This window comes from Parasteatoda tepidariorum, chromosome 5 (genome assembly GCF_982258835.1).
Source record: "Parasteatoda tepidariorum strain Cologne lab strain chromosome 5, Ptep-v5.0, whole genome shotgun sequence".
NCBI lineage: Eukaryota > Metazoa > Arthropoda > Arachnida > Araneae > Theridiidae > Parasteatoda > Parasteatoda tepidariorum.
Window position 1 is genome coordinate 38,204,957 of NC_141759.1, and position 133,608 is coordinate 38,338,564.

Sequence of the window (133,608 nt, forward strand, 5' to 3'; positions counted from 1 at the left end):
TAAATTTAATAAATAAATTTAATAAATAAATGTAATAAATAAATGTAATAAATAAATTTAATAAATAAATTTAATAAATAAATTTAATAAATAAATTTAATAAATAAATTTAATTAATAAATTTAATTAATAAATTTAAATTTATAAATTAATTATTTCCACCACCAAGTTCTTTTTTAAAGTCCATTTAAAAAAACAATTATAAAATAAAGAAAAATAAGACACAGATTTTTGAGTGAAGGTAAACATTTATTAATGGAAAACAAAATACTCAGATATAAAGAAAGAAAATAAAGAAAATTGTATATGTTCTTGATGTGCAAGAAATTGGTTACGTTAGGAAGAACAGATACTTCAGACTGCTTAAGCATACATGTTCAAGGCATCAAATTCTACTATTCACTTTGTGACTTCAGAAACATGGCCAATGATTTGCTACTTGTGGCTACTAACTTATCCAAATATTTCAATTCATTCACAGTGGCGGATCGAATTGTCAAGCACTGATTATCACCGTTACTTCTTACAAGTATTATACATCTGGAAAAAGAAATGATGGCATGTTAAACAAGGTGTTCTAAAGACGCAGTATGTCGCATATTATTCTACTATAACTAAATGGTTCAAAAGTAAAATTTCAAATTAAAGTTTTGATTTTTTTAAAAAAAAAAAAGTATTTTGCTATATATACAAGCCATGTAGTAATAATCACTGTTTCTAATGTGTACAGTGTGGGAAAAAAACAGATTACTCTGAATAACTATTGATCTAATGATCGGATTTTCACGTTCAAAGACTCAATCTTAATGGCTCGAGGGGGTGAACTCAAATACGCCAATTAATAAGTGTAGACTATATTTTAAATTATGAAATTAGACGCAAAAACGTACTTTCTATGAATAAACATACCTTTTTTCCTACGGATTCGGATTTCTGACCCCCAAAATATAGGAGGTAGCCACAATCTAGAAAATATGTTCCCAATAGTTTGATCAGGAGAGTGCTCCAAAATTTGAATCCCTTAATGTTAATTTTACTTGTTGCGTATTTCGTTATATCTCAAGAACATTTTAATCGAATTGAAAATTCTTTGCATATAATTATAATGTTTGTTCATCCAAAGAAAATTCCATGTAAAAAATAACCTTTATTAAATATTTATTATTTTTGTCATTTTATTTAATAATGGTCGAAAAAAATTTGAATTGTAAGGTATAAAATGTTTTGTATCATTTCAAAAAATATAATTTTACTTGGCAAAATACAAAATTTGAGCTAAATCGGTCGAATAGTTTCAAAGAAATCGAATTTTAAATATCTGATTTTTTTTGAAATTTAATTTCTCCAAAACAATATTTCTGGTTTTGCTGAAACTTTGAATTTTACCATGTAGAATTAAATGTTTTAAAATGATGCAAAAATTTTCATAGCTTACCATTCAAATTTTTCATTAAGTAATGAAAAAAATTATAATAAATATTTACTAAAATTTATTTTTGCATGAAAGATTTTGCATTTTTGGATAAAAGAATTTCATAATTATGTACAAAAAATTTTCAATTCGCTTAAAAAGTTCTTGAGATATAGCGAAATACGCTAAAAGTAAAATTAACATTAAGGAGTCTATACTTTGGAGGGCTATCCTGATGAAATTATTGGGACCATATCTCCCAGATTTCGGCTACCCTCTACATTTTGGGAACAGAAATACGAATCTGTCGAAAAAAGCTACGTTTATTCAGAGAAAGTACGTTTTTGTGCCTGATTCCGTAACTTAAAATATCGTCCGCACTAAATAATTAGCATATTCGCGATCACCCCCTTCGAACCATTAGAATTGAGTCTTAGAACTTGAAGACCCGATCATTAGATCAAAAGTTATTCAGGGTGGACCGTTTTTTCTTTTGAACACTGTACATTTATTTGCCTAACAAATTGATATTCAAGCAAGAAAGAAATGAAAGACGCTTTGGAAGTCCAACGAATCAACATTGGTGACGGTGAGATTAAAAACATCAAAACCTGTTCGATTGCCAGATAAAATTTTATGTTGTTAATAATTGGGTGCTTGCAACTAATTATGTGGCTGTGTTTAATCACGTTGTTATGCATGACGTATTAGCATACAGCTTTAAGGCTTGGGTTTATTATCGCCCTGAATAAATTTTCGAATCGGATTTAATTGGATACATGTAAGCGACGTCAGGTGTGTATGTTGAACCTGATTGGTTCACCCACAAGTGTGACATCGCTTGAAAGCATTCAAATGTATTTTAACTTTTCTCTGTTCCAGCGAGACTAGAAAACTGCTAGAAAATGTTTGAGGGGAAAAATGATCGCTAAAAGGAATGGGTGAGCCATATACTTATAATGGCTTTACCAACTGGTTACTTCCACAGCATCTTGAGTAAATTTTTTGCAATACAATTCGTCGTAAATTAAATTTATCGTTAGGGATAGTTAAGTTTTGAAATTAATAATGGGGATAGTTAAGTTTTGATATTAATATGAATATTCCACACAGATTACTTTACCATCATAATAACAAAGTTAAACAAATACAACATTACATTCCAAATTATTCTAGATTATTATGACTTTTTCATTATTGGCACTTTTGTTAAGCTTAACGAATTATAAGTCTGAAGTTCATAGTTATACAATTTTTTTCAAGGAATTATTGCGTATAATAATTCATATTTTATATTTTTGTGGCATTGAAATCAAAAAATTATCAAAATTAACAAAAACAGGATTACTATAGTCAGGATCTCTGAAATGTTGAAAAAAAAAAAAAACGCTTAAAATGTAGCAGAACTTTCAGATTTCCGGTTCATATCCTCTTTTAATTTTTAAATATTTTTATCAGCTACAAATTTGACAAATTATTTCAATGCCACTAAATGTGCTTAGATCTTTTTAATTTTTTCAAGAACGTAGAAACCATTTAAAAAGGTGTTAATATTTAATGTCTTCATAATATCTTAACAAAATGCAATTTGTGGGTTTAACGTTATGATTATTCATTTTCAAGTAGTTCTTAAGAATTTTTTTTAAAAATTAAAGTAAACGAAACTTTAAACATATTACCGATGCCATTGTCCAGGTAAAAGTTTTGGTAGAGAGCGATCCTAAGAGAAAAGCAATATTATTTACAAAAACATATTTAATAGTATGTAATTGTGATAGAGGAATAAATATTGAAAAGTAATTCGTAAAAGTGTTTAGAAGCCTTACTATGGCATAAAATGTGCAAGTAACTCGATTCTTGGTCTTCTGGCTTTTTAGTTGAATTTTCGTTGCCTTTGGTTGTGGAATATCGCAAGTACGTTCTAAAATACCTATAAAACGTAACAGTAAATGTTTTGTTTTCTTTATTTTTATAACAATCACTCTTTTTTAAAAACAAGATTCGCATTATTTATTTATTCTATTGTATGATCTAAGGACAATGTATGCATTTTAATTTTACGAAAACTGAGTTAAGAGCTAGAATGACCAAATAGGTATGTTTTCTTATTTTAAAATAAATTAGAACTCATCATTTATTCTTCGAAAGTTTTGAATTTATTTTAATATACATATTTTCTAGACTTTCGAAATAAAAATTTGCCCCTTGCTTAACGAATCATGTTACCTTTCTGCCACTTTGGAAAATAAATATTAATTATAATAATAATATGATAATTTGTTAATTATGAAAATATATTAGAATTTAATATAATTTCTTTTCAGAGTTCCAATAAAAATATGTAAGCGCGTTAATTACTAAAAGGAAATCAATGTCTCTTAATGATCATTTCTGAACTGCTCAAATATTCACTGCATTTTAAAAACCTTAAACATTTTTAAAACTTACGAATATCCCTTAAAAAATTTTCCTATTAGAGATAAGTTCAGATAAGTTCAAATTTACTTTTGAGGGTTCAAAATCAAAGGCTATATAAAGAATCACGGAGTTTTGAGCAAGAAATTAATCAATACAAATTTAATTCGTATTGTTGAGCTAAAGTTTTCAGCCATCACTTGATTTTTTATGACTGAAAAGTAGTCCTTTAGATTTTTCTAACAACACCTTAAAACAAAAAACAAAAAAAAAACAAAAAAATGTTTTTTTTTAAAAAAGGAGAGGATATTTTTAGAGTTAAAGAGGGAGCCTGAAAACTACTATTTCTTTATTTCTTATACAGCGTCGCATGAGAAAACTAATTTTTATTTCCCTTATGATATGCATAAATAATTTTTATAAAGTAATTTAAAGTTACATAATAAATTGTCTAAATGCATACACAAACAATTGTAATAATTTTAACTTACAAGTACTATGAAATATTTCTTATATAAATTTCGCAGTGCATTTATTATTTTATTTTTTTGTTGTTACAATTGAGCTGTTGATTCTCTTACTGATACGTGTTTAATAATACACTCAGAAGTAGATCTGAAAACAAAATCGTGATTAACACCTTAAGCGGAAGATAAAACTAATTAATTTCACAATTAATTTTACTAATTAATTAATAACATTTAATTTAAGAGCCAGTTAACCATTTAGGAAACCAATTTTCCATCTACGAAATCACTGTTTCGACAGGATTGAAATTGTTAGATTTTTTAAACTTTTCATGACTAATAAGGTATGTTAATTATAATTATTCTTAGGAAATAAAACTTTTAGCCAATATTAGAATGCAAAAATAGCTGGTAAAAATTAGTTGAAAAAAAAATATTAAAAATGTTTTTTTTCTAATATTAAATTTCCTTTATATATTTAAGCGATAACACTTCTTCATTTATAAAATGCTGCAACTATAGTTACATATACGATTTCGATACAAATAATTACAAATAAGTATAGTTACAAATAAGACTCGGCAACCGCTCAACAACATTCAATTTCGCTTAGAAAGTCAGAAAGAGAATTATTTCCAATTAAACTCAAATATGTTTGGTTGCTACATTATTTCTGTAAATAATTTGAAACCCCAGAAAAAGTGCTAACCTAATCAATTAGAGAAAGCTTTTAATTTTAATGAAGGACTCCCCATAGGTGCAAAGTTTTACACCTTTTGCGAAAGATGATGCTGTAGTATAAAAACATGTTTTTCTGCATTTTATTCCTGATTTCACAATGGTGATTTTAAAAGATTTTGTCTAGCACATGTTATTAATTCAAAAAAATATATGAATAGCAAAACTTATAATCTTGCTTTCTTGTTTTAATAACTCGTAAAATATAACAAATAATTGCAAAAATGTAAGAAAAATAAATAAATGAGTTATTTCACTACCACGAGGAAAAATCTTTTCCGAAAAGTCACGAAATTTCGAACTTTGAAGGAATGACTCACGTATTCAATTTTTTTTCTCAGAATTCTATTTAAAAGTTACAAATGTCTATATTTTTAAGTAAATAAAGGGAGCTCTCTTTGGTCTCAAATTCTAAGAGTTACGTTACAACTATATAAAGATCAGCTACTTCCATTCCATCGCCGAATCTCAAGATCATTGATTCCTGAAAAGATGTTAAAAACTCAAACTAATCTAGTTTGACACTCATGTTTTTTTAATTTTTTAAAAAAATATATGTAGTTTTTTGGGGGACTTATGGACAGTTAGATATTATAATTAGGATAAGGAAAATTTAGAATCTTTCTGTTCCAATAGATTTCGTTTCCTTAAAATTTTGCTTCATTTATTTATTTATCTTACCATTAAATGGGTGCCGCTGCACGACTCTTTAGAAGTATCGAGATGCCTTAGCATGGTATTTATGTTTTTTTTATAGGGCATCGTTATACAAGGTTCGGCTATTAATTTCCAGGACTCGTGGAATAACTCAGAAGAAAATAAAATTAAACACATAGCCATTTAATATTATTCGAAGTAACCCCCATCAGCCATAATGCACGTCTGTGCTCGGCAGTGAAAATTTCGGATCGAAGTTTTAAAGTCCTCTTTTGGAATGCTCTTTAATAGTGACGTTACAGTCTTCTTGATGGCTTCGACATCTTGAAATCTTGTCCCCTTCAGAGAATTTTTCAGCTTAGGAAACAGTCTGCGGGTGCTAGGTCTGGAGAGTATGGTGGATGCTGCATTTCAACGACACCATGCTGGGCTAAGAATCGCCTCACAGGCAACGCAATGTGTGGAAGCGAACCTTTTCAATTTCTTCCGGCGTGCGTAATGACTGCGGCCAACATGTGTGTGGATCATATTCCACGCTTTCGCGCTGTCTCAAAAGCGTTTAAACCATTCAAAAGTTCTGGAGCGACATAATGCTTCCTCGCTGTAAACTTCTTTAAATCATTTGTAGGTTTCTGCAGCTGTCTTGCCCAATTTGAAGCAACATTTAATGTTTATTCTTGCTCCATTTTCACTTCGACAATAGGAATTTAAGAGCTATGTTTTAATGCGCCTTTCTATGAGAACCACTTACTTCAGTATGGTGCCGATTGCACTGCACATGCGCAAGAAAACACTCTTCAATATGCAATCATTAGCGCCATCTTCTGGCTTTTCGTTTTCCTACAGTTACGTCAGTCCTGGAAATTAATAGCCGGACCTTGTACTTGGCTTTCTCTTTTGGAATTATATCGCAAGTTGAAATGGAGTTCAAAATAATTGCAATTTAAAAACCGGAATGTGCTGATCTACCATCTCGCAGCAAAATTGCAATAATGCATTGTCGGAGCCGCCGAGGTAATTTCTTTACCTTTGACTCTGTATGAATTAAAATTTAATATAGATATGATTTCACATTTCAGCAGCACCTTTTAAAAAGAAATATTTTAATATTTGATTGCCATTATTATAAAAAGCGTTCATATCAGAGATAAACTGATGTTCACAATCGCATCTAGTCATTAATTAAAAATCATTTAGAAAAATTCAAGGTATTAAAATCATCAAACAATTTGGGTTATCATATTCATTGTGAAATGCATTGAAAGAGAAATTTATCTGAAAATATTTCCATTTAATAAAAATTGTTTATTTTATTCTAAGTATTCATTTTTTTATTGAACACTCTCTAATACCCTTAATTTATATTGAAATTTCATATCAGTAATAATTACACTGGGGAACAAATTTCTTGTTGTATTTATACAAATACTTGATCTTGCCTAATTCGGGAGTGGGGAATTCAAATCTGAAACTAGTTTTGTTCCTAAAGCAATAAATTTTTAATGAAATTTTTAGTCTATTATTTGTCGAAATGTACAAGTTTAAAAACTTTATAGATAACAGGGGGTCGCGCAAATGTTACAACAAACTTCCAGGGTCGAGCGTGTTTAGGGATGTTCCCCTATTATGAACTATTCAAAAGCGCACGAAGCAAGCAACAGTGACATTTCAGGATATGCATTCCTATGCAATTTCAAACCTGATAATGTGCTCTAACTTCCATAGAAGTCTATCGCAACATTTACGTAGCCCCATGTAACATATAGTATAATATAATATAATATAATATAATATAATATAATATAATATAATATAATATAATATAATATAATATAATATAATATAATATAATATAATATAATATAATATAATATAATATAATATAATATAATATAATATAATATAATATAATATAATATAATATAATATAATATAATATAATATAATATAATATAATATAATATAATATAATATAATATGTGTTATACATAAGATATATTTATAACTCGCGATTTTAACCTGTACATTTCGACAAAAAATAGACTTACAAAACTATCTAAGATCTGTTAAAAAAAATCTCATGCAACAGGAAACAAAAAAAAGTGTTTTCCAGTATTATTATAAAATGATGGTTTATGAATTATCTATTCAAATTAATGGATTCAAAGGTAATAAAATGAAAATAGCTAACAAAATCTTACAAGCTTCCAATTCAAACAAGATAAAATAACCCAAACAATTTAAAAACACGACCGGTTTTTCCACTATTATTGCCAAAATGAATCCATTTGTCTTATATAATATGTTCAAACAGCGACTTTGTGGTCGGGAAATTACGTTAAGTGGGATAAAATCTTGTATTTCCCCCCTTCGATATTTTTTCTCCTTGCATGTCGATTCACATTATTACTCGCTTCAAAAATTTGGTTGCTTTAGCCATCGAAAAAAACGTTTAAAATTGCGCAAATATCATGCTGTTTCATTCATATCGTAGTTCATCAAGGAATGGATAAGTGTTCCCACCTGTTATTAACATTAATAGCAGGTGTTTTATGGAAAGAGCATGTTGTGCCTACTTTTTTGCATGCGTTTCCTATCTCCAACATTTAAACTTTGTACAGCTGATGAATTTTCTCCAAATTATCTTTATGGAAATAGCTTATGATTCAAAGCATTATTTAGCCGCTCGCGTAATAATGGTAGGCAGCGGATTACATGAATATCGAAGTGATGTATGGTAGACAGGCTAAAAATAATCTCATGATATCAGTTTTTTTTAAGGTTAATGTGTATTTAGTTGAGCCGCAACTTTGTATCTAAAAATTACCCATGTAAAGAAGAAAAGATTAATATTATTAAAAACATTTTTTCGGAGGATTAAGTTTTTGTACTATTTGTTAAAATGTTAAGTATTTATATATTAAATATTTAATTGCTAAATAGTTTGAAAGCATTCCCGGCGGGCAATTCTCGCTTGAACTCTTAAATACAGTGCTTTTGCCTTTTGCAGATCTAATTATAATAATAATAAAAACTTAACAAATATTTTATTAAAGCTTTTGGAAATTTGTAGGTTTAGTTTTTCGTTATTTTATTAATGCGTATCCAAATATTGAATTAGGTAAGCTACCACGTCTTCTAGTGTTTGTATAAAATCCCACTTCAGCTAAAAATGAGAATTCCTATTTTCCATCGCGAATGTTTTAAGTATTTGCTTATTTATTGCTGCATATTCATATGCAGGTGGTGTGTTAATTACAAACACGCACTATAAGCCCTTATCAAATTTTTACAGTAGAGAGAGAATGATGAGATTGCGCGTTTAGGAAAACCCTACTGTGAATTATATTGCAACTGGCAAATTTTATATAATTTTTAAGTTTTCTTTAAAGTGGTAGCCAGCATTTTAATTTAATATTTCCCCCGGTTTAATAAATTTAAATCTTTGCTACTTCAGACCTGGCACTTTTAAGATTCCCATAGCGTGGAAAAAATTTTATACAGTGGTGTAAAAGTGGTAGCAAAAGTGAAAAAATTATATTTAGTTTAGACTTTGAACAAAACTATTTTTAATTTAAGAAAAGTGTATGGATGTTGGAACCGTAGGAATGGTTTTACATATGGTTTTGGAATGGTTAAAAATAGTATATAATAAAATGGTAACTAACTTAAAAAAGTATCATTAGCCTTGATATATATATATATATATATATATATATATATATATATATATATATATATATATATATATATATATATATATATATATATATATATATATATATATATATATATATATATATATATATATATATATATATATATATATATATATATATATATATATATATATATATATATATATATTTGCATACTCTTAAGAAGTTCTGCTTTAATTTACTATTATTTGGTATCTTTGCGAAAAGCGTAAACGTTTGCTGCTATGCTATATCAAGAAAAACTTCCCAAGAACGATTACTAAACTTAAAATAAAACATGAAATTATGTGATTGGAAATAAAAAAAATACAACATGCTATTCATACCATTAAAAATAATTTGTTCTCTTAAGGAATGCTATTTGTGATAAGGGCATTTGAATTGCTACATTGCCAATTCTAACAACACAGTTCCTTAACCGAGATTCATTTTTTCTCCCCCCTTTAAATGCTTCTATTTTTATAACCTAATATTATAACCTCCTTATTCTATTCTATTATAACCTATTTATTTCGTTTCATTAATTAATATACCTGAAATAAAATATTGCTTATTCCTATCTCGCGATAAACCATTAGATTTTCTATTGTAATTAAGTTGCTCGTTTTTGCTATTTATTTTGTTACTGGCAGCCTTTGGTGACCTATATGTTACCTTTCAAAATTGTTTACTCTAACATATAAACTTTAATGGTAATCAAGCTGAATGCACAACACAACTGTATTTAAATATTCTAATTCTTCAATCCTTCATCCAAAGTCCAATCTTAACACCATAATTAGTTTTAAATAATATATTAACAGAAACTGTAAACAATATATTAACTTCTTTCACCCTCTAGCTGTGGCCCGTGGCTTAGGCTTTACTCGTGCGGAAGTAACAAGATTTCACTTTTAGTTTTTTTCAAGAAATGTCTCCGATATTTTCAAAGTTCTTTATGCATTGAATTTTAGTAATAATTTAAAATCTGACCGGCAGCCATTAAATCAGACAAACATCCATAAATTTGAGATCGGGACATTTCAGCATAGTAGTCAGCAGAAGTATTAAAGTATTTTTCATCTCCGTCGTGAGATGAAATTAAAAAAAGACTCATCCCAATTTAATTACATACTGTCCTACTTTACTTACGAGCTTTAACTTGAGTATTGTGTAATATATACGTGTCATTGCTGGAAAAAGGCAAGTATCTTACAGTGTATGGAACAATGGGACCGTTTATATTTAAATTTCTACAGCCATTTTAGAAAGGATCAAAGATAAAGCTAAATAATTACTACGTAACTAAATTTTTATTTCCATAAAAATACAAAATTATTCTAAACTAGGAGGCTTCGCCCCCTGCTCGCTGGCGCTCGCCAGCACCCGGAACTGCTTTCACGGTTCATTTCGTATTGCTTCGCAATCCAATGCTCGCTTTGCTCGCTCATTGGATAAGTTCTTAACGTCTAGCTTTTGTACACTTTTTTGAATACTGAAGTTCCGAAAACTTTTCACTGTAGAAAATTCTAAACCTGTACATTTCAATATTAATTTGAAATTGCAAACAGTTCGCATATTTTTCTTAATCACACTATTCTAAATTTCAGTTGTTGAGAAAAGTAACTGTTGTAAGTTTCGCTTTAAAGTCTTTCCCACCAGAGGGCTAAAGCCATGTGTTGTAAAACAATATGAAATAGTAGTCTGTCACTGAACGCCGGATGTAAAGCATCGGCTTTGATGTAATTTTGTATTTTTAATTCTCTGAAAGGCGCAACCCTGTTAATATGGAATTTGTAAAATAAATGTATATATTTTTGATTGTTGATGAAGTCCATCATTTTGTGTTTTCATCAGTGTTCAGAAGCAGAACAACTCTAAGTTTTTTTATTTTATCACAAAAATATAAAATGTATAAAAAACAAAAAAAAAAAAAGAGTAAGAAAATGAGTATAGTCATAGAAAAAGTTAAAATTATAATATAGTATTTGTCAGTTAAAATAAAACTTTTTGTTTAAGTCATTGCTAACAATTCAAATTTCTCCGAGGCAATTCTAAAATATAAATTAAGGTAGTATTGTTAAGTTGAAACACAATATTTTTGGTTTTGATGTCAACAATACAATTCAATTTTTCACAAAAACGATTGTTTCCATTGTTTAATTCAATGTCAACAGTTCAAATTTTTCTGAGGCAACTCTTAACCTCTAAATATTATTTTTTTTATGTACACATTTCTAAATGTCAGTATTCAACCACAAAACAACTTGAAGTCCTCAAATTTAGCATGAAGTTGTAAAATGTAATGAAAGAGGGTCATAGCAATAATGAAAGTAGAAGTAAAGTTAGTACTGTAAAATTAAAACAATAATCAATGAGCCAAGTTCTTCGAGAAGCAGTTGTAGAAGTAGGTTGTTTATTTAAAACTTTTTATAGAATTTCTTTAAAAACACAATTGTTAATTTGGGCATTTGGCGATACAACACTTATAGAATTAAAGGATTTGTTACGTCAAGCACTCAGGTATCATAATTTTGATCTAGTTGCGCTATGTCATTTTGATTTATGTTGCTAAGTTAACTTTCAAAAAATTCTATGGCTGGCAACAGCATTTTTATTTTTTAAGTTGTTTACTTTTATTTCTTTTAGAATTCGTTATTTTTTTAGCGAAATGTTTTTTAATCTAACAGAATTCTTTGCCGACTGTTTTCTCTATAAATGAAGAAAATAAAGTAAATATTTAAGTGTTGTGAAAAGAATCTTATTTAGTTGTACAAAGTACTTCAGCCAAAATTTGGAAGCCACGTAAGAGAATTACATATATTAGATCAGAAACACATCATTAAAAGGCAGACTGCTTTGGTGTTTTCGAAACGTAAGCAAAACAAAGCAAGCGTTGCCACCGGCGGAAAAGAAATATAGCCAAAATTTGGGAGCCACGTAAGAGAATTATATATATTAGATTAGATAAATACTCAAAGTATAAATTGGTGTTTTCAAAACGTAAGCAAAACAAAGCAAGCGTTGCCACCGGCGGAAAAGAAATATAGCCAAAATTTGGGAGCCACGTAAGAGAATTATATATATTAGATTAGATAAATACTCAAAGTATAAATAATTTTTAAAAACTACTTAAATTATATCTAAACAATATATAGAGGAATACCCGATTTTATGGTGTCGCATAAGAGAAACATATATGTATGTAAGTATATGTATGTAAGTTATATATATATATATATATATATATATATATATATATATATATATATATATATATATATATATATATATATATATATATATATATATATATATATATATATATATAGAGAGAGAGAGAGAGAGAGAGAGAGAGAGAGAGAGAGAGAGAATTAATACCGATGTTCAGAGTGATTTAAGACATATAAAGTTACATTCCGGAAATTCCGTTCTAAATATACTCAAGAATAATTAAGATATTAGTGAAATATCAATTAAGTGAGCTACTACTTTTAAAATTTCTACAGTGTATAATATATACTTAAACTATATATTAATCAGTATCTTTGTATTTTTAAAGTGCAGTGGTTAAAATCCTTTTAAAACAAATGCTAAAATATAAATTTTGCAACCACTTAAAATATTCAGTAAAATTCTTCGGGAAAAAGTCGAAGAAAATGTTACACCTGGGCAGGGCATGTATACTTTTCATTAAACTTTAACTTTGACACTTTTCCTTGTAAACTAAAATCGTTACCTCCAATCCTTATGTTTTGGTCCAACCGTAACAACATTTATTGTAATAAAGAAATTACACATTGACTATTAAAAAAGAGATATAAAATTGGGATTAATACAGAACTCGAAGATCTGAATTTTGCTGATGTCATTGAGCCATTCATCTAAAAACTCTGTCCTTGAAAATAAAATGCAATTGTTCAAAAAGTATGCTAACAGTGTGAGGTTGCAAGTAAAAAGAAAACATGAACCATGAAAATAAATGCAAAATCTCGAAGAAAAGCAAAAATTGATGAAGACGAAATTTTAATGTAGAAGAGATCACGTATTGAGAGGAATATTAAAAACAGCGCAAGATGATCTTTTAGAATCTTCGAAAAATTCTGACAGTCAACAAACATTCAAAATAGAACAAAAATAAATATTTATTAGACAATGTCTTTTGAAACTTTATTGTATTGTTCTGATGGTTTAATCGTGCTTAGAAAATCAGAATTTCAAAAACTTGAAGTTTTCAAAATAATTGTCTCAGAAAGATTTTCAAATCTTATGGTCCATTATTGAAATTAGAAATGGTAAAATATTGGGAAAAAATGAATCTCACTACAATAGAAAAAAAATCAAACAAGAGAGGGTGAAGTTTTACCGGCCATGTGCTAGAATAATAGCAGAGAAATTGTACAAGATTTTTTACCATGAATGAGTTAACGAACAAAAATGCAATTAAGATTTTAAGAGGACAGGCTTTGAAGAATTAGAGGATGTCAGTTCCCAAGCGAAAGACTGGGAAGTAAGGAGAAGTAAGCAGGAGGCCTTATGCAGAACACAGAAGAGTCTAAGTAATAAGAACTTTACTTCCCAAAATAAGTTCTTTTTAGGTTGGTCAAAATTATTTTAAATGAATTAATTAAAATGAAAATCAAATGTTAAAACATAAGATTATAAAACCCATTTAAAAACAAGATAAGTTCGAAAGTTTGCACACCGAGCATTTTTAAATCTTTTTACAATCGGTTAATGTACCATTAGCAAAGTTTGTAAATCTGACGTCTTAGCCCTCCGCAGTAAATGACAAAGGAATCACAATGTGTATAAGCGAAATTCGTTTAATTCTGCTACCACTTAAAAGCTAAACAAAGTAACTATGATGTCTTTTGCACATACTAACCATTTCAATTGTTTAAATATCATTCGATTGCTTAAATGCACATACCGTTCAAAATCCTTGTACACCAAATTTAAAAATATTGTTTTATCGGAATACGAACTACTTATATCCTGGTCTTATATCTACATAACTGTCAAGTTCTTTTTCTTTGATTACACTAAGGAGCTATTTAAACAAAAAGAGCAGAAGAAAAAAGCATTGCATAAGATTTTTTAAAACATATTAGACACTTTCTGGACAAATCTGGAATTAATAATTTCTCTCGATAAGTTCACTTCTTATGCAATTTAATCATACAGTCCAGATAAGAAGTTTTCGAAAATTCCCTCGAGTGACCACCAAGTGCCCACACTTCACTAATATGTAGAGCGTGGCGTTTGGAAGAAGGCGGTAATACACCTCGGTTTAAAATACGAAATGTTAAGGTCATTTGTTTCTCGTGTTGATTGGAATTTTCAAAGGAACAAGGAGCAGAAAAGTGTGGGAGTATATAGGATGCCTCTTAAGGAGTCATTCTATATTAATTCATAGCTTAAAATAGATATCTTTAATAAATTTTAAGACGTAGAAAATTATTCGATTTCAAACAGCCATAAACATTCAATATTCCAATTAAAAGATAAGTTTCAGAGTTAATGGGCAATAATACTTCGAAATAAATAGTCATTGAGAAAATCCCAAATGCTCCCTGGAGTCATATTTTTGAATTTATTAAGATTTTTAAATTTTCCATTTTGAATGATGTTCAATTACGTAAATAAAAATCTTACAAACTATCACATTTCAAAATCCCCATATTTAAATCGGGCATGCTGGAAATGCATTGGCTTTTCATGATTGTAATGACCTGAATCACTACGGCCATTATACGGCCAACTTCAATACTCTCAAAGGGGAAACCTTTATTTCAATTATTTGCTTCACAATTTTTTATTATAAATATATATTTATTATAAATAAAAACTTTGGCCTTTGGGTTTCCCAATGCCCAGTGGGTCATATTTGAAAATTTTCACTTTCGATGCTTAAACATATTACTTCTCGCGATAAATAAATGATTTTCGGTTAGTGAAATATAGATTTTATCTCACTAAACGAATGGCTGTCTGTATTTATCCAGACTAATTGGCAGGAAATGAACTTACCTGTAAAGTTTACAATTATTTTAGCTTTGGCAGAAATAGTTTTATCGTTAACAAAAATCAAAGCTATTAGTAGTGGTTTTTCTTAGAAAAAGAGACTAAATGTATCTTTTTGGCGGCCATATCATTTAAAAAGCTCTGAGAAATAAATATTTGCTAATATTATGATGTACTCAAATAAGTGTCCTTATTATTTGCTATTATCTATCGGAAACATCAGATCAAGTATTTGTTCGATCAGGTTTTTCCAAAACTAAAACGTTTAATAAGGTTATAAAGCATTTGTCCCCCTTATTTAATTTGTATCTACCCAGATAACCACGATAGTATTACTAACATATAATAGCAATTAAATGCTATTTCTTAATCAAATAGGAATTATTTCTGTTTGTTAAATAATTAAAAAAAGATTTAAAATAAGTTATTATACATTTTCAATAAATTTAAAGTGCAGAACTCGTATTTTTTCTTGTAAAAAGAGTACCATATTTAGTACAATGTAAACAGGAACAATATTTAGTTTTAAAGAAACAGCAAAAGAAAATTTTTTAAGATCGGATTAAAGAACTTTATATTAATATATTATAGTTTCCACTAACGTCTTAATTTCTCAAATTTCGCAAATGCTAAGAACAAAGCAACTGAGTTACCACTTTTTAATCCTTTCCGGCGTAGTGAAGCCAGTTTTACTAACTCAACAAATGTTACGAACAAGAGCTGTAAAACTAATTGTGTTTAGACGATTAGAAACCACTATTCTTTAAACAACCAGAAGCTAAACTGTCTAAGGTTATACTTGCTACTGTCCTGTCTGATTAAAATTTTTAATCGGAATTTGCTGTTCCGAAAAGGGTTAAAAGGAAATGTTCTCAAAGTGGAATGATTTCCTATTTTTTGCGTTAATAACGGAACCGTTATCGTTTAAAAATAATAATATTTGATAATATTATTTTTTTCATAAAATAATACATAGTTGATTGATCAGCTAGTACGTAGACTATTTTACGAACTATATTTTGTCAATTTATTAATGGATGGTATAAGAATGTCTTGAACTACTTTATTAGAACTAATCCAGATCTGTTAAAAATTTAAGTGAAAGCAAAAATAAGTCTGTTACGTCAAACATGCCCAGATATTTCCTTAAACTTTTTGAAATTTTTTTTTCGATTTTTGAAACTTCCACTACCTTTTATCTTTATCCCATTCCATAAAACGGCACTTTAAATTAGAACATTAAACTTTAAATGTAAATAGTCATGTAACTGTTGACATTTAAAATTTCCTGATCTTTATTAACATTTTAATATTAAGAATTTGCATATATTAATTTCAAATCCATAATTTGAGTCAAATCGGAGAATAGAAAAAGCAAATTCAGTGTATCGTGAAAGAAAAAAAAATGGTTGAGATACAACCTTAGAAAATTTCGACTTTTAACAAATTGAAAGCATTATTTTGAGCGGTTTTTTGTTTGGAAAAAAGTAGTAATTCGCTGTTTATAGCTCTAAGAAAATATTTTTTTCAAGGTACTTAAGAGTCACAAAAATTTATAATAATATTAGCTACATAATGTTAACCCATTTGGACTTGGTGCCCTTTCTAAAAATACGGTTTTTTTCCAATAAAGATATTCAATAAGATTTCCAATAAGATTTCAATAAATAAAAGCACTGTTTTAAATGCGCATGAGCAGCCTTCATATAATGAGGAGTCGACTTCAGTGACTTGCAATGACATTTCTGGTCATAAGTTGCTTCGCAATTCCCAATCATTACGATGTACTCTACTTTCTCTCCAAGATAACCATTGTACTGCAATAATTATTATCGATATTAATTCTCTAATGTGCACTATGAATTAAGCTATATTTCATCGACACCGTTATTATTATTATTATTATTATTTTTTTTTTTTTTTTTTTTTTTTTTTTTTTTTTTTTTTTTTTTTTTTTTGTGAAGCAGACACTGTTTTAAATGCGGATATTCTCTAATCGAGGGAAACTAATGATGGATATGATGTGTTTCTGATATTATCGTATTTGTAGAGCTAATGTCTAAAATCACACTCATATAAGTGTTAATAGCACTTTCTCGATAATTTTGATAATTTTGTGTTTGCAATCGTAATCGAGTGTAGAACTACATCGTCATGTTAGTTCAAAATTCAAGCTCAGGGAAGTTTGTAATACATTTTTTTTTCTTTTTTTTTCGCATTGTAGAAGTTTATAATAAATTTTTTCGTAATAACTTGATGCTGAATAAATTTTTGTTATCTTTGCATTTTCCATTATTAATAAAAATTTTAAAATAGGTGCCAAGAAAAAAAAAGAGAAGTAATTCAGCGCTTTTATGATACTTTTAAACTACCGTAATATTAAGTTTACATAGATTGCTATTTTGTGTATTAAAAATTTTTAAAAACAAATATTATTAACAAATTTTAAAACATTTGAGATCATGAAAACATATTTAGCAATGAATTCTGAAGGGAAAAAAAGGTAAGTGCTTCGGTAGATTTCGAGAAAAGCGGCTTGACATCTATTTTCTTTCCCTTGAAAATATTATCAACTTAAAAATAAAATTTTTGAAAACAGTTTTAAAAAATTGATTTTCGAAAAAGATTTCTTTTGCAATATGCAACGCTATTTCTGCTTGATTATGTTTAAAAGAATGACTTATTCCAAAATGATTCGTATAAAAATGTGGATACCCATAAAAAGCATGCATAATCTGAATCACGAAAGTAAGTATACACTTTTTAAAATTTGCACACAAATGTTCTCTAAAACTGATAAAATTATATGGATACAATTTATTTGGATACAATAATCATACATATTTATTTAACAACGTTATCTTGAAAATGCATCATTCGTTCAAAGCATTTCTTCTCTTTATTGAATGTTTCTTTCTTTTTATTATTTTTTTATCTTACGATTTCTTAAGTAAAGGTCAAATCTTTGCAAAGAAGAAAGCATCATCTTCCGATTGTTATGAATTGCACGCAAACAGATTTCGTCTACCAGGAAGAATGGGTTGATAAGTTGACAGTGTGGGAACTTTCGCTTATTTTTGGTGAAATCTGTTCTTGGTAAAAGACAATGAAAGAGCTTGATTTTTTTTCCTTATTCTTTTTAATTAAACAAACAGATTAAAAATTAAAGCTATTCCTTTGCTTTGCACGCAAATAAATAAAAAAAGAGGACAAAAGTTTAAACATTTACTTTCATATATTGTGATTAAGTTTGTTATTCTTGAATGTAAAATTAAAATTATTTATCATAACTCACTATATTTCAGTCATTTTTCAATGTATATATTTATTAATAAGTAAAGACATACCAAACAGCTCGAATATGACCTTTTCACATCCGAATGTTTTTGGACTGGATAAAAATTTATCAACAGTCACAGATATAATCCTCGGAAAGTCCGGTTCCTTATCAACAGCAGTTTTAGGTTTTACCATTGTAGGACTCCATTTTGGACATGGCTTTGGAGGTCCAACGGTAGGTTTAGGTTTCACCATTGCAGGACTCCATTTTGTATTTTCCTGGAGTGAAGGGGAAAAAAACTTACTAAATTATGGTACTGTGTCTAGTACATGAATATAGAAATAATTTCTAAAAAATTATAAGCAAAATATTACTTGCTTAATAAAAAAACATGCTGTTTATATTAAGAACAAATGGGAACTGAAATATATGTCTAAAATGAAGTAAAATGAGTTACAGACATTTGTGATGAGAAATAGTGGTTTTCAATGCGCTAGAGTTATGAAAAGTTCTATCAGGATATCTATCAGGCTAAATGAAAAAACTTGGCCACCCCTTCCTTATGCTATTAAGATAAACTTAAGATTTGAACTTTTCTTTTCTTTAATTTATGAAGAACTTAGTAAGAATTTCATTGTAAAGAAACTTCGGACACAAATTTCTAAATAGCGGGAAAATCTTAAAAAGAAATTGATAAACATGTCTTTTAAGTAAAATTCGAAATAAAACATAAATGCTATTAAAAAGATGTATGAATAACATTAGCAATGCAATATTTCTGAAAGTTCCAGCTACATTTGCTCTCCTTTATTAAATATTCACATGATATACTAAACATCTTTGCTAAAACGCAGATGAGGTACAACACTTAAAAGGATATTATGGAAAAGCAAAGCGTCTTCTAATGTTTTATTCATCATTTTGAAATAGTTGTTGTCCGAAGCGCAATATTACTACCGTTTCAATACGCAATTACGGATTTCAAATGTTTATACATTTGCTATAAATACGGCAAGTCACGAGATCGTGAAGTTGTGCGAAAAGAAATACTCCGCACCTCGCGAAATATCTCGGGGTTGATTGTTTTCTCCGATTACGAAATATAAGTAGCTCCCTTTGCATGTCACGTCAAGTTTACTCAGCAGGCTTTTTAAAGGTAAAAAGGCATTATAATGTCAACAGTAAGCATAGCTATTGGGCACCTAATGAAGTAGGCCAACGTGGCTTTAAGATATACATAGGATACAATGCATATATTTTCCATAAAATTAACTGAAAACCGATCGAAGAATAGTTAAAGAAACAAAACTCGAAAAATAATAAGAAGAATGGCTATCAAAATTTTAAAATGTGTACAAAGATTTTATTCCACATTATTTTTTTTAACTTGATAAATTGAAAAGGATAAATTAGATCTTCTTCCATAAATGAAGAAGATTTATGGTTAAAAAAAGTTTTCCGAATCAAGAAATGGAATCATAATTTTTGCATCAGCATCAGCGAACAAATTCTCAAACGTCAACAACTTAAAAGTTTGAAATTTTGAAGTATTTTACATTTTAATCTGTATAAAATTTATTACACAAGATAATTATAAAATTTCTTAGTCAACTGAAAACTCGTGTAGAGTAGAGCATACCGTTCGAAAGAACAGAATAATATTTATTATAAAAATGTTCTAATGAATCTAGTTAAAATCAATTATCCAGTTCTCGATTTACTGTGGTGGAGACATAATAACGAAATTTTCAAATGGCATCACCTATTTTTATCTTCAAAAAATTATCATCAATTAAAATTTTCTATTATATATATCAACAACTTGTAGCACAAATTATGGCATTGCTTTACAGAAAGATACAAATCACCGTACTTTTTTCCCCCCTTTCCGCTATCGTCAGAATGTACTCAATAGAACTGAGTGGCTAACATGTCGAAAATGTACAGTCCGCAAAAAAAAAAAAAGATATCACCCTGAATAACTTTCGTTCTAATGATCGGATTTTCACGAACTAAAAGTTAGTCTTAATGGTTCCTGGGGGTGACCTCAAATATGCTAATTAATTAGTGATAACTATTAATTAAGTTACGAAATCAGACACAAAAACGTACTTTCTCTGAATAAACATACATTTTTTTTACATATTTGGATTTTTCATCTTCAAAATATAACCGCAATCTGGGAAATGTGGTCCCCATAGTTTGTTCAGGAGAGCGATTCAAAGTTCGGGCCCCTTAATGTTAATTTCGCTTTTTGCGTTTTCAGTCATATTTTAAAAACTAATGAAGCAATTCAAGAAAAAATTGCACCCACTCATAAAACTCATTTACTCAAAGATAATTTCATGAAAAAAATAATTTTTAATAATTATTTATTGTTTTTTATTATTTAATTAAAGTGAGGATGAAAAAAAGTTGAATTATAAGGTATGAATTTTTTTATACCATTTTAATCAACATATTTTTCAATTGAAAAATCTAAAGTTTCAACTGTTTTTATTTATTAGAAGATGAGAAAAATTAAAATTAATTATTTAAGAAAAAAATAATTTGGCGACCATGAAGAAATGATTAAGTGGGGCGATAAATATTAAAATGTGATAAACTTACGAGGAACTCAACTTAGCGCGCGTAGGGAAAATTTCATTCATATTTTTTTCGCTAATAATCGTTTGCAAATCTTTTTATTTTTATTTTTTTAAAACTATAAAATACGATGTTTCTTTTTTAATAGTCTAAAATTCTATTTGTAATTTAGTAAAGAAATTTGAATAAAACAGCTTATTGAATAAAAAACATTTTATTCAACTATATATTAGTAAAAATACGTAGTAAACATATTTAAGCATACCTCACATCATCGCAAATTTCTCAACATCTTATATATCGTCTTAAAGTTAGAAGTAATTTTTTAATCACCTGTCCGGAAGTGTTTCGCAAAACTATTTTACCAACTATTTAATTAAATTTTAACACTTTTAAAAATCTTATTCTTTACCCTACTACGTTTATTATTTCTTCATTAATATACTAATCAATTTTTTAGTACTTTAATTTAGGTTTTCTTTAAAGTGAAGTTCCTTTTTAAATTATAGTCAAGTATTTTTTAAAAGAATTATTGTCTGCTAGCTAAGAATAAAACCTTGTTAAGAAATTAAAAACATTCCACTGTTTACAATTATTTAATGCGAAACAGCTGATTATTTACTAAGCATACTATTTTTTTCGAAAAAGGAATATAAATCATTGATAGTCTTTTTTTTGTTTTGTTTCTTGTGACTTCAACATAGATTATCTAAAATAGTGTTGATGCTTTAGAAGTCACTACAAAGTCTAAAGATATCGAACATAAAAAGCTGTCGAATGCGTAGCCAAAATTTTTAAGCGTCTTAAAATATCTCAGTATTTTAAATGTCGTCCTAACATCTTAGTTGTGAAATTAAATTTTTAATTATCTGACCACGCGTGATTCAATAATTATTTCATTATATCTTTTACTCTTTCTTTATGATTACATGTAGATTTTTTTCCGGATAATATGCTGAACTATTTTGCTTAATTTTTTTTCTTTAGCACGATTCCCAAGATATTATTGTAGTATAATTTGTTATCAGGAGAAATGCCTTATTTTGTTAAGCAGGAAATAATAAAAATTGAAATTTGTAAGAAGATTCCGAAGCCGTGCCAATTTTGGAACCATCTGATCTTTAAAAAAAAAATGCAATAAAAAATACGCAACTTCCGATCTTATTTTGATTTTAAAAAAATAAAGTAAAAAAAACGTGGCAAGAAGGCTAACATATTTTTTTCAGAAATTGTGAAAACCAATTTTTCCTATATTTCGTCAAAAGAGGATAAGAATGATATTGCTCCAAGGGACCTACTCAATAATTTCGCTATTTCCAGAATGAAATCTGCTTGATCGAAACATATTTCCTTGAAAATTAAAACGAGAAAACAATTAATTTTATTATTTATCTAAGCTTATTCCATTTATTTAATGATAGCGGTATCAAGGTTAAGGATATGCGATGGAAGCCCCGTTCACTATTATACTATAAATGCATTAAATCAGATAGCTTGAATATTTTATTTTAAGCAAATTATTTAATAATTTTAAGCAAATAAGGGTGTAAAAATAAACTCGATCAAAGTACTCCGAAAGTATACCCTAAAATATATGTAGAATAAACTTTGGAATCGATATATAAAAAATACCTTTTCAAAGTAGGACGGAAACGCAACCTTTTTTGAAATAGTTGTCCTTGAAACTATTTAATTTCGATTCCTGGTGCTAGGGGACATTCCATTTTCCCATTCAACTTTCGAAATTTAAGGCTTGCAGCAAAAAAAAAAAAAAAAAAAAAAAAAAAAAAATTCAATGATTTTTTTAGAAAGTAGTGAATTATTATTTTTTTCAATCAAAGAACCTGTGCCTATAGCTTATGTAAAACTTATTTTAATATCGAGTGAAATAATTTAATATGTTGAGTAACTAAATAGATAATCCTGAGAAACTGAATCGAAAATATAAAAACTTCACTGATTTAAAAAATAATAGATGATAATAAAAATAGACATGTTTTGAGTGTCCAATAATAAAAGTCACAAGTTATTCAAGCTTGACAAGTTTTGAGAATGGGCGATTATATTTGAACGCTCGAAACATGTCGACTTTTACTTCCCTCTTCATATTTTTTGAGGCCCGGTGAGTTTTTATCATCAATTATACTGTATTACATTTAAGTCTTGATCATTATTTTGATAAGGATTTTACACTCGTTAAAGTAAACATAAGCATTTCTATATTTTAACAGGATTTATGTGGTCTTTAAAAACGTAATAGCATCAATATTGTACGAGTAAAAGTTATATTTAACTTAAAAATTAAAATTTTGAGACCAGATATTTTGAGTTAATGAAATTAAATAATTTATCTTTTAAGTTTTTGTGCCCCCATTTCAGTATCTTAAGGATCTTACGAGCTCTGCTTAAAAAGAGAGTATCAGATATATATAAGAAAACAAAAATAATCATAGTAGCAGTATTTTTGGGTAAATGTAGCTTATCGTAATTAAAGAATATGCTGTGCGACATTTTATGGTGAAATTGCGAGCGTAAGTTTCAGAATGTATCGAAACATGAGGATTGCTAATCATCTTTATCCAAAGAAAACCATGTAACCTAAATATCAAGCAGAATGAAGCGATTTTTTAAACAATGAATCAGACAATATGCAACATATTATTTCAATATCTTATTCTTAAATATAAAATGTTTCAATTTTTTCAAAATGCCACTAAACATTCATAAATTCCTTGAGTTATAGAAAAAAGAAATATCGTAAATTATAGAAAACCTTGTGAATGTGTATTAGAATTACTATATAATCTACATTTTATTTTTCAAGCTCTTTTTGTTTCTTCAAACTTTCTTGCCTAGAAGACTCGATTAAATCTGTAAAAATGATTATCCCTAAAATTTTGTATATAGCTATAATAAGTTATGTCAATTTGATTTTAGAAAGAAATCCTCGAATAAATAAAGCAAAAACAACATATCTAAATAATATCAGATAAAAAGTTCATGTATTTAAATTCTAAAAACTTAAAAAATCATAAATAATTTATAAATCAATTCAAATTTTCTTTTCAAAGGAGATTTTAAAGAAAATTTTTTTGTTGCTTTTTGGACAGAAATCAGCTTAAAAATTGTCTATTGCCTTGAAACTTCGAGATATTTTCTATTAACAATTCGCGATCGCAACGCTCGAGTACGCCGTCTAGCGGGAGCCTGTAAATATCGGACATTAATTTATCACGTTTTCATTTAGTTCCATCAAAGTCATTGACTGAATCAGACGCCATTTTTTAGCAGCAAATAAGAAACAAAATTTCCCTAAGGAAAAGGCCGAAGAACTTGAAAAAAATCTCCAGAATATTAGTAAATCTTTCAGGAACAGAACAAGCCAAACATTTGAAGAAAAATTCCTCTATAATTTTTAATTTCTATTATCAACAAACTTGCAACTGATGACTTCCGATTTCGGATACTGTTACAGATGTGTGTATTAAGGTAAAATGCATTTCTTCTGTCTTCAATTCATTACGAATTAAAGTGAAGTCAACATTGCTTTCGTCATTCCAGTGAATAAATATGAATTCAGAACATACAGAATTGTAATAGTTATAGCATATTCTTCTTCGTTATAGAATAGTATATATTTCTGTATCCATATAATTCGGAAAACAACAATAAAAAATTATCCAAGTTACTTGAAATAGGGCCATTTGTGCTGATTCTTAATTAATTTAAATCGTTTTCTTGGTAAGTTTTTTTTAATTTTGAAAGAATAAGTTCAACTAGAATTCAGCTATTCTGTTTTTAGCTACATATTCAAATTCATATCAATTATAAAATTTTGCTGTGTAGTATGTTATCTAAAAGTAATGAAGGTATAAACTATGTATCTATTATTTGAGAATAAAGTTTTCAAACAAGGAACTTATCATTTTGGAATTCTCCGGGAATCATAAATCAGGTAAGTGCAATGATTTTTACAATAAAAAATTTGCTTGTAAATATTTTTTTTTCATTCGATGATGGTTCTCTACAGAATGGTTTTTTACGTCTGATTAAGAACTATAAGAATAATAAAAAAAGAAACAATATGAAAGTTTTTATTTCAATGTTAATAATTCATAAAATCGTTTTTTTTATCCTAAGAATTCTTTATTTTCCGTTTTTTAGTTTATAATTTTTTGATAAAAATTGTTCTCAAAATACTTTTGAAAAATTAAATGGTATAACATTATGTGTTTATGTATACTTCTTGTATATTCCAATGTTTGAAATAATATGATTCAGAAAAGTATGGAATAAAAATTCGGTACTTACGACGTATTAACGCCACCGCCGCTACAGATTTGGCGGTTTTTAAGTGCCGCCAATCTACACTTAAAATTTTTGCGACAGTTCATAAAATAAAACACTTTATTTAAAATCAAAATAGTTAATTGGATTTCGGTGGAAAATGAGCCGATATAGAGTTTAGCATAGATTCAAAACAATCATATCGCCATATGAACTCTGATGAATAAGATTCCAAATGAAATAACATTTCCAAAACGTACGTTTGCCAAGATAAAGTTTTATGTTGTGGGAATTGGTACATTTTCGTTTTTTCGGTAAAATATTTCCCTCCTGAAAAAATAAAATTGCATCTTGTTTTGTTTTTGGCAAATCCCAAAGACGAATATTCGTAGCACTAAAAATGGCGACAAAAAAAGAATTGTTTTTTTTTTTTGTTTCGTCAGCATTCTTTATTTTACGTTTCTTAGTTTCTAAATAATGATTTTTATTGAAACTTGAAATTTTTTGATAAAAATTGTTGTCAAAAAACGTTGTTTACAAAATTAAATTTCATAAAATTATGAGGCTTATGTATACTTTTTGTTCATTTTAATGTTTGAACTAATATGATTCTTAAAACTATAGAATGTAAAGTTTAAATGGGCCTTTCATGTTATATCATTAAATTTAGTAATACTATTTCTCGGGCATTAGGTTTTAACTCTTATAAGAATATACATATTTTTTTCTGTTAATGTACAAATATTTTTCCGATGTGTTTTGGATATTCCTTCTCTAATAAAAAGAGATACCATTTTGTTTTCGGTTGTACAAGAAAGAAGATCAAGCATTTTTCTTTTTTAAATTTAATAAGCCACATTAAAGAAGGAACGTTGCAATGCTACACGCTACATTAACGACGTCTCCAGAGTAACTGAATGACGGTTCATATGGAAATCGCAGGTAAGCGTCTCATACAACAACGCCCCCTATAGTTCGTTGCGATCGCGAATTAATTAAACCTCTCCCAGCAGTCACAGAACATCATTTCATTTTTTTTTTCATTCAGAGTTCTTTTACTAGGTTGCCTAGCAACCTAGTAAAATTAAGCATTAAGCTTTTGAATTAGTCAATGGGTTATCTTAAAATATTCATTTGTGCTGGCGACTTTTTTTGGCGGTTTTCTGGACTATCGCCAAATATATAAACCTTTATTGCTACCCAATTTACAACCCAATTTTTTCAAAATTTTGTCTACCCCCCCCCCTAATTCAAGTGTCTAGATTCCAAATATGTAAAAAAAAATATATGTTTTATCAGAGAAAGTACGTTTTTGTGTCTGATTTTGAAACTTAATTAATAGTTAGCACTAATTAATTAGCATATTTGAGGTCACCCCCGGGAACCATTAAGATTGACTTTTAGTTTGTGAAAATCCGATCATTAGAACGAAAGTTATTCAGGGTGATATCTTTTTTTTTGCGAACTGTACAGTGCGCAAAATAAAAAACGGACACCCCAAATTACTTTTGATCTAATGATGAAATTTTCCCGTTCTAGGACTCAATCTCAATGTCTCGAAGGGCAGACTTCAAATATGCTACTTAATAAGTGCAGACGATATTTCACGTCTCGAAATCAGACATAAAAACGTACTTTCTCTGAATAAACATACCGTTTCTTCGACGGATTTGGTTTTCTGACCCCCAAAATATAAGAGGTAGCAGCAAGGTTTGGTCAAAGTTAGATATGTTACAATTTGCTTAATTTACGTCATTGTATCGCTGTTTGCCTTTCCCTAATTTATTTTTAAAAAAATTTATATGTAAACATACACTTATACGAGCTATCAGTTTTTTTATTGAATTTTTAAAAATCATGTTTTATTAATTTGTAATAAAATTAATGTTTATCAAAAATAATATGTTTTTTTGTTAGAAAATTAAAATTTTAGTTATTTGAGCCACACCATCAAAACACTTTTTTTTCATATTTTTCTACTTATTTACATACACAAATTTACTCAAAAATAAAGACTTTTGTTGCTAGCTGAAATAAAAGAATGCTCGTTCAAGTACTCAAACATGAGGCTGCTCGTCAAGACGATACCAAATGAATGATGAAAAAAAAATGCACTGTTTATAATGAAAATATTTAAAGATAATTAATGGGAGAAGAAAAAAGACTTCATGTTCATCAGAAAATCATCCTCGACGGTTCATCAATTGCCGCATATCGTTGGGACCAAGGACATGCATTCAATTACGGTATTTCTAAAATTCATTTTACTCGAGACATATTATCTCGCCTTGATGCTTTTGAGTTTTTTTTTCGTACCAAATAACGCCGATTCTCTAATAAATAATTTAAGTTTTGTTCCTCCTCGGTATTGCACTGGAAATTGTATTCTGCTATATATATGACTATATATATATGACTATAGGTATATGACTATGTCTGTTACCACAATTCCGCAGCTGCCCCTGTTTCTCTCATTTTTTTCTCGTCAATGTGCATTTTCTTGCTTCTAACCTGTTTCCGTGTTGTCGTCTTGACGAGGAGCATTGAGTTAAAGCGATTAAAACGTGTCAAACTTTATTTCATTTCAAATATGACCAAAGGCATACTTAATTAGAGGATTGGTTTTATTTATGTACACAGTCAAATTTGTAATGAAAATCTTTAGTTACTCATGTCTGAAGCATAGAGAAATAAAATGTACTAAAAATATATTTTACCTGAATAACATTGGAAATCTTTTCTTTTTCATTTATTTTGTAACCGAATCCGTTGGCTGTTTCTGCGGATAAAATTGTCTGTCTTAACGGAGTTGTATTAATCTGCTCGTTTACAAATTTTGCAGGCTGATTTCTCTTGTAGGCGCTGTAAGGATCATTAACAAAACTCTTTCCCTCACGAATTACATCCGTTGGATATGGAAAATCATTTCTAGAATAGAAGCATAATATGACACAGTTTTGTCTCTATGACACATCTTTACGATATTATTATGAATCTTATGACACATTTTGTCTCACGGATCAACCAACTTTAAATACGTATGTTTTCATTTAAAACTGGAAAGAAAAAAATTTAAGTCATAACACATGGATTGATTATTACAGAAATATTATATTTTCGCATAAAGTTTGTTTTTACATTCTTATTTTAACATTTATTTGTTTAAAAATTTACAATACCCTTGAGTAAATCCCCGATTAAGTAATTGCTATGGGGCATTTTTCAAAATCATTTTCTTGATAAATTTAAAGTTATTTGTGGTAGTTATTTCATTTCATTTGTGGTTGTTATTGTGGTAAAGTTATTTATGGTATTCTACTTATTGTACTCATTGAAAGAAGTCTTATTAAAACCCATATCAACACAAAACAATGAAAACATTTTCATATAGTAGGTAGACATGCTATGGTAAATTAATTTTTTTCACTATTAATTATTCTAAATTATTTGAATGGTAACTACTTTAATGTGCTCGTTATTTTTATGCAAGTAAAAGTTAAAAATTCAACACAGCTACACTTTTTTTAGCTTCATTTAAATGTCATATTCCCAATATCATACTATAGAATTACGACAGTTTTTGAGAGCAACCAAGCTAGTCAAAGGTTGCTAGCCAATCAAAGTGAAGAATTTATTTACGAAATAAAAAATTTTGGAAAAGAAAATGAAATTTTTTAATTTAATGCGATTAAGATACAGTCTATTATCTAAAGAACTCCACCATCCAGACGTTCTCTGCTATTATGGAGACAAGAAGGAGCATATATTGGAAAGTCGGTCTCTCCATACTTCCTTCGCCCACCACTGTCAAAACTTGTAGGAAATGTTAATGCGCCATCCCTATTTGAAACAGTAAAGCCACGTTGCCATGGTCACCAACAGTGCATCAGACTGCTGACAAAGGGAGTTCTTTAGATAGACATTCTATGTCCCCAAGAAAATGAGGCTTACATGTTCGTTTCTACCTCGTGACACGCATTTACTAACAGTGGAAAACACTAGAATTATGTATTACATGAATACTAGAATTTTTCAACCCATGACTTGAAATTTGACCAATGGATAACCAGTGATTGCAAAAATGCGATCATATTTTTTTTTATGTACAGTGGAGCGCCAATTATCCGAACTGCTCGGGACCGAACGGGGTTCTAATAATGAAGATAGTAGGAAAGTTGTTTAAAATCTAGTTTAAATGATTAATATTTATACACTAACTTCCCTTCACATCCTTTCCAGACTTTGGACTGGTAGTATTATCTAAAATAGCTCTGGCGTGTTTAAATTTTTTTTCTCAATTTTTAAATATTTTTTATTTATTTATTTATTTATTTTAAACTTTTTTTTTTCATTTCGAATTTTTTTAAAATCATATTTTAGCTTTATATAAATTTTTTTGTCAATTACTGATTTTACCGCATTTTTCTTTATTTTCTTTCGCACTCCAACCATTGTAGACTGTCAAAATGAAACTCCCATTCTTGGAAGAAAATTTTCAGTTGAAGAGGGCTAAAGGGGTATGTAGGTTTAACTGTATAACAATACATGTATGTATGGTTACTATAAGAAATCTGCTAAAAAAGGTTGCAAATTAAATATGGTATTCAGATGTAGAGGACATTATTTATTCTTCTAAGTTTAGAAAAATTTTCGATAAGTTAATTAGTATTCTGAACTTAAAAACAAAAAAGCGAATTCTGACATAGTTCGGATAATTGGACGTTCGGATAATAAGGGTTCGGATAATCGGTGCTCTACTGTATTTTTGTTTTCATCAATTTAAATATATAAGTTGACTGGAAACGGTTTTCCATAAAGCTTATAATGAAAGTAAATGTGACTCATTTACTGTTTTAAAATTGTAAAATGGTTTATAAACTTAGCCTTAAGATTAAAGCTTTAAATTTGGAATAATAATCAAAATAAAAAATAAATAAAAGTAAACGCCTTTAACATAGGGATATAAAATATTTATTTTTATTTATTTAATTTCATTAAAGTAAAATAATGACATCGTTTCGATATTTTCTTTAGAACGTATTGTTTTCTCATATTTACCAAAAGTGTTTTTTTTTTAAAGTTACTTAAATTTTCAAATAATTAAATTTACTACCTTTATTAAGAAAAACTACTTTTCGTTAAATGAAAATAATAAGCAATGAAACAAAAAAGTCATGAAAATAGCACGTGAATTGTGAATCACCTAAAATTGCTTTCACTACTTACTTTCGTTTTTCTTGCAGAACTTTTCTGGATCCTAAAATGTTTTCATTCGTTTCAAAAAACTCCTCGGCGGCTAAACGAAAACTTAAGAATTAGATTAAAAAAGGCATTATAATTGAATGCTGTATTCTTTGCATATACAATAGCTTAAATTAATTTTAAAAATTCAAGCTCCCAAGGAATTTCTATACATATCTACCAAGTACCTATGTATAGAAATACCTATACCAATATACAGGTGATTCTCAAAATAATGGAATCACTTGTGAATAAAAGGGGTATTTACGAATTCGCTTCATAAGCATTAAAATATAATCTTAGCTACCAGTTTTTTTTAATATAAGAAGTGCATATATTAGGTGGTATGAGAGAGCTTTAGCAGAGGGGCCTCCCTGGCCGAGCGGTATCGCCGGTCCAAACGCTCTGTTAAGCGTGGAGGTAGCGGGTTCGATTCCCGCCGTAACCCTGGACGTATTCTTTGTGATGTCTTTCTCTGAATTGTTCTATCTGTATTTTCTACTTGACAATGACTTATAAGCCTATATTGAGCACACAAGTCAGCAAATGTATGTAATCTCAATAAATCAAAGCTTTAGCAGAGGTGTCTACGTTTTGATTTTTTGTCAGAAGCGTAAAATGTCAGACCTCACAGATTTCAGAGATGCCAACTGCTCCGGACACGCCAAAATAATTAAAAAACGGTAAACAACTACAAAGTAATTTTTGACTATTTTTGGTTGCTTTTTAAAAGGTATAGCATGACGTAAGTATTATAAAGTGGTGAATTATATAAGCCTACGAATTATTTAGAAATAGTGGTGGATAAAAATCTACTAAATTGAATTTATTAAACCAAGAATCACAATTGATAAACTATCACTTTAAAATATTTATTTGCTGTCAGGAGCAAGTTGGCATCTCTGAGATTTTCAGAGAGACCAAATTTTAGGAGCCCGACTAGTTGGAGCAACAGTGGCCGAAACATTCCACCTTTTAGGCGTTTCTAGAAGTACGGTGTCTAAAGTCTTGACAGCATACACACAGCGCGGAAAGACAAGCTCAGCAAAGCAAAATAGTGTACGGAAGGAGAAGCTGAGTGAAAGAGACCGACGAGTATTGAAGCGGATTGTATTGTCTAAAAAGAAAACAACTGCAGCCAAAGTGACCGCAGAGCTCAATCAGCATCTGGATTCTCCAGTGTCAACAATTACAGTTAGGAGATATCTTCATAAAGAGAACATTTACGGCAAAACAGCAATTCCCAAGCCATTTGTCACAGATGCAAATGCCAAACGTAGTGTAGAGTGGTACCACAACCACAAAACCTGGTCGATTGATAAGTGGAAGACTATTATATGGTTAGACGAATCATCTTTCACACTTTTCCCCACAACAGGATGGGTACATGTCTGGAGAACACCTGCACAAGCGTATGATCCTGATTGCCTCCGTCCAACTGTCAAGCATGGAGGTGGATCAGTCATGGTATGGGCAGCCGTGTCGTGGGTTTCTGCTGGTCCAATCGTAACCCTAAAAGGAAGGATCACTGGGGAGAAGTATAGAGAAGTTTTAGCTGACCAGGTCCATCCTATGATGCAAATTTTGTTTCCTGCAGGAGATGGAATTTTCCAGGATGATAATGACCTTATTTATGCAGCCAGAATTGTCCAATCATGGTTTGATGAACATGAGGATGAAGTGGAACATCTACCTTGGCCCGCACAGTCCCCAGACCTCAATATAATCGAACCGTTGTGGTCTATTTTAGAGCTTTCAATCCGGAATCGATATCCTCCACCGGCATCTCTCACGGAACTTTCACAATATCTCCATGAAGAATGGTACAATATTCCTCTAAACCAGGGATGGGCAAACTTTTCTGGTCGTGGGCCAAAAATCTAGAAAAAAAAGTTTGGTGGGCCGAGTAAAAATTTCGAAAATAAAAATTCTAACTTCTGAAATAAAATAAAGTCAATTCATCATTGAACGTATGGCACTGTGCATCAACTTTGCATTTTTTAGTTGCCATTTTGGGAATAAAAATGTTTACAAATAACTCAAAAAGGCAGTAGCCATTTCATACATTTAATAATTTCACCATTATTTACAATGACGTTGCATGTGTGCAGCCTTTTCATACGCAGTAAATTATGTTAGAACTCACTCCGGAAGAAAAATCCGCTCGTTGGAACTTAAAATGCGTAGTAAGCCTCATGTGAAGTACAATTCACCTATATTAGATTCCATATGTCTGCTCCTCGAGAAAGACAAATACTAGTTGGAGCTAATCTACGGCTTTTCTATAAGGAACTTTTGCTTTCAACATTTTATCAATTGAAGCTGTTAATGCTAACTATTTTAATTAATTTATGTTTTGTAGAACAAAAATAGAGAAAGTAAAAAGTTAAAATTCGGTCCGCGGGCCGGATAAAATCTGCCGGCGGGCCACAGTTGGCCCGCGGGCCGTAGTTTGCCCATCCCTGCTCTAAACACTATTCAGAATTTGTATGATTCGATTCCTAGGCGAATCCAAGCTGTTTTACATGCCAAAGGTGGTCCTACGCCATATTAGTAAAGGATTCCTTCAAAATCTAGGGTGTTTCCATTATTTTGATAACCACCCGTATTTACACTTTCTGTATATCGAAATTCCTATTACTGTTATTAGTTGTATAGATACTGTGTATATACAGTACCTATATGCAGATTATAAAAAATAGGTACTCTGCCTAGTGTATTTTTTAAGGGTCCTCAAAACTGATAAGTAGCGTGAAAATAACAATAAAATTAATATTATGACATTTTTGAAATGAAAGTGTGGCTGTTAAGAAAAAAAAAGTATAAAAACTTAAGATAACGACTATCGACAAACACAGTTTATTTATTTATTTATTTAACTGCCAATTTTTTTGAAAATCTATTATTTAACCTACTTTAAACATTATTTACATAAATCAGAATGTTAATTAATGTGAAGTTAATTAAATACACGCCGTATCGGATATCAAATTTGTTAAAATATAATTTTTCATATCTACATCTTTAATCTAGAGAAAAATTATTATTATTTTATGGACTAGATTTATTATAAGTTTATGTATTTTAATGTTATGTTTTGTCTATTCTACGTGACTCCGTGGTTGACTTTGTGTTAAGTAGGAATTAAAGTAAAATTAAAGTAAATCTTTCTTTGTGAAAGAATATAAAATGTGTTACTTAAGAGAATTTATATTTGACGGGCTAGAATACTCGAAATAAAATGAAAAAAAGAAAAAAAACAGTTAATAACATAAGCAAATGTCACGTTTCGACAGCCAATCGGGATCGAGGCACACGTTGACGTCACTTGCAGGTATCTAATTTTTTTAAATTATTTTTTTAAGAAATAAACAAATGCAAATATTATTTAAAGCAGCTTAAAATTTTATTTTTTAGAAATAAATATTTCTTTTTTGAGAAAATTAAATATTAATAACTATGGCATTATTTATTTATTTTGAAGAAATACAGTTCATTTATTCCATTTTTCTACAAATGGTAAGAAAAGTAGTCATGTGAAAACAGTTACTCACAAAATTAGACGTGGTTTAAACAGAAACATCGCATAAGCATGACCCAGTAATATCCTAAAATTTATCTTTTGTGGCAATCTCTTCCAAATAAGCATTCGCTTTATGCGTAATTTAGTTACATAACATATTTACATATATAAATAAAAGAACTTAGAGATGGGTGAAACTTTGTCGAAAATATCCTCCGTATTACGTTTGGCTTCTGAAATTTCAGAGAAAGATATTCAAGATTACACGAAGTTGACTTATCTGAAAAGAAATGATATTCTGAATGCTTATAAGATGTTTAAGAAACTGCCATCTGATGATCGTTTCAGTGACGAAATTTCGTCGATGCTTACTGAGGACGTTAAAAATGCATTATCGGAATTGCGGGTAGGTTTATTTAGCGACCGAATCATGAGAGTATTTTGTGGTCGCAAAAGAAGAATGTCATTTGAAGAATTTCTTTCGATGTTATCCATTTTCAGTGACGCTTGTCCACAACATGTTAAGACTGAATATGCTTTTCGAATTTATGATTTTGATGAAGACAACTACCTATCCGCTGACGATCTTCGTGGGTTGCTTAATAGACAGTCCGGAGATAAATTAAATCATGAGGAAATTAGAGTTATTATAGAGAACATTTTCGAAGAAATGGATGAAAAAAGAACTGGATATATGTCTATATTTGATTTTAAAAAAATGATTAGTCATTGTATCAGATTTTCAAGTAGCTTCCGGTTCCTTTCTGTTAGATAGAAGCTCTCAGTTTTTGTAGTAATATACCTTTGTAATGATTTTCAATAGTTCTAAAGTCCTATAAGGCTTTTTGTGGTGACTATCCACTTCAGAAAACAGTAAGAAAATTGCCAAACGTCACTGCGGTAATTAATGGTGGTAATAGACATACTGATATTGTAGTTAATCATATCTTATATACTGTACTAATATAAATAATATAGAAATATATTTTTTACGGTTCCCCCAAAACGGATAAGCATCTTTTTTGTTCACCTTCAAAATAAAATTATGTTGGAGGTTTAATAATAAAAAGTAATGAGTCGTAAAAAGCTGAAATAGTTAATAATTTTTTATCATCTTCCATAGTCTTTTCGGGAGTTAATTCTTTAGATAGGTAACAGACAAAATTCGGCAAAAATCACCAAGCTATTGTTTTCAACTCATCAACAATGCGTCTCATTTACTGTTTATTTATTTGACCCCTGTTAAACTTTTGTTTCATTTAACTTACGCTTATGCAAATAAAGTGATACCTATTGGAAATTCACAATAGTGAAAAGAGAAACTTGGCAGCAATTTTGGCTTAGAATTTTTGTCCGATTAGCAGCTAACTTATACCCCTTCTATGCTTTGCATAAGTGCAAGATTCAGCTAAAACTACCAAACAATTTACTAAGTCCTTGATCCAAAAAATAAATAAATAAATAAAAAAGACACATAATATTATAGCAAAATGTATTAACAAAAAGATTTGTACCATCATATATTATAAATATTATTTGGTAGTACACCATTCATATAAACTAGGTTTATCGTTTTTTAATAACATAATAATTAAATATTTTCTTAATAATTATGAATCTTATTTATTTAAAGCAGTGTTTCTCAACGATATTTTCAATCCAGTATGAAATCATTTATATTTCACACATTGCCTAGGTATTCTATATAATGCCGGATGCTATTTAGGTTAAAGTATGAAATAAACGTCCTGATGAGGTTATTATGTAAATGATGTGCATGTTACTGTGAATGATCGAAATCGGCGGTTGTTGACTTTCACCGGTGAATGTTGACAATCACATAGTCGCTTTGGTGAATGTCCGAAATATTTATTACATCCGATTTGATATTAATTTATTCGTGGATATAATTACATTTATTCGACATTTTAATACTTACTGACGATAGATTAGAAAAAACATCAGTGTTTGGAGTATCGGGCAAATATATACCGGGCAATGATACTTGACCTTAAAAAAGCACCAGTGTAGGGTATACCGGTCAATGTATACCGAGCAGTGGCACTTAACTAGACCTAGTATATATTTCGGACATTTACCAAAGGTCTAGTCATGCTAGGTCAAGTTAAGTGCCACTGCCCGGTATACTTTTGCCCGGTATATCCTACACTGATGTTTTTTTAAGGCTCAGTGCCACTGCCCGGTATACATTTTTCCAAAACTCCAAACACTGATGTTTCTTCCAATCTATCATCAGTAAGTATTAAAATGTCGAATAAATGTAATTATATCTACGAATAAATTAGTACCAAATCGGATGTAATAAATGTTTCGGACATTCACCAAAGCGACTATGTGATTGTCAACATTCACCGGGGAAAGTCAACAACCACCAATTTCGGTCATTCACAGTAACATGCACATCATTAACATAATAACCTCATCAGGACGTTTATTTCATACTTTGCCTAAATAGCATCCGGCATTATACATAATGCCAAGGGAAAGTATGTAATACTTCTCATATTTTATACTTTGCCTAAAAACGTCAGGCACTATACATAATGCCGGCCTTTCATACTTTGCCGGTAACACATAGATCAGATCAGTAACAAGATTGCCTCTTAATTCGAGTCTCAAGAAAACACACTTAATTATTCTTATTTTTAATTAATAAATAAGTTTGTTTTTAAATATATTGCGCAGTACTGATACAATCCCAATCATAAATGTAAACATGTATTTTATTTTTCAAGCTTGTATTCCCCCTTTTATCTAGCCCCCGAGGAGAGCTGTCGTACAGATTTGAGTCATTTTTATTTAAATTATTAAAAACTATCGTTTATTTCTTTGTTTAAAATATTAAAATCATTATTTACTACAAATTTAGTGATCAGCAATTTATCAAAATATATGAATTTTATAAAATGTTAAGAGTTTAACATAAAATCTCGCATACATAGCGATAAATTACCAAAAAGCAATCAACTTTAATTTCAAAAATGCAGAATGATAAATCTAGTTTGTTAGATTTCTTGTCAAATTGAATTAAAGCCGTTAACACGCGTACTCTAGGATTCTTGTACGTAAGGCCCTGATGGATTACCTGACTCCAGTATTGTTGCTGTCGCCGATCGCATGGGTAAACAGTTGCCATTTTGGTGACTAGTTTGGGCGGTGAAGTGCATTGCGTCCGATCTATTATTTCTATTTTAACTTTTTTCTTTTTAACTTTCTTAAATACTTTTAAATTAATATTGACAGGTTTCTCATTTCTGTGTTCTAATAATTTAAAATTAGGCTTTAAATTATATCGTTTACTTAATGGAGATCGCAATGAAGGACGGCAGAAAGTACGGCTGCATAAAATTTGCAGAGATAAATGCACTGCAAACCAAAACAGCAGATAATGTGAGGTAAGTTTGAAATGAATTTATTTATTAATTTGTTTCAAATTTTACATGATATCATTTATTAATTAAGAAGAGTAAATATGTTTCGCTTTTTCTTAAAATTAGAAGTTTAGTAAATTCAACTGTATTAAATATATTCTCCAGAAAGAAATGAAAATAGACTACAAATATTGTTAACTTAAATAATTATTTCGTTAGAAATCTTTAAAAATAGATTTCAATAGCATTTAAATAATTGAGTTTTTGTAATCAAATTAAAAGTAAATGAGTGCAACATATAAAATATTTTAAAACTGAATTTAAAATTGTTACGTTTTAATAAGGTAATCTAATTCCTATTTAAAATATTATTTTATTTATTTTTTTGTTATTTAAAATATTTCATACATTGTTTTAAAATTTTGTGACAGTGCAAAATAAATTTGATATATTTAATAGTCAGACTTTGACTACGATTTTTTTTTAAAAATATTCATTATTTATTAAACAGACCAGACGTTATCTATTTCACTATTGACCGTAACAAAACTCCCATTTACCAATTATTGACTCTTTCATGTCATGCTTTAATTTTAAAGTATCTAAAAAAGTTAATATTATTTTAATTATATATAACTACACTACTGGCCATTAAAATTGCTACACCAGGAAAGAATGCAAATAACTGAATGATATTTATTGGGCACATACATTATAGTTGAAAGAACAAGTGATTAAATTTTCAGGATATTTGGATGTGTAGATCCTGAGGAATCAGTACTCAAAGCAGCCTCCCCTGGCAGCAATAGCAGCAGTTATTCTCCTGGGCATCGAGTCGAACAGAGAATGGATTGCATGGACGGGTAAGGCATTCCACGCAGCTTCAACATTATGCCACAATTCATCGACCGTAGTGACTGACGAGTGGTGGCGTACCAGTCGTTCGGCAACCATTAACCAGAAGTTTTCAATTGGTGAGAGATCAGTAGAGCTTGCTGGCCAGGACAACAGGCGAACATGATCTGTGTCAGTGCGGGCAACATGCGGTCATGTATTGTTCCGCTGAAACGTAGCGTTACGGAGGCCTCGAAGACAAGGAAGAGCAACTGGCCCTAACACATCAGAAATGTAATAGCTGTTGTTCAAAGTGTCGGCAATGCAAACAAGGGGTAATCGAGACGTGTATCCCATAGCAATACTCCAGGTAAAGGGCCAGTATGACGATGTCGAATGCAAGTTGCCAGTGGGCGTACTCCACGGTGTCGCCAAGCACAGATGCAGTCATCATGATGCTGTATACAGAACCTGGATTCGTCTAAAAAGACGACATCATGCCATTCCTTCTTCCGGGTTCATAGTTGATCACACCATTGGAGGCTCTCCTGCTTGTGATGCAGCGGCAAGGGAAGCCGGAGCCATGGTCGCCGTGCTGACAGTCCATACTGATACAAACATCGTCGAACTGCTCGTGCAGACACTTGTTGTCTTGCAAATGACCCCATTTGTTGACTCAGGGTTCGTGACGTAACTGTACGATCCCTTAAGGCCATGTGGATAACATGCACGTCTTCTCGGTTGTTAGTGATGGGGGCCCAGTAATATGCTGCACGACGTTCCATATGACCGTCATGAACCCATCGATTCCATATTCTACTAACAGTCATGGGAGCTCGACCAACGCGAGCAGCAATACTTCGATATGATAAACTGCAATCCCGGTAGGCCACAATTCGACTTCGATCAAACTCAGACACGGACTGGTAGGCATTTGTCCTTCTTACAAGAGGCATAACAAAAACTTTTTTACCCAAGAACAACGCTCAAATTCAATTTCTGTTAGAGGAACTTCCTGTCAAATCTTTTCTGTTATACATATTGTATATGTCCCAACCACCGCCTGCTTTGCAGGAATGCGCTGATAAACTAATTATTTGCATACCACAACATGCCTTATCCGTCCTGCAAATTTCACGTTCGTGGTGTGTCGCCTTCCTGGTGTAGCAATTTTAATAACCAGTAGTGTATATTTAACTGCATTTCTTCACGATACATTTTAATATAAATTTTTGGAAATGATTTTAGAAAGTTATTTTGTTATAGAAATTGTCTTGAACAATACATGCATTATTATTTACCATACGATATTATAAATACTCAACTAATATATCTCAATCTTAGTGAGTCTATATAAGTTAAATAGCTTTTACTGTTATTTTTGGAATACCGATAAGATGACGATAAGATAATACAATTAAAGAAATGATTATAATATTTTGAAAAAATTTAAAATTCTTCCAAAAATATTAATGTTGCTTAAGGGAATTTGTTGGCTTAATATTAATTTATAATTTAAAAAATTAAACAGCAATTTTAAAATTTTTTTTTGCAACTATGCACACATGCACAATAACATATATGTATATTACATGTTTTCTTATACGGTAAAAACTATATATTCGTACAAGATTTCAATTTGATCGGCGAGCTACAGAAATTTCAGTGTAATTGACGACGAGCGAGACGCTTTGATTATTTCTGCTTTAAGCTTAAAAAAAATGTTTTTTCAATCGTAATCGCAATTTGTATTGTAAATAGTAACTCTATACCATTAAAAATATGTAATTTAATTAACATATATATTTCTTATGGGGCACCATAAAACTCGGTTATTTCTCTATCTATTGGCAACAAATGAATAACAAAATCAATATCTATAGTATTCATTTTGTTGGGTTGTCTTGTGAAATAGTTTAAGTGTGTTAAAAAACTAGTTACACGTTCAAATTTATTTAGATTCGTTAGGTTGTCGTAAGTAATAATTTAAGCAGTGTTGAAAAATTAATTATACGTTAAGTATATATTAAGAATAACTGTGAGAAATAAAAACTTAGTTATGAAGTAATTATTTAGATTTATTTTCGAGCCTTTCTGAAATGACTGAAGACATTTTAAGTAAAGAGCGTGTTTTGGTGCAGCATACAGTCATATCAATTATTAGTGACGGAACTTGCCTTTTTCGAACAATAGTATTGCATGTATATGAAAGAATACTCAAGTTATATCTCGAGAACTGCGTGATAGAATGTGAATGCAATGGAGCACATCACATAGGGATGAGTTTTCTGTTTATCTTATGGAAGGGATAAAAAAATTTTTAATACTTCTTCCAACTATACTGAAATGTCCTGAACTCATACTTACGGGTGTTTAAGTAATTAAATGGTTGCAGGTCGGATTATAAATTTTAGTACTAAAATTCAATACACAAATAACTTTGTCAATATCGTGGACATCTCTTGATTGTTGTTGTAGTTGTAGTTCATTTACGTCGCACTAGTTTTGATTAACAGTAGTTTTGACTACAATTTTGATCCACTGCAGAGGGGATGGCACCCCCGCTTCGGTAGCCCAACGACCTGCAAGCGAAGTCGAGCACTTTACGGTAAAACAGTTTAACGAGGACCCATACAGCACACCCTCGGTCCCAACACAGACTGATCCAAGTGGTCACCCACCCGCACACTGACCGCAACCAGTGATGCTTGACTTCGGTGATCTACTGAGTTGTTGTTGTTGTTGCTAATTTACGTCGCACTAGAGCTGCATAATGGGCTATTGGCGACGGTCTGGGAAACATCCCGGAGGATGATCCGAAGACATGCCATCACAATTTTGATCCTCTGCGGAGGGGATGGCACCCTCGCTTCGGTAGCCCGACGACCTGCGCGTGAAGTCGAGCACTTTACGGTAGCACAGTTTAACGAGGACCAGTACCGCACACCCTCGGTCCCTACGCAGACTGATCCAAGTGGTCACCCACCCGCACACTGACCGTAGCCAGTGATGTTTGACTTCGGTGATCTGCTGGGAACCGTGCCTTAACGATCAGTCCACTGCGGGACGGTGATCTACTGGGAACCGTGTCTTAACGATCAGTCCACTGCGGGACGGACATCTCTTGAAAAAAGTTAAAATTGAAATCAAAGAACCTTTACGAGTACAACAGCCCAACGGTGAAAAAAGTTGGTTAATATATGGTTTAAGACTAATTAAGGTGTTCGGATTGGAGGAATAGTTTAAAAATTAGGATATTTAAATTCAGTTGCGCAGTGCAATCGGCCTGGCTAACATTTATATGTTGCTTAAGATAATTCTGAAAGGTGTCCAAGGTATCCGCAAAAGGGGGCTAGTTATTTAATAAATAAATAAAAAACAGTTTTGTTAATAACTTTGGAATCCTAATGGCTTCCGGCAGCAAAGAAAAACGATTTATGACATTACATTTTTATGTTACATAAAGAGAATAGAAAAGGAGCATTTGTTTGAAACCAGTATTTAAATAAACCAAAATCTTAAAAACGAACCCCATGATTCGTTATCCATCATTTCAAAGCCAGATCCATAACTTTCATCCTCGTTTATACCAAATAGTGCTTGATTGGATATAATGGGAGTTTTCAGTCCATTGGGAATTCCAGAATTCCTCAAAGTTGGCATTGGAGACATGAAACGAGATTGCATACGAGGAATATTCTGGTTTCTAAATGTGAAAGCATTAGAATTTTTAGCCACAGTTGTTGAACCTGTAAAAATTCATTTAGCAAATTTTAAAAAAGTGAAAAATTAAGAAATTCGTTAATCAACTTCAAAATCACAGAATCATTATGACAGAAAATTAAAATTGTAGGTCTCAGAAGCAAGAGAAACTTAACTTAGTTTAGCAAAGTTGTACAACATCGAAAAAGTATATTAGGAAAATAAAATTTTATTATTATTCCAACTAATTAACGCATATAAACATAAATTTGTTTCAAATTATTAAGAAAATTTTGAAGTCTTACATCCCCTGCAATGCATTTCGATGTGTGCACCCCTATTTATTTGACTAGCATTAAGTCAAAAAACAATTTTTCTTCAAATCTCGTGCAGCATGAAGCACATCTCTGGAGTAACAGTTTCTGTTACGACCCTGATAGTAAAATTTAATCAATCTGCTGCATTTATATACAGAAATTCAATTTTTTGTGTGACCCAGGTAGAGTCAGTAAATTTGTTATCGTAAATTAAACTTTATATATGTTATGTATGTACTAATAATTGCATATAAAAGAGGTTGATAAAAATTATAGTTCCAAAATTCATGTAGTTTAAATATATTCTGCTGTTTTTGTTTCTAATGTCACTTGCCACACTAGCAAGCCTGCTTGGTGAAACCGAGCAAATTTAAGGGCAAAGGGTGCGTTTCTTGTTTTTCAGTGGCGCAATCTATGGCCAAGAATTCGTCTTCAGCCACACACGCGTCACACCCGTTTATAGGGCGGACCCATTGATACATCCATTCATTCATACACAGATAGTAATTTTTAACCTAGATCAGAGAATGATCGATCTCCAATCCAGTACCCCTAGAGGTATTGATTTGTTATAGGAACATGGAGGACTTTGCGACTCGACAGATTTAACGTGCATCAGTCACCATTTACTACACGGGGAGTCTTCGGTCGGTGGAGTTCGAATCCATGAACTCTCGGACATGGGCCCATTAATATATTCTATATCAATACAGCACTATTCTAATTTTAAATTTTCATTATTTTTCACAAATGTTATCAAAAGTATTACATTTAGGAATTAAGATTGAATAAATTAGCAGAAAATTAACTGGAATTATAAAAAAAATTACCTTAAATACCTGTAGATTATTTTTAGCTTCAGATTTCAAATAATTTAGTACAGTTTCGAAAATCTTTTAAAAAAAACTTTCTTAACTGATATGAAAAGTAATCTGTAAACACCGTAAAAATTTGTAGCGATCGTAACCGTGCACCATTGTTGCAGCGATGATTGCAGCTTTGAGATGGCATGATATTAGCCATTGTTTTACTGTAATTCTTGTGAGTAATTAAAAAATTTATAATTTCTTACTATCAACACCAGAATTATTTCCTTTTATTTAACTCTTAATTTTAATAAAACCCCGGCATTCTTTCTTCGACTATCAGATATTAATAATGTTAAAAGTTTTGCTCATGCATCGTAACCGTGCACCATTGTTGCAGCGATGATTGCAGCTTTGAGATGGCATGATATTAGCCATTGTTTTACTGTAATTCTTGTGAGTAATTAAAAAATTTATAATTTCTTACTATCAACACCAGAATTATTTCCTTTTATTTAACTCTTAATTTTAATAAAACCCCGGCATTCTTTCTTCGACTATCAGATATTAATAATGTTAAAAGTTTTGCTCATGCATCGTAACCGTGCACCATTGTTGCAGCGATGATTGCAGCTTTGAGATGGCATGATATTAGCCATTGTTTTACTGTAATTCTTGTGAGTAATTAAAAAATTTATAATTTCTTACTATCAACACCAGAATTATTTCCTTTTATTTAACTCTTAATTTTAATAAAACCCCGGCATTCTTTCTTCGACTATCAGATATTAATAATGTTAAAAGTTTTGCTCATGCATCGTAACCGTGCACCATTGTTGCAGCGATGATTGCAGCTTTGAGATGGCATGATATTAGCCATTGTTTTACTGTAATTCTTGTGAGTAATTAAAAAATTTAAAATTTCTTACTATCAACACCAGAATTATTTCCTTTTATTTAACTCTTAATTTTAATAAAACCCCGGCATTCTTTCTTCGACTATCAGATATTAATAATGTTAAAAGTTTTGCTCATGCATTAAATTATAGCATGCGCTTAAACTAATGGAAAAAAAATTAAAGCTATTAAAATTAGAACTGATATTTTAGTTCTTTAATGCATAAAGATTACAAACAGAGATGTTTCTAACCCTAGTATTTTTAAGGTCGTATAATTTTAATATTCTAGTTTTATCATACTTTTATTATGCGTTCTTAATTAATTAGGACAAATATTTTGCTATAAACGAAAGTAAATTACACTCTTCATCCTACAGACTTATGAATAAACAAGTCGGTCATGCACACAGATTGAAAACTGGTAAAGGCGCTTTCACTTGTTGACCTAGAACTCTATAACCAGCAAAGGTGAATTCTAGTCAAGGTAAAATGGGACGTGTCATATTATTAGCAAAGAGTTTAAGTTATGAATTTTTGTGAGAAAAAATGTTTTTACTTTCTGCTAAATACGGGGAAATAAAAATATGAAAAAATGAAAGTTTATGTATGTATTATAAACTCATTAATTGCTTATTCATTTTCGAATATGATGCTTAACCATAAAAATTGTAGAATGTTTATGTATGATCTATAAAATCATTAATTACAGGTTAACTTCCAAATATGATACTCAACCATAAAATTTGTGGAATAAAATATTGTCGGAGGTAAGATTAGTAACATCTGTTTCGTTAGTTTAAAATCATTTGTAAATTGTTATTAATAGAAAATCGAAGCCCTTTAATGATTGTTCAGCTTTTTCTTTTACCAATTTCATTTAAATTAAATTTTTCTTTCAAAAATAAATTGATGTTTTACTTCCATGCTTATATTTTTTCTATTCCCCCTTTCTGTTCAATCTCCAAATTGTATTTTAAAACATTAATTAAAAATATATATTTATAATGGCGTAATGTTATGCATTAAATATGTTTTATAATCATTAACAGAATCAAAAACTTATTCTCGAATTTTAATTAGAAGAGTGGTACCTTTTAATTTCGCATAGAATTATTTAATATCTTGCATATTTTCATATTTTACGCATATCAGAGATGAGACGGGGTCGTTTTACTGAAAAGAGTTTTTATGCTCAGACCCATGATAAAATTTTAGATTCAACTCTGGATTTTTCTTTTCGCTTTCTGTTATACAGTTTAATGATAAAAAGGATTTAATGCCGAATCTCTTCGTTTAGACTAAAATCCACAAAACTTGGCCTCTATTCAACAAACAAGCTCGGATGGATTCGGATAAAAAATTTTCGGGCTCGAGCTGACTTGGAACTCCGAAGTGAAACCGAACTCTTCTCTAACGCATACTATTTTAAAAACCAATATTTTCTATTTATTTTTCTTAAAAAGGTAAATATTTTATGGAAATACATTTTTGCAATGATATGGATTTTTTGACAGAACTTACCTGGGATACATGATAATTTTTGTAAAAAAAAAAAATCTTTATTAAATCAGAAGTACATAAGAAATATGCAGCCATTTACTCATAGACATTTAGTAAGATTTTTAAGAAACCAAATGCACAGTTAATTTAGGACTTCACTTCATTATCATGTATGCATAATAGCCAACTTAGGTTTTTCTTATCGATTTAAAATGGTAGAAAAATATTAATGCTTTAACAATAATATTTCCTTTTTAGTTCAATAAATATAATTATAAAATAAGATAGTTGTTGTTGTAGTTAATTTACGTCTCACTTGAGCTGCATGATGGGCTATTGGCGACAGTCTGGGAAACACCCCTAAGGATAATCCGAAGACATGCCATCACAATTTTGATCCTCTTCAAAGGGGATGGCACCCCGCTTCGGTAGCCCGACGACCTGCAAGCGAAGTCGAGCACTTTACGGTAGAACAGTTTATCGAGTACCCATACTGCACACCCTCGGTCCCTACGCAGACTGATCCAAGTGGTCACCCACCCGCACACTGACCGTAGCCAGTGATGCTTGACTTTGGTGATCTGCTGAGAACCGTGTCTTAACGATCAGTCCACTGCGGGACTAAAATAAAATAGAAGTTTTAAATATTTGCACATCTTCGGAAAGAACAAATATAAAAGTACTAAGTGCCAGCAGAGAAACATGTAGCAGAAGTAGGTAAAAAAAAAAAAAAAAAAAAACAGTGCGTGGAGTCCCTCCGCGCGATCGAAGTGAAACTTCGTAATGTGGAGAAGAACATAGGAAGGGGTAGAAATTGATTTTTAGGTAGGATTGGAAATGATAAATGGTAGGAATTATCCAACAACCAATGGGGGAACTACCACTGATGCAGTTTTTGCAAGAAATATTGCAAAAATAGAACTCAAACATTTCGTATCTTACTTTAGTTGTCATAATCCCATTGTAAATGTTCTCAATAAAGTTATATTTGTTTGTTAAAAAAAAAAAAAATGTTATAGATTTGGATATTTCTCCACTCGAAAATGATAATTAAAAGGTGCGATCAATTGTGAATTGTAAGCATTGTTAATAAAGTTTGTCTTAAAGAAACAATATGATTTCACTAAAAATTAATTTCTACCCCTTCCTATTTTCATTTCCACATTACGAAGTTTCACTTCTTCGGCGCGGAGGGACCCCACGCACTATTTCATACCCCCTCCATGGTAGCGTTAAACGTTTAACGCAACCTTGTTGGAAGTCGCATTAGAAGTTTCACTTCAAAAAAGTATTTATAACCCTATGTCGCTTCGTTCAAAAAACAAACAAAAAAAGAATTTAAAATAGTTAAAGTAACACCACAAGCATTTATTGTTGAAAATTGTAAGCTGTATATTTTATACAATAAAGGTGTAATGCAAGTCAAACGCGAGCTGCAAGTTAATTTTTGTTTTTAAAAGAGAAACTACGTAACAAGAGTGTGAAATCTTCTACCTTCCGTTTCTCCTTGTTATTTCAAACTTTTGTCTTAATCTTTATTTCATTTTTTGATTTCTTAACATGTCTAAAGTCATTTTTAAACGTTTTGGAAAGTCTCCAATACCTAGAAAGATATTCGTAATTTTACAAGATGTTTTACCACTGTTTGCTATGTTGTATTAAAATTTGAAAGCGTTTCCTTTCTAAATGCATGCTTCAATATCGATAAATCAAAAAAGAAAAAAAAAGCACATTTTACAGGGATTGTTATAAAACAACTTCAGACGTTTCATGTCTTATAACTGAAAACTACTAAAACGAAATGCAATAAATTCTAGGAATTTATCCCAAACCGTGGGAAATAAAATTTTGGAAATAAAAAAAATTTCGAACAAAAATGTAAATTAAAAAAAACTTCTTAAAATTAAAAGAAAATTAAATGCATTGCTAACTTTATTTAAATGATTTCGAAAATGATTTTGAATTATTTTGTTTTGAACTAATAAGGAGGCTACAATTGAACTGCAAATATGATCCACGAACTTTTTCTATATAATTCATAAATTAATGATAATATTAATTGCTTCAACTAATTTAAGTAGTTTTATTTTAAAATAAGTATGATACATCCAAATAATCAACATTAAAATAGATTTGGTCTAAACTTCGGTCAAATTTTAAAGTTTTAAAAAATAAAAAATATACATTGTGTCTCAATTTTATACTTTCTTAGAAAATTTCCCATTTTTAATTTTAAACTTTTGAATATAATTACTATAGCACCTTCAAGCATAAATAATAAATTTTAGTTCAGCTTTTTTATTAATTTTTTTAAAGAAAGTGGTTATTACCAGATGCATTTTTATTGGCTTTAAAACCATTCAAAATTAAACATTTTCCAATTGTGTAAAAATGTAAACACTTTTGTACGGTTTATACATAGTAAAATAAAATGAAATTCTAAAATAATTTTCAATGTAACTAAGTTTTGTTGAAAAGTGATCTAATATTTAACTGTTCTGGTAATCTTGAGCTTTCCTGAAGCTTTTAACTTTCTTCAATTGTCTTTATAAGTACAAAACTCGAAACTACCAAAAAAGAACTGATCTCAACTGTTTCTGCAAAAATCGCTGAAAGCGTGAGAGCAGGCGCGTGATTTCTACCTCTATTACAGCTCTGTGTAGATCACTTAATCGATATTCACTCTCTTATAAAGATCACTTAATCATTAATGTACTTTTTTTATTATCTGAGCTAGCATTAACAGCTAATATAATAATAAAACAAAACAAAGTTTTAAAAATTACGTTTTAAAAGTATTCTAAAAATTATAAAACAATTTTATTTTCATCATACATGTAAGGGATCATTACTTTCGAAAGCCATGGAAGATTGAAATTTATTAAAAGTACTACATTTACAGTTCGGCATGATAAATAATTACTTCGTACTTAAAAAATTTAGTTTTTGTAATTTTTATTTTGTCTCATAATTTTCTGCTCGTAAGTTTGTTAATGTGAGAAAATGGTCAAAATATCTATTAACGATAAAACGGTGATACAGTTTCCTTGCATTATATAGAAAATAATTCTAATTTGTAATAGCTTCTGATAGCGAGCTCCTGTTAAAATTTGAGCACTCTAGTAAGACAGATTTTTATCGAAAATTTGATAGACGATGAATTCTATTTCGTGATAAAAGGGCAATTATATAATGTTGCTTGTAGTGGTCTTAAAACGACTAAAACTTGTTTTATAAATTTATAGTTTTGTAAATTCTAACTAGTCAAAAAGTGGTCGAAACTTAGAATGACGTTGAAATCCTTTTGACAGCATTGGTCAAAAGTCTTGCTAGAAGCTGTCTGAAAACGACTACAATTGTATTGCCATTCAGCACAGAGTCCATCAGTTTTAAATATGATCACTGCAGCCATGAATATTTCAGAATGGGTACTTAATAGTAAGATCTATAATCTATTATTAACAAAACTACATGTAATATTTTAAAAATAAAGTAAAAGTTTATTTTTAAGAAATTAATAAGGACTTAATAGTAAGATCTATGATCTATTATTAGCAAAACTACATGCAATATTTTAGAAAAAAAGTAAAAGTTTATTTTCAAAAAATTAATAATCAAAATGTAACAAACATTTTACTTCACAAAAATCATCGTACACTTAAATGTATTCGGATAAATTCATAATTAAAATTATCGCCTATTGCTTTATCCTTCATTTATTATTAATATTATTTAGTCATTTATTTATTACTCATTGGCAAAATAGGTCTTGGTTTGGATTTGATGGATTCCTCACACTTTTCAACTACAATAATCAAGAGTAATAGTAAAGAGTGCGCATGCGTTGCAATGGCGACCGCTGCTGTTTGATCATTTTTTTAGAATTCTTTTTTTCACTTTTAATTTTGTTACACATTAAATTGGTAAGTATATTTTTGAGATATGGGACCAGGGAGATCCCATAAATGCTTCTTAAGTTGTGAATAAAAGAGAAATTCATCATTTGAACGATTTTTTTTTAATTGTTTTAATTAAGAATCAGACATTCTAACCTACAGTTCGAACTGGATGAATATCACAAATAAAGAGGGTCCAAACTGATTGACACGGTCCCAAAAGTTCGAGTTGAAGAAGGAAATAAAATCGATGCCAAGGCCTAAACTTACAGAGGCTGAAAAAGCCAAAGCCAAAGAACGTAGACGGAAATACCTTAAGCGTTACACACAAAAGGAAAAACGAAAGGATTCCGTTCGCAAACGCAAGCATGAAGCCCGTCCCTCACAAAAGTACCGAAGTGGTTAAGAGAATTGAACCCTACCGAAGAGCGAATGGTGGCTCTCCGCACCCCTTTCATGCAAATACGAGAACTGGGTGTTGATCAACAGTTAGGGATAAAAAGATCCATTTTCAACGTACCCAATGACTTGCACAAGACCGTAGACTGTCATCCACGCAATATAAATGATTCGTTCACTATTCATGTAAAGTTCTAAAGAAAGCATAGCTTTCAAATCATATTTCATGTATGAACTTGTGAATCCGAAACGGGGGTATGATGCAGCTTACAATCTCCTTCAAAAATCATTGTACCCATCCGAAAATGTTAATATTGATTTCGATTGACTGTTCAATGACTATTCATTCATCAAAAGAATTTACACAGAATGTGTCTGCGCTGCATTCAAATATGTCTGCGAAATTGTGTATCGAGCGGTTGAGGATTAACAGTTAAAGGTGTCCAAGATAAAAACACAATAAAGTTGCTTTTCCAAAAAAAATAAATTAGACAGCAACCATTTTGCTAATGGGTAACCTCTGATCTTCTTGCGGCAATCACAATTTATTTTATTTTATTTATTTATTGCAATTTAGTATCAAAATTTTGGTCGTGACATTGAATTTTAACTTTTGCTTGCTAACTCCATAACTTTTATCATTTAAAAATGGCTCGTAGTCGTAATAAAACACTCAATATTTGAAAGTTGATTATTTGCCATCATTAGTGATAAATCAGTAATGAATGATTTTTTAAAAGTGTATGATGACTTTTGAGAGATCGGGTTTGGGTTATTTTTTGATTATTGAATTTTTAAAAATAAACTTTAGCCTTCTTTCTAAAATATTCCACGCAGTTTTGCTAAGAACAGAATATATATCTTATTGAATATCCATTCTGTAATATTCATTTTCAAATGGATAGAACCCTATTTCGTACTGACACTTTCGAGAGCCACTGTGAAAATCCTTTATTTTCGATGTGTAAATTTAACTATTTATCTTTTATGCAAATTATAATTTACAACTGCCAATTCTATTGATGTCTGAACAAAACATTTTTTTAACATTTTAGGACAGACATTTTGTTTTTTAATTTAACAAGCTTTGCATGTTCTTATTACGTTAATTTATCATATTTTTAAATCGGAATATAGATACAATTTAATTATACAAGCTATATTTCAAAGTTATATATCTGCTCTAAAAATCACTTTTGAATAAGTAATTAATTTTTTTTACGGGAAAAAGCGATTTGCCAAAGTTATATCTCTCAAATTCTAAATTCCATAAAATCATTTCGAATTAAAGTATTGCAAACGGTCTTCAAAACTTAGATGAACATCGGTCATAACATTTTTAAATTACTTTACTTAAATATTAAAATTTATGAAAAATAAGTGTTATAAGATTCAAATACCTCTTATTCTCGGCATAGTATTACTGAAACTCATCTTTTAAGTTTATTAAATAGATATTACTTAAAAAATATCTATCATAATATTATTCTGTTTTCATTTAAACTAAAATCATGGAATGTGATATTATAATCCTAACAAAAATAAGTATTGCAGACGATAAAATCTTATAACTTCGTCGTTTATTTTTATTTAATTCAAAATAATTAAAATCGTTTGCTTTTTATTAAAAAAAAATACTAATTCATAAATATGTTTGAGACTTAAAATATTCATTGCAAATTAATTTTTAACATACAATGGGTTTTTACTTTACAATTATTTAAATTTTTTTCAGATCAAAAGATGTAATTTTTTCACTTCGAATTTCACACTGCTAATAATAGAGATCTTACAGCAAACGCTTGTTTCGTTGTTAAACTAATATATCGTATTACATCGCAATATGATATCCTTTACTTCATAGAATAAATTTATTTTGTTTCAATCACCGAATAAAACTTGATATTTCTTTTATAATACAGAATATATTTCAGATCCTAATATAGAAAAAAAGGAGATGAAATAATCAGCAAAATTGCGTGCATGTTATCTTTTTGTTATAATACATCAAACTTTTAAAACGACTACCTAAAAAAAAATGAAATGAAAAATGCGTTTTACTTTAAAAGTATATTTTGCTTCATAGTTGAAACGGAAGTAAAGTTAAAATAAAATAACTTGTTTTAAAGCCCGTAAATGATGCTTTTCTTCTCGTGTTACACTCGAGAGGCTTTCGTGTTTTATTGCTCGAAATGAATTGGTCTTTTTTCCATTTGAAAAATAAGAGCATAACCGAGATATGGAGGTTTTCCATCAATCTCATTTTATCGTCCACTGACGAAGAGCATCGTGTATGCAGTGACTCACCCAGGATATGGTTTTTAAGGTTACCCCCCCCCCACCCCCTAGAGACTGCAAGCCAGATATTTTTCTTATTATTAATTCGATTATCTGAAATTCATCTATACAAAAAAAAATGAATAAAAAAAATAAATGAAAACCTTAAAACTAATCTTTCTTTTTACGTAAATGATCTTCAAACAGAACATATTATTAAAATAGTTCGAAAGGCTTTTTTTTTTCCTTAAGGGGGGAATCAAACTAATTTGTAAATACCAAGGCAGTGAAAGGAGGATGACTTCTTTGATGTAATTGCACAGACAAATAAAATTACCTTTATGGAATCCAATCTTTGAACCACCCTCTTGACCGAACTATTAGTACCATATTTCTCAGGTTGCAGCTACCCATATTTTGAGGGTAAGGAATCCGCCCAAGGAAAAAGGTATATTAATTCAGAGAAAGTACCTTTTTGTGGCTTTAGATAACTTAAAATATCGTAACATAAAAAATCCGATCATTAGATCAAAATTTATTCGGAGTGCTTTTTTTTTTTTTTTTTTTTCCACACTGTTCTTTTTCATAAAGAGATTACATTTCCTGAAAACGATGTTCTGAATCACCAGGTTGAAAGATCTAGGAAATTGGACATGAGGCTAAGGTGAAAAATGAAAGGAGGAAATTTCTTATGAACTTTCACCCAATCTTTATGTTTTGTATTTTAACTATGTAAATTAATAATTAATTTATTAATTGTGTAATGATTTTTTTTATTGATGAATAATAGCTATCAGTTTAAAGACATTTTTTTATTTATTACTATATTATTTTTTTTATGTCCGTAGAACAACCGATCCAATTTAAGGTTTACGACTACCAATGTTCAATTCCATAGTCTTGCAATTTTGAACCCAATCCAGATGACAAGGAGACTCCTGAATCAAGTTTTGGGATAAATTTGCTTAGAGTACATTTTGATGGAAATAACCTGCATTTGCGTTACGTAAAGAGGAAAACCACGAAAACCTCCCACAGTTAGCCTGACGACAAGGGGACTCTTACCCATGATCCGTCTACCACTGAGGCTGGTCAGCCGGAATCCGTATTTCCCATGCCATCGCTGGGAATCAAATCCTGTTCAATACATTGGGAGGAGGACGCTCTCTCCAAGCCACTACGGCGCTTACAATTTACCTCTAAAATCGTCCTTGAATAGCCAACCCAATTTTGGATTTACGACTACTAATTTTCAACTCCGTAGCCTTCTAATTTTGAACTCAATCTAGAAATCAAGGGAACTTCTGGATCAGGTATTGGGAGAAATTTGTCTCCTTGGTGGACTTTTTAACATTTGCGTTGCCCACATTTGCTTTACATGGAGAGGGAAACAACGAAATGGTTCCATGTTTAGCCTGATGGAAAGTGAACTCTAACTTTTGATCCGTCTGTCACTGTGGATATTTTACCTCAGCCTGCACGTCGGTGCAAGCCAGATCGGTGAGATTCCAACCCTGTTCATCTCATTGGAAGGTGATCCCTCTATCTCCTGAGCCACCACCGCTCTTACAATATTATTTAAAATAAGTCAGTATTCACCATTCCTGAAAAATAAAACTATGATTATTAATTTTAAACTCGCTCCCCCTAGAATGATTTTCTGAGCGCTCCCTGTACTGGCACTCGAAACATGTTGACCTTCCTTTCAATATTATTTTTTATTTACTGATTGATTTATATAACCTCTTAAGCTTCTTAAAAATATATCAATCAATTTTTTAAATTCAATTTTCTAAAGTGTTTTTTAAAATCGTGTTCTGTATTACTTAATTATTACCACTTTTTCTTTTATCAGCAGACATTTTTATGAGTTTCAACATTTAAGAAATTGACGTGTTAGGCTGTAGATAAAATTAAAGCATTGAAAACAAAAATTAAAACGATGATTTTTTTTTTTTTGAAAAGTTCAAACAACTATGAGAACCTTTTCTTGCAACTTGTTTTGAAAAAAAAAATGTGTTTTGTAACAACCTCAAGAAAAAGTATTAGGCCAATATTTAATTCTCGTTATAGCTAAGTAGCACAGCGATATCGTTAAATACTTGATTTCTGATTAAAATTGATCGACATTTTGAATTTAGTGCTCTGTGTAGTGATTTAAGGGAGGGCATTCGGAGCACGTGCTCAGGTCTCCCAACTTGTAAAAGGCCGTCATCAGAAGTTATGCATGAAAAAAAATAATTTTATATACTAGGCATTTAGTCAAATATCTTGTTTCTTACATAGTTTTCATCATTTTTACAATAACTTTTACTTTGTCAATTAAACTTTCGGAATTTTTTCTTAATTTAGCTAAATTAAATTTTAAATTTCTATTTCATCATCGTTTTCAATTTCAAAGACCATTCACACCGAATACGGTTCCCGCATATGCGATCGTCCGTCAATGCGATTGTAAACCTGATTGGGTGAAATTTCACACATACCCAAAACAACAACACTTTGGTTTACAGTAGCATTGACTGACGATCCTCAGCTGCCGCAACTACTTTTGGTGTGAATACTTCTTTACTCTGCGAGGGCCCCGTGATCTGTAAATCGGGCCCTGTTCGGTAAAACTTGAATGTTACGTAGAAGCGCCATGCAAGTACTTCTCAAAAAATAAAATCTTTAAATCTTTTTACTTATAGATGGCAACAACTATCAAAACAATGGGTAAATATGATGCGTAATGTTTAGTGCGAATTTGTAAATTCATTTTATTTTCATTTATCGTTATTTATTAATATATCCTAATTTGTGGAAACAATATATTTTAAATTTATGGGTAAGTTTATGGAAAACAATTGTAAATCTTCCTGTTATATTTTGGATTCTTCGTGTTTGCTAATTCTTCCTTATTTCTCCGCGTATTTTTTCTTTGAATTCTCAATCTAGTAAAGAACTTCACTATTAGTAATTATTTAAATACCGTTACCTAAGCTAAAGGTACGCGTAATTAGTATAATATTTTGTTTTTTCTTTTGCTGTGCAATTATTATTTAATCCACAGATTTGACATAGCGTTAAATCACTTCAGAATAAAAATTGTAAACAAGTCTTTCTTAAATTTTATGGTCAGTTTTAATGTCGAATGTTCATGCCAAAGATTGTAATACTGTAACATTAAATTGATATTTTCTAGACATTATTTTGTTTTTATTCAAAATTTCGATACAGATATGTGCACGCATTCTTATGCATACCTATTTATTCATGGAAATACACTGTTTGTTTATAAAAGACTAATGACAAACATCATTACATATTAACACCTAAAGTACTATTTTTTGTGCAGTTAAAAGTTGGATTTATTATAATGAATTTTTATTATACACACCTTATAATTATTATTTTGTGTTAAAAAATTATTGTAGAGATACATGTCTACAGTACGTAACTGGTAGAGAAATTTTAAAAAAATGTGTAAATTTAAACTTAAGTAATCTTATTCTCAACATGCATTTATTTAACTCACAGCTCAACAGGTAAATCCTATTGTAATATCATTATTAATAGAACAAATATTTTTATTTCAATATTTTTTTTCCGTAGGTATTTTGTAATAATTCATTGCAATGGCTGAAAGTGAAGATTGTCAGTTGTCAGCTTTACAAACAGAGTTTAAGAAGCTGAGAGTTGATTTAAATAGGTGAATTTCATATATTTTTTTTATAATCTTGTTGAGTTTCATTAATCATTTATACCAATATTTTTGTTTGAACTTTATACGAATTTTTATTGATATGCATGTAGTATTTGAGTAAGCTATATTTGTACATTTTAACAATGTATGTAAAGTATATGCATAAAAGTGACTAGCTGTAAAGGTTAGAATAACAGATTAACTAACTAGATGATTTTATAAAAAAATATACTTCTTTAAGTAAGGTTGGCGAGTTTTTGACTTATCTTAACACTATTAAAACACCCTTTTGACAATTAACCTACTAAAAACTTTAGAGTGAAAATAATTATTAGATTTTATAATAACATATCAAAAAACATATAAGATTGCTAGTGATTAATCTACTCTGCTCTTTAATTATTTGACATTAACCTCCTTCTTATTTTGACAATTATTGTCAAAAATCTAGAAGTTTGGTGTAAAAAATCATAATCTATTAAGTAATTAGTAAAATTGCAATTTATCCAATCTGATAATATTAATAGCTTTTAAATTTGGATCGCTGATAGCCTTGCATAATTAAACTATTAAAAGGTTTACACATTAAAATTTGTTTAATACGTAAACAAACCTAATAATCTATTATAAACTATTAATACATAATAAGTCTACTTATTAAAATTAACATGTATTGGCAAATTTATGCTAAGAACTATAATAAATATTGATAATAATTAAACACTTGAATTGATTGATTTAAACATTCATATTTCTTTGTAAATTATAATTAGTTTACTTATCAAGGAATATATTATATTTTAATTTATAGATTATGTTAAGGTGCAGTACGCAAAGAAAAACCACCCTGACTAAATTTTGATTTAATGATCATAAAATTAATTTTAAAAAATTATTGATTCAAATAATAAGAAGCCAAGGTCATTGTATCTACTAAAAATTAGTTTTGTATTCAATTTTCTATGCCCATCCTGAAAAAAATGTTTGGTTATTTTGGAATATGACATAAGATACTGTAAATTTTAACAAAAAGACAAAAGCTTATAAATATTGTATAATGTGGCAGGGTGCGTAGCAATTTTGAAAAAGGTGCTTAATTTTCCTTTTTCCAAAATGATATATTTTTTCTTTACCATATTAGTTTTTGCTTCGAGTTACGCAAAAAGCGTGTTTTCCATATTGTTTTATTCAACGTTTTCATAATTTATTCAACCACAATCTCTTTTGGCATACCATCAGTCTGTAGCGTAGGAAAGTGCCAATCTATTTATGAAATACTTGCGATCTTGAATACTGAGCTAGATTCGGTGGGAAGGATACATGCATTCTCATGAGCAACTCTGCTGCATTCTGCAAGAGAGATAATCTTTTTAAATAATTGTTGAATTAATTATTTATAATTTTGACTAATTTTTTTTAAAACTTGAATGATTCACTAAATATTGAATGTATTTAAAATTGTGCTTAATTGCTTTTATAGTGGCTAATATAATCACAAAAAGAATTCTTTGTGAGAAACTAGTTATTTCATCATGATCATGTAACTTAGAAAACTATTTTGCATTTTAAAGTGCTGAAAAATATTTTTTGAGTGCTTAAAAAGTACTTTAAAGGTGCTTATTTTTTACTGAAAAATTTGACTATGCACCGTGTGTGGGTATGTAGTTTATTTCAAAGGTTGACTATTTATTCAAAATTATTTTTTGTAGCCTTGGTCGGATAGAAAAGCATGCAAATAAATGTTGGAAGACACATAGTGGTTCAAGTAGAGAACAAGACACTAGTTCTAGCTGTGCACATCTTGCAAAATCTGATCCCTGTAAATGCCGTAATGTGACCTGTGGGAAGGCAATATCTCGGAAAAAGAAAAAGCACTGTAGCAAACGAAGTCTTTCTGATAAATCATTTACTTCAGAAATTAATGTAAGTCATCAGTCTGGACTGCCTGATTGTGTTCAAAATGTAAATGGTCTTGCCACTAAATGTTGCTCAAATAAAAACTTCTTAGATCATAGACTGTCATTCAGCGGACAATGTGCTGCTCAACATGCTTCCCAAGATCATGCTGATGACATTAATGTAGATGAGCTAGCTGGCTACTTTGATAATTTTGTTTATATACCTAAAAAAATGTCTGAAATGGCGGAGATGATGTATACATAGCATATTGTTGTGTATTTCTCATTAGCATAATGTCTTTTTTTTTATTGTTTGCAATGTATGAATGTTAGATTTATGATAAACTAATGAGCTGCCACTTATATTGAATGTTTATAACATCAGGTTCACTTAGCCAGATTATTTTGGAGATTTCTATCTTTAACATTGAACTTGAATGATTGCATTGCCCTGTTTTCTCTTATTTTATTATATAGTTTTAAATAATCTTGGGATTATTCTGCTCCATCATTTGAAAAAATTTCTTAAATTGTATTAATAATATTTGTAAAAATATACTAATAAATCTCAGATTCAAAATTATTCTACCATTGACATTTTTAAATTACATTTCTTTTTGCATTTGAATAATAAAGCATGTCCATTTTTTTTCTTATAAAATGTATGTTGTTAATAAAGATCAAGTTTTTATATAGTCTATGAGTAAAAGATTCCATTTTTCTTATTATAATGTTAAATAGGCTAATTCACATGAAATTTCATTAGCTCTAAACACATCTTCCTCAGCACAATTTGAACAATTTAACATACTTGGATTTTAGATAAAAATGAAATACATTTCAAAGCTAAAAGTAATGCCATTTTCTTAAGTATGTATATTGGCTTATGTCATTGTGTTTTTTTGTTTGTTTTTTTTTTAATCGAGATTAGTGATACTTACTGAAATTTGTGTAATATTATCCAAAATTTGAACTAGGGTAACACTTCTTACGATTAACTCATATACTAATATTGTATGATTATTAATTCATATATATTTAATGTTCTTATTATGCTGACCGGTCTATGTAAGGGTCAGGGAACTGGCCTTGCATCAAAAAAAGATTTGGGTTCGGATTCTGGGCAACGCATGGATGTTCTTTCATTCTTGGGACTATCTGTCCTTACTGTGGGGGCAACATAGGCCAACCTAATATGGTGCCCCTGAATGAATGGTCAACAAATCTGCCCTTCAGATGCCTATATGACAAAAGGTCATTCTCCAGGTAGGCAGTGAAAAAAATTTTTTTCATATGATTGTTAATGTCTCTAAGGCTGGAATGAGATCAGACTCCCCTCCTTTCTGAATAATGCCTCTGCATACTTGGTCTTGAGACTTAATGGTAGAATCAGTGTGGTGATCAGAGTAAAAAGTTTGGAAATACCATATTAAAATGTAATTATATTAATTTCACAATTAGCTACCAGCAAAAGGTTATTAAATTATCTTTTCGATATGTGAATTGTTCTTTTTAGCCCACTGTGGTACCTGTAGATTAATTTAAGATTTTGAAAAATAAGAATAAACTGTTTATCAGTGATGAGGGTAAATCCAAAATAATTTCTTGATTCTTCCTACAAGCAGGGATGAGATTTTTCCGCTTTTTAGCGGATTTCCGCTTTTTTCACTTTTATCTCTTGAATTTCAGCTTTTTTATCAAAAATTCAGATTTTCTAAAAATTGCACTTCTTTTTAAAAGTATTCCGCTTTTTCAGAAAATTTACCGATTTTCAAAGAGAAACAGAAAATTCAAACTACATAGCTACCAATCCTTTCTCATTTTCACTTATTTTAGCTATTTTCTCCCCTTTTACACGCAGCAGATAAGATTTTCTGAATTTTTTACCCCGCCCTCCAGATAGATCCGATTTTCGTAGTTCAAGCGACGCTGCTTCTGACAAGCCTTTTAGAGGTCCCAAGCCTGGAATCTGCTAATATCTCGATTCTTATTCACACAATTTTAATATCAAACATAGCTTTTCATATTTGCGTGTTGCGATTCTTATTCACGCGATTTGAATATTGTACGTTGCGATTCTGATTTACAAGATTTGAAAATCCGATATTGTGATTCGTATTTACCCCTTATTAAAAACCTATGTAGCGATTCGTATTCATGCTAGTTTAAAATTCAATGTCTTGATTTGCTCATGCGGTTTATAATATCAAACATTGATTTTCGTATTTATATGTGATTTTAAAATAAGGCATTGGGATTCGCATTCTAAAAATTATGCATCATAATTCCTATTTATGCAATCTAAAAATTACGCATCATGATTCGTATTTACGCGTTTTAAAAATTCTATATCCCAGTTTGTATTTTCTCATTTTCAAAATCGTATATCTAGTTTCATATTCATGTGATTTCAAAATCCATAATTGTTATTCATATTCACGCAATTTTAAGATCAACTATCGCGATTCTTGTAAGAAGTAAATTTTTTTAAAAATTAGTTATTATAAAGGTGACTGTTTTTCCAACAACGATTATTAGTATAAGTAAGTCTTACAACATCAGAGAAACTGGAAGGGAATATATATTTAAAACTTACATTCTGTGCTTGCAAAAAAGGAAAAATAGGATTTGTCACAAGATGTTTGAAGATAGACTTACGACTAAATATAGCAAACATAAAAGATATAGCAAACAAAAGCAATAATTTAAAAAGGGATTTAATTAAATTTTTTTTTTTTTTTTTTTTTTTTTTTTGGAAGAAGAGTTTAACTCATCATCAAAATTTTATTTATAATTGCTGTTATTTATGCTATAAAATGCAAAATTCTTATCAAATAAAAAATAATTATCTAAACAGTTGCCGATTGTCATGTAATTTTTCAAACTAAAATAGCAATTTTTGTATGTTAAGGAGTTACTGTATATTTCTACTTCACTGTTATTGATATGTTTCAGAGGGCTCTAGTTAGATTAGACTATAATAGGAACATAATGATTCGGTCCATTATTAAAGTTTTTTTTCCAATATAATTTAAAAAGTAATATTACTAAAATATTTGCTATAAATCACATAACAGTATTTATTAAGAGAAATGAAATATTAATGTATATTCTCAGTAGTTTTAATTGCTAAACCAGGTAGTTTTTCAAGTAATAATTGTCTCTTATGTGAACTGAGCAAAAATATAATTTCCAGCTTTATTTTTTCAATTGGTAATTTTTATTTACACTAAATGTTAAGTATCAATGTAATCATTTATATAATAATAGATTAGTACACAATTGTATGTCAACACATTATTTATTACCTTAAACTGTCTGGAATTTATTATTAAAGGGTTGCGCTTGCGTAAAATTTACTATCGTGGAAATTCAGCTTTTTTGCCTTTTGGCTAATCTCATCCCTGTACAAGTCAACACTCAAAGAAAATCTAGAGGACCTTGATTAAGCATACAATATTGCATTGCCTTCCAAAGTGCAGGAAATGAAGACCAAAACAAATAGACTAGAAGAAAGTGTGAAACAGGTAGGATTACACATTAATTAGAAGACTAAAATTTAATAGCAGTAAAAATGATTACACATATTTATAAATAGAAATAATTGGGCAACACACTAACTACTTTGGAGTGAACATCACAGCAAGAATTGAAAAAGCACAACATGCTTCCAAAAAATTTGGAAACAAATTAAATAGTAAACTCAAGTTACAAATTTTTAAAACTACTTAAATCTGTGTGCTAATATGGCAGCAAATCACGGCGACTCAGAAAGCAAAAAACTATACTTTATTAAAATAATTGCCTCAGACTAATTTTAAAGATATACTGATCTGATAAAATCATAAACAATAAGCTCTATTATGAAACTAAACTCATCACAGTAGAAATGAAAAAACAGTGGTTCAGGATAGGACATGCTAAGAATGTCCCCAAAAGACCAAACTAGAGTAGCTTCGACAGGGTTTGCCAGATTGGAAAAGAGGGTAGCTCAGTTTTGAGAATGCAAAGAAAGCGGAACTTGAAACTTGTGGCTTCATGCGCCACCAGGCGTGAGGAGAAATTGAGTAGTATATGTTAGCACACTGGCGAAATTTGCTTGGTACCTTATGGAATCAGCACACCGAGTGCCACGGCTATAGATGCGGGATTGACAAAAAAATTTATGGTTTATTTAATACAGTTTATTCAGTTATGTTGTTTGAAAAAATAGAAAACATACCATAGGGACAATACAAGCATCATGAAACATCATTAGTGGTCTATAAAAAAAAAAAAAGAAGGGGAATACTTAATTTTTATGCTAAAAATTAAATAAAAAATAATTATTTTCAGCTATTGCATTAAATACCTTGATAAATATTATTTAAGTAAAGATTCGATTAAAGCGTCTGAAAAAAGGGCTTTTGCATTTGACGATAAACAGTTTACAAATAACTATAAAAACCTGCTCATTAAATTAAAATACCAAAAATATGAATGCCATTTGAGTAAAGACCTTAAATGAGAAATACGGATTTATAAATTACGCTAGAAAGCCTGTACGCATGAAATAAAATTCATTTTCTACAGTCGACATATAAACTTTAAAGTTTATGTACTCTTAATTCACTAAAATGTAACTTAGATCATTCATTCACTCATAGTTCAAATGTTCTCTGATAATGTTTTTCCCTAGGCCTTGTTGAAAATTACAAAATTATTGCTTTAAAATTTGAGAAAAGTTTGATTAAAACTGAACAAGATATGAGTAATTAAAGTAGTTATTTTATATTGCACATACAAAGGAAAAATTTTTTAAAAAATTGCTTCATTTTGTAGTGACTCATGTAGTGGCAACGAAAAAAAAAATAGTTCGATGTGAATATCTTGAAAATTTAAAATGTTTCCAGCAGTTTTCGTACTTTTTAAAAGAAAGCTAAAAATGATAAGGGGTTTCCCACAAATTTCATTTTCTTAAAATAATAAAAAAGATTTATTAAAAAATGACATTGGCATTTTTGTGGATCATAAAAGTATCTTTCCATAGCATCATTTCCTTCCTTATGCAATCATATTTCGGTGTATGAACGTTTATTGTAAAGTAATATCATTTGTTATTTAATTTTGTCTTATGATACAAATTAATATTTGTGGAAAGCCCCTTATCTTTTTAAGTTTCTTTTAAGAAGTACAAAAACTATTTAAAAAATAGCTTGAAAGTTTTTAAATTTTTAAGATATTCAAATATGACTTTTTTCATTAGTTGCAAAATACGATTTACTGCGAAATTGCGGAGAAAAAAATTTAATTGCTTATATATTGCACTGATTTCAAATTTTAAAGAAGAAAAAAAATTGTAATTAATTTTATATCACTCCAAAAATTTTGTTTAATTTTATTGAATATTTTTAGTTATAGCAGAAAAAAACATACGACAAAAAAAATTAGTTTTTTATTAAAATAAGTTCATATTTTCATAAATATTTAATCTAGGTTTAAGAAATTCTGTGCAAGCTAAAGCATATAATTACCAAAATAATTGTTAAAAATTACCAATTTATTGCTATATTTTTTGGTGATCAAAACATTATTTTCCGTTTGTAATTTATTGTCTTTCCCTCATTATTTCCCCCATTATTTTGAGCAGCCTCTAAAGTTTTAATTTAATACTTTTTATTTTATTTATTTTTATTTTCACGTCTTCTCGTTCACGCATGGACAGACATTCAAACTTGAATGTTTTGACAAAGGCCATTTGTGTTAAATTTTGAATCGAAACAAGGTTTTTTTTAAAATTTATTTTTACCGATTTTCCACATTTATCAGAAGAGAAAGCATAACAAATACGTTTTTTAATCAATTCATTTTTAATTAATATTAATTTAATTCATCTTTCAAGCTTTGGGATAAGGTTCGATTCTCATGTTCTGGTTCTTGTAAAGCGGAAAGTCCTCGTGTTTTGTGTGGAGCGGAGATAAGGTGATTAAAACCAAAACGATTTGCGATAATATTGTACGTTAATGTGGCAGTACTGTCTAATTAGGAATTTCAAACCACCGTCTACAGCAAGATAGCTCTAGACGATAATCAAATCTTTCTTTTTCTCCCTTGTTATATACGTCGCACTAAAGCAGCACAATGTGCAAAGCAAAATTAAATGGAAGGGAGGAGGCAAGAGGACTGACTTAGGTCATTGGTGCATGGAAGAAAAGACAAGACCTTATGTGCCAGCTGGCGCGAAGAGGATAATTCGGTAGAGCTGCACAATGGGCTATTGGCGATTGTCTGGGAAACATTCCTAAGGTTGATCCGGATCCAGAGACAGCATACAGTCCCGCAGTGAACTGATCGTTAAGACACGGTTCCCAGCAGATCACCAAAGTCAAGCATCACGGGTAGTGGTCAGTGCGCTGGTGGGTGACCACTTGGATCAGTCTGCGTAGTGACCGAGGGAGTGCGGTATTGGTCCTCGTTAAACTGTTCTACAGTATAGTGCTCGACTTCTCTCACAGGTTGTCGTGCTGCCAAAGCGGGGTGCCACCCCCCTGCAGAGGATCAAAATTGTGATGGCGTGTCTTCGGATCATCCTCAGGGATGTTTCCCAGACCGTCGCCAATAGCCTATTGTGAAACTCTAGTGCGACGTAAATGAACAACAACAGCATACAAACGTCACATCCCGTGTTACGGAAGGACATATTTGCACTCCATCCATCCGTAAATCGTAATTTTGACCAGAATCAGAGCTCGACCAATCTCCGATTCAGTACCCCCATGAAGCCATAAATATGACTTCGACGCAGATGTATTTTATTTGCCAAGCATTAACCACCCAAATTCAGAGATATATTTACAGTCACTCGAAAAAATAGCTGAGCACCGTGACCCTTGCAAAATAAAATTGGAAACGCAAAACGACACAATAAATAGTCTCAAGCCTCGATTCTCACTGCTCTTTTGTCGTGACACCATGATTGGAAACGTTCTCACTGCCCTCTCGTGAAGCAGTCCATTGTGTATGTGAAATGGTCCCCAGAGAGCCCTGTCCAATGCATTTTCAAGGGGTCTGCACCCAAACGCCCAATGTTGGCGTTGTGTGTATTTTAAAAAAATGGGACGAGTCCCCAATGAGGGGGACTCGTCCCATTTTTTTAAAAAAAAAATGGCTTTTGACACAGAGTTAGATTTCGTGTCGGCAAAGGGGACATGTCCTGTGTGGACGCGTGCGCAACCAATTGTCCAGACACTGTGCGTGAAACACGTGCTGGCAACGAGTTGGATGAGGCATTTCCAACATTTCCTCCAAACAAATCGGACAAGGCTCAGGTGGGGCGTAATACCAGCTTTCAAAAGGTAACGAGAACAGACAATTTCGAATTTCGCTGGCTAGGCGAATCCGCAAATCGTCTGTCAAGTTGTAGCCTTTCCTAAACCAGTCACACACAATATTCGACAACCATCTCATGCCGAAGCTATCAAAGCTCCGGTAAGCTGGGCTCACCTGACTGACATTATTCTCGAAACGCAACTCTCGATCGAGAAATTGCTTAAAAGCACCCCTCACCTGCCTCACATCGGAATAGCCTTCCGGGTCGAGGAATCGAAGCACTGGATGCGCCTCGTCCCCCAATTCCACGACCTCTGGCTCTCCCATCAACAACACCTCCCGAGGAAAAGCATAGCATGGAAACACCTCATCGGGGGATTTGAGAACGAGATTTCTTACAATAAAAAGATTTGCCATTTTGAATCGACTCTATGTCAAAAAATATAACGGCTCCTCGGCGTGCAAGCCCTTTTTATAGACACACAGAGGGCGCTCCAGTCGTCCTGAAATGTTTTAGAAAATGCCACGTGACCTGAAAAGAATCACACGATGCATTTCCAGAAAGTCATGCGATGAGATTCACCTCACCGGATGCACTTTCAAGAAATCGAGCGACAAAACACATCCGCCAGATGCACTTTTAGAATGTCACAGGATGCGTTTCCAGGAAGTCGAGCGACACATCATATCCGCCAGATGCACTTTTAGAATATCACCGGATGTAATTCCAAGAAGTCGAGCGACAAAACACTTTCACCAGATGCACTTTTAGAATATCACCGGATGTAATTCCAAGAAGTCGAGGGACAAAACACTTTCGCCAGATGCACTTTTAGGATATCACGTGACAGGACATGGGAATTGTGATTGAAAGGTCAATGACCCAAGGACAGGTGGATGTTTGGATGATGCATGGAGAGATTGTCTCGAGACTCGAGGCTCGGGGCTCAGCTGAAAAAAAAATTTTTAAACCGGAAGTGGGCGTGGCCAAATGACAACTCAAAACTTGCATTTCGAAAATTTCAAATTTTGTCTCGACCCAAATTTTGCTGGACCCAAATCTGTGGCCGAGTGAAAAAAAAATTTTCATAAACCGGAAGTGGTGAAAAGATAAGTGTCTCAAGGCAAGGGTTTTCCAAAAAATGTCACGCGATTCCAAAGCCCATTTTCACCAAAAACCCGCATCCCAATACACGTCAAACCTATCCATTGGCATGTGACGCATCCAAAGCAACGCGTCCATTGGTCTACAGTCCAATCCATCCATTGGCATGTGACGCTCGATGGCCATCCCATTCAGTCTCGAGAAAATTTTTGCTGGACCCAAATCTGCGACCGAGTGAAAAAAAAAAAAAAAAAAAAAAAAAAAAAAAAAAAAAAAAAAAAAAATTAACCGGAAGTGGGCGTGGCCAACAACTCAAAACTTGCATTTCGAAAATTTGAAATTTGTCTCGACCCAAATTTTGCTGGACCCAAGTCTGTGGCCTCGAGAAAATTTTTGCTCAACCCAAAATCTCCGGACGAGTGAAAAAAAAATTTTTTCAATTTTGTAGTTATAAAAAATATTCTAATTTTTAATTGAATAAAAAAATTCTTATTTGTAATTAAAAAATGCTCAAACAGCTCTTCTACCCTAGTTAACAGTTTGCACTTTCAAAAAAAACATCGTTTTTCATAATACACACCTTCACCAACCCACAAAGCGTGGGAAATATCGTTTTAAACGATGAAATATAATAGATGAAAAAAATCCAACCCAAAAATCCAACCCTGCTCCAGGATGTCAGACCCAGGTGCCATGGATTTCTGAACCTCCCTCCATGGATGACACTGCACCTGCGCAGTGTCTTCAAAAAAAAAAAAAAAAAAAAAAAAAAAAAAAAAAAAAAAAAAAAAAAAAAAAAAAAAAAAAAAAAAAAAAAAAAAAAAATTTTTTTTTTTTTTTTTTTTTTTTTTTTTTTTTTTTTTTTTTTTTTTTTTTTTTTTTTTTTTTTTTTTTGTGGGTAGTACTAGGGTGATGGCGTTGAACCAGCAGCTACAGTGAAAGACATCCCACCCATGTTCGTGATGTGTACTGTTGACGCGACTTGTCTTCTCAAATTTGCCACTTCTTCAGCCAGAGTGGCAATTTTTCGCAAAAGTGTTTCAATTTCGTCTTGTTTCTGCTTATTTTCCGTCTCCAGCTGGTCAATCCGACGTTTCAATACATTTTTTTCCGATTCGTTTTCTGCATTGATTCGTTTCATCTCCACTCTTTGCTTCTCCCTCATGTACTCCACGACACTCATCTGACGGGCTTGTGGTTGACTCAACGTATAATAAGCATTTGCCATGCGTTGGCGCAAGGAATTTCCCTTTTGAATCTGAAACATCATGGCTTGTGCGTGATTCGAAAATGTAGGTTCACCTCCCGTGGGCTGGACGCGCATTACGTCGTTCTCAAACCAATACGCTCCGTAATCTCCGTCTGGATGAGGTGCCCAATCCCATCGCAATTGAATGCAACAGTTTGGAAGCGTCATAATCTCAGACACTTTCACGCGATACGTTTTGTAATTTGAACCAAACTTTTCACACTTCCAATCCAGTACGAGTTTATCGCGAAGTTTTCCGTTGAGCCATGTCATCACGCCGTGGCGGAAGAGACTGGCCATGTTCATGACGGAATGCTCGTGTAACGGGCGATTGATGTAAAAATGTCCGCGTCGCCCCTCACCCGGCTTCTTGGATCCGGAGCATTGGGATTTTTCGCTCGATACGTAATGAATGGCATTGGCCAAATGCATGGGCGAAACAATTTTTTTATGTCCTTTGCAATAGCGCTCGTTGGCGCGAGATTGTTTAATCGACCTCCAAACCTTCAGGTAGGCAGCTCGATCTTGAACAGCCACAATCATGTGGCGATGCAGTTTATTAGGATTTATGGTATTTCGTATGTCAATCTTGCAACCATCGCACAAGCACCAAAAGGTCGACACCACCAGTTGACCCTCGTCAAACACGGACATTTTTTGTTTGAAACTGGCAAAGGCGTACGATCGAATAAACACGTGGTAAAGTGTCCACGCGTCGGAAAAATACATTCGAAACAGGGCCGCGGCCTCGCGTCCCAAATTGCTTTTGTCGTTAAACGGGTAAAGGGAACCCGTGTTGGTCAATGCTCGAAAGTCGCCGGGGTAGTTGTCGTAAAATCCAACTTCTTGTAAATCTGTGTCGAGGACTCTATGTTTAAGTTTGCGACGTAATAATGAAGGGTCAAAAGATTTACATTCACATAAATCGGGTGTGGAGATTTCGGCAGAATCGGTTGCAGAGGCAGCACTGGTTCCAGCAGTGGCGTTGTCAGTGTGGATGAAGCGTTTTTTTTGTATTTTTCTATTCATCGTTTTGAACGAGTCAAAGCATTTTTTTCTGTGAATGTCGTCTTGAGATGAATTTGAAAATGTATATCTGCAAAAAATGCATTGAGTCTCTTCATTTAAATTGTGTTTGGATTGAGAATGAGTCGTTCGATACTCTTTAAATAACAATTTTTCATCGCAAAATGGGCACGAGATGATTTGCTCATTCCAATATCGGTATGAAAAATACATTTTTCTATCTGGTTTTGCTTTCGGCATCTTGATGAGGCGTTCAAAGTTCAAATACTTCTCAGTGATGGAGCAATGGAATTGGCTAAAGCGTCGTTACTCGATCACAATCTAATGGAAAATTGTCAAGACGCTAGCTTAGATATACTAAGCTTGTAAAAAAAAAAAAAAAAAAAAAAAAAAAAAAAAAAAAAAAAAAAAAAAAAAAAAAAAAAAAAAAAAAATTTTTTTTTTTTTTTTTTTTTTTTTTTTTTTTTTTTTTTTTTTTTTTTGAAGACACTGCGCAGGTGCAGTGTCATCCATGGAGGGAGGTTCAGAAATCCATGGCACCTGGGTCTGACATCCTGGAGCAGGGTTGGATTTTTGGGTTGGATTTTTTTCATCTATTATATTTCATCGTTTAAAACGATATTTCCCACGCTTTGTGGGTTGGTGAAGGTGTGTATTATGAAAAACGATGTTTTTTTTGAAAGTGCAAACTGTTAACTAGGGTAGAAGAGCTGTTTGAGCATTTTTTAATTACAAATAAGAATTTTTTTATTCAATTAAAAATTAGAATATTTTTTATAACTACAAAATTGAAAAAATTTTTTTTTCACTCGTCCGGAGATTTTGGGTTGAGCAAAAATTTTCTCGAGGCCACAGACTTGGGTCCAGCAAAATTTGGGTCGAGACAAATTTCAAATTTTCGAAATGCAAGTTTTGAGTTGTTGGCCACGCCCACTTCCGGTTAATTTTTTTTTTTTTTTTTTTTTTTTTTTTTTTTTTTTTTTTCACTCGGTCGCAGATTTGGGTCCAGCAAAAATTTTCTCGAGACTGAATGGGATGGCCATCGAGCGTCACATGCCAATGGATGGATTGGACTGTAGACCAATGGACGCGTTGCTTTGGATGCGTCACATGCCAATGGATAGGTTTGACGTGTATTGGGATGCGGGTTTTTGGTGAAAATGGGCTTTGGAATCGCGTGACATTTTTTGGAAAACCCTTGCCTTGAGACACTTATCTTTTCACCACTTCCGGTTTATGAAAATTTTTTTTTCACTCGGCCACAGATTTGGGTCCAGCAAAATTTGGGTCGAGACAAAATTTGAAATTTTCGAAATGCAAGTTTTGAGTTGTCATTTGGCCACGCCCACTTCCGGTTTAAAAATTTTTTTTTCAGCTGAGCCCCGAGCCTCGAGTCTCGAGACAATCTCTCCATGCATCATCCAAACATCCACCTGTCCTTGGGTCATTGACCTTTCAATCACAATTCCCATGTCCTGTCACGTGATATCCTAAAAGTGCATCTGGCGAAAGTGTTTTGTCCCTCGACTTCTTGGAATTACATCCGGTGATATTCTAAAAGTGCATCTGGTGAAAGTGTTTTGTCGCTCGACTTCTTGGAATTACATCCGGTGATATTCTAAAAGTGCATCTGGCGGATATGATGTGTCGCTCGACTTCCTGGAAACGCATCCTGTGACATTCTAAAAGTGCATCTGGCGGATGTGTTTTGTCGCTCGATTTCTTGAAAGTGCATCCGGTGAGGTGAATCTCATCGCATGACTTTCTGGAAATGCATCGTGTGATTCTTTTCAGGTCACGTGGCATTTTCTAAAACATTTCAGGACGACTGGAGCGCCCTCTGTGTGTCTATAAAAAGGGCTTGCACGCCGAGGAGCCGTTATATTTTTTGACATAGAGTCGATTCAAAATGGCAAATCTTTTTATTGTAAGAAATCTCGTTCTCAAATCCCCCGATGAGGTGTTTCCATGCTATGCTTTTCCTCGGGAGGTGTTGTTGATGGGAGAGCCAGAGGTCGTGGAATTGGGGGACGAGGCGCATCCAGTGCTTCGATTCCTCGACCCGGAAGGCTATTCCGATGTGAGGCAGGTGAGGGGTGCTTTTAAGCAATTTCTCGATCGAGAGTTGCGTTTCGAGAATAATGTCAGTCAGGTGAGCCCAGCTTACCGGAGCTTTGATAGCTTCGGCATGAGATGGTTGTCGAATATTGTGTGTGACTGGTTTAGGAAAGGCTACAACTTGACAGACGATTTGCGGATTCGCCTAGCCAGCGAAATTCGAAATTGTCTGTTCTCGTTACCTTTTGAAAGCTGGTATTACGCCCCACCTGAGCCTTGTCCGATTTGTTTGGAGGAAATGTTGGAAATGCCTCATCCAACTCGTTGCCAGCACGTGTTTCACGCACAGTGTCTGGACAATTGGTTGCGCACGCGTCCACACAGGACATGTCCCCTTTGCCGACACGAAATCTAACTCTGTGTCAAAAGCCATTTTTTTTTTAAAAAAATGGGACGAGTCCCCCTCATTGGGGACTCGTCCCATTTTTTTAAAATACACACAACGCCAACATTGGGCGTTTGGGTGCAGACCCCTTGAAAATGCATTGGACAGGGCTCTCTGGGGACCATTTCACATACACAATGGACTGCTTCACGAGAGGGCAGTGAGAACGTTTCCAATCATGGTGTCACGACAAAAGAGCAGTGAGAATCGAGGCTTGAGACTATTTATTGTGTCGTTTTGCGTTTCCAATTTTATTTTGCAAGGGTCACGGTGCTCAGCTATTTTTTCGAGTGACTGCGTGTCGAGTAGGCGCAGAGCCGTGGAGAGCCGTCAAACCGAATCTGGGGTCTGGTTTGACGGCTCCCGCCATTGACGCCTTGTTAAAGACCTTTTTTCAGTGGACCCCCTGTGACAGGAGGAGGCAGACACGTTTCCAATGCAACCTTTGGAAGTGGGTCATCGTAGAGTGAATCCCTGGGGGGTTCCTCCAGGTTATTCTAGGCAGACTCATCGATTGTTTGATACCTCACTCGATATATTTCGTTGGAAAGTCTTTGCGTAAAATCCAACTCTGCTCCATGGGGGGTCTCGTGGACCCAGGTGCTACCAAAATATTTTACTCGTCGAGACAAATTGTTTGATACCTCACATGATACCCTACATGATTTACTTTGCGAAAATGTTTTTCCAACTCTGCTCCATGGGGGGTCTCATGGACCCGGGTGCTACCAAAATATTTTACTCGTCGAGACAAATTTTTTGATACCTCACATGATACCCTACATGATATACTTTACAAAAACGTTTTTCCAACTCTGCTCCATGGGGGGTCTGATGGACCCGGGTGCTACCAAAATATTTTACTCGTCGAGACAAATCTATTGATACCCCACACGATATGCTTTGCGAAAATTTTTTCCCAACTCTGCTCCATGGGGGGTCTCATGGACCTCAAAATATTTCTTTCGTCGAGACGAATCTATTGATACCCTACATGATACCCTACATGATATACTTTGCGAAACTGTTTTTTCCAACTCTGCTCCATGGGGGGTCTGATGGACCCGGGTGCTACCAAAATATTTTACTCGTCGAGACGAATCTATTGATACCCCACATGATATGCTTTGCGAAAATTTTTTCCCAACTGTGCTCCAGGGGGGGTCTCATGGCCCTCAAAATATTTTTTTCGTCGAGACAAATTTTTTGATACCTCACATGATACCCTACATGATATACTTTACAAAAACGTTTTTCCAACTCTGCTCCATGGGGGGTCTGATGGACCCGGGTGCTACCAAAATATTTTACTCGTCGAGACGAATCTATAGATACCCCACATGATATGCTTTGCGAAAATTTTTTCCCAAGTCTGCTCCAGGGGGGGTCTCATGGCCCTCAAAATATTTTTCTCGTCGAGACGAATCTATTGATACCCCACATGATACCCTACATGATATACTTTGCGAAACTGTTTTTTCCAACTCTGCTCCATGGGGGGTCTGATGGACCCGGGTGCTACCAAAATATTTTTCTCGTCGAGACGAATCTATTGATACCCCACATGATATGCTTTGTGAAAATTTTTTCCCAACTGTGCTCCATGGGGGGTCTCATGGCCCTCAAAATATTTTTTTCATCGAGACGAATCTATTGATACCCCACATGATATACTTTGAGAAAACTTTTTTCCAAGTCTTATCCATGGGGGGTCTGATGGACCCGGGTGCTACCAAAATATTTTTCTCGTCGAGACGAATCTATTGATACCTCACATGATATACTTTGCTTGAATTTTTCAAATTGTACCATGGGGGGTCCATCCAACCCCGGGGGCTATCAAAATATTTTTCTCATCGAGACGAATCTATTGATACCCCACACGATATACTTTGCTTGAATTTTTCAAATTGTACCGTGGGGGGTCCATCCGACCCCGGGGGCCACCAAAATTTTCAGCTCATCGAGACAAATCTATTGATACCCCACACGATATACTTTGCTTGAATTTTAAATAATGTCCCATGGGGGTCCGATGGACCCGGGAGCATTCAAATTATAGATTGACTATCAATCTCTTATATAATCTAAAGTCGCTTCTGATTGGTTCAAACTTTTCAAAATTGGGTTTAAAAGGAGCTCCTTCAGCTTTGGAAATCAGTCGCAGCCGCGACTCCACCTTGAGAAGATATGCCTGAAAAATTTACAAGTCTGAACTAGATGAACGACTGGCCGACGATTGCCGTCTGCCTTGCCGAAGCTCTCTCTGATATTTGCCGGAACGATCTGCAGCCTTTGCCGTCGACCAGGAGCAATTGAAGACACGTCTTGACTCGAGGAAGAACTTTTGAATAATGATATTGATGACAAAATACTTCTTGAACTTTCAAATCCTGAATGAGGAGTGAAGAGACTGGGTACTCGCTGGCTAGTTAAAGCCCAATCTCAAAAAAAAAAAAAAAAAAAAAAAAAAAAAAAAAAAAAAAAAAAAAAAAAAAAAAAAAAAAAAAAAATTTTTTTTTTTTTTTTTTTTTTTTTTTTTTTTTTTTTTTTTTTTTTTTTTTTTAAGATTGGGCTTTAAAAGCGCTGGTGAGATCTGGGATCCTCACTGTATTGGCAAGCAGTCACCAGCCCTGGAGAGCCTCTACAGTCATTTCGTTACGATGGATGAATCTACAGCTGAATAGGATTGTGCGCAGGGACCGCTGCCGCTGCTACTCTCTATCTTATACCTTTTGCATGTGTGTGCTCCTTTTCAACATTATCTGCGACTAGCCTGGCCAACTGGAAGCGGATAATGTCTTTCTCTTTGCATGTCTCTTTGCTTGCTGCGCAAATTGAGTTTTCGGATGAAACAATCCTATTCAGCTGTGGACGTCTGTCGTAACGAGATTAGCTTTTTTTCAGGTCCGGACCCGATGGAATGTTCCAGCCATGAGATGACAGAAGAAGCGTTGCCTTAAAGAATTCGAGAGAAATTGGAGATAATCGAGAGAAATAGCTGAATTAAAAAAAATCGAGAGAAATTGGAGTAAATCGAGAGAAATAGCTGAATTAAAAAAAATCGAGAGAAATAGCTGAATTAAAAAAAATCGAGAGAAATAGCTGAATTAAAAACTCTAATGTTTCATTAGAGAGGGAGACTCTGCGGTCCAGCGGAGAGAGGGAGGATGGTGACATCACGACGATGTCATCGAGAAGAGCATGTTCCCGTAGGGGCTTCGGCCCAACGAGAAAACCCGTAGTCGCTACGGCGGCTATGATGCACATATTGCAGGTCGGAGTTGCATTAGCAATACCGAGGTAGCGTTCCCGTAGGGGTTTCGGCCCAACGAGAGAACCCGTAGTCGCTACGGCGGCTATGATGCACATATTGCAGGTCGGAGTTGCTTTGGCAATACCGAGGTAGCGTTTCCGTAGTGGCTTCGGCAGCTATGAGGAGAGCTTATTTTTTTCAGGTCCAGACCAGCAGGTAAGTATTTTTTTTTCAGGTGGAGACGACCCGATGGAATGTTCCAGCCATGAGATGACAGAAGAAGCGTTGCCTTAAAGAATTCGAGAGAAATTGGAGATAATCGAGAGAAATAGCTGAATTAAAAAAAATCGAGAGAAATAGCTGAATTAAAAAAAATCGAGAGAAATAGCTGAATTAAAAACTCTAATGTTTCATTAGAGAGGGAGACTCTGCGGTCCAGCGGAGAGAGGGAGGATGGTGACATCACGACGATGTCATCGAGAAGAGCATGTTCCCGTAGGGGCTTCGGCCCAACGAGAAAACCCGTAGTCGCTACGGCGGCTATGATGCACATATTGCAGGTCGGAGTTGCTTTGGCAATACCGAGGTAGCGTTTCCGTAGGGGTTTTGCACCCCCCTATGAGATATTTTTTTGGAGCTTATGTGTTGATCATGACCCTATCCATGGATAGAATGTTTAAGATTTAGATTTAGATTAGATTTAGTTTTAGATTTAGATTTAGTTTTAGATTTAGTTTTAGATTTAGATTTAGATTTAGATTTAGTTTTAGATTTAGTTTTAGTTTTAGATTTAGTTTTAGTTTTAGATTAGTTTTAAATTGGATGATGGTACCTCATCCCCCTCACTAGTGTGGATCTAGTGAATTTTTTTTGCCGTTTGGATGACCTTGAAAATGGACTTTGAAAATTTTGCGTTGTTTAGAATTAGTTTTAGATTTACAATTAGTTTTAAGTTGGATGATGGTACCCCCCATCATCCCCTCACTAGTGTGGATCTAGTGAATTTTTTTTGCCACTTGGATGACCTTGAAAATAGACTTTGAAAAATCTAAACACAACTTTAAAAAATTTTTTTAGCTTAAAAAAAAAAAAAAAAAAAAAAAAAAAAAAAAAAAAAAAAAAAAAAAAAAAAAAAAAAAAAAAAAATATTTTTTTTTTTTTTTTTTTTTTTTTTTTTTTTTTTTTTTTTTTTTTTTTTTTTTTTTTTTTTTTTTTTTTTGAAGCTGCTATTTAAAACCATGCGTAGAGTCTTGAGAATCTCAGTTCATCAGAATTTTTTGGAGCTGTCAAAACTTGCAAATTTCTTGGAGCTGTCACACCTTGCCAATTTCTTGGAACCAGCCTCTTTAAAAGTCGCTTGTGATTGGTTCAAATTTTTGAGCAGCGAGTATAAAAGGCGCTCACACACAGTTGAAAATCACTCGTTGCTGCTCCAGCATCCGGAGATAAAGTCTGAAAAAACTCTTTGCTTGACTTGATCACAACCCAAAGACCTGTGGAAATTGGACGACTGAATAGCATCATGGCCAGCAATCATCCATACATTTCAACTGATGAGGACAATAGTGAATTTACAGCCACAATGGCTCGAGTGCAAGCCAATGCTCGTGACCAAAATGAAGAGGACACTGAAATTATTTCACTATTCTCGCCACCCATGACTCCTACTCCTGTGGATCCACCCGTTTCGACAGAGTCTACGGAGAGGATACACGATTCCAGCCAACATGGCACGTGGCGAAGAATGTCTGAGCGTCCAAGAAATTCAAACTCTGATGCCTCTGGCTGGAAGCGTCCCAGAGATTTCTATACGCCTCGTCATCGTCCGACAAAGTTCTCATGCACACCTCGTAGATTGGATTTTTCTAGACAGTCTGCCTTCCAACGCTATCCTTCGAGAGGGAGGGAGACGCCTCGTGCTCAGCCACCACCCAAATACTACCGTTACCATCACAGAAATGCGTTTGCAGTCCTGTGCTTGCGCTCGGATGGATTTACAATCACCAATGGTTATGTGTGCAAGTCGGGCGACGGATCCATTCCGAAGCAGGAGCTCTTTGATAAACTGTCGAGCCTAAACGCAACGACCCTCGTCTTACCAGACGACACGACACGGAAATTATGGAGCGACATCCTGAGCAGGTGGCCGAAATATCATCCAGCACACGATATAAAGATTGTGACTCTGGATACTTTGCCTGAGCCGCCCATCGGAATGTGCGAGTCTTGTGGTCGAGAAGAGTGTCACCGTTGGATTGCAGTAGTGGGTGGTATTTCACGCTACCTGAATATGTACTTTAAACCAATATATCATTGATGCTGTAAATCATTTTGAATAGAGTAATAAAAAATGTTGTATTGAACAATGTCTCATCCTTTCAAACAATGTAAAAAAAAAAAAAAAAAAAAAAAAAAAAAAAAAAAAAAAAAAAAAATATTTTTTTTTTTTTTTTTTTTTTTTTTTTTTTTTTTTTTTTTTTTTTTTTTTTTTTTTTTTAAAATTAGGGGTTTATAATGTAGGGTTTGTCCACACAATTCACATTATTGATGTACTCTGTCTCAAGTCAAATTCTTTCATAGTCGCATCTGCTTACAATGTTTTTCAAACTGCACGCCAATTCCAGAGTGCCGCCGTTGACGTGTGCCGTGGGAGGAGATGGACATTTGTATTGGTACGTCTCAGATCTTGAAAAGATGTTTTTAGATGAAGTGATTCCTATATTTCACAACTTTATCCAAGACTATCTTGTAACAGGCGATCAAATTTTATTTAAGCCTCTCAATACTTTGACAAAAGAGTGCAAACTCATTACGACTTGTGTATGGATGGAATTTCTAAGAGTTTTTTTTCCACCAATGCATGTATGGTGGTTACGTCTGTTCTTCAAATCCAAGCTCATGGTACGGAATGAATGTCTCTTTATTGCAAGATACGACAATTACTGTGTGGAAATCAAACCTAATGACGATGTTGGAGATGTCACGTACGATCAATTTATTCGAAAATTTGTTCATCTAGTAATGAACTTCAGAGGAAGGACATTTAAAATGCCTGAAAAGTGTCCATCTGAGGCTTTGAAGGGAATTTGTCACATTCATAAAGCAAATGACCCACCTTATTGCGACACTCCATCTTATGCTTTGATTAAAAATTGTCCATTTAACGGCAAGCGCGGAGCAGGATTGTCTTGTCTACCATAACAAAAAATTTCTTGAAGCTCTCAAATTTAGAATAATGCTTTATTGTTAAAAAAAAAAAAAAAAAAAAAAAAAAAAAAAAAAAAAAAAAAAAAAAAAAAAAAAAAAAAATTTTTTTTTTTTTTTTTTTTTTTTTTTTTTTTTTTTTTTTTTTTTTTTTTTTTTTTTTTTTTTTTTTTTGACATTGTAGTTTAAAGCTAGACGTTTAGGCTTATGATCTCAGACTCGTCAGAATTTCTTGAAGCCCTCCAACTTGCAAGTTTAGAATTTCTCGGAGCTCGCAACTTTAGAATTTCTCGGAGCTCTCAACTCTAGAATTTCATGGAGCTCTCAACTCTAGAATTTCATGGAGCTCGCAACTCTAGAATTTCATGGAGCTCCCAACTTTAGAATTTCATGGAGCTCCCAACTTTAGAATTTCATGGAGCTCCCAACTTTAGAATTTCTTGGAGCTCCCAACTTTAGAATTTCTTGGAGCTCACAACGTTAGATAATACTTACTCAAGTTCAAACGTCAATAGCTACGTTAAAAAAAAAAAAAAAAAAAAAAAAAAAAAAAAAAAAAAAAAAAAAAAAAAAAAAAAAAAAAAAAAAAATTTTTTTTTTTTTTTTTTTTTTTTTTTTTTTTTTTTTTTTTTTTTTTTTTTTTTTGTACATTTAAGACAAGCCTCGAGTCTCGCTGCTCTTTACTCATTGGAATTTTTGGAGCCCTCAAAACTTACAAATTTTGTTCAAGACTTACAAATTTGGACACTCTCTCAAAGCCAAGACAATGTGAATATGAGCAACATGCACCTGTACGTTTGAGTATCACGAGATCCAAGACCTAAACAATTCAATCTTGGCATAACTAGAGTCGTAAAAAATGGGACGAGCTCCCAATTAGGGGAGCTCGTCCCATTTTTTACGGGAACTCGTCCCATTTTTTTCAAGTCTAGAATCAAATCCTTAAAATTCCTGTCGGCAAATGGGGCACGTGCTACGCCTCCTATTCCATCGGTAAATACACTGCGCGTGAAAAAAATGTCCACAGTTCAATTTTACACCAGTCACTATACGACTGAGGCATATGGCGCAATCCTTTGGCTCCTGAAAAGGGAGAGGTTGAACATCTTGCCAGTAAATGAAATTCAAAATCTCAAGGCCTACTCGGCACGTCAGTTCTTCACTCAAGATCCATTGCTTTCTCCACCAGAACTTGACGATTTTCTGGAGCCATCGGATACCAAAAAATCGCCACGTCTTCCATCGCCAGTCTCCTGGCACGTGCAAATACCGGGTCGGCAAATCAGAATCAATAAACTTGAAAAACTGTAGGTCCCGTTTGTAAAAATTGGAGTCTATGGCCAAGAGCAAATCGATGTCAGGCTCCTGCCTTTCAACCGGCGCAGACAAATCGTAAATTGGGAAGGGTAGTATCTGCCAAGCGCTCTCACCCCAGAGTGCTGAAAAATGGTCTTCTTCCACCACACGGGACGAATGAGAGAGGATAAATTCGACAACTTCAGAAGGAGTCATTCTGAATATGAACGACTGCTCTGCACGGGCTGAGGCTTTTATACCCGTGAGACAGGATGTGCGCGGGGATTTTGAAAGTAGCAGCAAGGAGCAGTTTTTAGAGCGTCGTCCAAAACATCCTGTGACGCAATCAAAATGTCTAAAATTCTCCTCGCGACCGGATACATGTCTCACAGTACATCCCGTTTGGGCTTGTCCACAGGAAGTGAAAGAGTTGAAGTACTCGTCGATATGACAAAAAAATATCCGGTGGAATAGACGTCACGTCCTGTTGGTGAGGAAAAAACGCATCTCCTAAACATCGTAAAAAAAAAAAAAAAAAAAAAAAAAAAAAAAAAAAAAAAAAAAAAAAAAAAAAAAAAAAATTTTTTTTTTTTTTTTTTTTTTTTTTTTTTTTTTTTTTTTTTTTTTTTTTTTTATAGATATTCTAGTCAAGCATCGAGTGGATGCTTTCAGCTCATCCAAATTCTCTTTGTAGAGAGTCATAGCGTGGATCCTCGGGATGTACAGAGTCCAGCATCAGAGTCCTCACGGGTATATTTACAAAACTTTTTCAGTGGTGTCTCCACTCGTGCTTCAACGTCTTGCTGTAGGCATCGATCGACCTCTGATCTTAACGCAAAAAAACTAGTTCCCTCGTTAAATTGTTGACCAAACAAGATTTTGTCGGCAGACTTTTCCACAGGATAGACATTGGATGCCGCGGTACAAATACGAGCCATGTTTTTCTTGGGAGCCTCAAAACTCAATACTTCGATGGGGGAACGTTCTGGATGTCTGGCTAAACCTTCTCGGGTCAGGGGGAGGGGAACTCCCGTTCGGCATTGGTACTTGACAATGGTCATGACATCTTTGTAATACACGTCGTTGGTAATCAATTGGCGTTTGGCCACGCAAGCCACGTTGAAAAAATAACTCACCAAACCACATTTTTGAAAAACGAGACGAATATCCGAAAACCCTTCCACGCGGTTGAGGCGACGCAGCAAAGGGAGGGGTGTTTTATGATACAAGACTTTATCCTGAACGACAATGTATGGAAAATGTATCAAATATTTGAATGAACCATCTGCAGTTTTGGCTTGATTGAATGGACCATTGCTTTCCAACAAACCAGCTTCGGGAAGACGTTCCATTAAATCTATATGACGCGTAAATAGCGTTGCATATCCTCCACGACGTGGGGCCATTTCAAAAATTTGAACGTGATTGATGTAACAATACAGTTCATAAAGCATCATTTTATCCACGCGGTAGATGGGTTCCACTGAAGAGCAAGATTGTAAATGTTTGCTGTCCAAGGTGCCTTGGGTTTCTGTTTTGGTCACTCGGCACGTGAGTTGAATACCGAAAGCATCACCGGGTGTGGGGAATCGCTTGATGATGGCCTTTACAAATTCAAAACACAGTGTGGGAATAGCATCTTGTCGCTCATTCAACACTCGCAAGTCGGGCAATGATGCTTCCAAATGCTTTTGGAAATGATGAATAACAGCTTCTATGCTATGAGGTTGAATCATGTGCAGCATATGTTGATACAAATTGGGTTCCACACGAGCCACATATTGAAACAAGACATTTGCCTCAGTCATGTTGAGAGAGAGCCTGCAATAAAAAATTAATTTCCAAAAAGTAAACTATATATACTGGGGCGCTCGGCTTAAGTCGACAACGTTAAAAAAAAAAAAAAAAAAAAAAAAAAAAAAAAAAAAAAAAAAAAAAAAAAAAATTTTTTTTTTTTTTTTTTTTTTTTTTTTTTTTTTTTTTTTTTTTTTTTTTTTTTTTTTTTTTTTTTAACGTTGTAGTTTAAAGCCAGGCGTTTAGTCTTTTAATCTCAGACTCGTCAAAATTTCTTAAAGCCCTCCAACTCTCAACTTTGAATTTCTTGGGACTCGCCACTTTAGAATTTAATCAAGGTCTCAACTTTAGAATTTTAACGTTGTACATTTAAGGTGAGCTTTGAGTATCAATCCTCATAGCTTATCAAAATATTTTTGGAGCGAGTCTTGTATCCTCTCAGTTTGATAATTAAGACATTTAATTCTAAACATACTTTGGAAATGAATAGACAAACACAAATTTCCAATTTAACATTTTTTATTAAAGAATATACTGATGACAATCAAAACTACATAGAGTGTCTATCCAGAGTCCAATACATACAGAGTTGAAACCAGTCCGTGACGCAGAAGCACTTTATAAACATTTCATGTTTTCGTCGTACCAAGTCCGGAAAGTTGTCACTTTTACCTTGCTGCATTCGTGAATCATTGAAGGGGAATGCCATCCGCAGGACCTCCAGGCTGTTGGTAAGGGATCGAGCTCACACAGAGTGGCCCAACGGGTACTGGTGATGTAGGGAATGGCTACTTGATTCAAAATGTCCGCCGTGTAGGGACAGCCACTGATGCCAAGGTAGTCGCCAGCTGGATGCCACCTCTTGAATGCCAAGTAGATAGCCAACAGTGTGAACCGGACATTATCTTGGGGTTGGGCAGGTTCGTCGGGTGCAGTGATCAAGGAAAGTCCATGCTGGCATTTTAGCATAAAATCGGCAGATTGGATGTCTGAGACGCTGCGAGGGAGATCCTCCACCTTGAAAGTCACGTGCACAGGTGGCTCTTTCTCGTGAATCGATACAGCAGCGAGCTCACGCACATGAAATCGTTCGTTGAGGACGTATCCATTCAGATGCAAAAATCCACACAGGCTCATGGTTATGGATGTGTTGACTCGAGGCTTGTTTGAAAAAATGAGATGCTCTGGCTCTGGAGGCTGCTCCTTATATACTGCTGGAGCCGGACATCCCGTGGCGCTGGAGTAGGATGACGTATGGAAAAGAAAATGTGAATCGAAACAACAGGTGCTGATGCGTCTGGGTATCACAAGATCCGAGACGCCAACAATCCAACCTTGGTGGGTCTAGAGTCGCAAAAAAATGGGACGAGCTCCCAATAAGGGGAGCTCGTCCCATTTTTTTACTCAGTCCAGAATTGAATCCTTAAAATTTCTGTCGGCAATTGGGACAAGTTTTAATATTCTTTTCCCACTCACCAATACATTTCGAGTGAAACTCGTGTCCACAGTTTAATTTTGCACCGGAAATGATGCGAGATAAACATATGGAGCATTCTGCTGGCTCCGTCAAATATCTATTTTCAACGTTTGCCATGTAGATAAAGTGGAGAATCTCAATAGCTACCCGATGCGTCAGATCCTCAGTCAAGAGCCAATGTCTGTCCCACCAAGTCTTGACGATTTTCCGAAGCCATCGGATGCCAAAGAGTCTCCATGCCTTCCAGTGCATTGGCACGTGTAAATACGTTATCTGAGCCTCATGGTCAATAAAGTTCCAGAATTGTTGGCGCCGTTTAAAAAGGTCCAAATCCATATACTTTAGAAAAAAGAAATCAGGATCGCGCCTTTCAACCGGCGGAGACAATTTGAAAATTTTGGCTGGCAAAATGTGCCATGGGGTGTTATCGATGCGCGACTCCCACTCCTCGTCGGTCACTCGGAACGAATTGGTGAGAATAAAATCGACAAGTTGAGTTTGATTCATTCTGAATAATAATGACTGCTCTCTGCGCGTCGAGTCTTTTATACTCATCAGACAGGATGTGGGCGACCTCCAAAACTTCCTGTGACGCAGTCGAAACGTTTAAAATTCTCCTCGCCACCGGATGCATTTCCCGCAATACATCCTGTTTTTTTAGCATTACCAGGAAGTGAAAGAGTTTAAGCACTCGACGATAAGGGGCAAAAATATCCGGTAGGACGAATGTCACGTCCTGTGTGTGAGGAAAAAGCGAATGCGTCGAAGGAAATGGGCTTCCTGTGAAGACAGATAAAGTATATTTTGAGACTAGAGCATCCTGTCAGACGGGATGTGTGTCAGAGGAAAACGGATGTAGTGGTGGATCAAAGCATCGGGTGAAGAATTTGACAAACCTGTCGAGGTTGTTGTCTGGAGCTCTCACCAACGGGCGAGTGTATCGTCTCAACTCGTCAGAATTTCTGGAAGCCCTCCACTCGCCACTTTAGAATTTCTTGGCTCGACCTCAAACACCAAAACAAACACCTTGGACAATTTTGACTCAAGTTCAAACGTCAATAGCATCGTTGAAAAAAAAAAAAAAAAAAAAAAAAAAAAAAAAAAAAAAAAAAAAAATTTTTTTTTTTTTTTTTTTTTTTTTTTTTTTTTTTTTTTTTTTTTTTTTTTTTAGCCTTGTAGTTTAAAGAGTCGAGTGCAGAGTCTTGATCTCATTATACTCATCTCCTACTCTGGACATTGTTGCTTTTCTAAATCAAGATGTCTACTTCTGCCGTTACAAACGAATTGGAAGCCCATGCAACCCATACAGATTCAAATCTTCATAGTTGGGCAAGTTTCGATGAATTGGAAAAGACTACTAAGCAGTTGATGATTGACTATCATACACGTATAATTAGACACAGAAATGGTGTGGATTACGAGCTTACTAGTGACATGCAGGAATGTTTAAAAAGAAAATTATTTTTGGAATTCAACTTTGATAACACGTACGAGTTTACGCGAGGCATTATAAATGTTGAACAATTGACATTGATTCCTTGCAAGAAAGCTCAACAAGTTATAATCCACGTCCAATTTGCTTTTGAAAGTCAAGAGACTGGATATTTGAATCTTCACCAAATATTGCTGTTTGATGAGTTTCCAATGAGTGACACGGGAAATCTTGAAGTTTTCACAAGATGTGCTTCGAACAAGAATGTTGCAGTTGCTGTGGGTGAAGAAGAATGTGCCGTCGTCACGCAAACCGTGTGGTTCAAGTGTCCTCTGATACCAGGTTGGGAAAAGGAGGTCATAAATTACTTGCAGATTTTGGGAGTGAACGACATACATTTGGTTGGGTCCCACACTAAATTTCTCAAAAGTCTTTTCGATGTTAGGATGAGTTACCATATTGATGATAGAACTGTTTTGAAATACCCATGTCAAAAGTGCGGAGACAAAAAATGCCCTATTCAACTAGCGTATCTGCTGTTTAGAAGAGTTGCTAAAAGGATACCGTGTGACTTACTACACTCGGCCCCTTGCTTGGAAGAAAATGTAACTATGCAACTAGATGGTTGTAGAGTCTAAAACTATAATACATAACATACGAAACGTAAAAAAAAAAAAAAAAAAAAAAAAAAAAAAAAAAAAAAAAAAAAAAAAAAAAATTTTTTTTTTTTTTTTTTTTTTTTTTTTTTTTTTTTTTTTTTTTTTTTTTTTAATATTTATAGTATCCACATGCTCGCCGGTATTCCAACAAATCTTTAGGTATATTACTAAAGCCATTCCATTTATCTTCAGCCAGAGACGCACGATGTTGCATTTCATAAAATTCTTTAAAGGTTAGATCTTTCGATAATCCAAGTTTATTCAGATTGCAATAAATTCTATGACTCTTTTTTAGATTATGTTTCGACGTCCTGTATTCGATTCGTTTAATAGAACCTTTTAATATTTTGTTGCGGCACATTGGACAAGTTTGATGATTGTTTGTCCATAAATCAAGACAGGACGTATGGAACAAGTGATTGCAGGGCGTTTTATAAATAGTAGTAAGCTGCATAAAAGAAAAGACACAAATTGAACAATTATCCTCCATACTTGAGTTGCTAAAAGGATACAGTGTGATTTACAACACTATAATACAATATATACAATACTTATTTTTAAAAAAAAAAAAAAAAAAAAAAAAAAAAAAAAAAAAAAAAAAAAAATTTTTTTTTTTTTTTTTTTTTTTTTTTTTTTTTTTTTTTTTTTTTTTCTAAGGTTGGACTCTACTCATCTAAAATTTCTTAAACGTCTCACTTGTTACAAATTACATCAGCGTTGGTGGTAGCCAATATCTTTTACCTAGTTCTTCATCACCGATATATTTTTTAAACTTTTCCCATGAACGTTGTAAATGTGGCAATAGCTTTCGATAGCCCGTAGACGACCAAACTTTATCACCAGAGAGTGCATCATCAAATTGAAGCATTTGCAAATACATTCGATGTAAATCAGAGTCGTTCATTCTGAGGAGAATATTTGACGTAAATGGCTGTGAATCAGTAATATTATGCATGAACGAATACGGTTTGTCAAGGTGTGGGACCCATTTCAAACATTTTTCTGGACCTACATGCAAACGAACTACGTTTGTTTTGGAATCGTCCCAATCCATATCCAAATGACTAGTAAACACTAAATGTTTGTGTTTATCGGGAATATGTGCTCCAAATTCGGGTTCTGACCAAATATATATATTTTGACCGTTCCTCGTAAACCATCTCGGACCCTCGGAAAAGTCATTCATCGGTACGACAAGTGGCTTTAGATAAAATTCCAAAAGTGAACGATTTCTTCCTAAATTCCCAAAGAGGATGGTGGATTTGTTCGAGTCGAGAGCTTTGATTAAGGTATCGACTACCATGTTTTTAACATGAATCCACTTATCATATTCTTTATTATAACAACAGTAGAGAAATGGCACCCAAGCCAAGTTTTTCCAAATGTTGAAAACAATATGCTCGTATAAAAAATTGAATCTCCAAATGGGAATAAAGGGTGGGAATGGATCGACATCATAGAGCTTCGGATCTTCGCACGACGCCTTATAAAATTCCAGACCGTCGTTCCAATAGTGTGATACCCGAATCGTATTTTGAAAAGGAAGTGCCCTGGAGGTTTCCAGATAGACCACTCGAGGTGACACCGAGACCAGTGGCAGCGGTGAAACCATTTTCTATTCAATACGAACCGATGGGTCCCCAAGAATCGAATAGAACCATAACAGAACGAATCACTTCATATCTTCCGACGCCTCCAGGAACACCTGTTCGAAATCGTGTAGCGCCCACCACACCTCTGACAACCCCTGCTGCATCCACGCTTGCAGAAATTCCTGGAGTAGTCACTCCACCTGCATCACCTATCCGCACCCCAGCAGCGACCGCTTCTAATGTACAGAGCATTGCGTCCACTTCATCTCAAAATGTATCAAACGATCAACTAAACTTTCAGCTACCACGAAACATACAAACGAATTCACCTACACGTCAAGTGAGAAAAATAAAAATTGGCAGACTCACCGAGATACTAGATTAGAGAAAATTGTCAAAGAGCCTTGATGATCTCAGACTTCTTGGAACTCGCAACTTTAGAATTTGTTGAAGGTCTCAACCTTGGACAATATTGACTCAAGTTCAAACGTCAATAGCGTCGTTAAAAAAAAAAAAAAAAAAAAAAAAAAAAAAAAAAAAATTTTTTTTTTTTTTTTTTTTTTTTTTTTTTTTTTTTTTTTTTTTTTTTTTTTTTTTTTTTTTTTTTTTTGACGTTGTAGTTTAAAGCCAGGCGTTTAGTCTTATGATCTCAGACTCGTCAGAATTTCTTGAAGCCCTCCAACTTGCAACTTTAGAATTTCTGGGGCCTCGCAACTTTAGAATTTCTTGGAGCTCGCAACTTTAGAATTTCTTGGAGCTCGCAACTTTAGAATTTCTTGGGACTTGCAACTTTAGAATTTGTTGAAGGTCTCAACCTTGGACAATATTGACTCAAGTTCAAACGTCAATAGCATCGTTTAAAAAAAAAAAAAAAAAAAAAAAAAAAAAAAAAAAAAAAAAAAAAAATTTTTTTTTTTTTTTTTTTTTTTTTTTTTTTTTTTGACTTTGTAGTTTAAAGCCAGGCGTTTAGTCTTATGATCTCAGACTCGTCAGAATTTCTTGAAGCCCTCCAACTTGCAACTTTAGAATTTCTTGGGACTTGCAACTTTGGAATTTCTTGGGACTCGCAACTTTGGAATTTCTTGGGACTCGCAACTTTAGAATTTGTTGGAGGTCTCAACTTTGGAATTTCTTGGGACTCGCAACTTTAGAATTTGTTGGAGGTCTCCACTTTAAAATTTCTTAAAACTCAACTTTAGAATGTGAAAAGCTGTTGGCTCTGTGATGCAAAACCTCATCACGGGTATAATGCGTAATATAAAGTTTATCCCTCGAAATGTTTTTGCAAACCATTTTCGGTAGCCACTATTCTACGCATCGCCCGTACTTCCACGGGATACAGTTGTACTGCCTATTTGTCATTACTCTAGTCATTAGTTTGAGTGCCTACATCATACATGACGTCCAAAATGAATGCACGCAGTCGTTTCATAAAAGAGTCCATGCCCTCCGAGTTAAATATGCCACCTCTCAATGTGCCCGTCATGCATAAACCTATACTGGACAATTTTGATGCCCATGTGAATAATTTCATCTATTTTTTAAAGAATCGTGTCCGGTGTATACTCATTTACGATGGACCCGATGACGTGTATCAACACATTTTGAATCGAACCCTGTATGCGTGTTCTGTCAAGCATGTGCCGACGGGAAAAGTGTTGAAAAATGTCTTTCCAGTGATGCTGGGAACTCGATTGGATCTAGCGATTCGGCATGGCCAGCGCCGCGTATTTGAGGCCAGTGTGGACCCCCCTGCCACCAACCCCCCTTTCCAAGAGATGGACCTGGGACGAGGATTTTTCATCATCAGTGGATTTCTCAAGCATTTACCATACAGTTTTACCAACGATCCCTCTCGAACGCATCAAGTGTACAAAAAATCAATGCGAGTCTTTACCTATGATGCCCTGGATCGAGGCAAGGAATTGAGTTTCTACACGCATGATTCACCTACGGGTCGAAAACGTGGCTCCGTGGTGATTAAAAGCAACAAAGGTACGGAAGACACAGAAAACGTCGAGTCTTTTTTCGATTTTTGTCCCTATCCAACAGATCCAGCCACCTACATGTCGTATTTGTACAGCCACGAAGTGTTTGACATTGATTCGCTCACCAATAAAATTGTATTTAGCCCTGGGCATTTGTTTGTCAAATTGTTTATCAAATGCTTGTACGGTCCATTGCAACCAGACAAAATCTGTTGGTCTCTCGTCAAAGCCAAGGCGGCCAAAGTCACCAAATGCATTGAAACGGGCAAATTGATGCGAGTCATTTCGCAAAAGACCAAGTTTCACAAGGAAGGAGGGACACCGGGCAAGAGCGGCCCGCAGGAATCCTATCGGGAAATTGGTGCCGACGGAGAAGTGTTTGTCGAAAAATCGGCAGAATGCTATCGTGAAGTCAACTCTCAGACGTATCCCCTGAATCCATTTTTTTCAAACATTATCGTTCGTCAAATTTCGAGTAAAGTCAAAGCCAATTCCATGCCGTCTTTTCACAACAGTTATGCTGGATTTTTATGCATTTTGGGTTGTTATGAGACGAAAAACGTGGGACGCACCACCATGATGGTGAGGGATACGGTCGTGTCGACCTGCGTGGATTTGGATCCAGTGTTTCACGTCACGAGCGCACCCTTTTGGAAAGAGTTGAATGTGGAGCCCTTAAAACACTCGCAGTATTGTGTGGTGGTGAACGAGGCGTGCATCCCCGTGACGCAAGCCTGTTTTACCAACCTCAATCTGCTGCACGTGAAACGTACGTTTGGACTGGTGGAATGCTACAAGACGGATTTCTTTATCCACATCCATTACAAAGCAGGAATCATTTTTAAGAAAATTCCGAGCAGCGACATTTGGGTCACGCCTCGCGACATCATGTACTGGATGTCACAATTGTTTGGATACACGACCCTGGAGGAGGTGGTGCGTCGCTTCCAATATCCCTTCATCACCAGTTATTTTGTGGACATGAATCCCTTTTTCATGTACACTGCTTTTCCCAAAGTCATTTTAGCATTCAATTCTTTGAAAAACGCCGTTTTGGCCACAGATTCGAAATGCGCTCATTATTTCATGGATACGTTGACCGTGTATGCCAAACAATTGACGCCGTACCACCAAAACGTGATGGAACCCCTGGAGGATGGGGTGTCGCCTCATTTCGTGTGTCGAGTCCCTCACATGATGGTATCCTACATGAGTTTTCTGGGATGCACGCAAGAAGATTGCATCGTACGTCGAGAGGATGTGAATGCTTTTGATTGTTGTCGATTTTTTACGATTCGTGTGAAATTGGAAACGGATGCAAGGGTCATCTTTCGACCGGTCCAGGGTGATGCCGTCGATTCGACGCTGTTGGGCTCACTGGTGCACGAGGGTCCCCTCCACTTGGAATCTTTTTCCATTCACGTCAAACTGGTGCGAGTGAATGACCGAGTCATCAACGTGCATTTTCATAAAAAACCCTTTCGAGTCATCAAGCATCACTTGACGAGCAACACGTTAAGTGTGTGTGTGGAACAAGAGCATCAAAGTAGTACGGGCGATAAATTGTGCAGTTTCCATGGCCAAAAAGGAGTCATGCGCGTTCAAAAACAATTTCCTTTGCTGGACGAGCGAATCACACCCGATTTACTGGTGAACGTCTATGGTTTCTTTCGAATGACACCCGGTCAAATCAAAGAGGGCATCGTGAGGGGGCAAGGCAGAGACGCTAGGGTGGTGCGAAACAGCGATGGGAAAATGTTACCCCATGCAAAACTGTTTTATGGAAAAACGTTCTATTTTCCGATTGCTTACTGGAGTTCAGAACATTTGTATGCGCCAGTCAAATGCACCCAAGACAAAATTTCAAATCAGTCAGTGAAAGGTCGTTCACGCCTGGGAGGGATGCGCTTAGGCACGATGGAACTCAACAATGGGTTGAGAGCCAACGGAATAGCATCCTGTTTTGAAGAAAAGTTTTTTGAACACGGGGATCGATCAAAAGTAGAAGGTTCGGTATCTATTCCAAAAGTGGTGGAATTGGTGCAGGAAGACGCTCGAATTTTCAAAAGCAATATAGATTACACGACGTGCCCGAGCGTCGTCATTCACAAAAAATGAAATGGTTGACTCGTGAATATTGTTTTTCAAAAAAATGTTAATCTCGATGATGAGCTCGATGAGTCTTGATGATCTCAGACTCGTCAGAAATTCTGGAAGCCCTCCAGCTCGCAACTTTAGAATTTCTTGGAACTCGCAACTTTAGAATTCTTGGAACTCGCAACTTTAGAATTTCTTGGAACTCGCAACTTTAGAATTTGTGGGTCTCAACTTTAGAATTTCTTGAAGCTCTCAACCTTAGACTGTATCAGGTCAAGGTCTCGTCTCTAGCATCGTACGTACAACGTCAAAAAAAAAAAAAAAAAAAAAAAAAAAAAAAAAAAAAAAAAAAAAAAAAAAAAAAAAATTTTTTTTTTTTTTTTTTTTTTTTTTTTTTTTTTTTTTTTTTTTTTTTTTTTTTTTTTTTTTTTTACAGTGTATGTTAAAGCCACGCGACGAGTCTTGAGGATCTCAGCCCATCAGAATTTTTTGGAGCTGTAGGAACTCTAGAATTTTTTTGAACTCGCAACTCTAGAATTTTTTGGAGCTGTCGCAACTCTAGAATTTCATGAAGGTCTTAACATTAGACAATATTGGTTCAAGCTCAAACGTCTGTAACGTTGAGTTTCGATGAACTTTGCTCATCAGAATTTCTTGGAGCCAACATTTTTTTTCGCATATCATTCAAAAAAATTATGATAGAGGATGAATGTTCAATTTGTTGTACTTCTCCATGCGAGTACTCGCTTCACAGGCCATGTCTAGATCTATGGTTGAAATTCCGTCAGACTTGTCCCGTGCGCCGCAAAAAAATATCGAGAGATTTGTTGGAAACAATTGACTACAGGAGACATTTAATATGTCTACGCAAAAACAAATTGAATTTTACAAGGAACAACTGAGCAATGCAAAAACTGAATTCAAAGAATGCGTTTCAAAAATCGAATGCTGCATTGAGAATGTGAAACATTTGCTTCACGAAGACGAGTCCCTATTTCCATCGATGAATGCATTGCGTAAACGGTTCATCTATGACCCATCCGGTTACCTTTTAAATTACAACCTTTTAAATATTGTAGCGCCACTTGTAACTCTCGAACATCAATCCGAGATTAATAAAATCAACATGCAGAAACATCCAGATGAATATGATGAAATTGGTTTTTACCAAGATTGTATACCTCCTAAACGAAAAATATTCAAAGGCATTGTTTCAAATATCCAACTTGATATTGAAAAAATTGTAACATTGAGTGAGGAAGACAACGTCATCAATCGTATGATAAGAGACGATTTTAAACAATTTACAGAATCATATGCTTTGACAGACGAGAGTCTGCGCCGAATTGAAGGAGCCATGGCAGACCTCAAGTATAGGAAGGATCAACGGATTAAAGAAAACAAAACACTGAGAAATTTAGATGATTTCAGTTCATCAGACTTTTCTGAAGCTCTTGTAAACCTATTTGGAGAACCTATGAACACATAGATGAAAAAAAAAAAAAAAAAAAAAAAAAAAAAAAAAAAAAAAAAAAAAAAAAAAAAAAAAAAAAAAAAAAAAAAATATTTTTTTTTTTTTTTTTTTTTTTTTTTTTTTTTTTTTTTTTTTTTTTTTTTTTTTTTTTGAGGTTTGTGTTTAAAAGAGCCGACGAGATTTGCTATTCAAGCAGTGTGCTTGTCTTGTTGAAAACTATTGTCCAACCTCATCATCTGATTTTCAAAACATGGATGCTTCCACTCAACGATTGTTCCGATACAGACTGAAAGAACCGTTCGTTGGAATGGAACCAAAGACTTACAAAAATTTTGCTGTGCAATTTTTTCCAATTTGCAATTTTTATATTGAATCCGGGGATGACGTAAAAGTATCAACTCATGTCGAGATCAAAATACCACCAGGTACATATGGATGGTTGTATTCATTGATTCAGAATGTGAGAGTAGATGATGATGTGATCTCTCCCGGTTCTTGTGGACACCTCAACTTTCGTCTTATCAATAATGGATCCGATCGAGTATATATTAATGAAAAGGAACCCGTGGTTTGGTTGATCTTACAAAAATACATCCCACCAGTGTTGCAGAAAGTTGGAAAGTTGATACGGACGAGATCCTGTACAAAATTGAAATCGAAACTCAGACGACCAAAAAATAGCAGACAACGAAATTAATAAACAGAATTTCTAGAAGTCCTCCAACTCGCAACTTTAAAATTTCTCGGAGCTCGCAACTTTAGAATTTCTTGAAGCCCACCAACTCGCAACTTTAGAATTTCTCGGAACTCACAACTTTAGAATTTCTTGGAACTTACAGCTTTAGAATTTCTTGGGACTAACAACGTTAGATAATACTTACTCAAGTTCAAACGTCAATAGCTTCGTTAAAAAAAAAAAAAAAAAAAAAAAAAAAAAAAAAAAAAAAAAAAAAAAAAAAAAAAAAAAAAAAAAAAAAAAAATTTTTTTTTTTTTTTTTTTTTTTTTTTTTTTTTTTTTTTTTTTTTTTTTTTTTTTTTTTTTTTTTTTGACGTTGTAGTTTAAAGCTAGACGTTTAGTCTTATGATCTCAGACTCATCAGAATTTCTTGAGGCCCCCCAATTTGCAAGTTTAGAATTTCTGGGGCCTCGCAACTTTAGAATTTCTCGGAGCTCGCAACTTTAGAATTTCTCGGAGCTCTCAACTTTAGAATTTCATGGAGCTCGCAACTCTAGAATTTCATGGAGCTCGCAACTTTAGAATTTCTCGGAGCTCGCAACTTTAGAATTTCTTGAAGCCCACCAACTCGCAACGTTAGATAATACTTACTCAAGTTCAAACGTCAATAGCTTCGTTAAAAAAAAAAAAAAAAAAAAAAAAAAAAAAAAAAAAAAAAAAAAAAAAAAAAAAAAAAAAAAAAAATTTTTTTTTTTTTTTTTTTTTTTTTTTTTTTTTTTTTTTTTTTTTTTTTTTTTTTTTTTTTTTTTTTTTGACGTTGTAATTTAAAGCTAGACGTTTAGGCTTATGATCTCAGACTCGTCAGAATTTCTTGAAGCCCTCCAACTTGCAAGTTTAGAATTTCTCGGAGCTCCCAACTTTAGAATTTCATGGAGCTCGCAACTTTAGAATTTCTCGGAGCTCTCAACTCTAGAATTTCATGGAGCTCGCAACTCTAGAATTTCTCGGAGCTCTCAACTCTAGAATTTCATGGAGCTCGCAACTCTAGAATTTCATGGAGCTCCCAACTTTAGAATTTCATGGAGCTCCCAACTTTAGAATTTCATGGAGCTCCCAACTTTAGAATTTCTTGGAGCTCCCAACTTTAGAATTTCTTGGAGCTCACAACGTTAGATAATACTTACTCAAGTTCAAACGTTAATAGCTACGTTAAAAAAAAAAAAAAAAAAAAAAAAAAAAAAAAAAAAAAAAAAAAAAAAAATTTTTTTTTTTTTTTTTTTTTTTTTTTTTTTTTTTTTTTTTTTTTTTTTTGACGTTGTAATTTAAAGCTAGACGTTTAGGCTTATGATCTCAGACTCGTCAGAATTTCTTGAAGCCCTCCAACTTGCAAGTTTAGAATTTCTCGGAGCTCCCAACTTTAGAATTTCATGGAGCTCGCAACTTTAGAATTTCTCGGAGCTCTCAACTCTAGAATTTCATGGAGCTCGCAACTCTAGAATTTCTCGGAGCTCTCAACTCTAGAATTTCATGGAGCTCGCAACTCTAGAATTTCATGGAGCTCCCAACTTTAGAATTTCATGGAGCTCCCAACTTTAGAATTTCATGGAGCTCCCAACTTTAGAATTTCTTGGAGCTCCCAACTTTAGAATTTCTTGGAGCTCACAACGTTAGATAATACTTACTCAAGTTCAAACGTTAATAGCTACGTTAAAAAAAAAAAAAAAAAAAAAAAAAAAAAAAAAAAAAAAAAAAAAAAAAAAAAAAAAAAAAAAAAAAAAAAATTTTTTTTTTTTTTTTTTTTTTTTTTTTTTTTTTTTTTTTTTTTTTTTTTTTTTTTTTTTTTGACGTTGTAATTTAAAGCTAGACGTTTAGGCTTATGATCTCAGACTCGTCAGAATTTCTTGAAGCCCTCCAACTTGCAAGTTTAGAATTTCTCGGAGCTCGCAAGTTTAGAATTTCTCGGAGCTCGCAACTTTAGAATTTCATGGAGCTCGCAACTTTAGAATTTCATGGAGCTCCCAACTTTAGAATTTCATGGAGCTCCCAACTTTAGAATTTCTTGGAGCACCCAACTTTAGAATTTCTTGGAGCTCACAACGTTAGATAATACTTACTCAAGTTCAAACGTCAATAGCTTCGTTAAAAAAAAAAAAAAAAAAAAAAAAAAAAAAAAAAAAAAAAAAAAAAAAAAAAAAAAAAAAAAAAAAAAATTTTTTTTTTTTTTTTTTTTTTTTTTTTTTTTTTTTTTTTTTTTTTGACGTTGTATTTTAAAGTCGGTCGTCGAGTCTTGATAGTTTCAGACTCGTCAAAATTTCTTGAAGCCCTCAACTCGTCGCAACTTTAAAATTTGTTGAACGTCTCATCTTTAAAATTTCTTGAAGGTCTCAACCTGAGACACTATTGGTTCAAGCTCAAACATTGGTTACGTTGTTGAGTAGTTAAAAGTCAAGTTGAACGCTGCTTAGATTCTTTTCATAATGTACTATCGACGATTTGTAAAAGAAATTGCAGAGGGAGCCCACGCACTTCTATCTATTACTACCGAACAATATATACGAATTCTCGACTTTTACGACAGTGATACTTTTATTCTTAAAGGCCAGGCTGCTGTCAACATTTTACGTTTTCACATTCCAGAGGTGGAGCAAATCAAATATGACGAAGACAATGATTTGTACTCTATGAAGGTGTTGGAATGGCCACATCATAAAAAAATGTGTTTGTTTTGTAAAAATCAGAATCCTTGTAAATGGAAATATTTGGATGATAAATACAACGAGCTCTTTGACTATCACATTGACACCTTTTCAATATTTAGTCCAACCGCCGTGCTTGGTGGCGACAAGAGCCACTCGCTTGGGCATGGAAGCGATTAAACGATCAAAGTATTCGTCAGGCAACTCGTGAAACGCTTGCAGAATGTCGTCCCAGAGCTCATCCCGATTTCTGACACCCGTCTTCTTCTTCTCGATGCGCCTGACCAACTCACCCCACACATTTTCCACCGGATTCATGTCGGGTCCCTTGGGAGGCCAATCGTCCATCACTATAATGTTGCGATCCCTCAACCATTGTATAGTCATCCTACTGGTGTGAATGGACGACAAATCTTGCATAAAAATGAAATCATTTTCGCACACGTCATCCTCGATGGAGGGTAGAATCTGCGTCGTGTAATACTGGGCGTTCAACGTCCTTTGCTCCACCCTGAGCAAGCGTCTGAGATGTTTTCCAAAGGCCATCCACACACAAATGGTAAACCGCGGGGTACCCACCATCGCTGGATTGGAAGAATGTACCAGATATTTATCATCGTAACGATCACTTCCGTGCTTGGGTCTGTACACTCGCAAGGCTCCGCGGCTCGTGGATCTAAAAATCTTTTCGTCCGAGAAAACAACCCTCTCCCACAGATCCATAGTCCAATTGATGTGACGCAAAGCATAGACGAATCGCATTTGACGATGGTGAGGGGTCAAAAAGGGTTTTCGGGCTGGAATGCGACATTTTAATCCCTTCTCTTTTAAGCGATTGCGAACCGTATCTGCGCTACACGAGGGCACGATCGCTTTCTGCAAGTCTACGGCCGACAAAAACGGCTCTCTGGTAGAAGTGTCGTACAACGTTTGATCTTGTTGTGGATTTGTGACGCGTGGACGACCTGGCTTGGTGTCGGCTTTTTGACCTCTGCGTTGTATCCAGTAATGCACGGTAGAGGGGGACAATCCCAATTGACGAGCAATTTCTCTCTCTGAAAGATGGTCGTGTTCGTATAAATGCATAATCACATGACGGTACTCCATGCTTGTTTTCCAAACAAAGAGACAAGGAATGAGGGAGCAGCAACGCATGTATTGCCCCAAATGCAAAAAATGCACACCGACCGAAACGATTGCCAGAGTCATTGCAAAAAATGCTCGAGCCATGCTGCGAGGAAAGTGTAGCCTTTGCCAAACCACAAAATCGACATTTGAAAAAACAAGACATGACATTTCTTGAAGAAATTCAATCGTATTTATGTCACGAAAAAGTACAGGTGGATCCGACACCACAGCCGTCCCTCGTGTGCAGCGTCTGCCACAACAGAGTTATTCCAGACGTGTACAAATGGATCAATGACCTCTCCCAAAACTCGTTGCTGGAAGGGTGCCGAATGGCTCAACTCTATGCGGAATGGACAGGTGACGTAAATATACCCGTATCCATTTACATTTCAAAGCTGGAGGGTATCCATGACAAGCGAATTGAAGGTCAATCCCTTCGACGCTTGAAAACGTCGGTCGACATTTTAAAAGCGTTGAATGCTCCTTTTACAAACATGACCACTCCGATGGAAGGACCCACGCCAGAAATGCAAAATTTCATTTCAGATTACATGAGTGTGTTGGCAGCGAACCAACAAGATTTGAAAACAACTGAGCAAACAGCTTTGAACCATTTACTGCAAAACATGCACACTGTGTTAAATTCAAAAGAATTTGAAAATAACCATTTCAAATTTTATTTTGAAAAATTGGTTCCCTACGTCAAAGAATGTCGCACAGATTGGACGCCCCTACCTCCATTCGATACCGACACAAACTTGGCGAATCAACTCTGGAAACAACTGCAGTATTCGCAGCAGATTCGCAAGACGTTTGGAAAATACAGTATTCCTTTCGACATATTTCACGTCTTGGCTGGTTGTTATGCATGTTGCACAGACATTGGTGTAGTGGCCAATTGGGCTCTCGATTTAATCGTAAGAATATGCAATGGAAAATACTTTTGGAAGGAGTTTCAAGAGTGTCCATTTGTAAGCCAATATCGCGCCATCATAACAAAATATTTTTCATTCAGGCGAAACACCCATCGTAATATGGAATTTTACTATTTGGTCAAGAGTATCCAGAGGGGGGACGGTATAGATTGCCTCTCTGAAAATTTTCTAAAATATGGTCAATTGGAGGCATTTTTTAAAGAAAAACTTCAAGCAATACCCGATATGAAAGAAATGGCAAGCAGTCAACTTTTTCCAGCCACCTTGTTTGAATCACCAGCGGATCAAATGGCGTTTACTATTGCCTTGGCACATATCGTGAGCAATTTCGATAAAAATACCTGCCAACCAAGGAAAGGTACGTTTGCGAAAGCTAGAAAATTGTCAACTGTTGTCAAGACTCTGATGAAATCAGCTTCGGATTTTGATTCACAATATCCTCTTCCATGGACCATGGAAACGTTAAAATTGTTTATGATGTCTGATTCGAAAATTGAGCAAAGTTTACAAATGCTAGCAGAGATTGTGTTTACTCCAGACGAGGATGAAATGGAGACGTAAAAAAAAAAAAAAAAAAAAAAAAAAAAAAAAAAAAAAAAAAAAAAAAAAAAAATGTTTTTTTTTTTTTTTTTTTTTTTTTTTTTTTTTTTTTTTTTTTTTTTTTTTTTTTTTTTTTCCAAGTTGTATGTTTAAGCTCAAACTCATCTAGACTATTGACTTGTTTGCCACACTCCAGACTCCTTTTAGAGTATACACACAAAACAAAATTTTTTAACGTTGTTATTTAAATACGCGATCCTCGCTTGATCTACTTGAATAAAGTGAATAGACATGACTCATAAATATTGTTCCGAAGAAGTCTTCTCCGTAAACACCGACTACCTCCGTGAGCAGTTTAACGACTGCCTAATAAGGACTTTTGACCCATGTATATGTGAGCTGGCATCCTTACAAACACTCAAGTACAAGCTGCTCATCAACTTGATGAATGAATGGGGGGTAACTCGTCAGGAGCTAAGTAACTTGTTTGAGACCCATACACCCGTTCATCACAGCATAGCGAAGGGCATTCTTGATCATGTACACTCACGCCAAAGAGATGAGTGGTCATATGTGTTTGCTCAAGACCTTGTGAGAAACGACAAACTCATAAAGGTATTGCAAAGTCTCTGCAAAAACAATTATTCAAATTTTGTAAGTGGATTGCTGGCGATAGATGGTTATGGATTACACAAGGTTTCAAGGAAATCCAAACCTGTTTTTGACATTAAAAAATACCTACACAACTTGAAATATAGTTTTGATGGTTCAAAAAGTATGTATGACCGAGAACCCGATGATGATTTGATACATCAGCACGCAACAGCCATACGAAAAGTTAGTGAAGAGCTAGTCAAGAAAATGAAAGCGATACCTGAAATTGGCAAATTTGTACATCAAGTAATGTACAAGCTCATCAAAGATACTGTTGAAATAGATATTCCAGATACTCGTATCGAGCCATATTTACCAGAAAAGGTTTTAAATAGTTGCGTAAAAGTGTACAAGGCATTAATGTCAAAGGAGCAGCTGGAAGAGTATTTGAAAAAGTATTTGAAGCTTAGCAAACCCGAGCCCAACAGTGAGGATGAAAGCAAAGCCGATGATGAAAGCGAGATTGAGGAAGAATATGAAAATCACGAAGTCGTAGAAATGGAAAATTGAAAAAAAAAAAAAAAAAAAAAAAAAAAAAAAAAAAAAAAAAAAAAAAAAAAAAAAAAAAAAATTTTTTTTTTTTTTTTTTTTTTTTTTTTTTTTTTTTTTTTTTTTTTTTTTTTTTTTTTTTTTATGACTTGTATTTAAATTGAACCTGTTCACAAATTGTCATAGCTTATTCAATCAAGATGTCTGCAAGCAAGTTGTCTGTGAAATTCAGTCCAAACACAACCAGCTATTATCATTATGAAAAGATTGAACCAGAATGTACTCTAGATCATCTGCAAGAAGCTAGGGATCGAAAGCGGGGAGAGGCTCAATCCAAAATGACTCTCTCTCAAATGGATAAGGCTATGAATTTGTTTCAATCGTGTCGTGACAAAGACATAACAATCATTTTTGGAAATTTGGGAAGACATCCATTGATGTTGAATTACTTTTTGGATTTGGCGTTTACAGCTTCAGACACGATTGGTGTACTCACTCCTTGGGACAAAGTGTGCAATTATAACGTCCAAGAACCCGTTCCCGATTTAGATTTCTTGTTTGTAGTGGAACCCTATTTTGGAAAATTTGTTCAAAAGCCTCCAAATGTGAAACATGTGATTATTTTAACGAGTCATCTGATAATGTGGTTTCCAGAAAATTTTTCTCGAGTAGAGCAATTGCATGTGGGGTCTCTATACAGCAATATTTGCATCAAAAACTCCAAGACACTCACGAATCGTGCTTTGGTCACTCCATTACCATATATGGATGGAAGAGTAAATCAAGTACCCGTCAAGAAGGATATTCACTTGGATCTAACAAAATCAAAATGTGCTCACGATGCCTTTCTGAGACTGCTCACGGGACAAGAACTTTTTCGTAATCAAAGTGTTACGGTAGCTATTATACCAAAACACGAGAGATTGATACAACATTACATTAAAAATACCTTGCGACTTGCGGAAAAGTATAAAATCGCCATTAAAGACGATTATTTTAAAATATTTCAAGACTCACAACTCGTGTTGTACATTGAAAAACCACAATAATGGTATGTCTTGTATGTGGAGATGCTTTATGGCCAAGAAGTGAGGTGTGGTTATTGGATTGTGAACACGAATTTCATAAACGTTGTCTGGTACACTACAGATTTTGTCCGTTGTGCAACACTCGATTCAGCAGCCTCGATTCAAGTTGCTTAAGGTATTTTCCCAGACCAATAATACGTCGACCCCGCTGTGACTCTGGTTATGAGTCTAGTTAGGATAAAGACCACCGCGCTGGATTTGACAAAGACGATGATAGGAATCAAAATCTTTTGAAAATGAAGATGCATTGGATTTACTTATCAATTCCTGTACGCCATCCAGCTTTAAAAAAATACCAGATATCCAATCGAGAGAATACATATGGTCCCGACTCACCAACTGCTGTACAGCTTCATGGGGGATGCCATGTCCCAAGCACCAAGCTATAGAATTTGCAAAGTAATAAAGTGTATTGTCATTGTCTCTCACTACAATCAACTCATATATACGTTCATTTTGTGATGACGGGACGTACGCGTGCACCCAACTATGTTTAGTCATGTTCTTGATTTAAAAAAAAAAAAAAAAAAAAAAAAAAAAAAAAAAAAAAAAAAAAAAAAAAAAAAAAAAAAAATTTTTTTTTTTTTTTTTTTTTTTTTTTTTTTTTTTTTAACGTTACTTATTTAAGCTTGGCGTCGAATCTTGATCCATCAGAATTTCTGAGGCTCTCACAACTTGTGAATATTGTTTTTACTGTTGCCTACTGTATATTATTTATAGACTATGATCAACCATAAGCCTATTGACCTGTGTGCCGAATTTGCTTGGATACAGTATGGCCATGGCAAAAGATTACCTCTTGAAATATCCATTGCAAAGACATTTGATCCCGATCAAGTGTATATTCTCCAAATGATTTTGCCAAATAATTTTATGGTTTCGATGACAGATTTAATACGTAACAAGGGATATTCAAGATGCAAGGAGCGATTTCATCATCAATGCACAAATGTAGCAGATGAAGTCAAACCGATAATTTATAAAATGCATGTTTGGAATTGGAGATTAGTTTTGAATCATGTCTTAATAGATGTATTGTTTGCAAACAAACAGAACGTGGGAGTCAGGTCAGAGAGGCAAAAAATGTTTTTCAAGAAAGTGTGTGGTTTACCAAACGTAACACGCATTAAAAGTAAACCAGAACGGATTTTCACTTGCCGTCATAAACACAATAAGCTATATGACTTTCCATGCACGTCAACAGAAGCTCGTACAATGGCAGTTCAACAATTTTGGGATCAAGAAATAATGAAGCTGAAGAATTATTTCAAACAAAATAGATTTGTGTTTGCACGTCCCATGACTATTGTTCCAGAAAACCATGTATGGATGCAACAGAGACAACAATACCATTATTAAAAAAAAAAAAAAAAAAAAAAAAAAAAAAAAAAAAAAAAAAAAAAAAAAAAAAAAAAAAAAAAAAAAAAAAATTTTTTTTTTTTTTTTTTTTTTTTTTTTTTTTTTTTTTTTAAATCTGTATTTAAGCAGTTGAGCTCTAATTTTCCCAAATCTTGTAGACATGGCCTTTGTTCATGTACCATACCATTCGCTGCAGGAATTGATGGAAAAATTTCAATGTTTGAATTTGATACGAGACGCTGCACTTCCTGGTGCCGTAAATCGAAAACCAAATTTTGTAATGGTGGACCCTAAATATTATTATGGCACCTATGGAGGACTCATTTATGACAGTGTATTGGAAAAGATATCATTTAAAAATCAAATGTTGTTATCAAACTATGCTTTCAAGGATTCCATAGGATATGGTTTATCCATTATATGGTGGAATATTTTAAATCCCGAAGTATTAGGAAGTGTCGATGCTCTAGTGGCTCCCGACGGACGAAAAGCAGTTACACCACACATTTATGATCAGATGCAGATTAACAAGATACGAACAGCCAAACCTCCAAAGAGCAGTTATTATGGGAATAGAGCCTGGCGCATAAATGATACATCTTCATTAAATTCCGATTCTGAATAATTTGCATTTTCATTGGTTCGATAGCGATCGAGTTTGCTCTCCGTTACTTTGTTGTGTATGTTGTACCACAGTTTACGTTGTTCAGTCTTCTCGTCCATCAATTGCGGTTTCAATTCTTGGACGATATGCTTCAAATGCGCCATACATATTCCACACCGCAACATTCGATACATGGATTCTGCAATCTGCTCACGCCACATGTTTTTGGCCAATAGGACGTCTTCTGAATCATTGGGTCTACCGTCCATAGCTTCTGCCATCCAGTGCAACAATCGCCAAAATGACGATCCAAACTGACCAATGGTGAGAAAATTGAGTTTTGGAAAGAGTTGTTCAGCAGGCGTTATGGGTGCTGGGATGTGACACTGATTATTTAAAAACTCTCGCAGGGCCGATGCTTTGCCCTCCAGTAAATCCATAATCAACGTTTCAAATTTGTTGAGCAGTAAATCTGAATTCCATTTAACATTGTACAACAAGGTTAAAACTATAAAAATGTTTTCTTTTAAAATATTTTTCCAAGCCATGATGGCCATTTGGGACTCGGGCTTGGTAAACGTACGAATGTACATTTCTTCTTTCACAATCATTACCAAGCGCAATAAATACGTCGAGACGACCTGATGCAATCGTTCTTGGGGAGTGGCTTTACGAAATTTAAAAGTAAATTCCGAAACGTCCCAAGGAACCACAAAAGATTCCTCTTCCGTAACCAGTCGCATCGTCCGATGTAAAAATGGATCAGTTTCCTGCAAGGCGACTTGGTTCAGTTTGGTTTTATTAATGTGACCCCGGTAAGCATTTTTTAAACACAGAAACGTGTCATGCTTCATACTGATAATCTTCTTTCTTATCACGATTCAAATCATTGAAGCCAGGTAACGAGAAGATATAAAGAAAGATTAGTATGTGTTCTGTTATCATTTGCGAGAATTGCAGTACAGGAATAGCTACTTGGGTCTGTGACACTCCCAATACTTGCTACGTGACGATACATCGTCAAGGAACATGTCGCAGGTGCACAAGACGATGGGGTTGAGGATTACAGATTAAGCACAACATAAAAAAATTTAGACACTCAACACGATATACTTTGAACGATTGAACAAGATAGTCCATACGAAAAAAAAAAAAAAAAAAAAAAAAAAAAAAAAAAAAAAAAAAAATTTTTTTTTTTTTTTTTTTTTTTTTTTTTTTTTTTTTTTTTTTTTTTTTAAATCTTCTTTATATTCTGTGATGACTCGCTGGTACCATCATTACAACCTGCTGAACAACTGTGAATATTCTCTTGCTCTTGAATCCATGGAGGGAACCAATTTTTTCAATTTGGATAATGATGCATTTCCAATGTTTGAAACATTTGATATGAATACGCCTCTGATTGTTGATGCATATAAATGTAAATGCAATAAAGTTGTCAGATTCTTTGGATATTTCGCCGATGGGTCTTACGAAAAAAGTTTGGCTCGATACACATTGTCTGCTGTCGCTTTACCTATCCTCTCACCATTAGCGTTTGCGTGTGAAGTATCTGAAATTCTGTTCAACAGAGCTTTCAATACATCTTCAAAGATATATTCTTGGTCAACTGCAAAGTGTTTCCTACCGATGATTTGCCTGTTGCTTGGAGTTCATCGTCCAATTTGTCTTTTGAAAAACTTTTTGCCGACGTGCTTTTGGTGTGGTAAATTGAAAATGAATATCAGTGAAATCATTTCAGATCAAGTGGAAGTTGTCCAGAAAAGTGACGACCAACCTCTCGATAAGGACACGATAGAATGTGACGATCGAAATATGGAGCACGTCGAAATTTTCAAGGAAAGTAACGACCAATCTATTGATCAAGATCCCTTAGAAGCTTGTGATCGACATGTGGATCAAATTGAAATCTCACAGGAAAGCAGCAATCAACAAATTGATCGAGAACCCGTAGAAACTGGTGATCGACACACGGATCAAGTTGAAAGCTCGCAGGAAAGCAGCAATCAACAAATTGATCGAGAACCCGTAGAAACTGATGATCGACACAAGGATCAAGTTGAAAGCTCGCAGGAAAGCAGCAATCAACAAATTGATCAAGATCCAGTAGAAACTGATGATAGACACACGGATCAAGTTGAAACCTCGCAGGAAAGCGATGAAAAGCAAATTGATCCAAATGAACTCTTCCTGAACCAGATTAAATTGTCTTTGAATCGAAAATTATTTGTAGATGTTTTAATGCGCGAAATTAAAAATTTGCAAGCAGACATTTGGTTGGGAAAGACACCTGCACAAATTACAGAACGTTGGAAAGTAACCTTGGAAAAAATCAAACCAAACTTTGAATCAAAAGAATTTAATTTTAAGAAAACGTACAAGTTTTAACATGTTGCAAATTTTTTCAACAATCATAAAAAAAAAAAAAAAAAAAAAAAAAAAAAAAAAAAAAAAAAAAAAAAAAAAAAAAAAAAAAAAAAAATTTTTTTTTTTTTTTTTTTTTTTTTTTTTTTTTTTTTTTTTTTTTTTTTTTTTTTTTTTTTACTGATGGATGTTTATAAGGTTTGTCAAGACCACACAGATTTACTAGATCAACGACAGCAGAGGATTGTCAGCTGCAAAAGAACCAAAGTAATTTAACAATGATGGCCCTAAAGCACACGCCTTGTGAATCGGATGAGAAGCCTCCTGCTGCTTCGTGGAAGTTGTTGGCATGTTCTTATATACCAGACTCTGACAAGTCATGGACATCTCGGATTGTAGACCGATTCCTTTACAGGTTTGAATTTTCCGATGAGAAATTGTACCAAGACCTAAAAGATATAGCTGATGAGTACATCAAGACAGAATACACAGCATTTGAGTTGATGCCATTGATAACCGACATACCATTGAACACCGACATGTGTGAATGGAGCGATTCAGAAATCAATTTCCAAATACTTATGATAGCGATATCAATGCTTAAGCGAGACCAACCAATACAAATTACTCATATATTTGTATTTCTGCGCATTGTTCGTTTGACATTAGTAAATCGATACTGTTGCGATGTAGGGCCCTTTGATTGCGCTCGAAAGTTTTCAGACAGGTGTGAGCGATTCATTTCATACATGTATGATGATTGTATTGAAAAGCGAGGTGGATGGAAGCGTATCCTCGACAACATACAAAACATGTTATTAAGAAATAAATTGGATTCTTTAAACGTGAAAGACGCCAGTGAATCACCCGACGAGACAAACACTACACAGACTACAAGTTAAACTTTCAAAAAAAAAAAAAAAAAAAAAAAAAAAAAAAAAAAAAAAAAAAAAAAAAAAAAAAAAAAAAAAAAAAATTTTTTTTTTTTTTTTTTTTTTTTTTTTTTTTTTTTTTTTTTTTTTTTTTTTTTTTTTTTATAATTCGTTATAATCTCTGCGACCAACTCAATTCATACCAATGCCGTTTATGACTGCAAGTATTTGTGTGCATTCACCTCAGCTGGTCTGGAACAAGTATTTGCTATCTCATTACCTGGCAAGTTTTTTTAAGCTGCACCATCCAAACATTTATCAATTTAAAATTTTTCCTGTGAGATATTGGGAATATCAAGGTTCTTTTATAAAGTGCAACGTTTTCATTTTGTACAATTATGGATTTGTACGTGCAAGAATTTCCCAGCACCTTTTTAAAAAACTCAAACGACGAAGGACTCGTTACATTGAAAACCGACAGCGTGCCCCCGCACTGCGCTCGCATTGAAAAAGGTTTGCGCTGCGCCTGCTCTTCAAAGGATGGAATCGTTGTCAGTGAGCAAAGCATCACAATCAACAATGACGCCCATTTATTGTGCGCATTTCCTTGTTACGCCTTACCAAACCGTTGCACTCTTGAAGAGCAAAAGACGATTGTGGCATGGTTGACTCGAGAGAAATTTTACAATTTTGGTCATCATTGCAAACGAATCGGGAATCAGAAAAGAAAATTTGAAAGATTTTTAATGCCCAATACTGTATTTTTGAAAAAATTAAACATTTCTTGTGAAAAGTGTTCAACATTTACATTAAGAGGTGAACCCGTGTTTTTCTTGAGTAAAAACGTTTTATCGGCTCAAAACAAGGGTCCCACGTTGGAAAGCGTTTTATGTCTAGATGCATCGACCCAGTAAATATGAATTACAGCATGCTGTTTTGTACGCAACGGAACACACTCGCGTGTACATGATGAAAAAATACCGAAAACGATATCCTCATTTGTTTCAACACGCTGAAATACATACTCGTCCCGCAACGCGTCAAGATTATTATATACCCGACTCATTGGCTCAGAAATGCATTGTGGTGGAAAATACTGCATTTACCGAAAAGGGTTGTTCGATATTGAGTTGTTTTCCATACAAATCCAATGGAATACCCTGTGAAAAAACGGATCCCGTCCAATGGATACCCATCGGAAGCAATCATCTCACCTTGGCGTGCCAGCCTAGTTGTTGGCGATCCCCCTCGACCGTCGATTCCGAATGGATCGACGGCCAATGTATGGTGGTCAATCCTTTGAAAAAACTGCTCGCCACATTTCCCGAAAAGGCATTTGGATTAGAATCCAAACATACTTTACACGAAGGGTTGGATTGGAAAAAGGGAAACATGTACTTGAATAAAGATTATTGTGCCGCCTATGGTTTGGAATTTGATGGAAACGACTGCTATTCGCCGACTGGACAAACCATTTTGGAATTTCTCTTGGGTAAAACAGTGTATCGAACCATTAAAACATCAGCCATTACACCTCCTAAAAAGACATTACCCACCATTCCAAAAGACGTTGAATTTCCAAATGTGCCGGACGTGACAGATATTACAGAGGCATCGGCTGACGGATCAGAGATTGCCAAAGACATTGCCAAAGAAGTGGCATTTGATTTTGGATTAGACATTACCGTCTATGCCGTGGAAAAGATTTTGCGCAAAAAAGCGCCAAAACTCATTGCAAAAGCGGCTAGTAGCATTCCCATCAAGTCTGCCCTCACGCAAGTGGTATTGAACCAAACGGTATCTCTGTCTGTCCGAACATTGGCCACGTTAGGAAAAGTGTTGAGTGGTATAAGCAATGCTTTCGCCATATTCAGCATTTTTTCTCTCGTATTGGATGTCATCGACCCTTATAATTATGATTCGGTATTGACGGCAGACATGCTAACCAAGATCAACAAGCGGTTGGATTTTTTGTATTTCAAGAAGGAAAATGAAGCGATGCGCCTCATTACGCCTGAAGTGGTGTGGGATACAATATTGGCAGAGGAAGATGAATCGGATCGTTATGAATTTATGTCTGAAAAAATTTTAGAATATTTGACGGCTCTGCGTAAAAACACTATAAAATCTGCGCCGAAAAGAAAATTGTACAATTTTCAAACTCTAAAGGAAAAACAATATTTAAACTGGAGCTTACATGGTGCTTTTGCATTCATGTTGATTGTTTTTACATTGCTATGGATTGAATGGATACACGTATGGGCAGTGTGTTTATTTTTTGCATTGTTTTACTTTACATGAAAAGCTTTCAACATTATTAAAAAAAAAAAAAAAAAAAAAAAAAAAAAAAAAAAAAAAAAAAAAAAAAAAAAAAAAAAAAAAAAAAAAATTTTTTTTTTTTTTTTTTTTTTTTTTTTTTTTTTTTTTTTTTTTTTTTTTTTTTTGTGAGGATTTAATTAAGACAGCGACGCTCGACAACTCTGCTCACAAGAAAATTCATTGGAAAACACGCAACTTGCAAATGGTATCAACTGTATGGTAGCCAGCCACGTACAGTGGGTCGCTTCTTTATCGTAATGAGCGTTTTACGTGGTTTGGTATCTCTTTTTGTGGGATGCGTTCTCGAACAATGGCTCAACAAATAACGACACGATTTATTTGGAAGACGTTTCTGCTTAAAATTTCCATCCTCATTCTTAAAAGTTATTCTATGTGGCTTGTAATCGTACACCAATTCCGAATGGTCTTTTCCCCATTTCAAAAAACGTGAACCCACTGGACCCGTTGCAGACCGATCACTCGCAGCCGAACTCACAGATTGACTTCTGGCACGACTCCCGCATGGAGAAGGAGAGCGTGAAGATGCTCTGGAAGAGCTTGGAGATGACGATCCACAGGAAGAAGCCGCATACGGCATAACACTCCAATGTGTTGCGTTTGCCGTCTTTTTCTTGTTTTTTGATCCTTTCGGACGTCCTCGCTTCCCCGGTATCTTGGGAGGTTTTTTCTTGCCCGAGCCTTTTGGACGTCCCCGCTTCCCATGTTTCTTGGGAGGTTTCTTCTTGCCCGAACCTTTTGGGCGGCCACGCTTACCCTTGGGACTGCACGTACTCAATGGAGGTGTAGGTGGGGCTAGCGCTACGATAGGACTCATGAATTCGCTCAAAGAGACATCGCTGTCACACGAATCGGTTTCATGTATTTTTACCATGTTTTCTTTTTACTTATTTTAATCGATAAATGCTGCCTACCCAGTATTCTAGATTGTGCTTGCTCGCAGCTTTGCAAACATCCTCGGGTTTTGAAAGGGCCAAATATTCCACACCCATAAATGAAGCGGTAGGCACGTTAAACTCCTTGTCAATACTACCCGATTTATAGAATGGTAACAGACCCAAGATATTTCGCAATTCGGTAACGTTTCCATTCTCAATTGTTTTGCAATAGAGCAAATCCAAACAATTTTGCCAAACCTGCTCGAACGCCATCATGCCTCTGCTCTGAGGAAAAGCAATGCACCACCTTTGAACAAGTGATTTATTTTGCAGCATGTAATCAAATGCATCCCAAAAAGCCAAATACATGGTGAGAGGTTGAGTGTATCGAGTCAAATCAATCAAAACGTACGATTCCGACGCTAATGTCTGTTGTGTCTTTCCTTGAATGGTTAAGGAATTGACAGCGTTGGGCTGAACCCGTTGAATGTCTTGCGTTTGGATGGATTTGTCTTGCAGCTTTAGCAATTCTTGGGTGTGTCTAATCAACAGTGGAGGAGACTCACCATGAAAGAAAGACACAAGAGTCCAAACCGTTTCGAGATTTCTTGAACAGTTGAAATGACTTGTAAACACTACCAAACGAGACGCTTTGGGTGGTTTCTCCAGTATTTGATCGGGTAAAGGCTCCAAGACGACCATTAAATCACAAAAGGTATCTAAACCTTGATTGGGAGTAATCACGCGAATACGGCCGTCTGGAGAGGATGGGCAATCGTAATAGGCAGACTGTATAGCTACATTGAGCTGAGGGTCTAAACTCAGAGCGTTAAACACTTTTTGGGGGTATCGACCCAAATTTCCAAACACAACCACGTGGTCATGTCTTAAAATAAATCGAAATAAATCTTCAATCGTATCCATCATTCCTTTCTTTATAATGATTGCTTTAAACAAGTATTTTTAATTTCATTGAAAAACAAGTCGCTCAAACCATGCTGGAAGTAAATACAAAATCATTGGTTGTAACTAAACACAGGTTGTTTTGTTCAGAGGATATAGTACTTGAACCTTTTCAATCCAAATATGTAATCATAAAAGAAAATCTGACTTTTTTGCCAGGTTTTGAACATGTGATAGCGCAGCCAAGTACACACCTAAGATTGCGCGTAAGAACCAGTGTGTTAGCTAAACTTTTTAAAGAATCAGATTATCACTATAGGCTTTTAGTGGTTTTGGTTAATTATTCAAATAAGGAAGAAAAATTTTCAAAAGGAGATTTTCTAGCTACACTGAATTTTGTACCAATGTTTGGAGATCGCAATCAAGAACACGGGTCTTTTGAGATTCCACCCGAACGAGCAGTAAGCCTTAGATTTGGTAATTTCCTACAAGGATAATAGACATAACGATTAATTGATTTAAAAAAAAAAAAAAAAAAAAAAAAAAAAAAAAAAAAAAAAAAAAAAAAAAAAAATTTTTTTTTTTTTTTTTTTTTTTTTTTTTTTTTTTTTTTTTTTTTTTTTTTTTTTTTTTTTTTTATAACTTGGTTGAAGCTTCACACTCTATTCATTTTCTTCTCGGAGCGGTGAATGTTAATCACAAGTTTCGTCTGCCTGGAGCCATCTGCCAGATTCCACCACATAGTGCAAGTGCTACAATATACATTGCAGTCTGTAGGTACACAAATAGTTTTTGGTCACTCACAAATACTGAAGCAGTTTTTGTTTCTTCATTGTACGTCGAGTACGTTAGATATCCAAAGCACACCAGTCCTACAAAGGTTACAATAACCAACACCAACAGCAATATTGTTCTGAGGTCCATACTTTATTATCCCATTACGAGTATCAAGCCCAGCAAAACCATACACGCCAAATTTCCAACTGCTGGGTAATAGAAACCAGACTGATTCAAATTCCAAAATTCTTGGGCGTCTACACCTTTCTCTTTCATGACTTTAGTTTGATCTATGGTATATTTCTTGGCGTTGGATATTTGGTACATGACATATACTTGAACCACAACCGTTATAAGCAACAGTCCCAACACCGTCACCAAGATTATATTTCGGAGGCCAAATTTCATCTTGTTTTACAAAAAAACAAACAAGATATGGCTGTACATGGTCTCGTTCATACCGTAGGTGTGCTGCTCGGTCAACGATACGCACCTCTTGAACTATCATTTGTGGATGTAACTGGATACGAGAAGCATTTTCACATCAATTGTCCAATGTCTTATGCCTATTTGAAATCCATGTATCCTCACAACTATCCAGATGCCATCGTGACCACTGATCAAGCCACCCCCTATTCAGAAGTGCTTCATTTTTTACAAGAGCGTTATCATTTTTTGGAAAAAATGATACCTGGAGTCGTATTTGGTTGCAAGGGACTGACGTATCAAATGAACGTCTTGCGAGATGCCGAGATACCCAGAATTTTGAATATAGATACCTTGGGTGTACCTTCTTTGACAAAATTATCCGCCCAATACGCTGTAAATATACTCTGTCCTTTCCACAAGCACATTAGTAAGTGTTCTCTCGTGGCTCTCGTATTAATCCTGCGGTATATGTTGGAGCAAAATCTTGTTTTGCTTCTCGGCCAAGAGGAGCTTTTCGGACAAGTGAAAAGTGTCGATGACGGAACTCGTGTCGAGGGGAACGTTGGAACACGATTGCCACAAGTCATCCAGTCGAGCATAGGAGAGTAAACGTTGAAACACATCAATGACCCGTGGCGGTGGTGAGAGCAATGTCACTTCTGAAATGGAGTCGTGCACCACAGAAACGTTTTGTAAAAATTCAAACGCTTTGGAATGGTTCGAGTCCAAACAGGATGGATAATTTCCATCTAAAAATTGATTCAATGCTCTCAACACCAATTGTTGAATGGATTGGGAGAGTGCGTGGTCGGGTCGCAATTTCATAAAGCTTTCCAACGTGTTTTCCGATTGCCAATGCACGGCATTCACATATTCGTGGGACGGAACGATAAACGTGGAAAATGGATTCAAACGCTCGCCACGAGTTTCGCAAGTGAGTTGATACAACCGTTCGTTGCGTTTCAAGTCCAGATCCCGGGCTGCGGGCAAGGGTTGCAACTCTTGTGGAAGTCTGTTGCGAGATAAGTACTGTTGAACCAAATTTCCCCAAAATTCAGCAGATTCAAAGTGAAAGGGTCCCGAAGAACCTTCAAGAATGGCTTTGAGATTCAAATTGTCGTCTTTTACAGTATTTTGGCGAGGGCGAGACAAGAGACACATCAAATGATTGAAAAACGAGGTGACGGCCCTAGTACGAAATACTGGCAAAGCATCCGGATTCTTTTCGAGTGAATCCAGTAACAGATCTAAATCACCTTGTATTTGATAACGATAGTTTGTGAGCCCACCCCTGTGAAGCATGTCTTCCCAATAAATTCCATCCTCTTCCAATAGAAAGATTAATTCGGCGAGTTCACAGGGTGGAGGGATTTCTTTTCCATGGTTGCACCCAAACAAGAGTTGTTTAAACCAATTTATCAACGAGGAATGTGACATCTTGATTCCAACGATGCAAATTCCAATGAAATGGATGAGCGCGAGCCGTGTAATATTCAAGAAAATTGCGCGCCATTAAGCAATGGAATGTATACATGGCGAAAAATAACATAATATATAGAATCAACATGATTTCAGATTCTTGGTTCACCAAACTGTGATTTCAAAAAAAAAAAAAAAAAAAAAAAAAAAAAAAAAAAAAAAAAAAAAAAAAAAAAAAAAAAAAAAAAAAAAAAAAAAAAATTTTTTTTTTTTTTTTTTTTTTTTTTTTTTTTTTTTTTTTTTTTTTTTTTTTTTTACGTTGTAGTTAAAGGCTGAGCGTTGAGTCTTACCGGGTTCACAACTCCAATCACATATACATTGAAACATGGCTCATTTAGATTTGGAATTTTTCTTGTTGACTGAATCAGCTGTAATGCCAACAACGTCTGACGAATCGTCCCCCGGAGTTGATTTGTATTCTCCAGTGGATGTCGATATTGAGCCAGGTGAACAAGAAATTATTGATACTGGTGTAATTTTTGCCATACTCGATTCGAAAATTGGATTATTGAAGGATAAGCGATCTGTGGTGACCAAACGAAAATTAAAAGTGGATAGTGGCGTTATTGATACTGCATACAGAGGAAGCGTTAAAATTGCATTGCGAAATGTCGGGGATGAATCGGCGCATATCAAAACTGGCGAGCCCATTGCGCAAATGATTTTACTCTTTTGTCAAAGACCAATCTTACAAAGAGTAAAAAGGATTTCCACCGAAACAGAACGAGGTATGAATGGATTCGGCTATTATTATGAGAAATCGGGCAAACAACCTTATATGGAAGATTTTGCTTCCCATTTCGAAGGATATTATCAAAATTTGCATAATGGAGTAGATTATATAGCCTAGACAAGATTCAATGATATCAGCTCATTAAAATTGTTCTGGAGTCCTAAATGAAGAATCTAGATACCCCCCTCATCCTCTTTTAAAAAAAAAAAAAAAAAAAAAAAAAAAAAAAAAAAAAAAAAAAAAAAAAAAAAAAAAAAAAAAAAAAAAAAATTTTTTTTTTTTTTTTTTTTTTTTTTTTTTTTTTTTTTTTTTTTTTTTTTTTTTAAACCCTGTCTTTAAAAGCAGCGGTTGAGTTTTTCCAAATCATAAGCTCCTACAACTTTTCCAAATCACACATATTAGAACATGGCTCATTTAAATTTAGATTTCCTCTTGCTGAATGAATCAGCAGTATTGCCAACAACGTCTGATGAATTGTCACCCGGTGTTGATTTGTATTCTCCAATGGATGTCGATATTGAGCCAGGTCAGCAAGTAATTATTGATACTTTTGTGGTTTTTTCTCTACCCAAATTCAAAATTGGATTGTTGAAGGATAAGTCATCTGTGGTGACCAAACGAAAATTAAAAGTGGATGCTGGTGTTATTGATACTGGATACAGAGGAAGCGTTAAAGTTGTTTTGCGAAATGTTGGTAATGAATCGGCGCATATCAAAACTGGCGAACCCATTGCGCAAATGATTTTATTGTGTAGCGAAAGGCCAAACCTACGAAGAGTGATGATGATATCTACCAAAGGATTTAAAACGGATTCAAATGAATATGTTTCTCATTACGAAAAATGTAACGAGCAAGAATACCAAGAATCGCTAAACGATGTGGATGAATATGGAGATTAAGATTAGCTAGGACATTGTAAACATTATACTACAACACTTGCTCTCGCTCTAAGTTAGAACATTGTAAAAAAAAAAAAAAAAAAAAAAAAAAAAAAAAAAAAAAAAAAAAAAAAAAAAAAAAAAAAAAAAAATTTTTTTTTTTTTTTTTTTTTTTTTTTTTTTTCAATAAAAAGGTAAACATTAAGCGTTGATGATCTCAGACTCGTCAGAAATTTTTGAGGCCTTCAACTCGCAACTTTAGAATTTCTTATTGACATTTTTATAGACAACATGGATGAGGAATCAAGCTCTTTAGATTGCACGACCAACTCAGGTTGGTCAGCAGACTCGGCAACAAGATCTTTTGGTAGCATGAATAGCAGGTCAGGTCGCAGGAACAGGACATTCAGCTGTGACTGGGGATACGACACTTCAGATTGCGGTACGGACTGGGGATACGACTCTTCAGATTGCGGTACGGACTGTGGAGGGAAGGACTGTGGATGCTGTGGTGGTGAAACAGACTATGGAGAAAGCTTTTCAGATGGCAGTATAGACTCGAAAACATCTTCAGATGGCAGTATAGACTCGAAAACATCTTCAGATGGCAATATAGACTCGAAAACAAAATCTTCAGATGGCAATATAGACTCGAAAACAAAATCTTCAGATGGCAATATAGACTCGAAAACAAAATCTTCAGATGGCAATATAGACTCGAAAACAAAATCTTTTAATTGCATGTCAAACTTGGAAGTGTTACCAAGGAGGAGTAAACGGCTGCAGCAGAAACGCTGTGAAGAGTTTGCAAAAGCAAAATTGTGCTAAAGTCAAACGTCGAGTCTTGATCATCTCAGACTCGTCAGAAATTTTTGGAGCTGTCGCAACTATAGAATTTGTTGAAGGTCCCAACTTTAGAATTTGTTGAAGGTCCCAACTTTAGAATTTGTTAAAGGTCCCAACTTTAGAATATCTTCAAGGTCCATTTTCTTGAAGGTCCCAACTTTAGAATTTCTTGAAGCCCGACTCGCAACTTTAGAATTTCTTGGAACTCGTAATCTTATACAATGTTGGCTCAAGCTCAAACGTCAGTAACCTCGTAAAAAAAAAAAAAAAAAAAAAAAAAAAAAAAAAAAAAAAAAAAAAAAAAAAAAAAAAAAAAAAAAAAAAAAAAAAAATTTTTTTTTTTTTTTTTTTTTTTTTTTTTTTTTTTTTTTTTTTTTTTTTTTTTTTTTTTTTTTTTTTTTTTTATAGATTGCCTTTTAAAAGCGAGCCTCTCGCCAACACACGTTTTTGTATGATGGGCATCAACAACTTTTGTGCGTTAATCAACAAGCTGCACGAACCTGATCAAGAGCCACCCACTCAACCAAAGTATTTCGATTCCATTTTATATGATGTTCAATCCCTATTACATGTGGCCATCTCGTTGGCCTTGGAGACTGATGAAGAGAAATTATTTAAAGAAATGTGTCGTTTAGCGTGGCACAAATTGGTCACGCATTTAAATGAATTTCTGTATTATGGTTCTACAGACAAAATTACGTTGATACTTTCGTTTGATGGAGATGGCGTACCCATGAAATGGCCCACTCAACGTGCACGGAGAACCAGAAAGGATAACCATTCAATCGCTAGCGGAAAAGCCAAATACCGAGCCGCCTTGTTTGGAACCAACAAAATCTCTCTACAAATTCAGGATTTCTTCAAAGAGCGGTTGAAACACTTTGAGTTTTTCAAAGCGCGTGAGCTTCACGTCGTCCTCAGTGGATGCAACGTTCCCGGCGAGGGAGAGCATAAATTGTTTCACATGGCCGAAGCGCTACACTGCAAAAATCCAATCGTTGCGAGCGAAGACCAAGATGTATTTGTCATTGCTTTAATGCGTTTGAATCGCTACGAAACGATTCAAATTTATCGGTATGGTAAATACTACCCCTTCACACAACTCGTCCATGAATGGTTACCCTACTCTCCAAAACAGCTGGAAACGTGCTCTTTTTTGTTTGGAAATGATTTTATCCCCGCTCTGGTGGGCATTACTCCCATCAACGCACCTTATATAACGCAGGCTTTGATTTCCGACGAGGATCAAGATCCACCCTTTGCAATAGCTAGTTTTATTATAAAAATGAAAAAATATTTACGTTATCAGGAGGTGACGCACGGAGATTCAGATTTGATTGATTCGTTTTGGGTGACCTTTTTCTGGTTAAAGGATTATTACACAAAACACACATTTCCTCAAAAGTACATTCAAAATACAATTTTTGACAATTTTGATCGCAATCGTCTGTTGACGGCACTATCGACACCCCGATACTCTCTAGAGTCTTTTGAGCGAGCGCAAACACTCTACCAAAACACCGTCACAGTTCCAGCCTGCTACAAAGAAGCGGAGCGGGCCGTATTTACAAACGAGGTGGATTTCTTGCAAGGTCTATGGACCCAACCCAACCACAGATCGTGCATTTCCTTGCGGTTGAAAAAGTCCTCTACGAACGTGTAGGTGGATTCGACAGCACCAAGCGATAAGGGGTCCGTTTCGCGACAGTCGAGAATACATTGACCAGAATCCAACCCAATACCAATCCGAGAATCCAAAGCCATTGCTTCTTAAGAAACATGGGTCGAAAAGAACCAAATATACCGTCAGCAGCCTCCTTGTATTGCAAACGACGATCCAATTGAATTAAATCCATCACTGGCTCTGGAGCCATCACTACGTGAGAATTGTCATCAAAGACAATCATGCTCTGCTTCCAATCCACATTTTGCAACCATTTCGCTTCGAAACGTTCGGCATGGGGATACTGTTTATAAACGGGCAAGGATTGAACGTGGGACAGCAACTGTGCTGTGAAAATGACATTTTTTGGAAAGGTTAAAATCATTCGAGAGTGATAAAAGGTGTCATTGTAGGGTATCCAAGGTGTTTGATGTAAAATTGCGTTTAGACTCGACATATTCTTTGTTTTTTTAAATGAAACAATCAAGAAATGAATGAGGAAGATTATTCAGACTCGGACAAAAATTCAAACCCTAGTGGAGAGTTGCTAAACGATTGGGCCGATCCTTTTGTCAACAGTTTGCGTCAAATGGATGTGGACAGTGATACTGAATTGATTGTTCCAATTTGTCCCCAGGATGCCCCTGTTTCAAGTCCATATTCATCGGAGGTATTGTCTCCGATATTTGAAGAAATTGAATCAAATAAAGACGATATGGATGATCAAGCCTACATGGCTATTGGTGAGAAAATAACAGGTGAGGTGAAGAATGTAGCAGAGGGTATACAAATTACAACGCAAGATGGTCAAGTTAAAATCAACCATGACGGAAAAATGTTCCTATTTGGCCAGGACAGCCTTTGGCATACGAGTAATGAAGTTTGGGAAGCTTTTCGTCTAGCCAGGAAACGAACCTTAGCAGGCACTGAAAATGAAAATAATCAACTTCCAAATAAACGAATCCAAATTATTAAAAATGATACGATGAAAGGAGTAGAAGTACAATTTCCCGACTCTAAAGCTGCAATTTATTTGCGTTATCGACACTGGTTGTCTGTGGTACGGCGTTATGGAAATTATATAGAATTGGCTAATGGTAAAAAGGTTTTATTGGCAAACAGAGCGACGGGCGATTTGGAAAATAACAAATTCATCGAAAGTTTGCCTTATGATGATGTGACTAAACGGCGGTTGTCTGCGTTAACGTTTGAACTAATGACTGGAAAAGAACATCCAGACATGGGGGAAATTGGCTATTTCTCAGAGCCGACTAGTCCTGGCACCTCTAAACCCACTACCAGTAACGATAAGCCTAACGAAGAAGAAATGGATACGTAAAGAAGAAATGGATACGTAAAAAAAAAAAAAAAAAAAAAAAAAAAAAAAAAAAAAAAAAAAAAAAAAAAAAAAAAAAAAATTTTTTTTTTTTTTTTTTTTTTTTTTTTTACTCTGATGCCTTTAAAAGAAAAACCTTGTTCATGCCAAATCATTCATGTCATTGAGATTCCTTGTTCAACAGTAAAAGCACTGGATTTTTGCAAAAACGGTCAGACTGTCCCGATACTGTTTTGACAGTGTCTGGGTGAATTTGTATCGTATTTAAATCACCGTTACGAGGCATCAGCAACGATCCTTCTTCTCCCACCGAGTAGTAAAACGCAGCCGTGCCTGGTCTAGAAACGCACCATTCCAAACTTGCCTGCGGACCTTGTCGTTGGTAGTTGAGTTTTAGAGAGTTTTTCAATCAGAGAGTTTAGAGAGTTTTCAAAATGGATCTTTTGAATCATCTTTAATCAAGATGGAATATTCTTACATTGTTAAACATACACTCGCAGTTCCTGCACTCGCCAAAGCCATTCAGGATCTCGAAACAGACAGCGGAGCGTTAAACCTCATAACACCTGATTGGGAAAATAAGCTAAATGAAAATGAGGCGTATAAACTTCATAAAGAAAACGGCGTTTTATTTTCCAAGGGTCATACCAGCAGTAATGAAAAGACATTTACTCGCAACATTATCAAACCATGTATGATGCATAAGGTTATTCTCGTGGGATGTTTTACATATGATAAAACAAAAGAATCGGAAGGACACACGTCTTTTGTGGCTCGCGACTGTTACCCATTACAAGTCATTGGAGATGCCATGAGAGAAAATCCAACTCAAAAATTACATGATGGTGCTCGATTATTTATGGATTACTGCGATCCAGCATTGTGTCACACGTGTTATGAAGCGCATTTGTCGAGAAACGTACCGTTAGACTTTGAACGAAATTGGTGTGTGACTAAATTGAGAGTTTTTAATGGTAAAGATTTAAAACACGCCTTCAAAAAACCTCTGGAAGCGAGTTTAACAAAGATGGGATCTTTTTTAGCCATTTGTCAAATTACTATTAGGAGCAGAACAACTTTTGGAGATGATAAATACAAAATTGGTGGGACAATCCAAAACATGATTGTATTTCAAGAATCTGCAATAAAACCATGCCCCAATATGGTGTTTTTGGATCCAATCACACCAGCTATTGAATTTCCATCAGAGGATGCACACATGGAAGAAGAAATACAAAACATTACGTAAAAAAAAAAAAAAAAAAAAAAAAAAAAAAAAAAAAAAAAAAAAAAAAAAAAAAAAAAAATTTTTTTTTTTTTTTTTTTTTTTTTTTTTTTTTTTTTTTTTTTTTTTTTTTTTTTTTTTTTTACGCTGATGCCTTTAAAAGAAAAATCTTGTTCATGCCAAATCATTCATGTCTTTGCGATTCCTTGTTCAACAGTAACAGCACTGGATTTTTGCAAAAACGGTCAGACTGTCCCGATACTGTTTTGACAGTGTCTGGGTGAATTTGTATCGTATTTAAATCACCGTTACGAGGCATCAGCAACGATCCTTCTTCTCCCACCGAGTAGTAAAACGCAGCCGTGCCTGGTCTAGAAACGCACCATTCCAAACTTGCCTGCGGACCTTGTCGTTGGTAGCGCGACCACAAAATACATTTTAACCATTTGTCTGGAGGGATCACCTTTTCCACACCGAGTGTCACCACTGATTTGATTGGAACCGACGGAACGCGTACAGCATCTTTGGCCACGTACAAAGCATACAAGTCCATCAAGTACGAAACTGCAACTCTTTCACAAGCTAGCATTAAATATTCTTCTCGTGTTTCAGAATCCATCAAGACGAGTGTCGCGCATTTCAAATTGCAATCGGGGCATCCATGACTGACCAATGGAACCACCCCGCTTATGGAGTCGGGTATCACAAACATGTTGAAACGCTCACTGAAAGCCAACAAGAGTTTCCTTTGTTGGTGGATGAATGGCTTAAAAAACCTAAAAATTTGAAAGTCATTGTGGCGGGTGGACCGGGCACTGGGAAATCCTATACCGTCATGACTTGTTTGGATTTTATCAAAATTCCTCAATTACGCATGGCTCCTACGGCAAGAGTGGCGAGTCGAATGAATGGAAGCACGATTCATTCCGCCATGAGATTAAATTGGGGCAAAGGATCCGTCTTGAACAACTTGGAGAAGGAATTGGTTGAGGAAGCTGATACAGAAGAGTGTTTAAAGAAAAGCGCTTGCCTCCTCGAGGAATTCAACTGTCCATTCGAGCCGAAAATTGTGGTGATTGATGAAGTGGGTATGGTTGCATTTTGGTTGGTGGAATGGATATTTGAGTACTTTTTTAAGCGCCCGGATCCCGTGTTGTGCATCATGATGGGTGACCCCAATCAACTGCGACCCGTAAGGTCTATACACAACATGTTTACGGCGGGTGTCAAATCTGAAACCAAACGCATCGATTTAATGCAAAGCAAGCGTTTTGAAAAAGAGTATGAGGAAATTATTGAAAATTTGAGGTCATTTGTAGACAAAGAGGATGAGACTGGACTCTTTACATTTCTAGTGACTCATTATCCAGTGGTGGAAAATATCGACACGACACTATTGGCGAAATGCACACGAGCTCTGGCCTACTTGAAATCCTCCGTAGAAACGTACAACAATTTTTATTTGACGCAGTTGGTAAAAGGTCCACGACTGCGCTTGTGGCGAAAATCTAAAACCCATTCGGGTAACGCATATGTGGACGTAAAGTCAGGATGTCATGTTTTCCTTCTCCAAAATGGAGTTTCCACAGTTTCAAATGGTACGTCTCTGATATTTGAGCGCTTCAATGAAGAAAAGGATTGCATCGAATGTAAAAATGTCGCAGACAACAGCACAGTAATAATTCAAAGAAACTCCAAAGGAGATTTTCCAATTATGGTTGGGTATGCGGGTACTATACACAAGTTTCAAGGGGATACAATGGACGATGCCGCAATAGCCATCAACTTTAACGGAAGTCGTGATTTGAATTTGGTATATACGGCATTGAGCAGAGTCAGGAGCATGAATCAAATTGTCGCAGTAGAAATTTAAAAAGTGTTGAGACACAGTCTATCAAGAACGTATCTCAGACTCGTCAGAATTTCTTGAAGCCCTCCAACTCGCAACTTTAGAATTTCTTGGAACTCGCAACTTTAGATAATACTGGCTCAAGCTCAAACGTCTACAACCTCGTCAAAAAAAAAAAAAAAAAAAAAAAAAAAAAAAAAAAAAAAAAAAAAAAAAAAAAAAAAAAAAAAAAAAAAAAATTTTTTTTTTTTTTTTTTTTTTTTTTTTTTTTTTTTTTTTTTTTTTTTTTTTTTTTTTTTTTTTTTTTTAACGTTGTATGTGAAAGTCAAACGTCAAGCATTGTTGATCTCATACTCGTCAGAATTTCTTGAAGCCCTCCAGCTCGCAAGGCCCTCCAGCTTTTAGAATTTCCTGGAGCTCGCAACTTTAGAATTTCTTGGAGCCCTCCAACTTGCAACTGTGGAATTTCTCGAAGCCCTCCAACTTGCAACTGAAGAATTTCTTGAAGCCCTCCAATTCTTAACTTTAGAATTTGTTGAAGGTCCCAACTTTAAAATTTATTGAAGCTCTCAACCTTATACAATATTGACTCAAGCTCAAACGTCTACAACCTCGTAAAAAAAAAAAAAAAAAAAAAAAAAAAAAAAAAAAAAATTTTTTTTTTTTTTTTTTTTTTTTTTTTTTTTTTTTTTTTTTTTTTTTTTTTTTTTTTTTTTTTTTTTTTTTTTTTAACGTTGTATGTGAAAGTCAAACGTCAAGCATTGTTGATCTCATACTCGTCAGAATTTCTTGAAGCCCTCCAGCTCGCAAGGCCCTCCAGCTTTTAGAATTTCCTGGAGCTCGCAACTTTAGAATTTCTTGGAGCCCTCCAACTTGCAACTGTAGAATTTCTTGAAGCCCTCCAACTCTTAACTTTAGAATTTGTTGAAGGTCCCAACTTTAAAATTTATTGAAGCTCTCAACCTTATACAATATTGACTCAAGCTCAAACGTCTACAACCTTGTCAAAAAAAAAAAAAAAAAAAAAAAAAAAAAAAAAAAAAAAAAAAAAAAAAAAAAAAAAAAAAAAAAAAATTTTTTTTTTTTTTTTTTTTTTTTTTTTTTTTTTTTTTTTTTTTTTTTTTTTTTTTTTTACGTTGTATGTTAAAGTCAGACGTTGAGCTCGTAGCTTTGGAATTTCTTGGAGCTCGCAACTTTAGATGTTGTTGCATCGGGTCGATACTCTCAGCTCATCAAAATTTTCCAAAGCTCTCACAGCTTGTAAAATTTTAAATTCTCTCCAGTGACCATGCCAATTTAAACTTGACGCCGCTACATACCCATCTAAAACTTTTCAACGTTGTTTCAGTTTTAAATTGTAAAAATCATCTACGGCCTCTGCCACTGATCCAGCCAACTCGCAAATGTTTTATTTTAAAATATCTACTTCAAAATTCGCCTCTTCTCTTTCGAGTTCAGTCTCGGCAACTTCCGTTTTGCTTTCTGATGGCTTTGTTGAGATGGAAAGTAATAATGTTACGACGTAATCACTTATGGCTTTCATCTGCTGAGTCACCTGAGCCCGGATGGGATGATTTATTTTCAAGGTATCCTTTTCCTTTTCCAACATTTGTTTAATTGTATGCACTACACACCGCAATTCCAATTCAATTGCATCTTCATCCTGTTTCACACTGGCTTGATAGGCTTGGAATGCTCTCTTCAAATGTTCATCGTGAACCACTGGTTGTAACATGGGCGTGAGCACTTTTTCGTGAATGTAACGACACATGACCCCCGCAATCATATCCACCATTGAGTTTGTAGCTTTAACCTGTTTCACGCTTAAAAGGGATTGGATGATTGTATTTGCTGCCGTATACATGTACATGAAATCGTTTTCTGAACCAGTTTTGCGAACCGCTTCGATGACGGATTTTCCCATCGGGAGTTGATTCATCAATTTTTCCATATACGTTGTGAAATATTGCTTTTGGGCATTCATCAGTTGTTGACTAATATCGTCTCTTTCCGTCAAACCTGCTTCAAGATCAAGCAATACGTCCGAGGGTTTAATCTGTTTGGTGGGGGGTTCTTCGTCTTCTGATGACGCATCCTCTTCGTGCGCACGCTTCATCTTTGTTTAAAAGAATGGCTCGTTTTCTCGATCAGACTTTGTCTTTTCATACGCCTCGTGACCCGCTGTTACGGCTCGTCGGGTTACTTTGCGATTTTTCAACGCCTCCACCAAAGGATCGTCCCATTTCGGCACATTGTCGGTGACTTGCGAGTATGTTTCCAATTTGTAATCTGGAGCCAGTTCCAGTGTCCAATCACCCCCCTCGTGCTTCAAAAGCAATCCATTGGAACGAGGCGATTCGGGCCATCCGGGAAGGGTTACGTGATGGGGATTGGAAACGATGGTTCCTCGGTATTTTTCAGGTACTCCGAGATCGTTTTTGCCGATATAACAGGCAGGAAATGCGTACATTAATTGATTTTTCCATACGAGGGGCGTCGACCCGGGTTGCCAGTGACGCGTGATCCACCGACACCACTCCATACGATTAGGTTGAAGGGACGATTCCATTTTTAATTTTCCAAACCAAGAGGATGACACGCGATAATTGTAAATTTTCGCTTTAAACGATTCCTTTTCCAAAAAAAACACTTGCATGTAATCGAAAGGAAATTCTTGTCCAATTTGCAAGGATCCATCGCGCACCTGGTCTCGGAGGGGAGCAATCACCTTTTTGGGATCCACGTTACTGTAGTGTAAAAACGTTACGGGATTATGATCCAACAAGTAAAAATAGGCATAGAGTTGCACGTCCATAGGTTCCTCCGGGGGGTTTTTAAACGCACTGACGCACGCATTGTAACCCTTGCCATAGGTGTAGTCGTCCAATTCCTCTATCCTGACTCCAAATTGACCGAGTGTGGGATCACACACACACCCAAAACCAGATTTGTAGCGAGCTTTTTTCAACGGTTTTCCTGTAATGGCGTCAAACGTGCAAGGTCTCTTGAAGCATTTTTTCTCATAGTGCCGACGTATGTAATTTTTGTCGAGCCCATCCGACTCGTTCAACTGGTGCCCGTTCAGCTCGTCGGGTTCACACGGATAATATTTCATGCGATCCACGACTGACATTTTTTGGCATTCGAAATTCTTCGTGGGTACAAAACCCTCTGCACAAATGCATTTTTGCAATTGTATACTGAAATATCCGTTGGGCCGACACGCCACATCGACGGTGCAGTTGCCTCCGAAATGGGTTTGGGTGACGAGATTTGGATTTAAACATATGCAGGCCGCAAACGACTTGCCACGATGCGAAACGAGCGTCCACGTGCCAGTTTCAGGATAACAGTCTTCGCCTCTCAACAGTTGAGGAACGCATAAGTTATTCACGCAAATGTCGTGTTTTTTACAGTCTGATGTGTGTGTGCATGTGTCGGGGGAAGAGGTTTCGGCGTGTTTTGGGAGGAGAGGCCACTTTGAAAAGGGAGTACGAGGCGTTTGCGAGGCGTAATAAATGACAATTACAGCATACAAAAATATTAGAATCCAAAAACGCATTGCTTTGTTAATAAATGTAAACCTTTTCATACGCTTTATCGCTGTAAAACAACCCAATGTTTGAATGGGCGGCATCCTGTAGGCGCAACCAAGTCAAGAGTTTACATTTGGTTTGTAAATTTCGCACAGACTTTAAATACTGATCCACACTATACATTTTTGTTTCATTGGGTTCTCTCCACAATACCTTGAATCATCTTCTCCACCACCACCATCAGTTCTTTATCGCAAGAATTGACAGTCTCGTAGGGTTTAACGTAAATACGCAAATCATAACCGTCGTCCATGTTGATGGTGACATTATCGTCCACCCCCATCAAGAGTATGTTTTGACTGTACCTTTTTCGATACATGTCGCGCACGTGCTCCGATGCCTTGAGATAATTGTAAAATTTTTTAGAATATTCGCACTCTGTTCGTCCAAAGAGTGTGTGGGCGCATTCGGCCACGTCCGGCAAATACGCATTCACCATGTCTTTCACGTAGGCGTCTTTGCCATGACTCCACAAGATAATGTCTGCTTGGATCAATTTTAAAAACTGCAATAACGTTTTCAATTTGGGGCGAGGGTGGAATTTTCGGGCACTGTGAAACCCCAGGGTCAAATCCATATCCAGTACGCAAACGTACTTTGGACTCATGTCGCTTTTTTCTCTGTAAACAAAGAACATGAGCTCAAAATGCACGATCCGAGCAGAAGATCGTATTCAAAGTATAATTCGGCACCTCACAAATTCAAATTTCACGGCGGCAGATTGCCCCATTCATCCTAGAAAACCTTGCATGTTGCTGTTGAATAATTTCAACGCGGAGCGATTTCACTGCCTGTACGCGAATCGATCCACCGTTTGGAAATCGTACACGATAGATCAATCTTGCGATATACCCGAACACTTTGACGAAATGATGAAAATGAAAGAATGGTTGGGGAGTCAATACGTGTTGCCGTTTTCAGGTCATCTTCGAGAATCATCCGGTTACACGATCGGCATGTTTCGACAAGCTATTGATTTGTATCCACCCAGTAAATTGCAGCGTGTTTCGTTCAAAGAGTGTGCCTACGCAACCATTGTATTGTTTTGTGCCGCCTGCCATCAATTGGGGGGCGCGGTACCAGATTTAAAACATTTTTTGTTTTTATACACGGAAAAGCATCCTGTTTTGTGTGATATGGGAAGTTATAACGTGGAGAATCGTATTCGGTTAAAAGGAAACGCACCTCACTTTAATGAGAAAAAATGGAGACGATTTATGGAAAAGAAAACCATACGAGATGTCATTCGATATCTCAAACTGGAATTTATGACCATGTTTAATCAAAAGAAAAAGAAGGGTCAACGATGCATTTTGAACGAGACTGAAGAGGTATTTGACACGGAAACGCATATGCTCTTGTGTCAAAGTAATCAAAAGAGCCTAATTCAAGTATTGCGAGACTTTGCACATTTGATGCCAGACGTTTACTTGAGAGAAAATATCATTTTGGAATGGGTCAAAAAACTTGGCTACAACGCAACGTAAAAAAAAGCCCTCAACTCGTAACTTTGGAATTTCTTGGCTCAAGTTCAAACGTCAGAAGCATCGTCAAAAAAAAAAAAAAAAAAAAAAAAAAAAAAAAAAAAAAAAAAAAAAAAAAAAAAAAAAAAAAAAAATTTTTTTTTTTTTTTTTTTTTTTTTTTTTTTTTTTTTTTTTTTTTTTTTTACGTTGTAGTTTAAAGCCAGACGTTTAGTCTTATGATCTCAGACTCGTCAGAATTTCTTGAAGCCCTCCAACTTGCAACTTTAGAATTTCTGGGGCCTCGCAACTTTAGAATTTTTCGGAGCTCACAACTTTAGAATTTTTCGGAGCTCACAACTTTAGAATTTTTCGGAGCTCGCAACTCTAGAATTTCTCGGAGCTCGCAACTCTAGAATTTCTTGGAGCTCGCGACTTTAGATAATACTGGCTCAAGTTCAAACGTTAGTAGCATCGTTAAAAAAAAAAAAAAAAAAAAAAAAAAAAAAAAAAAAAAAAAAAAAAAAAAATTTTTTTTTTTTTTTTTTTTTTTTTTTTTTTTTTTTTTTTTTTTTTTTTTTTTTTTTTTTTTTTTTTTTTTTTTTTTTTGACGTTGTAGTTTAAAGCCAGACGTTTAGTCTTATGATCTCAGACTCGTCAGAATTTCTTGAAGCCCTCCAACTTGCAACTTTAGAATTTCTGGGGCCTCGCAACTTTAGAATTTCTCGGAGCTCACAACTTTAGAATTTCTCGGAGCTCGCAACTCTAGAATTTCTCGGAGCTCGCAACTCTAGAATTTCTCGGAGCTCGCAACTCTAGAAGAATTTCTTGGAGCTCGCGACTTTAGATAATACTGGCTCAAGTTCAAACGTTAGTAGCATCGTTTAAAAAAAAAAAAAAAAAAAAAAAAAAAAAAAAAAAAAAAATTTTTTTTTTTTTTTTTTTTTTTTTTTTTTTTTTTTTTTTTTTTACATTGTAGTTTAAAGTCAGGTTTTAATCTTTGCTCGTCCAGCTCAAAACTTTTCCGGAGCAATGTGTTTGCACAGTTAATAAAGCCAACCATGGCAGAAGATTACAAGACGCTTGTACTGCATTTACTCTCCAAAAGGCAATATCCCATACTGAAGGATATCGTTGTCATGGATATCCATTACAAATTGCTGCCAGAAAATGCAGATTTTGACGTAGTACATGCATATGATAAACGATCGCATGACGCCATGTACACGTTGTCACAACATGCGGATCCATTTCGCTTTTCCTATCTCGTCGGTAACGAAAACATGTTTTATGTGCATGAGACGGATCATTTCGACACCACGTCCTTACCGCTACACTGTCAACGAGTCAAATTGAATCGCTATTATGTGGACGTGATCCAAAATCAAACGAGTGAAACCTTTGAAGAAGAGCTATACCATTTTATAACACTTTTAAATTTTGACATTCCAACCCTCTCTCCTTTGTTGGGTTTGGACACTATCACTTGCACTCGGATGTTACCTAAATTTATCAAGCTTTGGGTTTTCAAATACGATGCGCAAAATTTTCAAAAATGTCCAGTTTCCAAAGGACTCGAAACTTGTTTTGGTCCTCCCGAAACTACAGGTGTGATTCCCGTTCGTGTGCTGAGGGGTAAATTGTCCCCCTGCACCTCCCACGCAAAAATTTTATCGTTAAATAATGATTTTCCAACAAAGCTCAAACATCCGTATTTAATGCATTACAGCCCTCTGCACAAGACACTCTTTCCGTTGGTTTACAATCCTCTCGAAAACCCATTATTGGTATTTTAAACTAAACATGTAACGATCTCTCTCGCTACCATCCGGAGGGAATTTTTTGTATCTTCGTTTTGCATCGTAATGACGACACACCTTGTAAACGCCCGCGCAAACACTTTCTTTCGGCAGATTGACATTGGAGTTGTCACTCTCGTCGTTGGATGCATCGATGGAAAAGACAGACTCGTCATCAGACACCTCGGACATGACTGGAGATCCAACAAAAGCTTTCATTTTCAAATGTTTTCGATTACCCGGTTGGGGTCTGTAATACTTGCGAACATAGCTTGTGGCATCCGGATACGCCTTTTCCCACGCCTCCTCTGGAACCACCGTCGCTTTTTGGTCCACATAGTTTTTGTAGGCCGAAAAACTTCTAAAGAAGGGTTTCAATTTTGAAAGAGGTACCAAGCCATTTTTCCCCAGATGTTCAATGTGTGACAATGAAAAAACTTTTTTCATATCGTCCTTGTAATCTGCAAAATAGTCGAGCATTGACTCGTACGCGTAGAACGCTGGAATTTTGCGAGGAGGAAAGGGGGGAGGTTTTACATATTTACGAGGCTTTGCTTTCTTGGTAATCTTGTTTCCTTTTGCACGTGGCATCCTTTATTTGTAAACAATCTCCCCGTAATGAAAAAGGTTAAAAAAGGGAGACTTTTGTATTTTGTCGTGATTATCGTAATGCGCATGATGATAATTTTGAAAAGTTTCCCAGTGCGCTAAAAAGTGACACGTGTAGATAAACAGCATTTGCCACGTGGTGTTGTGTCTAAAGTATTCTGCTGGATTATGGCAAGTCTCATCCAACAAAGTAAAGTTTATGGTGCCTCGTGCCTCGTCGACCATGTTATTGTTTCGACACACATTATCACAATAACTGTTTAGCGTCGCATTAAATTCATAAAGATTGAAAACCACATGAAAACCTTTTCTCTCATCAGGCGTTTTACGTTTATTAGTTTCGGCGTACGACGTGAAAATTTCCTTTGGGCCATTGGGTTCGAAAAGATAATAAAATGTCAAATTATAATTTTCCAAGTTCTTGATGGGACGCCCAAATATGACATTGAGCATGGGAATCCACTCGGCCAACACCATATGAATTTGATGAAATTCTGTAGCAGAGTACTTATCCGCAATGTCCCGACATATGGTCCAAGCATCTTGCCACGTGCCGACGTGATTCGATGAGGTGCGACGACAACTTTGGGAATCGTGGTGATCAATCGATCGTTGCATCTTGATTTTTTTAAAAAAAAGACAACTATGTGGGCCGCCTGGCTCCTTTTTTTAATCATCTGGATGTGTTTCTGGTGGATACCAGAGGATTTTAAAACAAAATCAAAAATTCAAGTACGTGAACCCATTTTCCAGCAAAATTGTACAGACAAACGCATGTTTTGCGTAGACGATTGTAGTTTCCTGTGCGTGGAAAAATCTACCCGATGCGTGGGGGGCGTGTGTGTAACAGATGGTCGAACACCCATTGAATGCAATGAAGAAAAAGGCGGTCGATTGATGTTGACAAATGACGACGTGGCGCGATGGATTTGCCTCTGTACCGATGAAACTTTTTGGTCGGGACCTGCATGTGATACACTCAATCCCGATGTGTGCGAACAAGGAGCATTTTTATACAATGGACGAGAGAGTTTTTTGTGTCTCTGCCCCAATCCATACAAAAGGTTCACCGTCAACGGAAAACCACATTGTTTAGAAAAGTTTATGAGTAATTTCTTTACAGAGCCAGAAGTAACAGAGATGGGACCTCACATGGTATAGTTTGAAATGCCTCGTCGTGGATCTTTAGGTACACTCTAGCGTGGGTACTTGGACTCAACTCGCAACTTTAGAATTTCTTGAGGCTCTCAACCTTTGACAATATTAGCTCAAGTTAAAAAAAAAAAAAAAAAAAAAAAAAAAAAAAAAAAAAAAAAAAAAAAAAAAAAAAAAAAAAAAAAAAAAAAAAAATTTTTTTTTTTTTTTTTTTTTTTTTTTTTTTTTTTTTTTTTTTTTTTTTTTTTTTTTTTTTTTTTTTTTTTTTACAATGTGAGCCGTTTTAAATTTTCGTTGCAAATCCAATTTAAAAGCTTCGTGACAAAACCCTTCGAAAAGCATTCACACACAATGAAATGATCTCGCTTACAATCATACAACAAATTTTTAAAATCATCGGGTGGGTTCACAAAGATAACGCTCATGTAATCATCATCGTTAGTCTCCACGCTCAAAAATCCATCACTACCCACACATTGCTTCAGATTCACTTTGAGAATACCGGTCGTCTTGCAATTTAAAATCACGCTCTTTTCATTCATTTCCTTGAAACTGATTAAAGGACCAATGGCATTACATTTTTCACATTGTCCATTGCCGACAAAGATCGTTTTGAAAACATTATCCAAAACTTCACTCATAGCAATTTTAACAACCAACGTTGCAAAACTACCCACAATTTCAGCTAAATCGGCTTCGGCCAGGTCTACAATCCAATCATGTTCCTTTTTTTCACCATGCTTCAACAGGAAGCTTTCAAATGCTTCATGGAGAGGAAGATTGTCGCAAACCATGTGAAATCTTCCATATTCTGTGTTACAATATACGTTTCCATACGTCCCGATCTTGACGTTGTAATTCAAGTAGGGTAGCCCCCAATATGCACCTAGCAATGTAATTTTCATGTTTTAAAAAAGCGCCTTTATTATGTAACGTTTTTTCATGGGACAAGCCAAATGGCGATGTTTGGACAAACGGTTTAAATTGACGGCGCTTATATATTTTTTTCTGCTCAAGTATTTTTTCGACTCTCGTCCATATGGTAATTCCATATTCGAAGACCGTCAGCTTGAAACTGGGTATAGCAGAAAACTGCAAAAATATATAAGCACTTCTCAGAACGAAAAAGTACTTGAGCAGGCAAATGTTTGATTTATCATAGGAAAATTTGGAAATTTGGAAAATGGGGAAAACGCAAAACATTTCCATTTTCGAGTCTGTAAATGTTATGTTTTGCTATTGAAAGATGAAAAAACTGATTAAAAAACTATACAACTTATACAAAATTAATGTAAAAATCACATTTAAAAGCTATTAAAATAGGATTTTAAGTTTAAAAGTTTGATTATAAATTTTAACTTTTAAACGATTCATGGTACCAAAAGGATTGGTACCTTGAATCGTTTAAAAGTCGCAGCTAGAAGGGGGGTACTTTTAAACTCAAAATTCGAAATCGGCATGTTTTTACAGTCTCAATTACATAATTTTTCTACCATTTTTCAATAATACATACTTAAAACAACAATTTTCAAGAAAATAAAATTGTAAAACATTAAAAAAGAATTCAAAAAAATTGTCAAATATTAAAAAAAGAATTCTTAAAAAAATAAATAATTCAGTCTTTTGAATAATAGGGTTAATATTCCACAGTATTAAATAATGCTAAAGTTTTAATTATAGCATAAGTTTTTTCAATTACCAATCAATTACATTTTTCAAAAAAAAAAAAAAAAAAAAAAAAAAAAAAAAAAAAAATTTTTTTTTTTTTTTTTTTTTTTTTTTTTTTTTTTTTTTTTTTTTCAATTACTGTTGTATGGGTCATAAAACAGTGATGTCCACTCTTCAATCTTTTCATAATTTTCTCCGCCACAATCCCACACAATCTCAGAGCGTGAAAAGGATCTAGTCCGTATGAAATTGTCAATTCTTCGCAGCAATATCTTACCAAATGGGTTTAAAGTAATATTGGTCCGTTTTAAAACCAATTTGACCACTGGTTCTTTTTCATCAATATGAATTCGTTCGCGTTCTTTATTTAATAAACGAAAAGTAAGGTTACAATATGAACCAGAAGGAATTATTTGATATACTTTCACCCCCGGAATTAACGAATATAACCAACCTCTGGCATCTCGTGGTATTTTGATCTCGATATCAGTAGACACTATTTCCTTGCTCTTTTCCCCAAGGGTGTAATTACCATTAGGAAAAATCTGTACGACATTTTCAAAAACTTTTGGCTCCGTCCCAAAGAATGGTTCTTTCACTTTGTATAGTATTATGCGTCGATCTTTTTCCATCATAATAAGATTAGGTGGAAATGTTGAAACGTCCAATACCGTTGTATGCAGCAAGGTTATATTTTCCAAGTCGTGGGAGCTCCAAAAAATTCTGATGAGCTGAGTTGCACAAGACCTGGCACTCGGTTTTAACCTACAACGTACCTGGTACTCGGTTTAACCTACAAAAAAAAAAAAAAAAAAAAAAAAAAAAAAAAAAAAAAAAAAAAATTTTTTTTTTTTTTTTTTTTTTTTTTTTTTTTTTTTTTTTTTTTTTTTTTTTTTTTTTTTTTTTTTTTTTTTTTTTAATACAAGCAAGTATCAAAGCTTACAAATTGTTCTAAATGTATTATAACGATTGTAAACATTTTACGCTTGAAACAGACGGGGTGGAGGTTGTTGAAAATGTATTAACGGTTCAAGAGGTAACGCAACTCCAAGAGAAAATGTGGATTTGGTTACAAAATAAAACAAAATACTTGGATAAACCCATTGTCAAAAACGATATATCGACTTACAAATCTCTATTTGATCTCTATCCAAAACACGGTATGTTGTTTCAGCACTGGGACTTTGGACACAATCCTTTATCCTGGTACGTTCGTCAAAACCAAAATGTCTTTAATCAATTTAGTCGTATTTGGTGTACAAACCAATTGCTCACAAGCTTTGATGGAATCAGTATTTCCTTACCTTGTGAATATACGATGCGTGGTTGGACGCAGTACAAGGAATGGTTTCACACTGATCAAAACTTTCAACGAAATAATTTTGAATGTGTTCAAGGACTCGTGAATCTTTTTCCAGTTTACGAAGGTGACGCCACCTTGAGAATTCTCAGAAAAAGTCATTTATTGCACAAGGAATTTCAAAAAACGTTTAAAATTACACATTCATCAGATTTTTGTCGGTTGACACAAGATGAAAAACAATTTTACTTGGATCGTCTAGACAGTCCATCGGATATCTGCGTAAAGGCTCCCGCTGGCTCCCTCGTGTTGTGGGATAGTCGAACCATTCACCAAGGTATGGAACCACAACGTAATCGTAAACTACCAAACATCAGATGTGCTCTGTACATTTGTATGACACCTGCAAGACTGGCAAGTCAAACTCAAATTCAGAAAAGGATCAAATATTTCGAAGAACGACGAACCTGTAATCATTGGCCTCACAAGACGAAGGTTTTTAGCAAGCATCCTAGAACGTATGGTAATCCCCTTCCAAAAGTTGAAAATGATGACGACTTGGAAATTACAAATTTAATGAAACAGCTTGTTGGTTATGTTTAAGAGCATAAAAAAAAAAAAAAAAAAAAAAAAAAAAAAAAAAAAAAAAAAAAAAAAAAAAAAATTTTTTTTTTTTTTTTTTTTTTTTTTTTTTTTTTTTTTTTTTTTTTTTTTTTTTTTTTTTTTTTTTTTTTTAAATCTAAAAAAAATTTGATAACGTGTTGCTCTTAAAAATCCTCTTCCAAAGAAAACTCGTGACTCTTTGAGAGCACTCCACACTTTTGATACTCTCCCACCCGCTTTTCAAAAAAATTGGTCTTTCCCTCCAAACTGATATTTTCCATAAAATCAAATGGATTTTCCTTTTTGTAAAACTTGTCACATCCCAAGTCCACCATCAAACGATCTGCTACAAACTCAATGTATTGATTCATCAATATGCAATTCATCCCAATGAGGCTGACTGGTAGAGCTTCTGTTAAAAACTTTTGCTCGATGGACACTGCATCTGTTATGATTTGCAAAATTTCCTCTTGTGTGGGTTTCTCTTGCAAATACTTGTTGAACAAGAGGCACGCAAAATCACAGTGCAATCCCTCGTCTCGACTGATGAGCTCGTTGCTAAAGGATAAACCAGGTAAAAGACCACGCTTTTTTATCCAAAAGATGGCTGCAAAGGACCCGGAGAAAAAAATTCCCTCCACGGCCGCAAATGCTACCAGACGATGGGCAAAGGAGGGATGCCGTATCCAGTTTAATGCCCAATCGGCTTTTGCTTTCACGCAGGGCATTTTTTCAATGGCGTGAAATAATGTATTTTTTTCTTTGGGATCCCGAACGAGTGTCTCAATCAATTCGCTGTACATTTCTGAATGAATATTTTCCATGGCAATTTGAAATCCGTAAAAACATCTGGCTTCCGTGATTTGTACTTCTGTCGCAAAGCGCTCCACCAAATTTTCCACGACGATACCATCGCTTGCCGCAAAAAAGGCCAACACATGTGAGAGGAAATGACGCTCATCAGGTTTTAAATTATCCCAATCTGCTAAATCTTTGGATAAATCCACCTCTCCTACTGTCCAAAAAGAGGCTTGAGCTTTTTTGTACATGTCCCAAATGTCTGGGTATTCTATCGGGAATGTCACGAAGCGATCCGGATTGGGTTCCAGTAGCGGTTCTACATACAAGAAAGGTTTGCGGGACTTTGGGACTAGTTTTAAAAGATTAGAAACAAAATCTTTGTGTTTTCTAATGACTTCCGTTGCCACTGAAATGTTGAATTCGTTAAAATTTTCAGTATCCCAAAAATCCACGTCTCGATATTGATAGAAATTTGGATCCAA

At 34.1% G+C, this 133,608-nt stretch overlaps 6 protein-coding genes across 7 annotated transcripts in view; 4 read left to right on the forward strand and 2 right to left on the reverse strand.

The window, feature by feature from the left end:
- Window positions 1-233: 233 nt before the first annotated feature.
- Window positions 234-51,605, reverse strand: LOC107451605 (uncharacterized). Its single transcript, XM_016067760.4, has 8 exons — window positions 51,476-51,605; window positions 42,087-42,305; window positions 30,793-30,862; window positions 28,284-28,494; window positions 18,761-18,971; window positions 3,238-3,341; window positions 3,091-3,131; window positions 234-540 (listed from the first exon to the last, which is right to left on the reverse strand). The coding sequence occupies exons 1-8, from the start codon at window positions 51,507-51,509 to the stop codon at window positions 396-398; spliced, it is 1,035 nt and encodes a 344-aa protein (XP_015923246.3). The 5' UTR covers window positions 51,510-51,605; the 3' UTR covers window positions 234-395.
- Window positions 51,606-54,962: 3,357 nt separating this feature from the next.
- Window positions 54,963-58,633, forward strand: LOC107451604 (uncharacterized). Of its 2 annotated transcripts, none has more exons than XM_016067758.5 (3): window positions 54,963-55,179; window positions 55,947-56,043; window positions 57,747-58,633. In XM_016067758.5, the coding sequence occupies exons 2-3, from the start codon at window positions 55,970-55,972 to the stop codon at window positions 58,198-58,200; spliced, it is 528 nt and encodes a 175-aa protein (XP_015923244.3). In that variant the 5' UTR covers window positions 54,963-55,179; window positions 55,947-55,969; the 3' UTR covers window positions 58,201-58,633. The 2 variants fall into 2 exon arrangements, with proteins under 2 accessions (XP_015923244.3, XP_015923245.3); XM_016067759.4 differs by having other exon boundaries at window positions 54,972-55,067.
- A 53,295-nt stretch (window positions 58,634-111,928) lies between these two features.
- On the forward strand, window positions 111,929-112,453 carry LOC147808927 (uncharacterized). The gene has a single exon (XM_087162740.1). It carries the CDS (start codon window positions 111,929-111,931, stop codon window positions 112,451-112,453), a length of 525 nt encoding a protein of 174 aa, XP_087018866.1.
- A 288-nt stretch (window positions 112,454-112,741) lies between these two features.
- Window positions 112,742-113,236, forward strand: LOC147808928 (uncharacterized). The gene has a single exon (XM_087162741.1). The coding sequence runs from the start codon at window positions 112,742-112,744 to the stop codon at window positions 113,234-113,236; it is 495 nt and encodes a 164-aa protein (XP_087018867.1).
- Window positions 113,237-131,377: 18,141 nt separating this feature from the next.
- Window positions 131,378-132,325, forward strand: LOC147808929 (uncharacterized). Its single transcript, XM_087162742.1, has one exon. It carries the CDS (start codon window positions 131,378-131,380, stop codon window positions 132,323-132,325), a length of 948 nt encoding a protein of 315 aa, XP_087018868.1.
- A 164-nt stretch (window positions 132,326-132,489) lies between these two features.
- Window positions 132,490-133,608, reverse strand: part of LOC147808930 (ribonucleoside-diphosphate reductase subunit M2 B-like) — a 1,551-nt gene continuing 432 nt past the window's right edge. Inside the window, exon 1 of the mRNA XM_087165231.1 lies at window positions 132,490-133,608. This exon is cut by the window's right edge and continues 432 nt beyond it. Within this exon, the coding sequence (XP_087021357.1) occupies window positions 132,490-133,608 (1,119 nt within the window).

Bases quoted from the DNA above. Each gene is read 5' to 3' on its own strand.
- LOC147808928 (XM_087162741.1), top strand. From the start codon at position 112,742: ATGGCTCATTTAAATTTAGATTTCCTCTTGCTGAATGAATCAGCAGTA.
- LOC107451604 (XM_016067758.5), top strand. From the start codon at position 55,970: ATGGCTGAAAGTGAAGATTGTCAGTTGTCAGCTTTACAAACAGAGTTT. The intron at 56,044-57,746 runs GTGAATTTCATA...TATTTTTTGTAG, and splicing joins CTGAGAGTTGATTTAAATAG to CCTTGGTCGGATAGAAAAGC.
- LOC107451605 (XM_016067760.4), bottom strand. From the start codon at position 51,509: ATGAGTTTCAGTAATACTATGCCGAGAATAAGAG. The intron at 30,863-42,086 runs GTTCGTTTTTAA...GTTTTCGTTTAG, and splicing joins GATGGATAACGAATCATGGG to CCGCCGAGGAGTTTTTTGAA. The intron at 3,132-3,237 runs GTAAGGCTTCTA...CTTTTCTCTTAG, and splicing joins CTTGCACATTTTATGCCATA to GATCGCTCTCTACCAAAACT.
- LOC147808929 (XM_087162742.1), top strand. From the start codon at position 131,378: ATGTATTATAACGATTGTAAACATTTTACGCTTGAAACAGACGGGGTG.
- LOC147808927 (XM_087162740.1), top strand. From the start codon at position 111,929: ATGGCTCATTTAGATTTGGAATTTTTCTTGTTGACTGAATCAGCTGTA.